Here is a 144,179-nt window from a genome sequence, read left to right on the forward strand (position 1 = left end):
ACGGTCAGGAATTTTCATGACTAACGGAACAAATCGAACAATGGTCCTTACCTGCTACAGTACGATATATACAGGTTTACCCATCTTTATTCCTGTAAAAACTCGTGTGACCAGAGGGTCGGCACCTCTTTAATGCCTTGTCAGGAATGATGCCACTGGGTCTCGATTGACCCGGAAGCCGCAATGGCAGTACGATTTGCAGATAGGTTACGCGAACGGATTCGGGATGGAGACCTCGAGCAGTTGGGAAGGCACACACGCAGAGACTAGGTTACTTAACAATCATTTATTACGGAAGATTATGTAATTATATACATTTTATACATGTTGTCTTTTTAACGAGTTTGAATTAGGAAAGTGTGAAAAAAGCGACTAAATACGCCCGGGGCGAGAGAGAGAGAGAGAGTTTACATAAGCTTCGCGTGGCGATACATACCTTTTGTGAAGGATGGTCTCGGAGGGATGATCTTGACTTACTTGTTAGGGTTTCGTTCTGACTAGCTGGTAACTGTCTCGCTTAGGATCGTCGGTAAAGTTCGAATATGCGATAGTTCGTATTCCACAGATAGGTTACAGGCACAGACGTACGCGAGTAGGTAAGATATCCGGTCGGGAAGAATCAGACACTAACACAATTGAAGGATGGAGAAATTTTTAGGGTGACTTTCCTTCTGGAGGAACGGACGACGACCCTTTTCGGCCGACAACGTTGATATCCGTCTGTTAAGAGGTCAGCAGATCACGGGAATGCGTCGCTATTGTCAACGAGAAAGTGTAAGTGGAGATTTTCTCAGGTAGCTGAGGACAACAATTGTTAAGCATGTATGGCGTCATCATGGATTAAAATTTGGTCTTTAATTTGTTATGGTTCGGATTCTTATACTCGTGCCAGTTTATTCTTGACTTTCGCAAGATTGGAGCGTTCTGTACTGTGAAATATTATCGGAATTTTTAAAATATTGTGAATTGAAAATGTCTGTTAATGAAGAAATCGCGAAAGTATCAAAAGCTGCAGATGAAATCAGTCAAGATTCATTATACAGTGAAATGTCAAAGTTGAGGTTAAAAGATGCGGTCGTTTATTACGAAAGCTTGCTTGCAGAAAGTAATTTGACTACATCGGAATCTTCAACTTCAATTTCTCTTGAAGCAATGTTGATGGATCAAAAAATTTACGAATAAACTATGGACATGCTGGCTGAAGAAATACTTGTGAATGATGAAGAACTTGCTCATGAAAATGAAAACTGTGACTAGGAAACTTTTGAAAAAGTCGAGGACCATCGCTCATCAGATAAATATGAACCAGAAGAGAAAAAAGAGAGGTAGACCATCTTTCTTTGGATTACAAAATTATAATTGTTAATATCGCAAAGGTTCTCGACTCTCTGACAAAATACTTAAATTTCGGTTGTTTTCTCTTTCCAGGATGTCAGTATCAGTTGGTGTACAACAGGACTCTGGATGTAAAAGGAAGCAAAACTATTTTCGTCAAAAGGCACGACATGAATAAAGTGACGCATATTATATACTGCTCAATATGCTCTCACTCTGTCTGAAAAAGTCCCACCTCAAGTATTTGTTTGTTTACAAGAAGCAACCGGTAACTTTGGTCCCCGAGTTCAAAAAGCAGTAAATGAATATGCGCAAAAACGTAAAAATGTCGTAATAACGTCTTCGAAATCTGGGAAGCTAACGACAGGACTGTATATTGACTTTCTCAACCGTATTTTAAAGTCTTATGTGAGAAAAGAACAGTTTCTATTAATTATTGACTCTTGGAGTGGACAAAGAAAGCCTGAATTACATGACGAAATCTTTCAGAATGACAAGAAATCACCGACATGTACAATTAAAGTGATTCCTCCAAAATGTACTCCTCTTGTTCAACCGTGTGACGTCTATTTTTATAGACAGGTAAAAAATCTAATAAAGCGTATACAAAGTTGCGCTGATCTGATTGAAAATAATAGAGAAATAAATTCCCGAGAAGACTGTAATAAAAATACAATCAATAGTGCATCATCAACTGTCATCGCTAATTTTTAATGAAATGATCCGGATTGCCCTGTACGCTGACAGGCTTTCTGATGAAAGAAATTTTTATGAATGTAAACGAAGTATGTTTTCCAATAGATCTTTTAAAAAAAAGGTTGTTCGTGTAAACAATCGTCCTTCATAAATTGTGAAAGAAGTCAAAATACTTTTTGTTTTCGATGATTTTATGATAATTATCATTCTGGTGATTCTTTGTCAATTTTTATTTTACATACAAAGACGATATTGTAAAAATTTTTATATAAATAAAACCCTATCCGAAAAGTTGTTATAGTGGTAATTAAAGGTTTAATATACCTCCGTTAAAAATGTATTTGAAATTATGTAACTTTTTAAAAATAAAATATTATTTTTAATACACGTTTTAGCTGTAACAGTCATTTCATAAATAAAATAGCATTATTTATGATTTAATTAATAATATTTTAGGTCATTAACTTTACTTAAAAGTGGTTATAATTTTTAAAACAATTTAAAAAAAAAGTAGCCGGTAGTAGAATCAAACCCAGCTTACCGCGTGGCAAGAAAGTTCGCTATACACTGAACCACTTCGCTACGTTGCCAAGCTGTAAAATCGATCGGTATATGAGCTGCGCTGAAAACTTTGCCTTTTTTTCGGAATCTTCCGGCTAGTACGCTTTAAAATTTTTCTGGGTGACACCCTTGAAGTATACTACTAACCTGCGAAGTCTCATCCCGAACTGAATTTCCGAGACTGTAAGGTCCCCTCGTTGGTGTGCATTCTCATGGCTTACCCTACTAAAACGCTCCAGCTCCCGTAGCTGCTGTCGACCATGAATTTTGGAATTTGTAAGAAATTTCACTTTTTTGTGGTATTAACCTCTTAACAGTGAAGGACGAGAATAGTCGTCCAAGACGATCGAGTGGCAGTGGTGAAGGACGACTATAGTCGTTAAAAAATTCTTATGAAATACCTGGACCATTTCGTGAAGTCGTAGAATTTTCACGAGTAGTTGGGTTCTCCAACTTTGTTTTGAAATATCCTTTAGTTCTCGAGAAATTACAACAAAAGAGAGAAAATTAAAATAAATATGAAATTTTAGACGGCCATCTATCGACATAAATCGAATTTAAATCTCCCGCCGTCATCTGATTGGTTAAAAAAATTAATATTCCTAATTGGCTCGCGTCAGAAAAAAGTAGGTGTGACTTCTGTAAATGACGCTATCGGGAGTGCACCGATGCAACCGGAAAAAGTAAACAGCCTACGTCATTAGTCTAACGGTCCTTGTCTGACCTACTTTTCGTAGAATCAACATTGGAGTAAGCTGTAGTAAAACGTAGTAGTTTATAGTAAAACGGTCTTCTCTAATATTCATAGTACTTTGTAATGCTCGGATTTCAATTTAATAAGTATTATTTAGTTCAGAAACATTATAAATACATCATTAAGTAGGAGAATAACGAAAAACTTTATTTTTTAGTATAATACAATTTACAAAATCGAAAGTTCGTATATCGTAATATTATAAAAAACTACATCGAAACATACAAAGTCACCTAATTTACTTAAATTCAGTTCATTATACAACTGTAGATACTCTTGCCTTCCTCAGTTTCCTCAAAACAAAATTCGAAAACTTCAATTAATTCTATAAATATTTAAGCGCCATTACTATTCGAATTAACTGTAATTACAAATATAACTGAAAAATATTTTCGACATAAACCCTAGGCAATAATTATCAAAACAAAATTCTTCAAGTATAAATTTTTCTGATCGAGTAATATGTAATAATAGTTTTATCTATTAGTCTTGCCATATTCTACTTTCTATGTTCACATCCATTTAGTTTCATGTAATTACACTTTAAATGTAAAAAAATCTACCAGCAAATAAGTTTTCTAATAAAGATACTACTTGCTAATTAAAGTTTGTATTCTTCTTTGACGTAGTTCTACGTTTTAGCACTAAATTGGTAGACATGTCTAAATAACACGCTTATAAACACTAAATGCCATAAATGTTTCGAAATTAGAACTAGATAATTATATGCACAAATAAATTTACATGCCTTCATTTACATCCAAACAAAGATCAGTTCTCCCAAATTGTCGAAAAATAAATTATTTTCAACTTTTCTTTCTGAATTTAGAAGTAATTCACAGTAAACTTTATGCCTTAACATATCCATTGCAATCAACGCAAAATGTATGAATCCACGTAATAAAAAATTATCGCAGTGAACTTCGAAAAAACGAGAAACACAGAATTATTAAACCGCACTTTACGAAATCTGGCGCGAACTGTCGTATACAATAAACAAAACGAAAATGTTCTTGTCCAATGTCATCAGGTGACAAAAAGTTTCTAAATAAACGCTAAAAGTTTTAAAGAATTCTTTCACAAAAACCGATGAATTTAATTAATACACAATAACTAAATCTGTTTAATAAAGGTTAATAATTTTCCATTATAATTATGCAAATTAGATATAAAAAAGATCATCGCGCAAATTCTCCCGCGAACCATGGATGACTCTTACGTCATCTGGATTGAAGTTTCCTGCAAAATACTGAAAATTTTTATATAATTCTTTTACTAATCCAGTCAAATTTAAATAATATAAAATGTCTAGATCTGTTTAATAAAGATTATCACAAATATTATTACAAATATGCAAATTAGATATGAGATAGATCACTAGGAAATCTCCCGCCAAGATAAAAATAGCTTTCGGTCACGTGTTCACCAAGAAATATGTTTAAAATTTAATTTTTCAGCTTACATAAACCGTACAATAAATGAGTATTTCTTCGAAAGAAGTCGATATACACGAATAAATAATAATTATTTAATAATGCTTTTATCCATTTTAAATTGATATTGTAAAAATTAAGCCATTTAATCTGTGTGGCTTTTATAATTTAGAGTTTCCGAGTATTTTACTGTGAAATTCAATTTAGTAAACAGAAACAAAGTTAGGCTATTAAGTATAAACAGCACAATACAAAATTTATACGTAAGTTGAGTGTAAATACAGAAAAAAATCGAATTATATCAAAGATGGGAGAAACAAGCTTACATCCCCAGAACAGAGCTTATAATTCGTTGTTATTTTCAGCCTGTTTCTACTTCGACTGTTTTTTGTTGGTAAAAAGTTAATGTTTTAAGATGTTCTTAGTGAAGAAACATAAAAGTATCGAAATATAATATTCACACACACAAAAATATTCATGTATGTCGACATTAGAAATTTGAAATCAATTATAGAATGTCCTGGATAGAGATATCGTGTGATTGTCTGTTTCTTCTGTCTTATTTTGTTTTTCTACGTGAAAATAAGATATCTTTTATAACTATTGATAATATAAACATTTTGTTTCTTTATATATTACCTTCAATTACAGCTGCAAACTTTAACACATGGAGCATGTGAGAAAGTATTATTGTATAGATTATTACATTTTTATGAATACACCTGAGACTCGTGACAATATAGGCCTATATTAACCTACTTTAAGTGTCAATATTTTATTTAGAATCATTTTAAACGTTATTATTACATCAAATTATGAAATGGAATGTTCCAAGTATAGGAGTAAGAGGGAGGGGAAAGAAGCCATGCGTGGGGAAAAAATGAGTTTTTATCTAAATTATAATAAAATTTACTTATATTTACGAGAAATATCGATAATTTTCTTCTGGAGAAATGTATCTTGATAAAATTAATTATCTATATGAATGAAACTTTCAATAATACATTAGATACAATGACTGACGTTCCTTTCTTACCCTTTCTGTAGTATGTCTTATTATTAAACATAGTTTCCTAGATTATAGCATAATAATGTGTAAAAAAAAGAAATGGAAAATTCTGTTAATTTGTAAACGCAGATTCTATCACATAACAAGCATACTGTATCCTCTGTATATTTAAAGTCAGTTATTTGCGATTGAATTTTTCTAGATAAGCCTGTTTAATCCGTAATTTATTTGACAGAAAGAAATTGTTTATGGCCGTATTTCATTTATATAATGTTTTTTCTCGTGATATTATTTCTAATATCGGAAAAAAATATACATTTCTAATATGGACATACATCAATATTTTTAATTCTGAATATTATATTTCGATACTTTTATCTTTCTTCACTAACAACAAAGTACTTTTATTTTAAAAAAATAAGTTTTTACCAACAGAAAACAGTCAAAGTAGGAACAGGCTGAAATTGACAACAAATTATAAGCTCTGTTCTAGGGATGTAAGCTTGTTTGTCCCCATCTTTGATATAATTCGTTTTTTTCTTTATTTTCACTCAATTTACGTAAAAATTATTCTATTGTCCTGTTTATAACTAATAGCTTGTCTTTGTTTCTGTTTACTAAATGGAATTTCACAGTAAAATATTCGGAAACTAAATTATAAAAGCCAAACAAATTAAATAGCTTAATTTTTACAATATCCACTTAAAATGGATAAAAGCATTATTGTATATTTATTATTTATTCGTGCATATCGACGTCTTTCGAAGAAATAATCATTTATTGTAGAGTTTTTATAAGCTGAAAATTATTCTGTTGTCTTTGATGAAATTTGTTACAATTTACTAATTTTTACAGAAACATTAAATTTTAAACGATGACATTAGTTAAAATGTATTAATTTGTACACAAACATTAAATTTAAGGCGTATTTCTTGGTGATCACGTGACCGAAAGCTATTTTTATCTTGGCGGGAATTTTCCCACAGTGATCTTTGTCATATCTAATTTGCATATTAATGATAGTACATTACTAATCTTTATTAAACAAATCTAGACATTTTATATTATTTAAATTTGACTGGATTAGTCAAATAATTATATAAAAATTTTCACTATTTTGCAGGAAACTTCAATCCAGATGACGTAAGAGTCATCCATGGTTCGCGGGAGAATTTGCGCGATGATCTTTTTTATATCTAATTTGCATAATTATAATGGAAAATTATTAACCTTTATTAAACAGATTTAGTTATTGTGTATTAATTAAATTCATCGGTTTTTGTGAAAGAATTCTTTAAAACTTTTAGCGTTTATTTAGAAACTTTTTGTCACCTGATGACATTGGACAAGAACATTTTCGTTTTGTTTATTGTATACGACAGTTCGCGCCAGATTTCGTAAAGTGCGGTTTAATAATTCTGTGTTTCTCGTTTTTTCGAAGTTCACTGCGATAATTTTTTATTACGTGGATCCATACATTTTGCGTTGTTTTTAACGGATAAAAGGTGGAAATTTTACGCTGAATATAGAACTTGTTTTTCAGAATATGCTACTTTACAAAAAGAAAAGTTGAAAATAATTTATTTTTCGACAATTTGGGAGAACTGACTTTTGGATATAACATATGGATATAAATGAAAGTATGTATTATTGAGCTACTAATTTATTTGTGTTTATGTGTATTGTTGTACTGCAACTTACTTTGTTTTACTACGTTAGAGAAAGTATGTCACACATTGGATTTCTGACATAAAACTGTCTGCTTTTTCAGAGTGAAGCGGACCTTCTCAGTGAAGTGTATTTTAGGGAAGTTATGCACTTTTTTTCTGATGCATGCCAATTGTGAAAATTGTTTTTAAAATTAAATATCGCTCAATGACGATAACATATGTTCTAAATGTGAAGATGAATATAAAAATATTTCTACATTTTTTTATTGTTTTGTTGTTTCTTAAAGATTAATTTATTTAAATTTATTATATGTCAAGTAAGTTTATTTACAAAATGCTAATATTTTAATTCGCTTTAATATTTCGGTGTAAATTTGAACAAGGAATTTTAAAATTTTAAATAAAGCGATATACTGAAATCTTCTTTTATTTACAATGATTACGTCACTTCTACAGAAAGTAGAACACGAGACGACCTTCACCCACATTTCAGTCGGGGGGGGAAAGGCCGCCAGTTGTAGTCATAACAACCTTTACGTCTTCTATTGTTGTGGATGAAATTCGTTAACTGTCAATTACATTTTCTTGAATTTGATTCGCAGGTTGGAAAAAATCGTCATTACTTAAATGCCTAAAACTTTAAAAAATTATATAAAATTGAAAATAAATTAAAAACTTTTGAAAAAATCGTATCGGATAGAAAATCAAAAAAGAATTTAATATAAATTTGAAAAAAAAATTTTTAGCAAAAAATTACCGCGAAAAAAATTCATATATAAAAAAATTATGTGACAATAAAGAACGATTTTTTCTTTACAAGACGTAACTGTTTAAAAATTTTTTTTCTTAAACGGAAACGAGAAAAACGCGTGGGAAAATTCTTAAAAAAATTTCCACGGTTTATCTCCACAACTAACTGGTAGAGCCGAGTCCGACTGTTCCACTGTTAAGAGGTTAATCTAAGTATAACAATATTGTGCTCTATTCATGAACGTTACGAGAAATGCTTTTGATAAAGGCAACAGCTATTAGATAATTCCGGTACCTTCGATTAAATGCTTTACTTATTATATTACATTTGAAAGTGTTGAAATTTTCGACTAACATAACATATACACATACTAAAGAAGTGTATGTTGGAGCGTGTCCTCGATTACACACGCTAAAACTCAGAAATTCAAAAAGTGAAAATCGCGTAATATATTGTAAAATATGTCAAATCTTCAAGAACTATTCGCATAAATCAATGTTTTGGTGTTTTGTCGCCATTAACTAAGTAATATTGCATGATGCATATAAGTTCGTTCGTGTAAACAATTTTCCTTCATAAATTGTGAAAGAAGTCAAAATGTTTCATGTCTTCTAAAATAATAGTTTGTTAACTCAGTTGAAAGATTCATATCTTTTAAAATAATATTTAGTTAACTCAATTTGTCGGGGGAATGTATTCAGCAGATACATATCATTTTTTAAATAAAATTTTTCAAAATTAAATAAAAGTTGATCTGTGGGCTTTGTATCATTACTCAATTGATATGTTTTAAAGCGATCCCTGAAGGGGTTTTCATGTTTATTACATTTGCAGAGAAATTTTACGAAAAACACTTACTACCACCTGCAGCAAATTCTCTCGACACGTGAGAGCGCTGTACTCTCGCGATTGTTATAAGCAACGATCGCAATTCAATAAAATAACAATGTAGAATATTTAACCTTTGCCACAATGCAACACATTCTATTTTTTTCTCCTGTTTCAATGACTGAACCAATCCTAATTCATTTCAAATAAGTCATTGCAGCTATTCTTGACCACGCGATTTTTTTGGTTTGGTATTATCACCCTGCTTTCTTACGATCAGAACATTATTAGAAATTTAATATTTTCAATCTTAAGTATTGTACTTTGAAAAAGTGCACGAAAATTTCGAAATTTTCTTCCTTTTCTGACTTTTAAGAGGACTAACAAGTAAACAACTGTAAAACATTTGTAAAAATAAAAGAGCATTCTCTAAAAAAGGTAAAAAAAACCAAACAAGTATACAGAGAGAAAAAATACTTTTTTATTGCCTAACGTTTATTCCTAATTGCATTTCGCCGTTTGTTTCGGTCTCTTCAGTAGGATTTTCAGGTACAAATATAACAAATATAAACTCAAAAAATGCACAATCATAAATTTCAATCACCAACTCTTACCGGCTGTATACAGTCTTTATACCTGACAAGGTTTACCCAGCATTCCGCTGGCAACACGCCATTATTCAAATTAACAGTATTATTTTTTATAACGATTGTAAAGTGTTCTTTAAATTTTCTTTTTACACAATTTGTTTCTTTATATACAATTTTAACATTATTAATATCAATATTACAATTATGAGCGTTACAATGCAAGAATACCGGTGAAGTATTAACTTTGAGTCTTATTGCAGCAAGATGTTCGGATAGTCGAACTTTCAACTTTCTTTTTGTTTCTCCCGCGTAGAATGCAGACGTTTTGATGTCAAGATTGGAAGGAGGAACGATCTTACCAGAATATAAATTGATAAGTTTGGACGTACTGTCAATGTACCCCTCCATCAATAAAGAAATGATAGTGCAAAGCTTAACCTCTTAACAGTGAAGGACGGAAATAGCCGTCCAAGGCGATCGAGTGGCAGTGGTGAAGGACGGAAATAGCCGTTCAAAAATTCTTATAAAATACCTGGACCATTTCGTGAAGTCGTAGAATTTTCACGAGTAGTTGGGTTCTCCAACTTTGTTTTGGAATATCCTTTAGTTCTCGAGAATTTACAATAAAAGAAAGAAAATTAAAATAAATATGAAATTTTAGACGGCCATCTATCGACATAAATCGAATTTAAATCTCCCGCCGTCATCTGATTGGTTAAAAAAATTAATATTCCTAATTGGCTCGCGTCAGAAAAAAGTAGGTGTGACTTCTGTAAATGACGCTATCGGGAGTGCACCGATGCGACCGGAAAAAGTAAACAGCCTACGTCATTAGTCTAACGGTCCTTGTCTGACCTACTTTTCGTAGAATCAACATTGGAGTAAGCTGTAGTAAAAGCGTAGTAGTTTATAGTAAAACGGTCTTCTCTAATATTCATAGTACTTTGTAAAGCTCGGATTTCAATTTAATAAGTATTATTTAGTTCAGAAACATTATAAATACATCATTAAGTAGGAGAATAACGAAAAACTTTATTTTTTAGTATAATACAATTTACAAAATCGAAAGTTCGTATATCGTAATATTATAAAAAACTACATCGAAACATACAAAGTCACCTAATTTACTTAAATTCAGTTCATTATACAACTGTAGATACTCTTGCCTTCCTCAGTTTCCTCAAAACAAAACTCGAAAACTTCAATTAATTCTATAAATATTTAAGCGCCATTACTATTCGAATTAACTGTAATTACAAATATAACTGAAAAATATTTTCGACATAAACCCTAGGCAATAATTATCAAAACAAAATTCTTCAAGTATAAATTTTTCTGATCGAGTAATATGTAATAATAGTTTTATCTATTACTCTTGCCATATTCAACTTTCTATGTTCACATCCATTTAGTTTCATCTAATTACACTTTAAATGTAAAAAAATCTACCAACAAATAAGTTTTCTAATAAAGATACTACTTGCTAATTAAAGTTTGTATTCTTCTTTGACGTAGTTCTACGTTTTAGCACTAAATTAGTAGACATGTCTAAATAACACGCTTATAAACACTAAATGCCATAAATGTTTCGAAATTAGAACTAGATAATTATATGCACAAATAAATTTACATGCCTTCATTTACATCCAAACAAAGATCAGTTCTCCCAAATTGTCGAAAAATAAATTATTTTCAACTTTTCTTTCTGAATTTAGAAGTAATTCACAGTAAACTTTATGCCTTAAAATATCCATTGCAATCAACGCAAAATGTATGAATCCACGTAATAAAAAATTATCGCAGTGAACTTCGAATAAACGAGAAACAGAGAATTATCGAACCGCACTTTACGAAATCTGGCGCGAACTGTCGTATACAATAAACAAAACGAAAATGCTCTTGTCCAATGTCATCACGTGACAAAAAGTTTCTAAATAAACGCTAAAAGTTTTAAAGAATTCTTTCACAAAAACCGATGAATTTAATTAATACACAATAACTAAATCTGCTTAATAAAGGTTAATAATTTTCCATTATAATTATGCAAATTAGATATAAAAAAGATCATCGCGCAAATTCTCCCGCGAACCATGGATGACTCTTACGTCATCTGGATTGAAGTTTCCTGCAAAATACTGAAAATTTTTATATAATTATTTTACTAATTCAGCCAAATTTAAATAATATAAAATGTCTAGATCTGTTTAATAAAGATTATCACAAATATTATTACAAATATGCAAATTAGATATGAGATAGATCACTAGGAAATCTCCCGCCAAGATAAAAATAGCTTTCGGTCACGTGTTCACCAAGAAATATGTTTAAAATTTAATTTTTCAGCTTACATAAACCGTACAATAAATGAGTATTTCTTCGAAAGAAGTCGATATGCACGAATAAATAATAATTATTTAATAATGCTTTTATCCATTTTAAATTGATATTGTAAAAATTAAGCCATTTAATCTGTGTGGCTTTTATAATTTAGAGTTTCCGAGTATTTTACTGTGAAATTCAATTTAGTAAACAGAAACAAAGTTAGGTTATTAAGTATAAACAGCACAATACGATAATTTATACGTAAGTTGAGTGTAAATACAGAAAAAAAATCGAATTATATCAAAGATGGCAGAAACAAGCTTACATCCCCAGAACAGAGCTTATAATTCGTTGTTATTTTCAGCCTGTTTCTACTTCGACTGTTTTTTGTTGGTAAAAAGTTAATGTTTTAAGATGTTCTTAGTGAAGAAACATAAAAGTATCGAAATATAATATTCACACACACAAAAATATTCATGTATGTCGACATTAGAAATTTGAAATCAATTATAGAATGTCCTGGATAGAGATATCGTGTGATTGTCTGTTTCTTCTGTCTTATTTTGTTTTTCTACGTGAAAATAAGATATCTTTTATAACTATTGATAATATAAACATTTTGTTTCTTTATATATTACTTCAATTACAGCTGCAAACTTTAACACATGGAGCATGTGAGAAAGTATTATTGTATAGATTATTACATTTTTATGAATACACCTGAGACTCGTGACAATATAGGCCTATATTAACCTACTTTAAGTGTCAATATTTTATTTAGAATCATTTTAAACGTTATTATTACATCAAATTATGAAATGGAATGTTCCAAGTATAGGAGTAAGAGGGAGGGGAAAGAAGCCATGCGTGGGGAAAAAATGAGTTTTTATCTAAATTATAATAAAATTTACTTATATTTACGAGAAATATTGATAATTTTCTTCTGGAGAAATGTATCTTGATAAAATTAATTATCTATATGAATGAAACTTTCAATAATACATTAGATACAATGACTGACGTTCCTTTCTTACCCTTTCTGTAGTATGTCTTATTATTAAACATAGTTTCCTAGATTATAATGTGTAAAAAAAAAAAAATGGAAAATTCTGTTAATTTGTAAACGCAGATACTATCACATAACAAGCATACTGTATCCTCTCTATATTTAAAGTCAGTTATTCGCGTTTGAATTTTTCTAAATAAACCCGTTTAATCCGTAATTTATTTGACAGAAAGAAATTGTTTATGGCCGTATTTCATTTATATAATGTTTTTCTCGTGATATTATTTCTAATATCGGAAAAAAATATACATTTCTAATATGGACATACATCAATATTTTTAATTCTGAATATTATATTTCGATACTTTTATCTTTCTTCACTAACAACAAAGTACTTTTATTTTAAAAAAATAAGTTTTTACCAACAGAAAACAGTCAAAGTAGGAACAGGCTGAAATTGACAACAAATTATAAGCTCTGTTCTAGGGATGTAAGCTTGTTTGTCCCCATCTTTGATATAATTCGTTTTTTTCTTTATTTTCACTCAATTTACGTAAAAATTATTCTATTGTCCTATTTATAACTAATAGCTTGTCTTTGTTTCTGTTTACTAAATGGAATTTCACAGTAAAATATTCGGAAACTAAATTATAAAAGCCAAACAAATTAAATAGCTTAATTTTTACAATATCCACTTAAAATGGATAAAAGCATTATTGCATATTTATTATTTATTCGTGCATATCGACGTCTTTCGAAGAAATAATCATTTATTGTAGAGTTTTTATAAGCTGAAAATTATTCTGTTGTCTTTGATGAAATTTGTTACAATTTACTCATTTTTACAGAAACATTAAATTTTAAACGATGACATTAGTTAAAATGTATTAATTTGTACACAAACATTAAATTTAAGGCGTATTTCTTGGTGATCACGTGACCGAAAGCTATTTTTCTCTTGGCGGGAATTTTCCCACAGTGATCTTTGTCATATCTAATTTGCATATTAATGATAGTACATTACTAATCTTTATTAAACAGATCTAGACATTTTATATTATTTAAATTTGACTGGATTAGTAAAATAATTATATAAAAATTTTCACTATTTTGCAGGAAACTTCAATCCAGATGACGTAAGAGTCATCCATGGTTCGCGGGAGAATTTGCGCGATGATCTTTTTTATATCTTATTTGCATAATTATAATGGAAAATTATTAATCTTTATTAAACAGATCTAGTTATTGTGTATTAATTAAATTCATCGGATTTTATGAAAGAATTTTGAAAAACTTTTAGCTTTTATTCAAAAACTTTTCGTCATGTGATGAAATTATTCACAGGTGCATTAAAATATGAATCAGTTCGTGGGAAAATTTTGTACAGTGCAGTCTGGTGTATCTGTGTTTCTGGTTTTTTCGAAGTTCACTGCGAGAATTTTTTATTACGTGGATTCGTACATTTTGCGTTATTTTTAACGGATAAAAGGTGGAAATTTTACTCTGAATATAGAACTTGTTTTTCAGAATATGCTACTTTACAAAAAGAAAAGTTGAAAATAATTTATTTTTCAACAATTTGGGAAAACTGACTTTTGGATATAACATATGGATTTACATGAAAGTATGTATTATTGGGCTACTAATTTATTTATGTTTATGTGTATTGTTGTACTGTAACTTACTTTGTTTTACTATGTTAGAGAAAGTAGGTCACACGTTGGATTTCTGACATAAAACTGTCGGCTTTTTCAGAGTGAAGCGGACCTTCTCAATGAAGTGTGTTTTAGGGAAGTTGTGCATTTTTTTTTCTGATGCATGCCAATGATGAAAATTGTTTTTAAAATTAAATATCGATCAATGACGATAACATATGTTATAAATGTGAAAATGAATATAAAAATATTTCTACATTTCTTTATTGTTTTGTTGTTTCTTATAGATTAATTCATTTAAATTTATTATATGTGAAGTAAGTTTATTTACAAAATTCTAATATTTTAATCCGCTTTAATATTTCGGTGTAAATTTGAACAACGAATTTTAAAATTTTAAATAAAAGATATACTGAAATTTTCTTTTATTTACAATGATTACGTCACTTCTACAGAAAGTAGAACACGAGACGACCTTCACCCACATTTCAGTCTGGGGGGAAAGGCCGCCAGTTGTAGTCATAACAACCTTTACGTCTTCTATTGTTGTGGATGAAATTCGTTAACTGTCAATTACATTTTCTTGAATTTGATTCGCAGGTTGGAAAAAATCGTCATTACTTAAATGCCTAAAACTTTAAAAAATTTTATAAAATTGAAAATAAATTCAAAAGTTTTGAAAAAATCGTATCGGATGGAAAATCAAAAAAGAATTTAATATAAATTTGAAAAAAAAAATTTTAGCAAAAAATTACCGCGAAAAAAATTCATATATAAAAAAATTATGTGACAATAAAGAACGATTTTTTCTTTACAAGACGTAACTGTTTAAAAATTTTTTTTCCTAAACGGAAACGAGAAAAACGCGTGGGAAAATTCTTAAAAAAACTCCCACGGTTTATCTCCACAACTAACTGGTAGAGCCGAGTACGACTGTTCCACTGTTAAGAGGTTAAGTAAGTATGTTCCGAAGTATTTAATATAACTAATCAGTTTTACTTATTTAATTATTATGCCTTTGTGTCCTTTTTAACTCTATTTAAAATTTATTTTGTGTACTAGTACTTTCTATATATTAACAGGACTTATTATACTGGAAATTATAAATGCAGATATTTAGTCTTACAGATCAAAAATAATGTTTTTATTTAGTTCACCTGAACACATATTTAAAGTGTACGTGTTCAGGTGAACTAAATAAAGACTAAACAAACTGATAGAAAAGGGTGTATATGAAATGAAAGTAATAAAACAATTAGCAGTGTGTTGTCGTTCACAGAGGAGGACCAGCACAGTTAATCACATTCGTGGTAGAAAACAAACAAAGCTTTACCCTAAATTCTACCCTAAAGTTCATTGATAATACAATCCTGTGAAATTTAACAAATCTAATGTTAACAAGTAAAAAAAATAATTTATAGTGAGTTGAAATTGTGAGGACCCGAACGGGGGTCGACTGGGAGGTCCGAATGTGGGATATTAATCGAGAATTTAGAGCTCCTTTTCCTGACGCGAATGGAATCAGATGTCTCGATCGAACAATAGATTTTTTGTGTAAATTATTTTAAACAATGAAAAAGAATAAAGTCGACGAAAACGCGACTAAAGAGGAATCATATTCAGTCACGACGATGACCTCTCTCGAGCCCTCCATATGGTTTCGATTGTCTCCAGGTGACAATGAGAGACCAACGGAGAGGCGACTTTGGGTAAAAACGGTACAAAACCGTTGTTTCAAGGACGTTTTTGGTTCTTGGAGCGTAGTTTTCTTCTCTTGGTCATGTGTGCTCCCGAAATATTTGGGAAAAGAACCTTTCGGACTTTGTGGAAGCATCGTCAACGGCGGTATCTCCTAGCAATCTCCAGATTCGTCGGTTCATCCAGGGAACGCCATCGAGCCGTGTTCTTTTCTCGGGGCCTACGGATTGTTCACCGTTTACACCGAACAGCTAGTGTCGAAGAAACGGAATTCTCGAACCTTATTGAACTTGATTCCCCGCGATTCGGATTGTGAATCTGTTCACACGAGAAAGATTTGTAAGGATCTTGTTTTTATTAAACGGTTTTTAAAATGGTAAACCTGTCTCGGTGAGTCTGACTATGCCCGCCCGACTGTTTTGACCGCTCGACTGTCTTGACAAATTTTCTCACCCAAATCGGCTAACCTCACAAAATTTGGTAAGTTTAGTTTTTTGGATTTACAGAACAAATTACAGAAAATGTAAATAAAAATATCATTTTTTTAAACCCACAAGTATTTATATTGGTAATTAGTAGAGAAAATGTAGAAATCGAGAATATAATCCTAGCCTAACATATATATCAGTAAAAATATACAAATTGCATTAATTTGATTCATGTAACCCGCACGTACAATGCACTTAAAACTCGCCTCACAACTTGATATTTCCCGAAATATTAATAATACTACGTTACATTTATATTTATATATTTTTAAATTTAAAGATGGGGATAGAGGATATGAAGCGTCAAATGGACAGATTGGCAATGGATAGAAATTATTTTAAGTGTTTTTTAAGAGAGCAATATGTGCCAGCAACATTTAGATTGCCAGCATCTATATGTTCCAGTATTCGAATGGGTGATGTAATGAAAATAGAAAAATTAATAATAAGATCAGCAATTAAAAAGAAAGATAAAGAAATTTATAATTTACGTAAGAGATATAAGTACTTAAAAAATATAATAGAGATAATATATACAAAATAACCTCCATGATCAATATATTTTAAATAAACAAGTTAAACTAACCAAAAAATTTGATTATCCTACTGCAGTTGAAAAACAAGAATGGATCAAGAAATCAATAATTAATCTCACAGATGTTGAAATACCAAATGATTATTTAAGAATCCTTTCTTTAGGTATGAGTATGAATCTTCCAATGCAGTCTAAGAATTTGCCAATAATTGCGGAAATAGAACATGCAATAAGGAAACTCCCGGGAAGTAAAGAAGAACAAATAAAATTAAGAACAGCCATAAGTAAGGATTTAAACAAATTTAAAGGTAAAAATAAAAATAATAGTTATATTATAGATAAAAAAGCTGTTAAAATAGCTAAAAAAATGAAAAGATTAATCAAATTTTTTAACAAAAAACATATTTCTTTAGTCATGGCAGATAAATCAAAGCAACTGGTGATTATTAAAAAGGAGGAATTGTTATCCAAAAAATTAGAAATAATTTCATCGGATGACTATGAATTATTACCAAGAAACCCTATTGAGGAAATTAAAAGCAACCTTACTAAATTAATTAAAAAATATAAGAATGAAATTCCAGCTAACCAAGTTAAAAATATTTTGGACTTTAATAATGTAAGAGAACCTAAGTTAAATGTAAGAATCAAAACGCATAAGCCTGGTAATACTTGTAGACCCCTTGTGGATTTTAAAAGAACTGTTTTGTATAACTTAGAAGGTTTTTTAAAAAACTTCTTTCAGAACATGGAAAAATCAACCTATAGTATACAAAGTACAGAAGAATTAATTAACGGATTATTAAAAGGTAACTATAAAAAATCTTTTCGTATTATGAGTTTGGATATAAAGTCTATGTATCCATCTATCACTTTAGAAATGATAATAGAAAGTCTCAAGACATGTAACGTTCCTGAATATATAATAGAGCTTGTTAAATTTGTATTTAATAATAACTACTTTAAAATCTCTACAGAATATTATAGGCAGAAAAAAGGTATTGCCATGGGATCGGTTATAGGACCAAAATTGGCTGATAATTATATGAATAAAATAGATGAAAGAATTTCAAGTCTAACAGGTATTAAATATTATGCACGATATGTAGATGATATAATAATAGTTTATGATTCTCAAATAGTTTCATCCAAACATATTGAGGAATATGCAAATAGATTACATAAAAACTTAAAGTTTACAAGTGAAGATGAACAACAAAATAGAATGAATTTTTTAGATGTCACTATAAAAAGAGAAGAGAGAAGTGTATCATTTAGTAAGTATGAAAAACTATGTAATAATGATAAAACTATTAACTTTAAATCTTACTGTCCTTTAGAAAATAAAAAGAATGTCTTTAATATGGAATTGAGAAAGATACTAAATAGAACAACTCAGCAAGAAAACATAGATATCGAAGTAAAACAATTGTTCAAAAAATTTCAGTTAAATGACTACCCGAAACATATTCTTTGTAAGTGGTACAATTTATATTTAAAACGTAGATTTAATGTTAAAAATAACATAGAAGATATTTCTTATGCAAAGTTTCCTTATGTTGCTAAAGTTTTTGAAAAATATAAACCAATTTTTAAAAGATTTTCTGTATGCATAGTTGCGAACCAAAAGAATAAGATGTCTAACATTATCAGTATAATGAACAGTGAAAATTCGCCCGGAGACCAATTTAAAATCGCCGGCGTCGTATATAGGATGTCATGTACATGTGGAAGCCCAAATTATTACATTGGAGAAACCGGAAGAAGATTGGAGTTGAGAGTAAAGGAACATGAGGCAGCCATTAGACTGAGAAGAACGGAATCAGCATGGTTTTTACATTGCAATAAATTTAATTGTAATATAAATATAAAAAATACTAAAATTTTGTATAGAATAGAAAATAACTTAGAAAGAAAAATTGTAGAACATTTCTGTATCGCCGAACATGTAAATTTACTTAATTTGAATGCTGGAGTGGTTGTTGATGCATGCTGGGAACGGTTGTTGAGTATAAAACGTAATCAACGAATAACATCCTGATGTATCCACTGAGGAGGCCTAGATGGCGAAATGCATATGGATAAATTAATAAAGTAATGATTGTTCCTTGCCACTTGTTTGTCTTGTTTTGGCTCATAGAATCCTCGAAGTCGGAAATGGAAAGAGTATAATTTTTACTTGTTTTTTAACTAAAAATTTTTTATTTTTAGTGTATTAATTATTTTGTTTTTGATAATTTTGAAAAAGATGATTATCAACTTCGTTGCCATCTTGAAAATATTTATTTTTCACCAAAAGAAAATGCAATATAATAAATTACAAACCTGTTTTCAATAGATTTTTAAGTTACATACATCGATTGAATATTAGACACAAAGAATAAAAGTAATCCAGATTCAAAAACATTAAAAATAAAATTAAATTGTTCTGACTTATTACCGTAAAGCAAATTTCTGCCATAATATATATTTACCATAGGAATTATATTCTAGATTAACATTTTCCTGGTGAAATTCATAAACAAAACTTGAATTCAATTATTTCAATAAAAGTTACTTACTGTTTCTTATACTTTAAAATTCAGTTCATTTCGAGAATAAACCATTATAAATATGTTTAAAAATATTATTTCCAAAAACTTTTAATTACGTTTCAGTAATATTTATCATAGATAATTTAACAGATAAACTCGCAAATGTTTCGGTATTACCAATTTTATGTTTTACTTCATGTGCAGAAATACTACTTGACACAGATGTCTTTAAAAACAGGATTAAATAAAAAATCATATTAGATTTAAAAAAGATGGATATACATTGAAGACGATCCACTGTTTTATAGTTTTGTTTGTTTGACCCTATTTTTAGCGTAATATTTCTCTTCGGCAATTTTGTATAATTCGTTCATTGAAGTTACTCCCATCTTCATTACCAAATTATAAAAAGTGCCATTTACGTTCTTCAGTAATGCATACGGCGAGTCAAATTCTCGTAATTTTCCTACATCTAGTACCTAAAAATTTTAAACGTCTAATTAAGAAAGCATTTATTTTTATATCAATAAAAAATTATATTAATAATATCTTACCAGAACTCTATCGGAATCGATAATTGTGTGTAATCTGTGGGCTATTGTCAACACTGTACAAGATTTGAATCTCTCCCGAATTATTTTCTGTAGACAGGAATCGGTCCTTGATATAAAATAAACAAAATATACGTCGTGGTTGAAAATATTAATACCAGTATAAAATACAAAATTCATATAAAAACGGTAAAATTTACTTTAAAATATCACTATTTACAATGTTTCATACAAATTCCGACCAATTATCATATCCGTGATATATACTTGCTATTAGAGATATCTTGGTAAAATATATCCCACGGTCAGATATAGCGGTACGTGTGCACCAAGGTTAACAGGATCATAACACCATCACAAAAGACTAATGGTAAACTTTTCATTTTCTCAAATCCTCTATTGGGTCTATTCCCTTTTTATACAGGATAGTATATAGGTCCTATGTGAATTTTGTACAGAAAGGCTAACAATAACAGAAAGTGCCTGTAATGTAAACGTGTAAACGTGCAAAAAATTGAAAACTATCACCCATCTGGAACAAGTCACAAAAACTACAGAAATATTGTAAAATGTAGACTATAAATGTACTCATACTAATGTCAAATATAAAGAGACAAAACTATAGACTAATGCTAACATCGAGGCATAATTTTCAATATTTGGTATAAAGAACAACACACCCAGTTTCAGTTCATAATATCAGTTTTCATTTAAACGTTTCAAATTTCGTTAGCGGTAATATTTTCCATTCGCCATCCGATAACAGATAGGACACGTCAAAATTCAGATTAGCCGAATCAATTCTCAACAAAAGGAAAAATCAAAGCTTTGCACTCTTAGATGAATTTAGCAGTCACACTTACTGAAAAATAAAGCAATTAGTTAGCAATAAGCTATGTACAGAAAGATTTTCTAAAACCTTCATGACCAGAAAGGCTTCTCAAACAAATTTAAACGTTAGCGATCTCAAAAAATAATTTAGACACGCTAATAAAATTGGCAGACAAGGTAGGCAAAGTAATCACACCAAAGCTATAATAGTTATAACCAATTCAACAGAAGGCACGATGTTACTTATCAACTATAGCCCCAGGTTAAATTGCACCGCAAGCAAGTAAAATGATAATCATGATCTTAAAGAGAACGTGCAAAAGTTTATCCTCGCACCATCACAATTTACCTAGAAACGAAAGGAGAGAAAAACTAAAAGAGCGTGCCAGGATCATAGAAAGTTTCGGAGTAACAAGTTTTGCCATTTACCGCGATCGTTCTGTCAGCTGGAAAGCCATTAAAGGATATCGCAATAATTGGCAAGATTACACTTCAAGCCAGGAAAGAAATCCCACTTCTTTGTTTACAATATTTCGTAAAAAATGAAAATCTAGTCGATAACAGCAGGAATGATTGTGTCCTCCACTGCTCTATGCGTTTTACATCTAAATAATCAGAAGACAAAACTTTATTAATCCAACAGTCACCGAATTGAAGTTTAATTTGGACATATGGACTCAAAAGAACCACCCTGAATCTGAATCTAATACATAGGTATAAATCACGTTTATTGTTGTGAACGTGAGTAAGCCTATTATCAGGGCAGTTTTCTGGACAAAAGAGTAAAACTAAGTTGATTTTGACTTAAAGTTACAAACTAATTGCACTACATTAGCAACTATCTTAAAATAATTACACTTGTAAATGTTGACATTACTGATCAACTGATAATACAGTCATAAATGACACATGTTACTGTATAATCATTGCACACTAAACAAAAGTTTCGAGTTACACTAGCATAATACGAACTAACTGTACTTAGAGCATCTATTGCAGCCAACTTCTGTTTGGGATAGGTTGAGTATTGAGTACCGTATGACAGAGCAAACAATCAATGCTAAGAGGAACACTTCTATTTAAATTGATTTTGAGTAAGATGAAATTGCTGCATTTTTTGAAACATAATTATCTGATACTGAAATTGTTCAAAGTATTTCATGTTCCAAGTCCGCTGTTAATGTTTAATTGGCAAATCCTACAACCTAAGATCAGTCAACACGGACAAAACGAAACGAATCAACATCTCACTGGAAAGATGCATTATTTAGTGACGCCCACACCAAACAACATAAGAAAACTGTATCATGGAAAACTGTCACTGAATACTTTCTGAACGACCAAATTTATTTCCGTAAGACATTTTCCGAATCTCTTTCGGAGACTATTCAGAATGTTCCTGTTAAGAAAACATTCCCGAATGGTCATTCTGAATTGTTTTTCTAACAGGAACTAGAGGCCTGTATAATGCTCTGAGTGGAATATATGGAATTTAGTCATAAATAAAAAATACTTCTATTCTCAGATAAAAAATGTTTAAATATTTATCTCAGTGTGGCCTGATGTAATCCTCCATAAAGCAGAATTTCAAAAATAAAAATATTTAATCAAAGAAGACACAGTCTGTCCAAAATATTTTTGAAACCCGCTTTATTTAATATCAAGTGTTCCAGAACACCCTTTGACGACCAGACCGTTCCTTTGAGGTTACTAGGCCGTCAAGTAAAAATCGTTCCTTTAAAAAAACACATAAAAAACATCCAATTAACATAGTAAAATTAAAAATCGGACTGGCGGGTCTTACATACATCTTCAGGTTCTGTCTCCAGAAGGGGAATTCCACACGTTTATATCCACGTGAGGAGCGCTGTTTAATGTAGATTTCGGCGATAGCCCTCTGGTGAGGAATTAACGTATAATTTTTTTAATTGGTGAGTTTCGATTAAATAAAAATTGCCTAAAGACGAAACTCAACAAATAAAAAATATTCAAAAGTGAGTATAGCAAAGAGTCTGTAATATCTTTTTGAGCATTTGGAACTGATGTAAAAGCATTGCTATCATTTACTGATTTCTGTTCAAACTCGACAGACTATCGATGTCTTTTAGGGGCTGACCATAAATTACGTAAGGGCGATTTCGGTCATTCTAGACCCCCACCTACCCCTGTGTAAGAAACTGTAATATTTTCTTTGATCCCCCTCCCCTTATCTTCCCTATCTTAAGTAATATTTAGGCACAATTTTATAGAAAGATTTTAACAAAAATAAATTTTTTAATAAAACCCTAAAAACCTTAGGTCCAAAATATATAATTATTGATTAGTTAATTAATATGTACTATTATTTATAAAAAACTTTATGTGAACAAATTTAAAAATATAAAAATTTAATGAATTCGAATAAACAATTTATTTTAAGAACTTCATTTTTTAATTATTAACAATCTTTTTATTATTATTATCATTAATCAACATCATAATATTCATTTTTATATTAATTTTAATTATCACAAAAGAACGCAAAATACTTTGACAGATCGACTAGTACGTGTAAACAGAAACGATATACAAAATAAAACAAGAGAGAATAGAAACCACATTCCGTTGCCATATTGGTTACGTCTTGGCTAAGGCCAAGAAAATGAACTACATGCTGCTTAAATGTGCTAGGTGCACCGGGGGACTAAATCATAAAGCTTATAAAATTCTATATTATGGGCAATACAACCAATGCTACTTTACGCTGTTTCTAGCTGGGGTCATGTAACTAGTAAAATTTCAGTAGCAAATAAATTACTCTCTCTTCAAGGACAGTTTGCCATCAGAATTTCAAAGTGCTGCAGAACTGTTTCTACTAATGCCTGTCTGATTCTATCAGAGCTCCTTCCTTTGCCGCTATGTATTGCAGAAAAGGTTCTAAACTACTACATCAGAGCTACAAACATCGAGGCTCAACAACAGTCTCTAGTCCTCTCTACGGCTGTTCAAATGCTACCATATTGCAATTACCCTATCTCTGATTACCCTGTAAACAAGGTTATCCCCAGGGTACATTTGGTGTCATCTGCTTCCTCCATGGATAACCATGCAGACATTAATGGCGGGTCTTACATACATCTTCAGGTTCTGTCTCCAGAAGGGGAATTCCACACGTTTATATCCACGTGAGGAGCGCTGTTTAATGTAGATTTCGGCGATAGCCCTCTGGTGAGGAATTAACGTATAATTTTTTTAATTGGTGAGTTTCGATTAAATAAAAATTGCCTACAGACGAAACTCATGCAAATAAAATATTTGCTACACCGATGGGTCCAAAAGCTCCCTTCATGTCTGCTCAAGTATCTGTATCTTCCTCCAAACTGGCATATTTTGCCCAAAATATGTTAGAAGGTACAGATACCGCCACATATCAAGCTGAAGAAGATGCTGACTACCAAGCTGTTCAGTGGGCCACTTCACCTCCAAACAAAACTCTGTCTATCAACATTTACAGTGATTCTTAGTCTGTCCTAAAAGCTCTATTAAATCCCAATTGCAATAGCAATAAAATTACATATATCCAGCACCATATTAAAAATCTTGTAAATAAGATAACTTTCATGTTTGTTCGTGGCCATACTGGCATACTAGTAAATGAAAAAGCCGACTTTGAGGCTATGTCAGCTGCAAAGGACTACACTCACATCCCTCTCTCACGCACCAACCTTAAAAATTATATTTATTACAACGCTATGCAAAAGTGAAATCAACAATAGTTGAGCAGTAAAACTGGTAGAATAACTTTAGAAGACTTTATTTTCCTAGTGTCGAATGCAGGTTCTCATCACCACTTAGAGATTTAACGTTTGCTACTGCTCAACTACTTACTGAGCATGTATAACCGGGCAGAAACTGCCTCTTGCTTTTGCTCCACGGAAAACCTAGACACCGTCGACCATATGATCTATTATTGTCCAATTTACGATTAAGATAAACTTATTCTGAAATTAGAAATCTTTACGCTTCGTTTCATGTGGCCATATCCATTCGATAAGCTTGTTCAGAAGCCACTGTTTGATGCTTTTTACAATTATGTTCAAAAAATATGGACGATAATACTATTCATAATTTCTAGTTTTACATTTTAGATTTTTCTAAAAACCGAATACTAATTTATGCTTACTTTGTATCATGTATTTTGGTTTATGTATTCTTAGTGTTATACACGCATAGGAGCAATGTACTTATTCAAATAAAAAAATCGAGAGAGAGAACTACACAGCCTTTCTTCCATGATAAAAAATGTGTCTGCTAACGTTATTATTCTATTGTGTCACACTTGATGGCATTAGTACAACAAGCGTTTTTAATAGAAACCGCCAAATTGAAAACTCCACCACTCAACGAGACCAAAAAGTAAAAATAAGAATTCTACGTAAGACGAGATCTATTACCCCCTACTCCTAAATAAGAAATCGTAAGAAATCCTTGATCCCACCCACCCTAAAATATCTTACGTAATTATGGACGGCCCCTTAGGAAGTTAGCTGCTTTTAGATGGTATAATCAATCGTGATGAAAAATAAATATTTCATCAAGAAAAATCTGCTTTTCATTCATTATGGTACCATGATTTATTTAAAGCCAATGGAGTTCTACTTTTTCTTCGGAGAACTATAATATATACGCCCAATTCTGTGGGAAATTATTGGAGATTCCTGCACATACGGCATACAAAGATGGGTAGTATTAAAAACGTAAGTCTGATCTTTAGGTACCAATTCCTTAGGAATGGTAAAATATCACTGCGATAACCGTTACAACATTGATCACATCAACAAAGTAGCAATCTCTTGCCTTTGTAATAAATAACGGCTGCCCTACAAAGTATTACATCCTTTACACCTCATTAGTCTTATGTCTTTATATATATGTAAGTATTTATGTCCATGTAATGTATGTACTTTATACAAACAAGATCTTTACTTCCTGCAATTACTGTCTACAAGCAATACCAGACATATACTACCTAATGCATGTTTTCAAATGATGCTTTATACAAGATCATTCGTATAGTTTTCTTACATACTGGATAATTATATCAGTGTGAATAATTACTGATTTTATCAACGAAATCTGACTTTATTCTTTTCTGTAGCACTGTTAGCCAAGTAATAGACTTCTGGAAGGATTGCCTAACAGACTCATTGACAGAGTTATTGAAGAAGAGACAGATAGCAATCAATTCCGGAACACTGATCACGCTTATTGAGAGCAGCTAAACGTATGATAGTCTTCTCTCCAAATATACTGAGAACATGAACTTGGGAAAGCCACTTATATTTAGTGACTAAAACTAACTAAAAACACATTTATCAACAGGCGATTTGAGTATAGTACCTTAAACCATGTTGCAATATATGATAAGTATCCGCTACTCTTTAGAAGACTTCTCTGACATGCTGCATGCCAAAACCATATATTCGAAGATCGAACTAATTCAAACATATGACCACAAGCCTGTACATCATGAATATATTATAAGACAGCAATTAGCACAACCTTTTCTTTTTTCGATTTTTTGACTATCTAATGCAGTCCTACTTTTACAATCATTCACTAATGAAGTTCTGAAAGATGTACAATTCTCATTTGCATAATATATTGATCGCCAACAAATCTGAAAAGTACTACAGAACACAATAATAAACACTCTTCGAACACTTCACTAAATATGGTATTCTTTGAAAATGTATACTGTAAGCACAATTATTTTTCTGAAGGGATTGGGCTAATAAAAGACGCATATAATGTCATTTTTATTACCACAATTATAACCTTGACCTTGTCAAAAGTGGTTTACTTTGTGCATGTGCTTTAAGAAATAAGATTTTACCCACTACTGTGCTTCTAAAATTTTGACACTTGAAGATATTAGGAATAGGTAAAAGTCTATTTAATCATTCTCAACCACAAACACCTATTTATCATTGTTTCTCACACACAGTGTGTGAGAAACAACAATAGAAACACGACACGGTTTCAAGTTATCAAAACCTATCTATCAGTTTTGCAACTATCTAACGCCTTCATCTACATTAGGATTCCATACTGGCGTTCTCCACGTTAAAGATGTGAAATAATATATTATGACTTGGTTGACAGCAATTTATGCTTAGATTTCACTAGTTATTTATAAATTTATATTTTGGAAAGTATTGTAAGTAAAATACGTATATTTTTAGTTGACAATAATGTACGAAAAGATTACAAACCGAAACACAAAGTGAATAGCACAAATATATAACAGATTGCCAAAACTTATAACCATTGTCCACGCAACACAAATTAAAAACATAAATCATTTATATTTAAAATTAGATAATATTTTCTATTTCACGTGTTCTGACCTTTTATCAATATTGGACGTTGCTTCGTCCATGACAAGAATTTTATTCTGACGAAGAATGGTTCTTGCCAGACAAATTAACTGTCTTTCTCCCACGCTGAAATTTCTCCCTCCTTCCGTTAAATGCGTATTCAATCCTCCAGGTAATTTTCTAATAAGTTCTTTTAACTGTACCTTTAATTGAGATGTTTTTGAAAGTAAATACACGATAATTAAGTTTACTCATTGAAAGAGATAGAAAGAAAATTAAGAAGAAAATTGAAATATTTATTTAATTCTAACCTCTTCTATGACATTCCACAGCGTTTCATCCGAATATTCATTGAAAGGATCGATGTTCCTTCGTAGAGGACCGGTAAACAACATCGGGTCCTAAAACATACGCATATGCTGGATAAGTAGCTTCAATTATACAATTCATTTTTATAGTAAATAACGTGCTTTCTAATTACATAAAAGTAAATATTATAATACGTTATTTGAATAATTATCCTATGATACACACGATGCAAATTTCAGTAACAAATAAACGATATTGTGATTGTCTCTTTTCATTAATTTTATCCAAACACTTAGAGTACGTTTGAACTTCAATTAATTCAGAAAAAAGTTACCACATCTCACTGTTCGTAATCTGTATTGTCTCGGAAATGATAACATTACTCTTGATTCTGTAGTTTGCATAACATTTTCTGCATTTGTTTCTTCTTCGATAATACTCAACACTGCATAATGTGAAATAGACTGCTGTGTTTGCTTGCGACAATGCGTCTTGTTATGCATCGCATTACTGTATGCAATGCAGCGTGATAAAAATTTAAAAATTAATTTAAGCTTCGAGTTTTAATGAAAATTAGCAATATGTGAATGAAAACTTTCTCTTCTATAACACACACTAGACAATAAAGAGAAGGAAAATTTAAAATAGACTTTTGCCCCCAATCCTAACTGAACTTAACAGTAATTTGGTGATTAGTATGGAATAATCCTCCCCACATTTCCAACATACAATATAATTGATTGTTACTCTATACTGACAAATCAAAAGTTCAAAAACTTTCGATATAATCGCATGTTGGCACCCCAAACAATTTAACGTGCCCAAATAAAATTCAAAATCTAAATAGGAAAAAGTGTAGTCTTCCCAACAGAACATCATAATTAATAATGATTAAATTTTTTGATGTAAATGACTTTGATCGTGGACACATTTTTGATAAAAATCAGATAAGTCATTTAATATTTCAAGTGGAAACAACGCTAGGGTTTTCAATGGCAACCGTATGAAGGGTGTACTTTGTGTATACCAAGTATGTCAAACTCATCTAAACAACGGGCCAAGATTCACGCGGGCAACATCACATTTACAAATTTCCTTAAAATTATAATTTGATGTGAGTATGCAGGAACTAGCAGGTAGGCCCAGCGTTGCTCGGGCAAAAGTAACGATAGCGAAGATTAAAATTATTACATTATAGTCACAAAAATAGAGTAATTTCATCAACGAACTAAGTTCGTCTAAAGAAAGGTCGAATTTGAAAATCGAATGTTCTAATATTGTTCGATTTTTACGACGTGTTCTGATTATATCCTTCGATTTTCATCGAATATCATAAAGAAGAAAGGTCAAGAAAAACCGAACTAATCTGTTTAAATTTCAATATCGAATATGTTCCAACATATTACTCTTTTCTTTTTTTTTTTTTTTTTTCAAGCGCCCGTAAATCTTGCACGTCACTTTCTCTCGTTCTCTATTGTTACTTAACACTTTGGTACTTAAATTTGGTACTCTAACTGTGTACCAAATTTCAACTTTCAACTCCTAAACGTTTTAGCGAATATTAAAATTATTACGTTATAGTCAACCTTACCCGTTTTTACAAAATGCAAAAATTGCGTCCTCCCTGTTTCCAGACTAATTACAGAATTTTTGAGACAGGACTAAAAATATGTCCGATTTCCCGCAAAAACAAAAAAAAAAAAAAAACTGCGTCTGTGTCTTGCACGTCGCTTTCTCTTAACACTTCCATTGTTACGTAACACTTCTATCGTTGATGGAAGTGTTAAGACTTAATCCTATCCCTCTTCCCCGTGGGGTGGAATTTCAAAAAATCCCTTCTTAGTGTGCATTCTCGTGACGTACCCTAACTGTGTACCAAATTTCAACTTTCAACTCCTAACCGTTTCTGCTCTTAACATTTCCATTGTTACGTAACACTTCCATTCTTAACGCTTCCATTGTTGACACTTCCATTGTTACTTAACATTTCCATTGTTGATGGAAGTGTTAAGACTTAATCTCGTCCCTCTCCCCCGTGGGGAGGAATTTCGAAAAATCCCTTCTTACTGTGCGTTCTCGTGATGTACCCTAACTGTGTACCAAATTTCAACTTCCAACTCCTAACCGTTTGGGCTCTGCGCTGATTATTATTATTATTATCAACTCGTCTCGATTATATATATGGATAGGATAATTAAAACACGTTATGTAGTTCAGTGAATTCAACTCAACAATATGTAATTCCTATGATATTTCTTTTATTTAAACATTCATTTTATTTAATTAATGTACATATTTATAAAACTAAAATCAATTGTTTTCACCGCAAACTTGCCAGCTCTTTATTATTCCTACTAGTTTTCCAATATCTGATTCCAAGACTGAGAACAATCTTCACTATCGCAGATAGATGTTTATTAGTTAATCTTGATCTGTGAGCCATTTTATTTAATTTTAGAATATTGTGGCCGCGGGCCACGAAAAATCACATCACGGGCCGTCAGTTATACACTCCTGGTTCATTCCATATGCAAAAACATCAGGGCCATGCAAGAAAACGGCGGCTCTCCACGCATCATTCAAATATTTGAGTGACATGGACTACCAAGACTGTTATAGACACACCAAACTGCAGCTTTGATGAAGACTACATCCTAGTATCCAGATCTTCAAGAAATGTATGTGAGCAGACAATTCGGTGCATAGTACATAACCTAAGTTTCTGAAACCAAGTGTGTCACTGCCCTCAGTGCCCAATTGAACACAGTATTTTATTTTTTTTCTAAAAACGTCAAAACTGAATTTTTAGAGGAAAGTGCGAATTATAGAATTAGATTTAACCCAATCTTATTTGCATCGGGCCGACGAAAGAATGCCCTTATAGCATCGATAACACGAAGACTTTATTTATCCTGCCAAATTGTACTTGACAATTTAATGGATACTCTATGATGATGCAGGAAATTGTTTCATATGACCCATTAGCTCGTTCAATTGTATAGAGAAATCCTGAAATTCTGTGAGCTACCAGAATATGAGAAGTGATAACCTAAACCATTCTTTTTTTCATGCATCCTCACGAGAAGCATTCACTTCGGCAGGATAAGATGCAGGCAGCTTCACCAGGCGGCCATCACCCACGCATAGCTCGAAAAACACACGACTTAGTTTCAGATCATCACATGGCCTCCGAGGATCCCATATTTAATTCCAATACACTCTGTCTAAGAGTTTTTTGAATAGAATGCTCAGATTCACGAAGCTAGTACCAATTTCTATGGCAGCCCAACGAAGAATTGCGCAACAGGGTGACTTGTAATACTTGCAGCAATTAGTGTCCCGTGATTAGTCTTTGGAAAAAGAACCACGGTAGTAGTAATAGTTTCAAATGTCTTGATAAATTAGTGTTAATTTTCAACTATGCACAGTTTGATATGTTTTCTGTATAATTATAAATAACAGAATATCACGTAGGCAATGGTTATATTTGTTTCAAGCATGAAACATTATTAGGCAGTAAACTGATTCGAATTTTACAAAAAATTAGTCGTCCTCTCTCTATACTTTCAAAAACGAATTTAATTTAAATACATAAACGAGCAATTATTTATTGTGACAGGAGTGAAAAAATTTCTCATCAGATCAATCCAATGATAGCTCGTTCTTCTACGGAAGCTAGTTCACAAAATGGCAGCCAAAGGATGGAGAAACAGAGGATTCCTATTACTTACAACCCCCTATTGAGATCCTTGTATAATAGAATCGCATGGCAACGGGGTGTCTCCCTTGCATACAGAAAGTGCCCCTTCCTATTTGATATGCTATGCAATGGAAAAGACAGATCTAATATGGAAAGACTTCCCGGTGTACATGCGATTCCGTTTAGGGATAACCGATTTGACAAAGACTTAGTATACATAGGATCGACGAAACGTGCGATTAGGGTCAGGTTAAAGGAGCATATGCACGACATACAACACAATAAATGCTCCACCTCGTTATTAACTTATGCCTCTGATCCGGAGATTATAGCGGACACCTCAAAGGCTAAGTTGATTGTCACCACACCCTGCATGGACCATCTCAAATGGTTGGAGCAGATCGAAATTTGTAAAGCTTACAGTACATCCTCATCCATTAATACTAGGGACGAGACCACTCCTTCCCTGGCCTGGCAGGTCCAATGCATGCAGAGGATCAACAGTATCCAACACCCAAAGGACCGCCCATGAAGGAAGTAGGGAAATGCCTGTGACCTGCTGCTTCCCAAGGCGGCACATGACATTGACAACCGTCTGGAGTGCGAAAAAACCCTTTAAAACAACGCTCGATCCCACATGAAAGAACCCTGACGCTCGATGCCGCTTGTCTCTCTGTCCGGCTCTTTTTTCATCTTCGAAAAATCCCTCCAGCCAGCTCCTCACCCGAAGAAGAACCCAGGCGAGGCCCCGAATGCGTTCGTAGTGCTTGACAAGCCCGCTACGCACAGGCTAAAGGCTCTTGTAAGTAGCATTTTGTATTATACACCGCGGTGTGCGGTTGTTCTTTATAAATAATATGATGTATTTATTAAACTATGCTTTAAACCTATGTCATAAAACTATATCCTTTATTTATTTTAAGAAACTAATAAGCATAATGGTGAAGACATCAAATAAACAATAGAATCATAAATTATTCACAAAGACTTTGCAGAGACTTTTCCTATGTTGGTTAATTAACTTATGTATAATCTCTTTTTAATGCACTTCCAATATGAGTGTGTATGAATTATCTATGAATAAGGAAAGACAAACTATTTGTATGAGGGAAGTGAATAGTATAATAAACTAACAAGACTATGCAAATTAGTATTCATGCACGAATAAAAAGTTAAAAAGTTAGTGATGAATATAAAAGAATTAATTATTGATGAAATAAAAAGAAAACAGTTAATATGGTATGGGTTATTTGAGGATACAAACTGCCAAGGATTGCCATGGAACAAAAATCATAAAAAATGAGAGGAAAACAACTGAGGAAAGACCTAGAAGGTATATTAAAAATAGTAGAGGAGTTATTAAGTAAGAACTATGTATGAATAGAACAGGATAGAAAAACTGTCTGCAGATCAGAAGACAGCATATTCTAAAAATTTATTTTATGACTGCATATGTATTTACAGCAAGTCCTCACTAAGATCATTTCATTATAATGTCATTTAAAAAAGAAAAGTACAAGTGCATTTATAATCATGTACAATTATCATTGTTAAATTTTCTTTATAAACAACAAAACTCCTTCTACAAGGTAAAAAATAAATGCCAGAGGTTGTAAACAAAATCCAATAATAATAATATTAACCAATTTAAATGTTACTTATATTATTTAGCCTATGATAAAATTGGTTTTGTAAAATGTCGTTTTTGTTAACATTGCAGTCTCCAAGAAATTATCATTGACATTGTGAGGACTTGATGTGTATGCTTGCATACATGTGTGTACATGCATATTTGATTGTTTTAGAGAAAGATGGATTTTATTTACAAATTATAGAAAATTTTATATTACTGTTAACTGTTTAATAAATTAAATTTATAAAAAACAATTATATTTATTCATTTTTTAATGTTTAAAATTTGCAATAATAAGTAATATTTAATGTTGAAGTGGATATTTGCAAAATAAATATTTTAACTTTACTTAAACCAAACAACCAGAGCAAAAACATTCCACTATTGCAAACGCCCTTGACACCCCTTTCGGGCTCTCCCCAGGCCCCCACACAAATCCGCTGCAAGCTGCTCATTCAAGTTTCGAACTTCAATCTACAAGGCATTCGATTTCTGATTCAAAACACACACGTATTTTAAGATATTCAAATATTGGATATTAGTATGATATTCAAAATGCGCACTAGACCTAACCCAAACCATTATAAACCAAATACAAAATCAAATGTTATCATTTATCAGGACCCGCCATGCCATGGAAAATGACATCTCTTCCCTGAAACCAATGCCTGTGTGGATCCACAACCCACCTCAAACATTTTCACCGCCCCCAACACCCCAAGGCAACCACGACGCAGAGTGACAAAGACGACACGTGCCTCCCAAAGTCAGCCGCGATGTCCAAGTCTGTCGCACAAGCTAAAAGGGCCGCCGTGCACCCACTGTGCAGCATGTCCGACCCATGCACCCCCCAATCCCACCGCAAATGAACGTCTGGCAGAGCCAACATACACAACCTGTCCATCGCACCTGCATCTCCCACCGGAACTCTGCAGATCCCTGGCAATCTGTCCAGACTAGGATGACCTCTTCCACTCCCCACTATGCCGCAAATGGACGGACATCTCCTGCACGCCACACCGATCCCATGCCCATTGGCAACTGCACCACATATTGTTTCCAAATGCGGGCCACAAGTGAGGGGGATCATCTTCCCATCATTCTCCTCTTCACTGCTCAGCACCCCCATCTTAATAGACGCCATCCCCCGCGTATGCTTGTAGCCCCCACACAACCCATGCATAAGACTACCGCATTCATGCTGAATGGCCATCCCTTCCACATTTTCCATTTCCCGTGCCAACGTCTGCGCAGTGGAAAAGTGTGTGAACACTCCCCCGATCAACGCTCTGAAGACCACCACTCTATAACAAAAGGGATTACAGGATCCCACCGAAATACAAGATGGGACAGCATTTGGCCCCCAATACACAGCAGTGTGCACGCCTGATCCCTCAACCACGACGTCCACATCCAAGAAGTGGACCCTGTCTGGGCTGTGCTGCCCCACATCAACAAACAGTCCATAGGGACTGTTGCTCATCTATAAAGATACATTCCAGGATTAAACGTTTTTGCCAATACAAAGCTCGCCAACAGGCGAGCTTTGTATTGACATGAAGGATATAATCATGGAGGCTCCTGACATCCCTAAACTATTCCCATTTGCCAAGACACATAAGCAAGGGCGACAACTGCATCCTGTAGTGGACAGGGCTAGAGCACTCACTCATAAATTAGAGAGCTGCATACACAACATGCTTGCCACACACCTGGAAGGTTACCAATTCACAGTATCCAGCCCAGTAGAGATTTTGGAACAACTTAAGGAGATCGCCTTTCCCATGTACGCTACAGTGTTATATCCATCAATAGAGCTTCCACCATGTTTTTGTTTGATAAGGGACTTATTGTTTACAAAAATAGATGATAGATCAATGTACCAAAATATATTAGAATTGGCGCAGATGGCATGTTATAGTTCAGCATCCCAATTTAAAGGGATTGTGTATGCACATAGTAGGGGTGTCCCTATGGGCAGTCCGTTATCTGGACACATATGCAAAATGGTGGTCAGAAGGTTAAAAAGTAGAACTGTATCTAACTTCCTCCCCAATATTCTCCCATATAAGAGCTACATAGATGATAACATCATCTTTTGGAGTACGAAACCGAATCTTAAACGCTTCATAGACGCAATGAACGACAATCCCCATAGACTACCTGTTTAGACCAAACAACATAGCTCAGACAGAGCCCACCTCCTGGATGCGGACATCACAATTGAAGGATCAAACGCACACACCGCTGTGCATCAAAAACCAAACGCTGTATCAACACACATTCTAACAAGATCCTGCAATCCCTTCCCCACCAAACAGCAGCCCTCAGAGCACCAGTCAGGAAAGCACTCACACACCTCTCCACCACGCAGGTGCCAATGCAAGAAGATGCACTGTTTCTTATTGGCACCACGCAGATGCCAATAAAAAACACAAAAGGGACAGCCATTGAGCATGGACACGACACAACAATCTCATACGCAGGTCACGCGAAAGCTACAAACACACGCAAGAAGCAGCATCCATCAGGATGGAAACACTGAACAATGAAAAAGAAAATGATAGGAAGAAAATCCCCCACCCACAACCCACATTCAAAATGAATACACAATGCAACCGCTAACAAGTGCGAGATCAACACAGCGTACAGGAGACGTCTGTCCATCCACAACACACCAAGGAACAGAAAAGACCATCCCAATCCAGACAGACCACCGGGGATCCACAGAGCTCTGGCAAGAGACACAGATGCGATAGAGATACGGTACATGCCGGCTCCACCAGACGCTCGTCACCGACAAGACTAAAGTAGCACAAGTCAGACACACCACATAACAAATGCACAACAGCCCCCAACCCACGTGACAGACCCCTGACATCACAGCTGACTCCAAGAAGCACGCATCATCCCCACCACTTTGCATCACGACCACCCCAAAGTGCTGGAGGAAATGGAAATATTCAAGGTGTGCCACAAGTCCACACATGAATCAACTTCAATGAAAAAATGCCATCCCCCACGGCATGGCAAGTCCCAATTGACGACAGCACTCGATTCCACATTGGTTTTATATTGGTTCAAACTGAATCCAGTGCGCATTTCAAGGGCAGGTTTTGAATCAGAAATCGAAAGCCTTCCAAATTGAAGCTCGAAAACTGAATGGACAGCCCGCAACGGATCCACACAAAACCCCGAAGAAGAGCCCAGAAGGGGCGCCGAAAACATTCGCAATACCAAAACACTCCCACTTTGGCCATTTGGTTTAAGTAAAGTTGATTTTATATTTATCCCGGTGTGTTAAGAAGTTAAAAAAATAAATATTTCTTAATGAGAAATGACAGAGATTACAAACTTTGTAGGTATAAGGTGTTTTATAAGTTTTTGATTTTTATTCTGATTACCGTTCTGATTTCCACAAATCATTCCTTGAGTACACTAGGAATTGGTTTTTATGTCATAAACTAATCAATGGTTAAATTGTATTGATATTTGAACTTTGAAATGCACCTAAACAAAATAACAATAAGTAAAATATTATCATCAAAAGATTTCTGACAAAATAACTAAACAACTGACTCAAATAAATTTACTATTTCTTTTAAACATGAAAAAGAGTAATAAAAAATTCCAGAAAGAAGTATAAACCTGTGAATAAATAGAGTACTCATAGAGTGATCTTTAAGAATATCTTAAAATTAATAAACTATAAACTTAAATATACATTGTGATCAATAAATTTTATAGTACTCTTGATTGTATAAAAGTGCTGCTACGCCTTAGTGGGAAAATGCTGGGAGATTATTAATTTCTCCTTTAAAACTAAGCATAAAATTGTTCCACAGTAAAATTGTATACTTCAGCTAATCTCCATTCTAAAGATGTGAATTCTGTACTGATTTTACTGTACCAATAATAATTCTTTTCATTGATATGATGAATGTCTACTTGCTGAGATAAACAGCAGAAGTACAGCCTTCACAAACTTGAAACAGTAATCAGCTCTTGGAATTGATGACATCCCAATAAAGTTCCATAAAAATAATCCAGGTTTGTTGATCTTTTCCAACAAACTATACAGTTCAAGCGAGATTCCATCAACATGAAGAGTCACCAAAACAGTACCCACTACAAGAAGGATACTCATGACTCTCCCAAGACCCACCACCAACATCATCCAAGATTTCTGGTAAAATTTTGTGCAAATTGCCTAGATGCACATAGTTTTTTTAAATTATCAAATAGATTTTAACAAAATTTTTCTACAATAGATAATATTTTTGTATTACATACATTTATTCATAAATCTTTCAAAAAACATAGTAAATGTTATATCTTTTTCATCAGTTTTCATGTTTCTTTTGATTCACTGAACAGACACATTAATATACATAATAAAAAAGTCAGTATGTGCTTTAATAGTCAGAATTACTCCTGTGCATCCAAGTATTAACCCAACTATTTGTGAAAAAAAATCCACATAACACAATCTCACACAAAACATGATCCTACCACATTTTAATTCGTAAGTATATATTTTCCGACCAACACTTATTATCTTACAAAAATTTCGGCATTAAAACTACTGCTTCTACTTTGTCAATTGCTCTTTAAAAAAGTGAATATAATTACTTAACTACTTATTTTGCTTTTATTATCCGAATGTAATACTTTATAAAAGGAAAGCAAATCTTCCTCTGTGAGTAAATAATTTCCTAATAAAGCTGCAAGTATACAAAATCAATTTGAATGCAAATTGTGACATCGTCACAACGACGCACTGCAATTTTTATCATATTTTTAATTTATTTAATTAAAAATGGACGAACTCCACATCAAATTTGTAGTGGCTTGTCCCCGTAAATCATGCCTTCCCTTTAACAATAGAGTCATGCCGGTCATCTAACATTTCTCATGGTAAATGTTTTGAATATAAATAACGTGACTTCTGGTTTGAACCGGAAGTTTATATGTAATTATATATTTATAGTTAATCCGGTTCCCCTAATCCTAAGGTTTTCACATCTTGTCTCGAATTTCATCTATTTTATGCCGTTCTCGAGATTATTAAAAGAGAGCGAACGACAGTGGAAATTTATACGTCCACAATTTTTTTCAAATTGTAGCCCAATAATTAATTTTTTTTCTTTTTCTGAGAACCTGCACTAACCAGAAAAAAATTATTCGAAAAAGAACGTATAGATTTAAAAGAAAATTCGTACGTGTTAAATTATTTTTCACTCTCAACAAAGACAGTGGAAAATGATTGTATTTTGCACGGATTTGTTTCCTTTACAAAAAGTGACCCATTTTTGAAATGAGTTTAACGGGAACCTAACACTGAAAACTACCAAAAATAAGAATAAGAATTAAGGGAGAAAACCCCGAATAAAAAAAATAAAATCAAATGCCGGCAGAGAGAGTTCATCAATCGCACGTTGGTGTAAGAAAGTTCCGCCGCTGTTCCCGTTCTTCGCCGCCGATCGCCGTCAGAGCCCATCTACCTTTTTCAACGGAACAAGTCCCCGCCTACGTTGCCCAGTCTATCAAGTACTAGTCAGCCTCTCATCCAGCCGTACAAGTATCAGACCATCCGCAGCAATACTAGAAATTTATTAGCTTTCGTCCGATTTGTAAACTCTTATTCTCGGTCAAGAAGACTCTTCTATAATAATTCGCTACCACAGCCAAAGCTGTAAAGTCATTTGTATAAATAAACGGAAATTTATTTTGTTAAATGTGTAGTAGAGTGCATGACTTTCGTTTCGCTCTCTCGACTTCATTCGTCCCGAATCTGACCGCTTACTACGCGAACGATTGCGAGAAGAAAAAAACCAGTCATAACGGCGATAACGGTGTCAGTCTTGATGAAGGCGGTGACGAACCTAAGATCACATTTATATATATTAATAAATACTTGATCTCTACAGTATTAAATATTTTTACTCTTTTTTCTTGTTAAAAAACAAAGTCTTTATATGAATTCTAAAATGACTTCTGTTATGCCCACAACAGAGAAGTTCACAAAGAGATTTCCGCCGGACTCGCCGTATCAGAGACAGACTACTCCTAAAGTATTCTTATGTTTCTAGTTTCGTTTTTATCCGATCTCTGGTCACTAGTACGGTACGCTGACAACTATACAGTTTGACCATCCAGCAATAAGTATACCAATGAACGATATCTTTCATCATATTTTAAAAATTAAACTTTTAGGAATGAAAGAGAGGAAAAAATATTTTCATAGTAAATAAATACGAAAATAATTAACAAAAAATTACTTTGACTAAATTAGTTATTACTTACTTGAGGGATGGTGGATATTTTACTACGTAGATCCCGAAGACCGATATCCTTAGTGTCGATTCCATCGATGGTGATTGTTCCCGTTGGCTCCGTCATGCGAAATAACGAAGCAATTATTGAACTTTTTCCTGCTCCTGTTCTACCAACAATTCCTATCTGCAATTAGTAAATAATAGAAACCACTTTACACAATAATTACTAACAAACTCTTCTGATTTGCACATATTTTACCTTTTCTTCAGAGTGAATTCGAAAAGTCAAATTCTTTAAAACGATATTTTTATCCTGGGAGTATTGCAAAGAAACATTATCAAAATGAATTTCTCCTCTTTGTGGCCAATTCGAGGGTGGTCGTTTTTCGGGCGAACTGTCGTACGAAGCTTCCGATTTCAATTTGCTGTATTTCAGAATGCGTTTTACCGAATTCATCTGAAAAATTTACTTTTTATGAAGTAACACAAAGTTTGAAACTTGTTGACGTAACAAGATAAATTATCCGAGATCGTATTACGTGTAGAACTTCATTGAAGCTAATGATTGGAACATTTTTATATAAAGAGGTATGGTAAACATCGTTAACATTTAGTTCTTTCTTCATTCTAAATTAATTTTTATTTTTATTAAACCGTTATAATTTTCATGTACTGATATACACTTAAATTTTTTTTCGTGTCTTCAAATTTGTATAAATTAAATTAAAATTTTATAAATTTTGAAAGGTGGAAAATCTTCTGTTATTTGTTACTTTTCTTAAAATGTAAACGTTTCTTTATGATTTTAATATATATATATATAAATTAAATTGAGAACTGCCATACACGATTGAACTTGCTTTGCCGCATTTCATAAGTTTCCTATTCCCAATATAATTATTTTTAAAATTAATTATAAAATAATTGCATAGACAAGATTACATATTGCTAATATCTAATAATTTCAGTTTAATATCTGAAAAATTTATTTTTACGCTCATCTTTTTTTGGATTTATTAAGTATAAAACCCAAAGGGACACACATGTAAATGGATTTATTATCACAACAATGTCGGAGCAAATCGCATTTTGATAATTCGTCGCATTGTGTAATATGGTGTTTTGAGTATGTGTTAAAAAGATGTAACGTGTAATTTGTAAAGCTGTCGATAGTTAATATCAAGATTTAGTATTGTTTTGAGTGTTGATGATTTTGTTATTTTATTATTGTAATTTTGGTGATATTGTTTGGTTTATAGACGTTTGTACGAGTCTCCTAACGTGATTAATGTATGATATGTGTGACATACGATATATACTGATAAGAGCTATTTAACTCCAAAGATCGAAATGCAGTTTATGTTTTAAATAAAGCAACAATGGTTTCAATTGTCTTATAAACCTTCGATAGAATTATACACTATGTATTTGTAGAACGTGTATTAAATTAATTTGTTTTGGATTACAAATGTCGAATATCCGAAGTGATAAAAACAAAAACTACAAAAAGGTATTTGTAGTTAGTTAAGTACATTTTGAATATAATCGTCTTCAAGATTTCCTTTTAGATAGATTAAAAAGATCATAACAAAAAGATTGAAATGACATGAGCGATGTCATTTTTCTATATAAAGAAATCAAAAATGAGAAAAAAAAACTAAACAGGTATCGAGGAATTTGCTGATTACATTGATTTCCTTTACTTATTTATGGTCCAATTTCGAGTTAATTTTGTTGGGTGTTTTCAACGCGGAAATAAATGTAACAATTTATATGAAAAGTTAATGAAATTTCAACGTAAAGAAAGAGAAAATACTGTTATCTTTGTTTAGAAAATAACAATGAAACGAATGATTGTATATTTAATAAAATTGAAGACATATTTGCTAATAATAAAACTATAATTTGCTTGTCTACTTCTTAATTGTTTTAGTTTCAATTTTGTCTCATTTTGATGAATTTCGAAAAGTAATTTTTGTCAAAATATCGGTTGTTTCGAAAAAATGTTGAAATACTGCCACGTCACAATTGTTTTCATAAATATTTTGACCAATTTATACGATAATTGAGTTTTTTTAAAAAATATTTGCTGTTTATTTCTGTTCGAAAGTAACTATAAATGAGCAAGAATTAAGGTGGTTTTCTTGAGTTTGAGAAAAGTAGACTTTTTTTAGTAATATACATGGGCTAGTGTTAAACAACAATTAATTAATAAGTAAATAATTACTAATCTTTTTAAACAAATAATACTAAGATTATCAAACAAACACCCGGATTCCTTTACTGGACGTTATTTTCTTAATATATATTCGACAGATTAGTAGAAAAACGTGTGGTGTATTCTTCAAATAGTTCAAAAACGTGTGGTGAAGAATATTCTTTCTTCCAAGAAGTGTGTCTTGTTTGAAAAGTTGCACATGGTCCGATAAAGCAATTGGCTGTTCGTTTGATATTTGGATTAATTATCGGGTTAATTAGATATATAATACCTGAAATTCCAATTCAGATGTAAACGCAATAAGGTTTTGTAAATTCAAAATTATTACTATTCCGTAATTTAATACAAGGCCAAGTTTGCTTCCTGCGTCATCTAAAACCGCAAATATAAATTCAAAAAGACTTATATTATATACTGTAGAAATTTAAATATAGTCACTCACCTGTATTGTTTGAAACACCGAAAATAATAACAGTAATAATTAGATTTATGAAACAAATTATATGACCGTATACGGAAATCCATCGAATTAAACACACGTAAATAAACAACGTTGAAGTGTGTTTATCCTGATATTTATTAAACATGCATTTAAATTTGCTTTCAGCGTTAAATGCTCTAATTGTCGTCAGTCCGTAAAGAGATACACTCAGATGTGAAAATACTGGACTTCTCACTGTCAAAATAAAATTTTTTATTATAATTCAAGTATTTTACGAAGTTTCTTTCACATGATTAAATTATTTTACTTTTCAAATATAATAATTACTAACTTATTACCTTTAAGAAAGCACCAGATAATTTCTATCTGACCTAAGGCTAGGCCTAATGTTAAAGTGGAAAGGACGAATTTATTCTTTATAAAAATAAAGCATAAACTAGACTCATCCACTTCTGCATTTTTTCGAATTACAGATAATTTAAATATTTTCAACCTCCAATAATATTCATAATAATTTCATTAACTTTGAATTTAATATTAACAAACTACTTAAATTAATTAATTTAATTTATATGAATTATTATTTCAATTTAAATTATTAAATTATAATCATTTCATAATTTAATATTAACTTTTTATTTTTTAGGATTTGTCATGGCATCTAATACTAAAAATGAAAAATAACAGAAGAAAAGAAAAAATTCAGTATCTTTTGGCCAGAAACATATTTTGTAATTAAAACGTGTTATCTGTCTTATTTGTCATGATAAAATTGCCTGTTTATTAAAAAGAAAACAAGACTTTCATGTGAACTTTGAAAAATATAATAAATTATGTGAAGTTTTGTTAAAAGATTTAACAATCAGATTTTCTGACATTAGAAATATGAAAACTGAATTAAAATTGTTTAGTAATCCATTTTTATTTAATTATTTGAAAATGCCTGCCGAATACCAGCTAGAACTCATTGAACTTTAAAGCAGGGAATCTTTGAAAACTTATTGTAGACGACATTCCCTTCTTAAATTTTTTAAACAAGTTTATTCTTTCAACGAATTTGATGGAATTGTCAATTTATCTAGAAAACTATTGTGTACAATTCTTTCCGTGCAGAAAAACATCAAACTGTTGAAAGAAATATTTTAAGTGATTCCCATTAAACTAACATTCTTAGAATTAAGACTAGTACCATAAAAGCAGATATTGACAATATTATAAAAGAAAGGCAATGACAAAAATCGCATTGAATTTATTTTTATTTTGTGTGAGAATAATTTCTTTTTTAATGTCAATAACAGAGGGGGGTGCACGTGATGTCACATGACTCCGCTCACATATACAGGTGCCATATTTGTTGCTGATTTCACGTTACCCTGCTTGATCACTTTATTACGTCAACGTGGAAAAAAGGAATTTTACTCGCTTTGCAGCCGATTTAAAAAGTAATGATTTGATAAAATATAAAGAGAAAACTTCTTTTATTGAATCAGATCTATAAGAAATGAAACAAACGGATTTTTCTTCCAACGATTTAATCACGTGGTCAACTATAGAACATAGAGGCAGTAAATTATTTGGTTTAACAACTAACGCTGTCACACTGGATCAGATGAAGGCATACAAATCACTCGATGCTCATAATTATTTGACAAGCGGACTTATTCATCGTGATATTTTATTCGTAATGATTTAATTTTGCCTGCCATCTTCATGTGAGACTTTCCATTACTCATAACATAACTGCGTTAATATAAAGATGAATGTAATTTTATATTTAATCACATTTTATGTTAAGTTGTATTTATAATTACCATTAAATTTTTTCTTTTCTCACTATGGTTTTGTGTTGCGCAAGTCTCTAACAACCTATTATTAAGATTAAATTAATTAGCCAAATAAATATGGCTATAATAAATTAGAGGGCTTATCACATCAGAGACTGACTACAGCAAAATAGACTAATTGTTTACAAAAATTAGCCTTTAATTAACCACAATCAAATTTTTAGTACAATGCATTTCGGGCACAAAAATCACTAGCTTACATACTCCCCTACAGTATAAACAGAAATATCTATCAAGACCATCATAATATAAATAGAAATTCCAGACTAATACATTCTGGAATTGGCTGATCGGGAGTTTTTGTGTAAAGAAGTTTCCAAATAATTTACTGTGTCTTCATGTTCTGTAGTTGGCCACATAGTTAAATCATTGAATGAAAAATCCGTTTGTTTCATTTCTTATAGATCAGATTCAATAAAAGAAGTTTTCTCTTTATATTTTATCAAATCATTACCTTTTAAATCGGTTGCAAAGCCAGTAAAATTCCTTTCTTCCACTTTGACGTAATAAAGTGATCAAGCAGGGTAACATGAAATCAGCAACAAATATGGCGATGATTGTTTTGTTGGGCGGAGCGATGACGTTATATCACGTGATTGCACTCTCTATACAGCGTTTTTGTAATTATACATATTTGTTATTAAAATTCGATATTCACATTTTAAACTTTTTAAAGCATATATTTATATAAATTTTCTTTGTGACCCACTGAATATACCTAAGTTTGTAATTTGGCTCATTAAAAAGAAAGGTTGGACAACCCTGCACTAAATGCTATAGTTTGCTTCAGGTCGCTATTTCAAACCAAAGCAACAAAAGAAAGTAGTGAATATTGTCTTAAATCTTTCTTGCAGAAAAAAATGACCAATATGTCACGTTGTTGACTTCTACGTTTCAACTATTCACATCAAAAGTATATTGAAGCCGTTGAAAAGTTATTGGTGGAGACCAACTAGATGTACCTTATCAAACGCAGCATTTCATTATACTATGAATTTCGATTCGTAGATCAGTCTACGTGAGGAATATGTTCACTGCCAAAAATACAGTCAGTCAGTCAAATAATCTTTATTCTCTGGCACCGCTGAGCACAGCCAGGCAGAAATACAAAAAGTACATAGTAGATACATGCCGTTAGTCATACAAGGGATACAATAAAATGGCAGAGAAAAGGGAAATAAAATAAAATAAAATAAATAACATAAATGAATTAAAATAAAAAAGAATAAAAATTAAATAAATGATTAAAAAAAAATAAAAGTGCACTATAACTAAAATAAAATTACTGTACATCAAAGTCTAAATGCTGTAATAGCAGAGCAAGGCATGTAAAAACATTGGCATCAAGGCTAGAGTGAATCGGATCACAAGAGAGCAGGTCAACGGATCCCACATCTAATGGAGTAGAGTGCAACAAATTTCTTTAACAAGTTAAAGTTGCTGTTGTTTTGTAGAAAAAAATCAGGCTTTACTGGCCAGTCTAGATTGCTTATATTGGCATGCTGCATGCACTGATGCCTAATGTCATCCAGCATAGGACAGTTGTATAAATAGTGCATGACACCGTCCCGCACCCCACAGAGCTGACAGCAGTCAGAATTAGAATGGTGAAACCTTTTCAGGTAAGCACGAAAGCGCCCGTGTTCAGTCAAAAATTGGACTAAATCATGTGTGGGTTGAATCCATTTGCTTTGAATACGTTCCTTGACCTTTGGGATAAAACGTCTTGTTATGTGTTGTTCTGGGATCTTGTCCCAATCCAGTTGCCAGGTCTCCAAGGCATTGTCCCAGATAAGGTATTTAAGTCTTGACTTAGGAATGAGATTGTAGGCAGGAGGGGTATCAGGATTAGGCGTTACGTTTCGTGCCAGAAAGTCAGCCCGTTCATTACCCGGAATGCCGCTGTGTCCTTTGATCCAATTGATGGCATATTTGTTAAAAGACGTAGAAGCTGCAGCGAAGATGTCGTTCGCATGCCAAAAATACAGGAACCAGTAGCATGATTTCCTGTTGAAAAATCTTTATTTTTATGGAACGCAAAGACGGTTTGCCACAAAGTTACAATTGTTCTGGCACCATGTTTTATGAGTTTTTATTTAAAAATTTTCATATTATTAATTTTTATAAAACGGCAAAATTTTTAGTTTTCAAATCAGAAGTAAGGTTTATAAAAAATTCTAAATGCTAATAATGATCAAAATTTTCATTATGACTCTCCCCACTCGAGATATGATATAGGACCCAATTATCATCCAACCCCTCGACCTTTAACCACCAAAATATAATAGCATCAATACCTCCTGTGTACAAATTACCAAACCAAATTTTGTTTTTAAAACTGTACCTCATTCTGAGAAGTTACACGACCGTTCAAATTTTGCAAAGTACTTCATGGACTGTCTTAATCATTTTTGATCAAAAAATAGTGTAGAGTGCAGTAATTCCCGACGACTTGCTGTAGTGCATTACAATTGGAAATGCCATCTGAAATAACTTTCCTTCTGTTTATAGAGATGAAGAAATTTATAAATGCAACAATAAATAGCCCATTCTCGTTTATTCATAAAAGCACGCATTACATGAAGAAGACAGACTTCTAAGTATTATCCTATCGCGTTTATTAGGAGACATCTTGTTTACTTCCCACTTTTGACAATTTATTCTTTCCCCGTAATATTTTGAAATTTTCACTTATAACGGCAAATTCGCATTTCCGTATAACTTCAGTTTTCAAAGAAATTTCTCGCTGCAATGCTGTGATGTGCTGCTTTTACGTTTTATTTTCTTTGTTAAAATCAAAAGATTTGAGAAACTGTAAAGTGAATTTGTGTTCGAAGTTCAATTTTAACGTTTTAAACAATGTTTTAAGCATTACAATAAATTTAGTGTATGCCTAATTGGTTAAACCGTCGTACTTTAATTTCGATCTCTCTTGAAACGAAATATTTGTAATATACAAGAAAATTGTTTATCTTTTGGAAAATTAGTTTTTGTACAGATTTTTTTCTTAGAAATCATTACAACTGAATTTACAGAAATACCTGTAACTTGTTATAACTTTTTCCGTAAATATGTTTATTTAAATCAAAAATAATGCACTGTTTCATGCGTATTCGTTCATAATTCGGAAAATTACCTCAAAATTTATAATTATATACAGTATTTACATTAAGGTATTGTTTTAAATTGACTTCAAGTAAGTACACAGATTATGAATTACACATTTTTCAATTATTCTGTAAAATTTTTTATAAATATTTTAAAACTGTAATTGTAATCTAACTTGCCTTCTTTTTAAAACTTTTTCCTCATATAAAAAATTAATATATCTTTTGTCACATGATTTTAAAAAATTGTTTAGCTTATGGAATAAAATAAATGCTTTCATTATATTGCATTGTAACTCGGTATCTTAAAATAGAGTGTTCACCGAGTCTTAAAGTCTGTTCACAAACTCCATCGTCAATATTCTCCACTTGATTAAGTTAAAAAAATAAACTATGTGCGAATTACTTACAGTTTCCTTCCAAATGTTTTACACTTTTCAACACTGGGCTAAACACCGTCCACAAAGCATAGAATACTACTAAAAGAACAGCAATCAATATAAGTAAATAAGGACAGAGGATTGCTTGAAGAACACATATGCCGACAAAAATAGATCCTCCCTAAAATTAAAGAAAATAAATTGCTAATAAATAGTTCGAAATGTTAAAATTTAGATTTTATAATTAAACTAATTTTACCACTGCATTTAAAAGTGTCAATTCTTTGTCAAGTAATACATACAGGGGTCTCATAAGTCTAGAACCATAGTTGTTATGTACAGTACATGTCTGTTTTTTAGCAGTGGCATGAAGATTAATTAATTTAAATCATTGTTATGGTAGACTCGTTATCAGAAATAAGTTGAAAAACTTTTTTGCTTTTTTATATTTTTGATGTGTGTATATCAATATTAATTCCAGCTTTTCCTGTATTTTGTAATAATGGATAAAGAAATGAAGAGTGAAACTAGTTGCATCCAGATCATTGTGAGTCTTTATTTGAGAGACATAGATGCAATGCGCTAAATCTTCAACGACTTTTCATTCATTGCGAGTTGTGGGGATGGAAATTATTATAAAATCTAAATAATAATTATTTCTATTATCTCTATGCCTTTCTGAAGGAATAGAAATTGATCAACGCAATTCCCAAATATATGAGTCGATCTGTTATAAAAGTGTTCTGACGTGAGTAAAAATATGAAAATAACTAAATAATTTCTCAACATATTTTTTAAGTTATATAATTCTGTTAAGAAAACTCTTTTGCAAGAGTGTATATATAATAAATCCTTGCTAACTACTAATAGGATGAAGAATTTTTCTGTTTACGAAAGTCCGAGTTTGCGTGATGATCGGAAAATGCGAAAATCAAAAGATTTAATATAGAACGAAGTTATTTTTATAATCAGCTGTACACAGTAATTTTACTGAGCTGAGATCCCACTGTTGAATTTATTATAATAGGAAATGAGCTCAAAAGGTATTACGACAGTAGAATGTACAGAAATGTATTGTAACATAATGCACGTTATCACAAAAGAAAACACTCGATAAATATAATTTTTTTTATTTTGAAGAAATTGAAAATTACTTTGAAAATGTATTCAGATTTTCATTTTATGTTCGTAATAAATGTTTTAGTTTTTAAAATTCCGAAACTCTATTTATTTTTTGCTATTCTTTTATTGCCGCCTAATAGAAACTAGGGGGCCGTTTAATTAAGTCCATTTTAAAAAAGTTTCTGGGATTCGCTACCGAGTGCCCAGATATCGGTTGACACATTAATCGATCTGCCACCTAACCGTTAGTCAAACGTACAAACGAAAAATATTCGACTTTAACTATTTTTTATAATTACTCACTTATATAAGGGAATGTGCGGTTACTGCTATACGTTTTTTTCAGCACATAGTGTATGTAGTGCAGATCAGATTGACACCCGCATGCTCTGTAGACGTACTATCGTAGTACGTAAGTGAACTGCCACTCTCTTGGGTTTAGTTGTGTTATGAGTGATAGTCGCAACATTTCTTTCCAGTAAAATATAGGCCAAGTTAAAGAGCGAAGTATCATTCGCGTAAGGCATGCAAATAAGAAACACTTCTCTGAAATTTGTCGAAAATAAACGAACAAGTAAGTTAACAATAACATGTTGCACGACAATGGAAGCTTAAACATTTCAAAACAGGTGATAGCCCACCTTCAGAAACGCTAATGAGACATTTCTGTCCATCTACCACAAAGTCTAGTCTTGTTCTTACTGATTTGCATTTATTTGAGCTATTGCAATGTCGCTTGATGGATGAAAGATTTGATAACAATGACGAAGTTCAAAAAAAATATAAGGCAAAACTTTAGACAAATGGCGCACTGTTTATTTAAGAATACACACGAAAACATGTTTATTGAAGCTGCAAATTAAAGGAAAGTTACACAAAAACGAAGTAAGTGCTGCAATGACGTACTGTTCCGAGATGTTGGCCGGAACAGCACGTCATTGCCCGGTAACAAGAGCCCGGTTAATGATGGAGACAGCGGAAATGACAATGTTGAGATGGATGTGTGGTGTAACGAAGGGTAGAATTAGAAATGATTACATCAGAGGAACAGTCAAATTGGGTAATATAAATAAGATGATGCAGGAAAGAAAAAAAGGCACAAAAGCTTGGATATGACTAATATAAGTACCTTAACACTGTCGGTATTTATGTTAAAAATTATATGACAGGGCTTCTTGTATGTTACAATTGTATAAACAAAACAGCGTGTCTGATTCAAAGAGATGTCTTTGTAACGGGCCATTACGTTTAAATCATTATTACTTTTCATAATATATTTTACATTAATCTATAAATTCAAAATTAACTTACTCTTATCAGAAAGTAAGTATAGAAAGGTAACAATTCATCCATGGATCTAACATCTTTGGAAAACCGAATTAAAATTTTTCCTGGAAAATGTACAAACAAAATATATTAATTAAATTAAATATTTAATTAAAACATGTTTATTTCAACATTATTATTATTATTATTAATAGGAATACCAAACAGTGTGGCTCTACGGATAACGTTTTCTGAAATTATAACATCTAAAATATTTCACACGGTACATTTTATCGAAATATGATTTTTCAGCATTGAGATAGTGAGTTTTCTAAATTTTTTACCAGAATTACTTTTATTTATTGGCATGCTGTGGTTTTAGAAATCGATTTTGTTTCGAAAGGAAGAAACATTATTAAATCTTCGGCAGTATGTATACATTAACTCGTACGTGTAAAAACAAATTATGTATTAATAATTTATATTGATAATACAGAAACATATTGCCTTCATTGTGTGATATGTTGATGAAGAATGATAAATTCTGAGGTTTACAACTATGATATAATATAATAGTTGTTTACTGTAACTAAATAAACCAGCAAAGGTTTGCTCAACTTTCAGGCAACATTTGAAATCTTGATGATGCCATCTGTTATCATATTTTATTAAAAAGTTTTTATATAATTAACTATTATAAAATGGCCAGAAGCTTAATTTGGAAGGTAAGAATGAGTTTTATAAGAAATTGTAAACACTAATAACGAGAAAAATCGTTAGTATGTTCGACCTTACTGGAGATACACACGACCCCCATTATTTCTCACCCCGTGAACCTTTAACCACCAAAATGCATCGATTCCCCTAATAGACAAACTTCCCTGCAAAACTTCACAGAATATCGACGAAAAGAATCAAAGTTTTTAAGCATTAAATAGGGTGAACAAAATCGTTTTTCTCCCATATGCACACACACACGGTAACATTCCTACATACAGCAGTGGCGTGCCGTGACATTTGATGATAGGGAAGCTGTGTTTCTGTAAGAAGCTGACTTTCAGGGCCAATCAGTTAATTGCGCGTCAGTAATAGTCTAGGGTCCACTCGTACATGGGTGGTGGCTGTAGAGACGAAGACGGCAAGTAACTGACAAAAACCGTTTATTTTAACATAAAATAAACATACACTATGTACAAAATAGTTTGCTTTAGGACAATCAGCCGTTCGGACGTCATGAGCGTCGATGTGGTTCTTCGATGGTCGATCGAAGGTGGCCCGGGGACAGTGGCGTTGACGAGTCTGTAAGGCACGGGGAGACTTCGTCCATTGGCGTCGGGGACACGGTCTAAGTCCGAAGTGGCACGGGTTACAGGTTGGCACAATAGACGAGAAATTGTTTTTTTTTTTTTTTCTTTGCGCGTTGACACACGGCGTTTCGGTTATTCGGAACGTTAACCGATTGCCAGGTGTCCTCGATTGTCGGAAATTATATCAATCTCCGTTCTTTCTTTCGTCCATTTTGATTGGTTGTTCTCCCTCAATCACGCTTCCCGAGTGGTTGGTCCCTCGTTACTAAACGTAACGAGACTCTTACCCGAAGAGTGAGAAAAGTCAAAATCAAAGATGAATTTGATCTTCCACCGATCGTAGGACGACTTCCTTCCGCGATTTATGGTTTCTGCCTGGCAGTTTGACATAAACAATGGGTGTCCGACTACAAACGATTTTTACCTATGTTTTTTTAAACTAATAAATTTTTCTCTAAATTAACCGTTTTTTCGCGTCTTTCGTGACGGGTCAGACCTGTCCGGTACATGACATTTCTATAAAAGTTTTAAACAAATAGTGGAAATGACAAAAACAAACAATTTATGTATTTTAGTTCTAAAATACAAAGAATACATACATAATACAAATTGATATGATACAAACAATGATAGAACAACTTGTTTTTTGAATTTTTTATGAACGAACTCTATTCGGCGATTTTTTCGCAAAGTCGTTAATTATTTTATCATAAAAGTCGCCGGTCGTCGACTCCATCAACGTATTTAAAAGCACTTTTTCTATCGAAAGCAACACTAGCGACAATTTTTCCTCCGACCGAGTGTTCCTGGCCAATGTATGAATTTGCTTCGTGGTCGAAAAATCGCGCTCGACAGACGCACCGGTAGATGGTACGGTAAAAATGAATGATATTAATCATATAATTCTTTTAGTACGTCTTTGTTCGGATCGACATTAATTATAATATGTTTTATGTCTGAGAGTTAGTTGTCAATATAGTCCGGACACGAATATGAATATTGCGATTCACTACGTAATTTAGATAAATCAAAAAATTTCCCATAAAATTTATTTAATTTAAAGTTTTAAAATACGCTTGGAAAAATTGTTAATAATTTTAATATTATAAAAAACATCTAAAAGTGATAAAAATTCTAAAGATTTTGTCTGAAAATCTGTCAATATAATTATAATTTTCTTTTAATTATACTGTAATTAAATATAACTTTGCAAAAAAAGTGCATAAAAATAACATTGAATACTCTTTACTTTTTAAATCTTAAACAATTCACTCAGTCAGAGAGCTCCCTACCCAGTGGCTAAGGGATAGAATCGTTGGAAGCGTTACACGTGTGTAGTTTCCACCAGCTAAACCAGCTGAGGTTGGTGCTCTGTAAAGCGCATGCGCCAATGCCCTCTGGCTGCTTTACACCATTCAGTTATTCACGCCGTGAAAGCTGTCTCGGAAGCGCTTCCATTCCGCCACGGACATTCGAATATACAATAGCAATCTTATCGTTTTTTTCACATAGAGTATAGAATTTTTTAATAAGATACATAATGCAGTTATAATAAAATATTAATTTTAATTAATTCAAAGTACGATAAAATATGAAAATTTATATTTTAGAAAATAAAATTAAGGTTATTGGAAGGTGGATGCGGCGCTTCCACCGCTTCCAATGACGGCACGCCACTGGTCATACAGAAATTACCCCCGAGAGTTTTTGCATTTCTTGATGTTTCGAGGTGTTCTATGACTAAAAAGTAGAAATCTTCGAAGGTAATCTTTTGATCGATCGCCATATTTTCTCTCTGTAATATATAACAGCCGGGAAAGTGATAATTCAAAAAACTTATTATTTTCTTGAAAAGTTAAAGCAAACGAAAATCAGAAATCGTATCTTTTTATAATCCAACAAAAGAATATTGATATCGATCAATATTTCAAACATTCATCTTGAAGGAGAATTCGACAATAGCCTTTGGTGGTATTTTTTCCTCTTGAACCTCGCTGTAATCAATACACTTTTATTATAAGGACAAAAAACATTTATTTGCATCTTGCCTGTTTAGTTGTTACTTTTATAGTGAAGAACTACGAATTGTCGAAAAATAAAAATGGTTAAGAATCAGACGTAACATTTTATTTCCTACTTTAGTAATATCATCGAATTTCTGGTTGCAATGCTAAGGAAGTTATTGAAAAATTAACGTGTTCTGTCGTATGACGAAGTTCAATCATAGATCAATTAGCTATCACGTGACATGACGATTTGCCAGTAGTGTTAAGTAATCTCTTAACTGACACAAACGTAATAATTTAAAAATAAAATATTTATTAAATAAAGTTTCCTTTTTTCTTTTCTGGTTGTTATGTATATGCTTAATTAACAAGGAAAAGTATTGGAATCGTGTGAAATTTGACTCAGCGCACTTTGAGAGCTTTTGTCTATTACTCTATATAGATACAAATGTTGTTATCTTCCTTTTTTCTTCGCCCATAATCCAGTGATGCTAGATCTTCAGCTATTTTGTCTATCCACACCTTTCTGAGTCCTTTTTAGGTCTTCTATCCTCATTGTTTTTCAATACTTACTTTGGTTTTCTATTTTCCTTCCTTTTTCTTATTATGTGTAAACCACCTGAATCTAATTTATTTTCTCCACCAAATTTTCCATTCCTATACTTTCCCTTATTTCTTCATTCCTTATTCTCTCTCTGCTGATCTTACTTAGCACAAAAAGTATAATTGACGAGAGATCTTCTTACATTTGAGTGTCACATCATTTTCCAGATCAAATTTTTGATAAAAGCCATCAGTTCGCTGTATTATTCTACTTAATTCTCCACTAATCTTTCTGTCCTTGATATTTCTGTTCACGGGTATCTAATTCTGTAAGCATCCGCTAATAATTTTTCATTCAGTTTAATTTTCCCTTTTCCCTTCTAAGTTCTCTTTTTCTTGAGATTTTGCCTGTATAAGATGCTAAACTGATTTTTTTTATCTTTTTGTCCGTAGCTTCTTATCGATCTGCACCAAAGCTTTTATACTTATTCTCTTAGATCTTTATGAAAATCTTCAGGCTATCCTGTGATTGCCACACAAATATAGAATTATCATAAAATGTATTCTATTAAAATGTATTCTGTTATGAAGATATCAATGACAGAAAAATACTTGAAATCCAATTAAAGTACTGTTGATATTAGGTTAAAAAAAGAAAGCTTAGCAAAAATATCTGAATAAAGTATTTTCGAAAGTTGTGCTATAAGCAGGGCTTTGGAGTCGTGTGCAAATCTACCGACTCCGACTTGGCCTTACCATGCGATTCCGACTCCGACCAGAGACGGATTTGTTACCGAAATAAGCTCGGAATTCTGATGTCATCACGTGACCTCAGAATAATAGATTCAATAATTAGATTTCTAATAAAAATAGAACGTTAAAACATTTTTATTTCAAAGTTAAAACACTCCTCTAAGCAATGACACAGTCAATATATAAATATGTATTAGATAATTTTTTCTTTCCCGGCTGTTATATAAAACAGAGGAAAAGTGTAGCGATCGGTCACAAAATGACTCCTTCCAAATTTTTATATTTTTGGACTTTTGCATATCTCGAAAATTCAAAGTGTCTACCTTGAAATGTCGAGATATGCAAAAGTTTCGGTATTTTCCTGTATGTATGGATGTTAAACTCTGTGTTTGGGGCACGATTTTGTTCACCCTGATTGAAGCCTAATAACTTCTGTGGTTTTTAAGTAGGAGTCGGATGATTTAACACAGAAATTAAGCATCAAAGTGGTTAAAGTACATCCTGCCCCCATATATATTATAACATCTCAGGCAAGTACAGTACATCTCAAGGGGTATTACAGTACTATTATAAAATGAACAGAAGCTAAATTTTAAGGGTAAATACGAATTTTATAAAAAGAAACAAAAATGTGAACGCTAATGACGTGTAAAATATTCATTAAATCCGACCACTGGAGATATGACACACGTCTCTTTCTATGACTCCATCCTGTATATTTTTAATTATGAATCAAAATTTAATAGCATTAATGCCCTTTTATACACAAACTAATGTGCCAGATTTCGTTTCTTAAACTTTACCTATTCTGAGATTTTGTTTAATATCTGAGAACAGAAGATAAAGAAATGAAACACATTAGACACCATCACACACACACACGAATTTTCTCCATTATTTGACATTATTTTGGATTTAGGAGGTCTCCAACTGTATCGATTTGCAAAAAGCACGAAGGGTCAAATTTAATATGATTCCAATCCTTTTCCATTTTTACTTTCCAACTTTTTATGTGTATGACACGTTGAGAAGTAAAAAGGAGTTGAAGTCGGTGGATTTTTTGTGACTCCGACGCAGACTTAGATTCTGACTAAAACACCAAAACTACACGACTCCGACTATGACTTCACAGCTTTGGCCATAAGAAAACTTAAAGAAGATTTAACAATACGACTCAACATGTCAAAAAAGTGTACATTACACAGATTACAACGACAAAATTTTTGAAAGAAGCAATGTCACCAGCATAATAAAAAATAAGCATTGTCACAAAAAAAGACTTGAGCTTTACTTTCTTTTTTATAGTTGTTGCACCCACAATAATTTGGCTGAATATTACATTACCTTTGAGCAGTAACAATGGAAAATGTTCGAAGCACAAAGCAAAGCTCGAAGTTTTTTCTGCGACAAAGCTTATTTTTTCGTTTCATGATCATGGTGACAATGATTCATCCGAAACTCCTGTTGCTGTAGTCCGTTTATAGTGCATTTTAATGATATATTGAGTGTTACTGTCAAATCTGGTTCCACAATTCTTGTGCCACAACTTTCAAATATTTCGTTTATTTAGTTGAGCTTTATTTTTTCAACTTAGTTTCACCAGGTATTTTTATGGAATACAATATGTATTAAGCTATAAATTGTCATATTTAATGCTATAATGTAAACCAATAATGAATATTTGTGATACTATAAATTAAAGTATCAACATCATGTGTAATTACGTAAGTTACACGTTATCGAAAAACTTCTTTCCGAATTTCATTAAAAACTCTTTAACTAACCAATAAAGTAAATAAATACATTTTACATACCAACGGGATTGTTATTCAAAAATGATATCGGAGTTCGAATGATACAACGAAACATATTGTTGTGCAGCTTGCAAGAAGCAATTGTAAAGAATCTGTATATCAATAATCCAGAAGGTAACGTCGTTAGAAATACAGCACATATCAATCCAATGTAAACATACACGTTGAAATCTTCACTATGATATAAATTTTTGTCTCCAATGTTGTAAAAAATACTTGTGTTAGATGTAATATTGTCGAGATTCTCTATACTTTGACTATAGATTTTAATATCTTGCAACCTGAAAATTAAACATCAAATAACAATCACATGTTGTGATTTTTCTATTTCTTTAACAGAATAAAATATATTTAAAATACTTAAGTGCATTAAATAAAAATAATACATATAAACGATGTTGACATCTACCGAATGAAGATGAGGTAATATTTTTGCATAAATACATGAAATGATTTCAGTAAAAATTTATGCGAACTCCTACTATTTATCGTGAGAGATATAACTATAGATGACATCACATCCTCTTACCTTCGCGACAATTGCAGATTAATTTTGCCTGCCTGGAATTACTAAGCAATATTACTCACATATTGATGTTTCTTCTAGGTGCTAAAAATCTGCTAAGGAAACACTATTCTAGTTGAAATCTATTGCTACAGTGCACTAAAAAAAGATATCATCTGTATGAGATCTTGCTCTAGTTCTTACAAACCTCTTCATTAATGAAGCAGTGTAGACAAGATGAAATTATGATCGATGATTTGTGGAAAAAATGTTTCAAACATTTTCACGATTAGAAAGGAAAAACGCCTTCTTCACAAAAGTGTTAACTAAATATTCTTAATACTGACTTTAACGATTAAATTTACAATCCAATAAGAAATATAAATACACTTGAATTGTTTAATTTCGTCGGATGGTAATTTTTTGTAAATCAATTGAAGACACAGTCTGTCCAAAAAAATCTTTGGTAACCACCATTTATTAACTTCGCGTGTTCCAGAATTGATTACAAAAAATTACAAACCGACGAAATTATACAATTAAAAATTTTTTGCAAAGATTCGTCGCCAGGGGAGGCTACGAAAATCTACATTTACCAGAGCACTTTTCAGTAGATAAGAAGGGCCGAAAATCCCCGAATGGAAAGGGTGAAAGAACATGAAGATGTCTGTAAGATCTGCCAGTTCCAATTTTAACTTTATAATTTTAATTGGATATTTTCTGTGTTTTTTAAAGGAATGATTTTAAACTTAACAGCCAAGTACCCTAAAAAAAAGGTCCGGTCGTCCAAGGTTTATATTCTGGAACACGTGAAATTAATAAATGATGGTTACTAAAGATTTTTTGGATAGACTGTGTCTGCAATTTATTTACAAAAAATATACACTTGAAATCAATATCCATGAGTTATTTCAAAAGTATTTATATTATATACACATATATATAAATTTAAAATTTTATAATTAAAAATTTTGAAGGTTAAATTATAAGATGTGTAGACAATATTTAGAGATACAAAAAATATATACACAAACTTTCTTCATTCATTATACTTGAAACTTGTTAGCATACTGAATTGAGTGTGGCATAATGTAAAGATGTTGTCTTTAAATATTTTAAGAGAAAACACAGTTCACTTGTTAAAGTATACATTAATTATAATAATATCATACCATTTAATTAGCCAATAGTCGCTGGCACTTGTAAGGGTCTGTGCTGTAATTAGCATGGATAAGATAACAATTTTGAAGAAAAGTCCCGCTCCGGCGTTGACGTATGATTTATAAACTGAAATTTCTAATTTCTTACACTCTTCATTGTCGTGTGATGTTTGTTTATTTTCGACTTCCTACAAAAAATAACGTTTTAAAACGTATATAAATTATTCGTTAAATTTTTCTTAAATTTGGAATAAATATTTTAATACGTCATTTCGAACTATAATAACCTAAGAGATGATTTCTTCATATAAATGTAAACTGGATGTGTTATTTTAATTTCATATACACTAACGAAAAAAGCTATGAACTTTTTGGAGTACTAGCTCCTTTTATAGTAAAAAATGAACATTTGTAAAACAGGACAAGAAATATATCTGAATAAAACATTATCATTGACAATTAAAGAATAAAAAACACTGTAAATATATTTTTCGTATAAGTTTCATAAAACTCCTGACTTCGAACATTCTTAAATTCCTTCCTCACTTTGTGGAACTCTGTGAAACAAATTTGTGAAACCTGGTAAACACTGGATATAATAATACAAGTTAATACTTGTTTGTTATGTGGCATAAAATCTGTTATATCTCAATGTTTTCGCTTAGAAACGAAGTTAAATTGTTTCATTTTAAATATTTATCTTCTTAATTTAAAAATAAAATTCATTGTATGCTAAACATTTATAAAGTATTGTCTTCATCTTCGTTGTCGCTTTGTCTTCGTTGAATAAATATTAGAACTAATCGAACATTTTAAATTTTATATAATTAATATAAAATTTAAAATGTTCGATTAGTTCTAATATTTATTCAACGAAGACAAAGCGTAAGCAGAAATTCTTCTAAATGTAAAGTGTTTTCTAAGTTCAAAGCAACTACGCATCCATTAAAGGTGATTTTTTGCAAGTAATTTTTTGAAATCAACAGTATACAGTTATCTAATTATATACACAATAAGAATATGAAACAAATTCGGTTTCTAAATAAGAGCTACAAAGACAAGCCTTTAGCAAGTGCTAAAATGGTAATGTGCACCACTTTTTGGAAAATTTCGGAATCCCTGCTATAGCATACATACAAGTGCTAGATATGAGATATGCACTAATGCCATTTGCATAAAAATTGGAGAGTAGTTTTCTAATTTCGACGGGATAAAACAACCAACTCAATTCGAAATTAACTCGGGACTGGTTTTTAGCAAATGGTGTGTACTTTATTCACTGGCTACATGTTCATCTGATATTACTCTTATCGAAGACATGCTGGTATCTTATCAAGGCAAGTATTTAAAAATTTAATAGTAACATACATCAGTAGAATCATTTTTAAAAAAGACAATAACTGATGCTTGGCGCGAGATCACAGATGATAAGAGGAATAATGCCAGATAGAGATCCCGAATAACTAATAAATAAGGTGAACGTACTGCTTATTAATGGTAAATAAAATTCTTATTTGTATGTTGAAGCAGTTGTATTATTTTGAGTTAATTATATCCTACAAAACGTTGTTAAAATTCATATATGTTTTTGTTTTATTACTATTTTTGATAAGATTATTATTATTAAACGATGTGATAATAACCCAATAGTGAAATTACCTTCTATTGTTCTGTAATATGCTTGTTAATTCTTTATTAATTCGACAAGACCGATGTCGTGAGGAAACGAATTTTAAAATTTCATGTATAGAATGAGATACGTGTAGCACGCGTGCAAGCTGGTCGCGCGCTAATCGTCAATCTAGTTTGATTGCAGTCAAATTACAACAACTTTTTATTTTGTTCTCAACGACGGGACCAGGGCCGGATTTAACAATCAGAAGCCCATGGGCACAAATAAGGTGCCCATGACCCCCTTTAACAGTAGGCAAATTTGATGATTTAGAAAATTTATAAACTGGCATGAACGTGTATACATAATCGCGCGATATTTCTTTAAAAATTTCAACTGTAGAAAGTTGTAAATTTCATTTTAAAATACGGTTATTGTAAACATACATATTCTACTATTGTGTAAAATTAATTATTTTAATTTAATTGAAAATGTTTATGTAAAACTTTTATTCTGCCAGTTAACTTTACATCAGTGAAATTTATATATATGCAATAGTTAAGTATATAGTAAAAAAAATATATGTTTAAGCACAGTTTTGTGGGGCCCCTATTTTATGGGGGCCTTGCACATTGAGTGTTTTGAAAGTTTCTTGAAGTTTCTGTCGGTTATGTTGTTGGACATTCACATTCTCTTTCGAACTTGCGAGCTTTCAACTGCTTTAGACAAAACGTCACCAGAGGTGTGTATTTGTGTTGGGCCGAAATAATAAAACCTACACCGCAGAGCTCAGTTTAATTTTCCCAGAAAATATAAAGTTTTTAAAATCTTCTGTAAAAGATTTACGAACAACAATACGTGCTTCGTAACGATTTCGTATTAAATATTCGTTACTTCTAATGTTTCCTTTTGCGGGAAACATCAGATTATAGGGTTAAAGTACTTATATATCCAATATTATTTTTCTATATAAAATGGCAAATATACTGTAGTTTGAAATCGACAAATATATATTCTGTAGTGAGAATATTATAGAATTGTGCTTAATTAATTACAAAAATTAGAATTATTCTTAATTATTATACAATTATTATAATAATATTAGTAAAAATACGTAGAAAGACTAAAATGTCATCACTCTCGCCATGTCCAATAGTGAAGACACTAGTTTTTCTACGTATTTTTTCTTATGTGCAAATTCGTCAGCGAATTTTTTAAATAAAATTGTTATAAAATAATATTCTATAACGATCATCACAAGAAAACTGTTTTTAATTTAAATCTTAGATATAAAATAGCTCTTAAAGAGTAAAGTCTTTAAGAATATTTTTAATTAAGTAAAAGAAAATATAACAAAATCATTTTAAAGTCTTGAAGTATTTAAGTTTGCGTATTGTTTTACACGCACAAAAAGTGTTTTGTTTTTTCTGTGTAATACTGATGTAAAGTAGCCCCTTCTTAAAATTAGTATTGTATTGATTTGCATTCAAAATGATGGCTCTGCCATTTAAGGTGTGATGTTAATATAAATACGTCTATTGATGTTAGTATTACTCAATCAAAAAGTTTATATTGACAAATTTTAGAAATAGATTGATAATAGTACTTTATTCCAAAAATCGAATTATTATTTGTTATAATTATAAATTCATTATGTATAAAACTTGGAGAAATCAATCCGAGAATTGTAAACTGCTGAACATCACTTATTTCATTCTGAAATTTTTCGCTCAGATAATTATTTAATAAATAACTCTTACCTCATTACTCTTGTTTCTGTCTTCTATGTCATCATTCATATCACATTGAAAACTTCCAATTATATCATCATCATTAAAAACCGCAGTCTCTAAATCAATGCCACTTTCAGAGACTTCTTTCTTTGATAATATGGTAGGCATTTCTAAATTTTCCAATTCATTGAAATTTCCAAAGAATTCACATTTTCCCTAAAGTATATTAATGGTGTATATAAATACAATTAATTCTATGCTTTTATATATAAAAAATATTGTATACCTGAAAATATACACAAATTCAAATTCGAAAAGTTATTACTTGCTTTACCGTTTTGAAGTTTTACCGAATTTATCGGTAACAATTAGCGAGGTTTCGGCCAAAGTCTTCATCTCTGAAACGTGAACGTCGAACGTCGAGGGATGAAAACTTCGACCACAACCTTGCTATAATCTTATTACTGGTATGTTCACAATGGGTTTGTGAACTAGTAATGCAATCTCTATTCTGTATTTACTTCCGTACACAGGAAGAAAGACAATGTAGCTGTTTTTAAACTCACTGCTGTACAGTGGATATAAATCACTAAACACTAATCCTTTATCACAGATTTTTGCTTCTCCCAAAGATGCCTGTGCAGTTTCACAAATTTTGAATACGTATCTACAGTGAAATAACTGTCATTCTCCTGAAAACATCCTTCCCGAATATTTTTTCGCTGCATAGCCGATATATTGTCCATATACAGTATATTATTATGAAATTATTATATATTATTTTTTGTAGGGTTTATTTAATTAGTTCAATGAACTTCGGAAGATTTTGAGTTGAATTATTCTGAACTTTCGTGTTAAAATTTATGCGTTGTTAAAATAGATTAAGAATGTCGTTGTTGCCGTAAGAAGTAATTTACAAAACAAAACTAATAAACAATTAACGTATTCACCTTCTTTAAAGCTAAAATTTTACATGCAGAGTTTAAAAATTGTATTTGATGCGTAACGAGAATGCAAATCTTGTCTTTCAAATATTCCATTATACACCTGAAATAAATAAAAAGTTAAAATGTATTGAAATGTTCAAAAAGTATTATTTAAATAATTACTTTTCGAAAATATGTTTTGCCACTGGAACATCAACAGCACTCAGTGGATCATCCAGGAGGAAAATATCGGCATCCAGATATAGCGCTCTGGAAAATATAAAAATGTATCACCATTAATAAATAAATAAACTTATTTTTTGATAAAATCAAATTTTTTATCATACAAATAATTTTAGGTCAGTTTAAAATCCTCTTTTAACATTTTAGCTACAGACAGATAGTTAATTAGTTTAAAACCGACGACATGATATTAAAAAATGCATACAATATACAATTGACTCCGACCTTTCCTGAGAGGATCCGACGTCAACGACACAGCATTAGAAATTCTCCACAATATAACACAGGTACAAATCAGTTGTATTTATACACAACTGTCCTCCAAGAAAAAGTCGCGTCAATTGTACATTGTATGTATTTTTTAATATCACGTCGTCGGTTTTAAAGTTATTAACCATCTGTCTCTAGCTGGAATAATAAAAAAGGATTTTAAACTGACCTAAAATTATCTGTATGATCAAAATTTGATTTAATCAAAAAAATTAACCTTGGAACTTTGTTGTTCATACAAAACCATTCTTGTTTAATCGTTTAATAGTATGTTTCGTATTTTATTATACAAAGTAAAAGAGAGGGCGTCAGATAAAGTATATAAGACCAGTACACCATTATCAGGTGATAAAAATCAGTCTAAAGTGGATTTATCTGATAACAGAAAAATAGATTATTTGTTTTTCTTTGAACAAAAATATATTTTTTAAATTTTTCATTATTTTCAATTTTCTCTCTTGTACCGATTACAAAAATACATCACGAGGAATTAAGAAAACATCACTGAGAAGTGAAACGATATAGGTTTTGGTAACACATTTTATCAGGATGTAATGACTAAAACCAATATACATATAAGCAATATTTGAATTTCATTAAAATGTATTTGTTAATGCGGTATAATTGTCTTATTCCTATTAAAATTGTACTTATATATTTGCACACCTAAAAATATTATTTTAGGTAAGACCTGTCTTACCTTGCTAAATTAATTCTTGCCTTCTGCCCACCGCTCATTGTCACTCCTCTTTCTCCTACAATAGTCAGATCTCCTTTAGGAAATAAGCTAATATCCTAAAAATACAAAATAATTATGTTCTACGTAATGTGCATTGACAACTTTAATAAAACCTAACATAACTATTGATTTCTAAAAGTACTTGACTTATAGACAGTTTTTTCAAAGAAAACTTTGTGTCTTTTGTATTAAAAATCATTATTTGGGCTAACAACATTTAACTTTCTGTCATGCCTCCTATAACCGTTTTTTACCAAAGACTAAGAGTACAACACAAATTTTTTAACTTAACTTTCTTTTAAAATTGATTTTGTAGTTTTGATCAAATCACCTTTCGTCTAGAAACGAAGTAAGAAAATCAGAGTAGAATACATCTTACCTTTTCCAGAGCCGTTATATGCAAAACTTTTCTATATTTTTCTTGTTGATATTCTTCTCCGAACAAAATATTTTCTCTGATAGTTGCGTTGAACACCCAAGCTTCTTGAGAAGCGTAAGCGATCCTTCCATTTACAGACACTTTACCGGAAGTAATTGGAATCTCTCTCAACATCGACATTAATAAAGATGTCTACCGAAATTAATGTCCTTTCATTATTGGATAGAAAATATTTTTCGTAAATAATATAAGTACATAAACATTTTAAAACTATGTGCGTATTTGTATAAGAATATTTTCTCAATTATTAATTGATTTCTTTTAAATTGCATGTAGTATGAAGGGATGATAAAAGATACTCTATCAATCGGTAACAAAAACTGCCACATCACATTCATTAATATTTAAGATTTTGTCTATAAACAATCTTTCGTATGATTCATCAATTAAATCATAATGGAAGTTAAATTATGCGTGCAAAATATTTTTGTGACAACGTTAAACGTGCTTGTGAATACATTTTTGATCTAGGCCAAAAAATAATCTGTCGTAAATATAATCAAATTAAAAATAATGATATCAATAGAATCAGGCACTCAACAATTAAACATATCAGTACAGTAGACCCCCCTATAACACGGTATATGCGTTCCGTGTTATATGAATCCGTGTTGTACGAGTCACTTGTATTACATGAGCCAATCACAGCTGGGCACGTGTGCAGTTTAGGGGCTACGGCTGTTTGAAAGGTTTTCTTCCATAAAATTAATCGATTCTAGACTAATATGACTCAACATTTTCAAATCACGTATAATTTTTTGGAAATAATCCATATAAACTATGCTATAAATAAAAATTGTAGGATTACTTACCGAGTATGCGCCGCTTCACCACGCCATTGCTTAAGCTTGTTTTCGTCGCGAAGCGGCTCATCGAACGGCGGTCGCGTGTTTCCTGATCAGCGAATTTTTCACAGAAAAATAACTTAACTTTGGAGACATCATTAATGAAAATATAATTTTTATAGCCGTTGAATAAGAAATGTTTTCTAGTAGGTCCAGTGCTCATATAAACTCAACAGTTTGTACAATATCTGCTATTGGTCCGGATTTGACCAATCCTGTCGTGACACGAGCCGACGATGACGTTTTACCGTGTTATACGAGACTTTTTTAGCGTGTTATACGAATACGATCGCAATTTTTTTGCTGTGTTATACGAATCCGTGTTATATGAACCCGTGTTATAGGGGGTCTACTGTAGACACAATCTAATCTTCTTTTAAGTTGAGTTTGCTGAAATTTCAAATTAAAGATCAAATATGATTCTACAGTTCTCTTTTTAAAAACTTATTTGCGTTAAATTAATAACAACTTCTAGGCTTAATAAAAAAACAGATTATAACAATTTATTTTATAGAAATGTCTGCAATGTTACACAGTTGGAAATTAAGCAATAAGATATCTCGTGTTATAAATAATTTTAGGTAATTTTCCAAGACGAAAGTGAAGTAATAAAAATTTCAGAGTTGATAAGATTAGATAAATATTCATGAGTAAATTGAGTATGTTAGATGAAGAAAGACTTTAACACGTAATGATTCACTCCTACTTTCAGTTTTTCTATCATATTTTCACTTGTTATCAGTCAGTTCATTTTATGCAAACAATAAACGTAACAGAACATTGTATAAGGGATTAAACATACAAGTTATATAATACAAATTTTTGTCCAACAATTTATCTTTCATCGTACAGTACATGACATAAACAACATCCACCGTTTTATCTGATAAGTACACAGAATGTTGTTCACTCAAACCTGTTTTTGTGCGGTCTTTTTTTGTGCGATTTGTTTTGTGCGATTTTTTTGTGCGGTATATGAATTTAAATCAAATTGGTAAATCGCACAAAAAATTGCACAAAACAAATCACACAAATAAAAAATTGCACAAAAACAGGTTTAAGTGTACACCGTATATCTTGGCAGATAAGACGACCTTCAGATAAGACGAAGTATAAATTTTCGTCGAAGTTTTATAGTTTTAGCTTATATCTGTCCTATAAGACGACCCCAAACTATCAACGGTTTATGAATTTAGTTTAGATCAGCAATCATCATCTGAATAATAATACTGTATAGCGTATACGGAATTATGTCCTATTTGTAACTTTTCGAATGATCAAATTTTATTTTCTTGCATCTGGCAGCACTGTTTGCGATTGTTGCAGACATTCACACTGATTCCGCATTCGGGTGACTATTCACAAAAACGTCGTATGGGCTATTATATTTTGTGCACATACCCTACTCTCTACTAGTAAATAATTACGGTTTGTAAATAATAACGGTTTTAATCTATATAAATTTCCATCTAATTTTTTTTGTATCTGTCTTATAAGAAGACCATGGATTTTGGGGGCGTTTTTTTATGATTCAACTATCGTCTTATCTGCCAAGATATACGATATTTTCATTTCAAGAATTAAAATCAAATCAAAATATAATCAAAACCAGATAAAATTATTTAAACGAGACGTAAAAGTATAAAAATTTGAAAATTTATTTGGTTATAAATAAGAAAATGTAACCATTTATTTGATTCATGTTATTCATTTTTTAATCAATCTATAAATCATAAAGCATATAATTTTAATTTATAATATAAAACAATATTTACCTTCCCTGATCCAACAGGACCTATAACAATTAATAATTCTCTAGGCTGCATGTTTAGTGATATCCCATTTAATGTTGGTTCGAATCCCTTTTTTTAAACAAAAAAAAAATACTAAAATATCCATAGCTAATCGTAAAAGTTATAAATGAAAAATAATAATAATAAACTATAAATTAATTTATGATAATGTCAGTTTCATATAATTTAAAATAGATGTTGATAATATAATATTGCAGATTTTAAAATTAATTAGTGTTTATTGTCTTTAAAATGAATTGTATGTAAGCTACACATTTTTTTGTGGATTCAATGTTTAGTAAGATTTTTATAATCTTTCACCTTCTGAAATGTAGTCGACAAACCAAAATTTTTCCGGTAATATAGTGTTTTATTTTGTGATATTTAAGCTGCAGCTGGAACAATATAACTCTGTTCTGGTACCATGAAAAAAATCACATTCTTGGTACCATTGAATCAGTTTGACCCCAAACGAAAAACATGTTATATGACCTGAAAAACAACATTATTACAATATTTTTTCGATACAATAATATGGTATGATAGTGTATTATAAAATGCAAATAATATTGCACAAGGCTTCATTTGCTGTAGGCAAAATACTACTGTTGGCATTGGTTGCACAATTGTTCGGTATGCGCTTCGCACACAAACTTATTGCACTCATGAAAATATGAAATATTATCATGGATCCATTGAAAATAAATCAAATGCTTTCAACGGAGTGTCTGCTTGACATCCATTCCCTTTCGGCCCTAGTTTCTGTCTGAAAATATTTTGCAATCGAGGGTTCTTCTGACAGTTTATGGATTCTGTGACCACACATACCCGTCTTATCTACCATCTTCTGTCTGTGATTTATTTGCACTTATTTAACTGTTGACATCTGACTCTTCATTATTGGATTCGTGGTCACTTTAATCCTAGCTCAAATCATCTTTAACCACTCTGCAGTGACCGACAGATATATCCATTAGGGTAATCGTGTGGTAGTGGTGAGGGACGGATATATCCGTTAAAATTTTTGGGGGTATCGCCAAAAACTAGCCAAAAACTACCGCGAAAAAATTACATAAAAAATGAATTATGTAACAGTAAGAAAAGATTTTTCATTACTAGAGATAACTGTTTACAAAATCTTTTTCCGAAATGGTAATGAGAAAAACACGTGAAAAAATACTCTAAAAATTTTCCACGTTTATTCTCCACTACTTTGGAATAGCACCATACCTGACAATCCCACTGTTTAAAGGTTAATGTTGTCCTCATTTTTACTGTCGAGTCACTTAGCTCACCTAAACACTGCAGAACATTTTTGTGGGAAAGTTCCTGACATGTCACCATATTATTATGCCACGCATGTCAAACAATCATGATATATGGAAAAAATACTCTTAAAAAATTAATATTCCTAATTGACTCGAGTCAGAAAAAAGTAGGTGTGACTTCTGTAAATCACGTTATTGCGAGAGCTCAGGTGCAACATGGAAAAGCGACAGTCTACTTCATCAGTCTAACGGTCCTTGTATGACCAGCTTTTTGTGAAATCAACATTAGAGTAAAACGGAGTACGACGTAGTAATTTATAGTAAAACGGTAATCTCTATTATTCGTAATAGTTTGTAAAGCTTGAATTTCAATTAATTATTATTTAGTTCGGAAAAATTAAAATTACATCATTAAGTAGGAGAATAACATAAAACATTATTTTTTAGTATAATACAATTTACAAGATCAAAAGTTCGTATATCGTAATATTACGAAAAAACTAGATCGAAACATACAAAGTCAACTAATTTACTTAAATTCAGTTCATTATACAATTGTTGATATACGCTATATTAGTCTTGCCATATTCATTTTAAGTGTAATTAGATGAAACTAAGTGGATATATTCACATTCACTTAGTTTCATCTAATTACACTTAAAATGTAAAAAAATTACCAACAAATTAATTTGCAAATAACAATTATTGCTACTTATTACATCCCTTTAACAGGTATAAATTTTAAAAAAGAACCAGTGACTACCACAACATTCTACGTGAAAATCCTTCTAATTGATATTACGTTTGTATTCACTTTGCAGATTTTTGTGTACTTAAGACTTGTTATACTGAGGGAGTACTAATTCACAAGAATTTCCAAAGTGGACGTAAGCATAATATAACTAATTAATGACAAGAAGCACTTATTAACTTTCTAATCGATCACTATTTACGTTAATTGGTGGACTTTAAAGTATCGAGTATACAAATCATAAGAATTATTATTTTTATTGCAGAACTTATATTAAATTTGAAGCCATGTCTTACTTTTTTCCAAGTAGCTGTGACACTGTCCATCGTTATTTTACATTCGGTTAAATTTTTTCTTTTTCCTACAGTTTTGACTGCATTGTCCTGTCTTTCTTGAAGGAAGAGGAAATCCTAAATTAAAATTTCAAAAATGTTAGTGTTTTGAATGAAAGTTTGTACACAAGCTCAAAATGAACTAGGCTATTAAGTAGGTTTTTGAATCCTCCAAAATCGACTACGGGCGATTGAAAAACTAGAAATTTATTAGTAATTTATTAAACAGCCGATTTATCGATAAACACCTAATATATTGATTAAGGTTGACATTAAGTTTTCAACATGATTTCCAATTGTTTTCAAGATAGAATCTTAAGATAGAATCTTTTGCCTTAGGTTATTAAAACTTGTGCTGAATACTTGTATAGTACGAGTTTTCGGAAAATAGTCAAATGAGTCATTAGGACAGCGAACAAGCCAGTACAAGAACCAAAAGCACTAATTTTTCAGTCTTGGAACTGCTGAAGAGTAGTGAAAATGCCAGCTTCTCATTCTGGGGAATCTGAGATTGATCTCAGGAAAGACAGTCTCTGATAATTCTTTCATGAGGTAGTCTATTGATAATAATCCATTATATATATCCTTCACCACCCGGTCGCTATAGGCTCGGCCAAACTCGTATGGGCATACGGGAAACAGAGTGAAAGAAAAAAAAAAAAACGAAAACGCAAAATAGTGATTCTGTCTCTATTTGAAAAATTCTTATCGCTTTACAGTGATAGTGATAAACGTATTCTGATCGTATTTATTGAAATAATTTTATTCAACTTTATTCAACTATTGAAATTTTCCTCAACATTCGATTACTGGGTGCTATTCAGTTAAGAACTTCTGATTACAAAACAAGTTGACATCATATGCTCATTATATTCAACGAATTTTATTTGTTGTTTATTTACAAGAATTCTGTTCTATGAAACTTAGTCGTATCTTGAAAATTCTCGATTGTCAAAAATATTCAATTATATTCATTGGTATTTGCTGATACTAAATTTATCAAACAATAATATTAAAAGAAATTCGTCTTATGTCCATCGTCACGAGACATTTGTTAATCTTATACTCGTTTACAGAATACAGACTTTTATGATACTTAGGAATGTTGGTATGTGGTAAAAGAAATTTCATATACAAGTGGAATCCTGTTTCAAGCTCCATTCAGACATTGTACAGTACATACTAATTTTTCTAGGTTTTCATTCTAAATATTTTGGGTTTGTTGTAAAATTTAACACACAATATTGTCTATTCAGTAACTTTTCTTGTCTAGGCAAGTTTTCAATTTATTCAGATTTCGTCATGGATATGTTTTAATACAGGGCGTCCAACTCATGGCCCGAGGGCCGCATGCGGCCCAAGACAAGGTTCAATGCGGCCCAAAAGACGTGTAAACAAATTCGACAATTTTATTTATTTCAACGGCATAAAGTCAAAAAAGTTTCACAAAGCTGTAAACCTTTACACATGTTTTATTTTTGATTGAAAAGGAAATATTTTCAAATACTTGGAAATGTGTGAATGAGTAAGAAATACTAAATAAAGCTGGAGTTGTGACTCAAAGGATTATAGACCAAAATTCGGAAAAAAGAGAAAGACCAAAAGTAATGAGAAAGGTTAAATAGACCTTCTGTTATACAAATATTGATCTTTGATTTTCCAAAACTTCCTCACTTCTTTATCTTTTCTCTTTTTTTTTCCTTTCCCCCACATTTGAGTCTATAATCCTTTGAGTCCCAACTCCAGTTTTATTTAGTATTTCTTTCAGCACTGCAAGATTTGGTTACTAGGCGCCAAATTTGGCTGCCCGTTTTTTAGTTTGGCGTAAAAAAATATTATTTGGCGCATTGGCTACTTTTTGAGCTACATATTATTTATAAGTATATTTTTTTTTTTTTTTTTTTTTAACTCTTTCCGCCCTGTGGGCACTAAGAGGGCCTCTTTTAGTAGGCCCATTATGGGTTCGGCCAGGCCCACAATGGGGCGACCGGGTGGTGAGGGACGGGGCCCGACATATCCGAACGGACCACCCCCGAAAAATTCCTGGGGTTTATTCGACCCGTTCGGATTCGATCCCGGGTCCCCCAGAGCGGTAGGCTGCCACCTTTACCGCTCGGCCATCCGGCCGTCTTATAAGTATATTAGTTAAATATGCACTTTAAAAGGTTATTTCGTCGTTTGTTATTAATTAGAGACCCAAGAAAACAAATATTTCTGTTTTTCAAATAAATTTTTGTTTTTCTCCTTTATAATAAATGACTTTGTCTAAGTAAAAAGTGAAAGTGCCTGTAGAGGTAATTTTTTAAATATTCTTTTTTGTGATAAAGTTTTAATACTTATTACTATAATCTAGACACGTTAATCTTTAAATATACATGTATATTTAAAGATTGGGCCACAAGTATATTTTATATGTTTGTGGCCCAAAACTCCATGACTTCTTCCAACATGGCCCAGAGAAACAGAAATGTTGGACACCTTGTTTTAATATTTGATACCTTTATCCACTATATTAATAATTATATATTGATATCTTCAAATGATTTCTGAATTAGTATTTCAGTAATAAAATATGAAAAGAATAATTCTAAAATTGTTCATTACCTGTATTCTCTTTAACGAAACCAAAATTTCTGCAACGAAACCCACTGCTTGAGAAAAGAGAGTAACAATGTTGCTGTAGATATACATTGAAAAAGTCATTGTGACGAATATAATTTCGGCATTTAATTGTCCTCCATTTAAAAAGAATGCGAGATACGTGAGGAGAATGAATAATTTCGATATAGGATACGCCAATATGTACGATATTCCGCTTGCATATAAAAACATTCGAATTTTTTTAATTTCTTTCCTGCAAATAAAAACAATTAAATAATAATAATTGTGGAATCCAGAAAATAATTATTTAAAACATATTAGCATATCGAAATTACAATAAAACCAGTGTAAACAGGAATCTCATAGTGTCAAATATTTTCTAAAGTTTGTGATATTTATGCTCTGAGCAGGGTTTATTTTTTTAAAACAGAAACACGCTTCCAGATAATTTTTTTTTGTTTGTTTCGGCAGATATTCCTATTATTTTTGTTCCGTTTTAGACAGGTTTTACTGTATTTTGTTGCACTTACATTCTGATTTTTTCTATTAATGCGGCATATGGCAATTCCCAGGTGTACATTTTAATTAATCTCATATCAGCAATCATTTCGTTCAACAGATTCAATCTTTCGTCTCCCAATACAGCAGCTTGTAATCTATTATGCAATTATACTTAAATATACATAAATATATACTGTTATGAATTTATATAAAATTAAATTCGGGACATGTTTTACATCTAAACACAATAGTACATTAAAAGGAAGATCTTCATTTATCTAGTACTGAATATTACAAAAGTTTTGTTTAATCTATTTCGATAACTTTTTATACTAAACTCCCCTGTAAAAACAAGTACTGTACAATATGCAAGTTCTCAGATAAAGAGAGAATGTGGAGTTTTATCGAATGGAATTAATGTATACTCTGAGTGCGATGTGCAAATATGGACAAATCAGTACAGTACACATTGATTCTGTTAGAAATATACAAATCAAATTATACGTAGAAACAGATGTTTAATACTGTGCTTTGATAATTCAATTACAAACATGACAGTAAAATTCCAAAATAGCCAGTTTGTCTGCTATGTCCCAAAGACATCATTTCGATGATGGTCAAAGTTGGCGGCTGGAGAAGGTTAGAATCCGGTGATCACGTTTCTAACTGTGATTTCCTTAAATAGATGTATCGATGTGGAGAAGGTTAGAATCCGTGGGAAGGTTAAAATCCGGTGAAGCTATTGAAAAAGTTGCTGAATTATTCAGAGTCCGCCATTCTGTAATTTCACCCGTAGACTCAATTCTAAATTACCAGAACAGTAAGCAGAAGGTCGGCTCGAGCCGCTTTGAGAGCTAGTATATCTTTGATGACTGCTACAGGTACTTAGTATTATTGGTCAGTTGCAATGGGGAGGCAACACACCCGCATTACATGCAAGCCTGGTAGCATCTACAAAGAGACCTAAAACTGTGACTACTGTAAAAAGAGATTGCATGCACATGATTTTTATGCGCGAAGACCAAATATTTCTCTTTCATTGTTTTACAGGGAAAGGAGCCGTTTACAATGGCTTCAGGAACACGTCACTTCGAATATACACGATTAGAGCGTTCTGTTCAACAATCAGTCATCATTTGCTTTATATTCAGAAGATGAACTAACTTTTGTGTAGAAACTGACTAATACACGGAATCAATCGATGAACATTGTTCAGTGTCATTGTTTTTCTGGCGGTGGTGTCCATATGTGGACTGTGATTTCCTTAAATAGATGTATTGATCTCTATATTTCCCGCTGTGTCACTGCGATTGGTCAAAGTTATCGGAATAAAATCTTTAATCCATTTCTTCGAAATCATGTGGATGCAATTGGTTCTAAATTCTTTCTTATGGACAACAACGTTTGCCCATATAGAACTTGTAGAGTAACTTACGCGATCACTCAACAACAGAGAATTTGCCAATGCAGTGGCGAGCATATTCACCAGTTTTGTATCTTTCATAGCATGTATAAGATGGTCTCAAGAGAGCAGTGGCTTTCTGCCAAACGTTTTCAAACGGTCTGATGAGCTCCAACGTGCTCTCATACAACAGTGAAAATTTTTGCCTTCTGCCTTCGTTGATCACCTGACAACTGACATAAATCATTGATGTGCAGTCTGAATTAAAGAGGTGGTCATATTTCTTATTAACAAACTTCCTCGTTTACAAGTGTAACTTGTCATTTTGACCATTTTTTAAATATTTTGGGATGTCATAACATACATTCGTTACTTTTTTGTGTTCTAATAATAGGCAGAATCTGCGTACTGTACGTCTATACATTGGGACACATGGAGCACAAGTCTCCATTTTCGTTTGAGTTCGCCTTTTCCTAATCCCAGAGAGAGCCTCAAATTTCATTATCAACAAATAAAAGATATTCATCATTTCTAGCAATATTAAAAATAAAAAAGAAACTAATAACGCTATTTTCCACTGTTCCATGCAACTTCTTCATATGTTGTTCAAAACTACATTCCAAGGCCATGTTAGCCCCTAGAGCAACCAGCAACATCTTGGGAGATCGCTGATCAGACATTGAATCTTAGATTTTGTAGCTCCTTGCTTAATGAACGATGCCCTATTTTATAGCTTGTGTCCACAGTTTATAGTGTTCGAGAGCCATTGGCAGAGTCATATTCTGTGTTACTGAAAAATTTAAAATAAATTGCTGCATTAGTTTCTGATTTGTGTCCAATTTTCAATTTCGTGCTTATGTTTTGGAAGAGAATATATTTTACATATGATAGATTATTTCACGTATTTTAATTTCATGCAGGTTAAAGCAATATTTTGTAAACGTTTTCATTATTTTTAAGAATTTATTTACTTCATGCTGAAAGTAAAACTTTTTCAACAGATTAAGAAAATATGTCATCAATATAATATACTATTGATCCTGGACCAGTAAAATAGAGTAAAAGAAGTATTTTACAAACTGAAACCATTAACAACACAAAAAGATAAAATTAATAATATATGAAAAAAGTGTTATATACAGATTTAATTGTGAATGTGTAGAGCCACACACTTACATCGGAGAAACAGGAAGGAAGTTACGTGAAAGAATCAAGGATCGTGTTAAATCAATAAAACATAATTACAAGAATTCGAATGTAGCTAAACATCGTGTTATTAACGAATGTCAGATTAATCTTAATACATTCAACATAGTTCAAGTAGAAGTTAGTACGACGAACAGAAATTTATACGAACACTTAGACACAGTTAAAAATAAAAAAAATTATTATTAATGAACGAGAGTGACAGAGTAAATGTACGTGAGTCGTAGAATAAATCTTTGGCTGTTAGAGTTCAGAAGTTCTTTTTGCTGTAGGAGTGTTGGTGAATGATGTGAAAAGAAAACGAATGAAAACAATAACGTCAAGGGGTACGTATAATTAATTAAGATTTGTTAAAGAAAAGAACAAGGTATTACAATAATTACAGATATAATAGATTAATTTTTTAAATAATATTATTAATATTATTTTATATCAATATTATTTAAATAACATATATATATGATATATAATAATATTAAAATAATATATTAATATTATTTTAAATTATAAATTAATTTTTTAAATAATATATATATATTATATATATTATTTAAAAAATTAATCTATTATATCTGTAATTATTCTATATATCTGTAAATATATATATATATATATATATATATATATATATATATATGTTACCCGCCAAACCCGATTTCAGCCACTAGTTTCCTAGCGTGTCAGGCCAAACTAGTTTGTCCTAGGCCGAACTGATTTATATATTATAAATAGGTGCCAGTGTAAAAAAAAAAAAAAATGATTTTGTGTAATTCGAAATGCCACCACAGTACACCCTGTAAAAATAAATAAAAGATAAAATATTTTATATGTTACGCTAAGAAGCACAAATAAGTTCATTTTTAATTTTAGCTTGACTCTAAAAGTTATTTTTATTATTTCGTTTGAATTTTTGAAAATGTTTTCGAAAGTTAATTACCTTTAAGTGTATAGCTTAATAAAAAAAAAAAAAATACAAACTGATAAGAACTGATTAGCTTATTTTTATTTTATAGTTTTGTACAAGTGTTGTGTCACTTTTAATCAATACCGTTCTCGGTTAATGTTACCCTAGGTATCGAAGATGGCGGCTCGTCTCCGATTCCAGCAATCAGAAGACAGGGAACAGTGGGGACGTACGTTCTAACCTAACCTAACCTAACCTATTCTAATAATTATGGTCATTTATTAGAATAGGTAAGATTAGGTTAGAACGTCCGTCCCCACTGTTCCGTTTTCTGATTGCTGGAATCGCAGACGAGCCGCCAACTTCGATAGCTAGGGTAACATTAGTCAATTTTGAGTATGTATTTTGAGTATGTAGTAACCCCGTTTTTTATAATTAAGTATACTATGTTAGAATAAATATTGTTCATCTAATTGATTGCCTTTTAATTTTATTTTAACCATTAATATACTTGAATAATAATTCTAAATCAGTTGGGCCTAGGACAAACTAGTTTGGTGTGACACGCGTAGGACAAACTAGTTTGGCCTAAAGTCGGGTTTGACCGGTAACATATATATATGTTATTTTAAATAAAAAAGGATTTTAATATGAAAATAGTCAAAACGGTTGCAATATTGAAAAGCTTGGAGGTAAATATTTTGTTTTTTAGTAGAAGTATTATTGCAAATTGTAAATTCAATGTAAAACCCATACTACTTATGTTCCATCGAGGCATGAATCCAGCGAAAAGAAATTTGGAAGATTAAAACATTGATAATGAAATCTGCAATCAAAGAAAAAATAAAATAATGTTTCTAAAGAAATTCAAATTAAAAATAAATTAATAAATAATAAATATAACGAGTGACTTATTGTTACATATTCGCAATGCCAGGCTGCAATTTTTAATCATAATTTTTATTTTTTAAATTTAAAATATATGCCCTACACCTAACATTAGTAGTGGCTTGCCCCTGTACATCATAGATTTTTTTAAACGATTTGATCAATTGCATTAATATGTATTTATAGATTCATTTTCATTCAGTATGAGAGTAGTCTATGAAAGTCTTCTGGAATGGTTATATTAGTTTATGTTGACTATTAAGTTCTTCATCCATTCTTATTTTTTTTCCTCTTGATAACAGATAATGAAAAGAACTGTCAATTTTGAGTATGTAGTTTCTTTGTATTTTCGGTTATTGGGCTGCAATTTGAAAAAAAATTGTAGACTATTAATTCTCAATGTCATCCATTTCCTTAATCTCGAGAACAGAGTTAGATAGATGAAAGACGGAGGCAGTTATGAAAAGCTAAGAGGCGGGTGCCCCCAACTAACTGTATATGAACTTTTAGTACAAACCGGATGTCACATTATTTCATTAAATTTATCCCCCGAAGGTATTAGATAGATATTCGGAAAGACACTGTTGTTAAAATAGAAAACACAATAGCACAGACTAATGTTACACAAGAAGAAAAAACAAGAAATCAAGTCACGTTTGAGTAAAGACCTGAAGTAATATACAAGTAAATTTAAACGTGAGAATATAATTATTCATTATAAACGTAGTAAATTTTTTAAAAAATACACGAGATTATTATAATACTTTAATCAATTTCTCTTCAGTACAAAAATACAGATCAATTAATAAACAAACTAATAAAAGGAAAAATCAACATGTATATTAATGAGCCTAGATGTAAAATTTAAGTATCTGTCCGTAAAACTGAAAATTGTCCTAGATAGCATTAAGTAATACACCAAATCTAAATTAAGTAAAATATTATTGAGAAGACTTTTCAATGCAGTCAAGTTTCGCATAACTACTATGTGGAGAACTACTGATTCGTGTGGAGTCAAACTTGGATGTCTATGTCTACTCCTCTCTATAAAGCTCTACTGGAGTACCTCACTCTATGGGATCCGGTGAGAACTCCTCGATCTCAGGAAATGGTTTTCTATATTAAAACACTCCTAACCAATTATAACACAGAATTCTCCCTGCGTCAACAGGATGTTCGTGGAATATGTAACGAGTGCAGAGCAGATAAACTGACATATGTAGACCTAGCTTTGGAGATAAGGGTGTGGGAAAGGAAGTTGATTTCCCTTTTTCTCACCAAAACCATAGGATATTATATCCCTTCGTATAAAATCATTTTTTAAAAAATAAAATATTTTACTTATAAAATTCTAAATTAATTATTCTATTAAATCACGAATCTCACAATGGTATTAATTGTAGGACAAAAGATAGCATAAATTGGTATGTCAAGTATAGAGAAAGAAATAGCAAACTTAAAATGTGTAATATTTTATGCCAGGATGTTGTTGATATTTTTAAAAATTTCAATGGCACGATTACAGTAAAAACAACAGAATAATTCACCAACCGGATCAATCAAAATATACAGTTTACAAGTGAAGAAGAAAACATAAAAAATTAATTATTTAATCGTTGCAATTAAGAGAACAGAAAAATGAATTCAATTTAATAAGTAGGAAAGGATTTGTAATGTAAATAGAACAACTATAATTATAAATCTTACTGAGCTATAGACATCAAAAGAAATACGCTCATAATGGAAATAAAACACTTAAAGGAGATGTAGAAAGTGAGGCTACGTAAAAAATATCTACCAAATAGATAACCTAAAAGAATTTTAAAAGATCTCATAGTTATTATCTAACTACTAGATATAATGTTTAAATCGAAAATTTAACTAAAAGGTATGTTCTTTTTTGCATATATAAAGAATATATAAAAATATTTTAATAAGTTGTCCTTCTTAATTAATCACACCAACTCAAAGAAATAGGCTATTAACATTATTGTTCCTAAATTACAACAAAAAGAAAGAAGACAAACATAAAACTTCGGAAGTATTATACAAAAGAAATCCAGTGGAGTTATGTCGGGTGATTGCAGAGTCCAAGATATAGGTTTTCCACGACCAATCAATCCATCTATCTCAGGAAATTGATACCAGAAAAAACTCTTAGATGTCTTTATTCTTTTGCAACAAACTGAATTTCATTTCACCTGTTAGTATTATTATTATTAATGATTAGAATGATAAAGATCTTTCTCGGACACCCTGTATAATTGTAAAATTGATAAAAACAATATAAAAATTCACTTAAAACTAATTTATTTAATGGGAGAATTAAAGAACATTGTAGCATAAAATATGTATATAATATTAATCTGATGAAAGCCATAACGCTAGACGCATGCTAGGATAAGATAGCACAATAAAGAGGTGTTTGATGTAAATCCACTGATGAGGCCTAGACGAAAAGCGAAATGCATTTGAGGAATGTTTTAAGAAAAACGTTATTTAACATATTATTGCATCAAATGAAAATCCGCCATGATTCATGTGCGTATAATATTTATTTTACAAACATACTTTATGTACAATTTCACACAAATTACACACCTCCAAAATGAAAAGCATGTATCTAAATATATTTATTCGCTTATATAAACAACTGTTTCGATTAATGTTTGAATTTTTTATCCTCTAGTTAATGTGAGGAGCTTTTTAATCATAATATAATCACAATGGCTTTGGTCAGGTCTATAAGGGCATATCTACATATGTTGGCCCTCATCTAGAATTTGTGTATCATACATTTTAAAAATTTCTTGGGTTGCTCGATGGATTCAAGCCGTCGCATTCCAGATCATTATGCTAACACATTGGCCATTTTATCATTTATAATATCAGCTAATGTAGCATAGATTTCGATTAAGTACATCAAATTTTATGTATGTTAAATAGATCAATTCTATCTTCATTAATGATTATTAAATAATGAATAATTTTTTTATTTTATTTACAGATAATTTACAATTATATAATTTAAAATAATAATTACCTCAATTTTGAATATAGTTTACTCAAAGCAATTTGTATAGGAAAATAGAGAAATATGACTAAGAATCCAATTAGAATTGTCCATCCATAATATTTCCACAACATGGCTATCGAAGTAATAATGAAAAAAGGCGATGTAAATAAAACTGGAAGGCAGATAACTTTCTGCAATAAATGAAAGTGTAATATATATATATGTAATATATATACTGATAAATAACTATGAACTCAATTAAAATGAATATAAATTTCAGAATAATTATTTTGGACATCATAAAGTATTGTATGTCATTAACATATCAAGGATACACGAGCTACTTTTGTTTTTACATTAGATTATTATTCTGACAGCTATAGTATCAGTGTCGCAGATTATTTAACATAGAGTTGTTTTTGTTGTTTTTTTTCTATTGTCGAAAAATTCAAAAAGTTATTTTTGTTATCAATATGGCAGGTATTTCTGTTCATTTTGTATATGCGCAATTTGCTGCATTTTTAGTCTTTTATCTCTACTGTTTTATCAATGTGAAAATTACAGACTTCATATAGTTTTAAAGCCTAACTGAAAACCTTGTAAAACGTAAAGGAATATGTTATTGCATACAATCGATATTCCACGAGCATATGACATTTCTTTTCCACGCATACGGTACATACTACACTGTCCCACACTTTTTATTATACTCGGTAAGAGTTATTCTTTTATAAATGTAAACAATATCAAAAATGATGTTAGAGCAAAAAATCCCCGCGTTACAAAGACAATGTGTCTAGACAAATTTTCACAAGACTTTTTAAGCTCTGTGATAATGAAGGAAAAAATGTGTTGGATTGGAATTCGTACTCAGGAACTTAGCAATATTAGCTGGCTTAATCAGTTATTTATATAACCACCTAAAAGGGGAGTTTTGGACTATTAAACAAATCGTTATGTCTTTCTGAACCGACTGTTTATTGGAGTTTAAGAATTACTCAGTAGCGATTTTAATTTCTAGATGTTTTATTACAAATTAGTCAAAAAGTTTATTTTCAGATAGGCACACGTAATACTTTTTTATTTTTGACCCTAAGGCCTAAATTCTGTTAGGTTCGCTCGTTTTATCAGAGAGCATAGACATTGTTCCCATAATACCTTTGTATATCGAAAACGAAGTCATAGACTCTCTTTCTTTACTTTTCTGTCGGATATAGATAACAGAGAGAAAGAATGGAAATCAGTCAAAGATAACATCCAGATATTTAAGGTTTTGGACTTAGTGAATCGTGAAACGTCTAAAAACGCAAAAATATTCATAGGTTTTTTCTACATGTATGGATGTTAATGGGTATGTGTATTTGTGCATGGTACTAATGTTTCCTTGTTTGAAGCTTAATAACTCGTGCTTTCGAAAATTAAAATTTTGCAGAATGGTTTCTGTATTAGGAAGACTAATGCTAATAAATTTTAGGATTTTAAGATCGACGGTGTGAAGAGATGAACGTTAGTCGTGTGTGATATCTCGAATAGGGTAAGAAAAAATCTCGCGATTCGTGCGATATGTCTTTTTTACCCGCTCTCGAAAAACAACCTTATATCTCGAAAACGAATTCATGCACTCTTGGATTCCGCATCGTAATTAATGGAAAATGGCAAAGTTTAATCAACATTGATCGAACGAATTTTCTGCACAAGCACAATTCGGTTAGCCTCATAGAAAGTTTCTAAAGATGGTATATCTTTAGAAACTTACATCTACAAAAACAGCATAACTTTTTTACATGATAGAAGCTGTAGCCATTTTTAAATAACAGTAGTCACGTGTGATCTATTTACGCAGACAAAAGCAAAAACCTCTTCTCACAGAAACACAAGTAAACGATTGATTGAAGTGGGGCAGAGAGCATAAATGCCGGACACAAACCATACATATAGAGAAGAAAGACATCGGCCGTACACGAAGTGTTTAGCCAGCAGAAAAGAGGTTATAGGAAAGGGGAGGGGAAGGAAGAAGAGGAGATAGACAGTACAGAAAGTACAGGTAGTACAAAACAGTGAAAGTAGATCGTTTATAGTGATGAGACAAAGTTTGAAGTCTGCATTGGAAGCAATAAGAAAAATTCATCAGAAAATGAGAAGACGTATTTCATCATGACTGTGTTTTGTGCAGTATAAATGTCGCAGTAAGCAGTATATTGTGGGGTAGCATGTCAGTCAAGGGGTGAAAATTTTTATTTTAACAAACGATCAGTAAATACAGTAAAACACTAATAAATTCTTGACAAAAACCTGCTATCATAATTAGAAAATTACAATATCACGGACATAGTATTTTCCAGTAGAGTACTGCAAGTTGCCACACTTCTAAAACCATCGACACTTGGCTGGCCGAACATAATATTAAAACATTAAAATGGCCGAGTAGCAGTCCAAACTTTTGCCCTGTAAAAAGCATGTGGTGTAGAATGTATTAAGAAAAAGTCTTCAAAAATGTGTGGATGGTTTAAGCAAAAAAATGAAGCAAATTTAGAGTGAAATCAGTAGGTTCTTGTTGACACAATGAACGATCGTATAAAGGCTGATGTATAAATCAATTCTAAAAATCTTCAGTTATAATAAACGTTTAGTAATATGAAATATTTATCTGTTTCATATTACCGAAAATATATTAAAATAACTTTCTGTCCGAGGTGTTTATTTTTCAGGATTGTTTAATACACAGGCGAGATATAGGTTTACATTAATTAAACAAATTATTTAAAAAATTATTTTTAACTTACATTTTGAAATTTGCCGACGTCGTTTGCTAGAAGATTTACCATTTGTCCCACATTCGATCTTTCCAGAGAGGAGGGACTTAATCTAATTGCCTGAAAATGAAAATTTTACATAGAATGAATATTGTCGGAAAATTATATCATCATTTAATGAAAAAATGCGAGTATAATATTTAGTAAAGTTTGCAAACAAACTAATCGATTAAATTTTCTAACAATATAAACTTTTTAAAAATGTATATCATCATCAACTTCCTTTGGTAATTTGCAATTAAAATTTTCTAAGTTTATTTTATAATTCTAATAGTAACACTTAGCATTTGAGAATCCATAATACTCTTTCAATAATTATTAAATAAAACTTTTAACTTTACTAAGTGCCATTGCTTTAAAACAGTTTCCAGATGCTGAAGAGGTGGACTAGATCGAAACTGCATCCAACAGTATGACACTTTCAGATTTATGATTAATTTCGTAATACATTTCAATTATTTCCCTGTGTGAGAAATATTAATTTCATCAAATTGTGCAATTAAGAAATTAAACAATTGATTCGACTTTGAGCACCTGCATTTTCTAACATTTTATAAGGCATAGTTATTTATTTCAATAAATAAAGAATGGAGGATAAAATATTAATTCTTTGTCATCAGGTGAGTAATATTTTTGAAAGCACGCATTCGACAGAGTGTTTGTTCATTGATGCGGCTTAAAGAAGTGTCATACTACAAGTGTTCACTTACGTAAGAGTGATTCATTTGAAAGAATTTCAAATTCGAACAGAAGTCAGATAAAATGCTTTACATATTACTAAGATAAACTTGACAAAACTGTATATATAAGTTTAATGAAGAATTTCCAAAACGTATATACAGATATACAAAAACAGAATATATTGACATTTATACAGATTGTAAAACTATGAATCAATGATATATGAAAATAATAACAATTTCTCGAAATGATGTATTTAAAAACATTTCGAAAAACATTTAATTTTGTATTTAATTTATTTTACTTTTTAAAACCAAATCTATCTTAACGTTTGAGATGTAATTAAATACTAATTTCAATTCAACACAGTGGCGTAGCGTGGGTGTCAGCCGCCCGGGGCAGAGGAAAATTTCGCCAACCCCTTATTTAGGTATAAGTAATGAAAATTCCGTGCTCATTTCAATCGGTCCGAATCGTAGATGCGACAAAAATATGAAATGAAACGGTTCAAATTTTTACAAGATATTATTATTTATTGTGAAATTTTGCGGCCCCCTAAAAGTGCCGCCCGGGGCGGGCCGCCCCCGCCGCTCCCACTACGCTATGCCACTGATTCAACAATCTCATAAATATTCGATAAGCATAAGATCGTTTTATTACAGGTTTTTGCATAAAAGACAGAGTTCGGTTGAAATAAATTGTAATATTTTTAATACTTTTACTTATGTTAGAAGTCGTGCTTAGTTTTACTAAAGAAATTATTTTTATTACTACTACAACTTCTCTGTATGCGTCGAATAAGTTTTCCATACAGCCAAAACTTAACGCTCACATACAAGTATACAAATATATAAGTATATGTATAGGCCTATATACTTATATATTTATATATAAGAATATACACTAGACTCTAGTATATAAGTATATGTATATATATACTTGTATATATACTTATAGTAATATATGAACAAAAAGTAATTCGCTAATACAGAGTCAATGTTGCCACACAAAGTCAGTGCGTCTGGCCAAATCTAATAAAAAAAAAAAAAATCACACAAATAATAACTTGCATATTAACGCCAGTAACTAAAGCAATTTTTCAGCTGTAAAACAACAATCTCATTACCATCCCGCTGCAGATTCTTTGACAGTACATTAATAGAGCATATTAAAACAACAAATATAGAAAGTGTAACTCTGTGGACTCGATTAACCATATTGAATGAAAATAAAATTTACGAGTTTCTTGCATTTTGCAGTTTGTTATATAAATGTCTACTAGGACAAATCTTATTCATAGGATTTATAGTACTGGTATTCGGTTTATGCAATTGAAGAAAACTTACTCATAAAACAAACGATCTTTATTGTTCACCTGGTATTTCGCCTGTACACGCTTTAATTGGGTCTCGAACTAAACGAGACGAACGGACCGACAAAGATAAATGAGAAAGACCCCAAGTTTTTTATTTTATTTTATATTTCTTTATTTTATTTATTTATTATTTATTTGTTTAAACATAATCTTACTCACTAACTAAAGTAACCTACCATAACCTAGGACGAACGTAATTAGACGACTAAAGCTAACAAACCCTAATCTAATTTAACCAAACCTATCATCTCCTGACCGGAAACCAAGCTGACTCTTTAATCTAATTTACAACTAGGACTAATCGAATTTATACTGAAAAACAAGGCAAAAAATAAAAATCAAAATACAAAGTTGAAAGGCAGCTATATGCCGACGGTTGAAAGAAAGCAAGGGAAACATAATTCCCTAGTTTTGTTTGAAAGAGGTGCCGCTTCAGGATGACACCACTTGTGTCCCATTCGACACAAAAGCCATGACAGCAAGGTTGTTGTTGTTGAAAAGTCACGCAAGCGGCCGTGTCTCTAAGCGGTCAGATTTAGGATGGTGGGATGGAGGAGCGTGAGACAGAGAGTAGGAAGTGACTCATTCGAATTCCAGTTAAACAAACAAATAACCATTTCTTTGTAAAGAGAGAAAAAAGGATTCATGATACACATCATACTACGTGGAAAAAAAAAGATATTCCATAGCTGATCGCGCGAGAAAGAGAGTTTACATTGAACGTGCGAAGATAAATACCTTGGAGATCCGGTGGTTGCTGGTTGACAAAGGTCTGAAATTAGTTCTTGAGCAGTAGATCTTGCGAAAAACTTCTGGTAGAAATAGTTCGTAACTTGTAGGTATAGTCACCGACAGGAGGAGAAGCATCAGTGGCTTAGATATACGGCGATATAATATCGAAAAGGGTTTCGACAGGACAACAAACACGAGTAATCCTATCGAGGACTAGAAGACGACTGACTCCACTGGTAGTTAGTTGTCATATTAAAATGATGAAATCAGGACAGCTGGTCAGAAGGTCCCGAGAAAGAGTCTTTATCAACAATGAGAACTTAAAGGAAAATATACAGTCAGGTGTGAAAGTTGACAGATATTTGACAAAGTTGTTATTATGATGATAATTTGTTTGCTTTGAAGTCTGGATTCTCACAGTAGTATTTTAAATAAACAATAAATAATACTTTTCGTAGAAAATTTTTGCAGAAAACAAAGTTTAATTCAAAATCCTCGAATATATAAACAGATTTCTTAACCACTTACCTACCCTCAGCAGTAACGTAAACCAAATACAACCACTTATTTTGCCAAGGATAACTTTTAGTAATCACTAAAATTTTCGACTTGTTCTACAAACCATTCTCAAGAATTATATTACATTCTATCGTTAGAATATAACATTTTAACGTAATTTCGAATATAATAAATTTAACTATAAATAAAGGTGCACCAAACAATTTTTCCAAAAACGAACGTTACACAAAATCAAATCACATGAATAATCAAATTTGAAACATAAAATATAATTACAAGTAATGTGTTAATAAATAAAGTGAAGCCAAAAATAAAAATGAAAATATTATGAAGTCTATCATTCCCAAAAAATTTTTTGTTATTATTGTATCTATCTATCTATATATTATAAATTTGTACATTGTCATTTATACCACATTATCTGCATAATTTTAGTTTTAATTACTTTATTTTAATCCTTTTACTAATAATGTATTTAATTTAATTAATCAGTTAGAAATTGTTTTTTTTTTTGTATTCTAAACTCTGTTTATTTTATACCCCGTTTTTTGCTCTGTCTGGTTGTATAAGAAAAGAACTGTTAGCTAGCTATATACAAGACGCCCTTTAGACCCGCATCTAGAAGATGCGGGTCTAAAGGGCGTCTTAAAGATGCGTATGTAAACGTGACATCGAAATTGTTTATATATCAATTGTTTATCTATCAAGTAAAGGTGTAAAGGAATTTCGTCTATTTTTCCAATTTTAGGGATCCCCTTTTTCAAATTTTTTGTAATATCGACTTAAAATAATTTAGAGAAACAAATTAGAATAAAAAATTTATCAATTAAATGATATAAATCTCATAACACGCGAAGGGAAAGATGAGGGGGATGCCTGTCGTTTCCCGCTTTTTCGACGGTCTTATATGACGGATGGTATGCTACCCATGTCACATGGACAAACATCATTCTTTATTGACGAGAGAGGAAGAAAACCACTAGATGACCAACCATGCATTTTACAAATTACCTCACCTTCCTCCGGAACTAATGCATGATTGGTCAAAAACAAATAAAAAATAGAAAGAGGTGGTTAAATTAACGCAGAGTAAGATAGAATTGGGAGATTGAAAAAGAATTAAAAGAGTGCGAGAGGATTGAAACTGACTGTACTGGCTGGACAGGAGATTGACCAGAAAATAGACAACCCGACCTACTGAAGGACCTAGTGAAAGACCAAGTAAAAGAACAAGAAGACGAAAAAAAGAGGAGAAGACAACTCTTTTCCTGGTATGTTGTGAGTCGCGCAGTTCGGATATCCCCCGTTAAGTTCCCCCGTTTTATAGATAGGAATAGTCTAATTTCCTAAATCAGATTCTATAACGTTGTTCAGTACGTTGTTTTTTCATAATAAACTTCTTTTCCATTTGTATTTAACTTTGCATTCATCCATTTGAGGCTCATTCTGGACTTCGGAGTGACTCTTACCCTCGCGCCTTAACTATTTGTTTTTGACTAAATCGCAGGTGTGTCCGAGAAAACACACCTGGTGGCAGGACCCTGTCCTGAACTTGCGTAATCAAATTTTTGACGGCCCGACCCACATAATATTTCTTCGTTTGACCGAAGGACAATCTATAAATTGGTCTGCTTTAGTTTTTTCTCCACTAAGTATTTCTGTGCTATTGGTAATTCTTCAGCTTTAGATACCCATCCATTATCGTGCTTTTGTATTTTCTAACGTTTCTGTACTCATCCCCTACGATAGTGAATTCACCGGTTTTATGATAATGGCTTTTTTCCGTTTTGCAATTGAGCGTTCTACTTGCGCCATGGTGGACAGCAACATGCAACACTGTCTGTTTTAATTTAAGTTTATTTTGTATACTAGTACATTTTATATATTAGCAGGACTTATACTTGAAAATATGGATGCAAATATTTAATCTTACAGATAAAAAATAATGTTTTTTATTTAGTTCACCTGAACACATACACTTTAAACTTGTGTTTCGGACTTGTTCGTCCCTCCTCAGCAGGCCTTTAAACGATACTTTCTGCCATTAACAATAAAAACATTTGTTGGTACAATTATAACTAAAATTAATTAAAACACAATCATTTCCCGACAATAAATTAAAAATTCTTACAAATTCTGTATTTCCGAACTTCTTAATAAATACGGTAAAAATCAGAAAAAAGGGGAAAAAAAACAATTATAAAAGAACTGTATGAGCATTTAAATATAATTAGGCAAAATAATAAAATGAATAACAACAACGGTGGAAAGATCCACCAATCATGGATAAGCATTATAAAAGGGGGGAAGAGGTATAAAAGAAGAGATAGGAAAGAATTAGAATAAAAATTAAGTAGAAAAGAATAAACAAAAAGAAGTAAGTTAATTGAAGTAATAATATTTTAGATAAAAATTAAATTTATAGTTTTAAAATGATTTTAATGTATAAAAATTAGGAATGCGTCGAATTGTATGGTTGCTGTGGACCATAGGTTTAACTGGAAATGTAAAGAATTTCAGAAATACAGAATTTGTAAGAATTTTTAATTTATTGTCGGGAAATGATTGTGTTTTAATTAATTTTAGTTATAATTGTACCAACAAATGTTTTTATTGTTAATTGTAGAAAGTGTCGTTTAAAAGCCTGCTGAGGAGGGACGAACAAGTCCGAAACACAAGTTTAAAGTGTATGTTTTCAGGTGAACTAAATAAAAAACATTATTTTTGATCTGTAAGACTGAATATCTGCATCTATATTTTCCAGTATAATAAGTCCTGTTAACATATAAAAAGTACTAGTATACAAAATAAACTTAAATTAAGATAGAAAGGACACAAAGGCATAATAATTAAATCAACACTGTCTGTCTTTGATGTCCTTTTGATACCTGGATTTTCGAGAAAAACGCAAAACACGACAAGCCCTGAGGCTCGGATTTTTTGTAAAATAGTTTAAAATTGCCATATTTTTCTCGAATTTTGCGCTAGAGACGCGCTGTCTTTTTATTTTGTCTATAAATACTTCTGTCTCTCTGATTGTCGTATTTGATTTTATAATTGACAAGAAAAAATTTTTACAGAGACAAAAGTTCGACGTATTTTCATTAAAAAAAATTATTAAAATTAATGAATAATTGCAACATTGATAAATCCAATATACAGATCCTACACAAAAAAGAGAAAGTATATCATAGGAAATTTAAAGAGAGCGTCGAGATAATTAAGAAGAAATATAGTAATTGTATAAACAAAAATCTAAGTGTTAAAATTTCAGAAAACTGGATAAAAATACTATAATAGTGCTACAGCTTATTGGACATTATTGTGACGTTAATTACCGGTGATTAGAACTTTATATATTAATATGTTAATTGTAAAAATCCAGAACTGTCATGACTGATGATTATTAATATTTTAAGTCAGTAGTCAAAAGTTTTTTATTTTGACTGTTATTGGCTCGATTTGTACGCAGTTACATATGCAAATTAGTAAACTGGATTGTGTCGTTGGAATAGACGTGCGCCGGATCTATCTGAACAGACTACGATGTTTAAAAGAAAGTCACTTTATTGTGTCAACATAAAGCAAAGTGAAAGAAATCAATTTAAAAAATTGTATTGTTTGACACACTGGTTACAAAGTTGAAGTGTTTCTGTGTCTAAGGGTGCGACTATGCAGACGCGAGCGAGCGAGAATATGTGGCGAGAAGAGGCGAGAGGCGATAAATATCAAAACGTCAGATATGTGCGAGAACCAGAAATTCGCTCTGTCCAGCGTTATTTCTCGCTTCTCGCTTGTGCACGGTTTTCCTTTGCAAAAACTAAATCGCCTCTCGCTCGCTCTAAATTCGCGTCTGCATAGTTGCACCCTAACAGAACAAACATAAATGTTCTGGGAAACTCCACCTTCCTATAGTAAGTCTATGGGAGATCTTCTTGCCGTTAATTGGCTTTAAATTTCTTGTTTATATGCCTTTTATTCTCTAATTTGTCGTGTTAGAATTAATAATAGCTCTGTAAACAGTGGGGACCGATTTAGCGAAATCAGTGTAATAAATGAACCGTAATTGCAGTTTACGTTTCACAACGCGATGAGAGACCATAAAATCGGTAAGTAAGTGAAATAAAGCAAAAAACATCATTCAAAAACAGAGCTTTATTTTGAATCCAACGTGCGAAGACCGAATAAATCGTTAAATACGTGGTATCCTATGAATGGTTTCTCGCAAACGCAATACGTTTTATGACACAAGCTGTCAATCTTGAGGGCACTAAACGCAGGCTGCACGAGCCGCAACTCGTCAACGGGTTTTAATTAATTAAGGCGTACTTCAACATTTTTGTGTGACATTGTTGACTCTCAACTGTTCGTTTTCGTACGAAATTCTATAGACCCATGTTTGGGTTTGTTTATTTGTTTTTTCTTTGTCATTTCTAAGAAATCTGTAAATGGTGGATACTGGGAGAAAAGACTAAAGCATACCAATTTACAGATTGCCCTTCAGTCAAATGAAGCAATATTACATTTTTATTTTTGGCTTCACTTTAAATATTAACACATTACTTGTAATTACATTTTATGTTTCAACTTTCATTATTAATGCGATTTGATTTTGTGTAGCGTTTGTTTTTTGAAAAATTGTTTGGTGCACCTTTATTTATAGTTAAATTTATTATATTCCAAATTACGTTAGAATCTTATATTCTAACGATAGAATGTAATATAATGCTTGAGGATGGTTTGTACAACAAGTCGAAAATGTTCATAATTATTAAACATTTTCCTTGGCAACGAAAGGGGTTGTATGTTGTTTATAAAAACTGAGATTTTATTTCTTCACAATTTATTTGAAATTACTTTTAAAAATAAAAGTATGGAACAATCGATTGCAGGGAGAATTTTTGTTTACAAATAAGGTAGTTTGCATTTGTTTTTAATTTCTTCGATCCATTTAATCAAACTATACTATTGTATGAAGAATATAAATGTAATACTTTACTTATATTATTTTTGCTACTCACCTTTCTATATATAAGAGTGCAGAAAGCTATCCTTAACTTCATTGCATATAATTCAGTTATAAACACACTAATATTATATGTAGAGAAATAAATCGCAAGTAGGACAAAAAATCCTGCAAGTGTAAAATAAACATTGTATTGATTCCATTCCTGTCTGTTTTCAAAATAATTTATTATTAATCCTACGAAGTATGCTTGGCCTGCAACTAACGCTGTCATCTGCAGATGAACATAAATATCAATTATTTTAATTGTTTTAGTATGATACATTCTTTATGTCTTTCAAATCAGTTGTCATAATACCTGAATGAGTACAAGTAGAATAATTATTAAGTATTTCCAACCAACAAAACGTAACGATGCTTTCAGTATGCTCGAATTCTCCTTTTGCAATTCCCTCTTCCATTCCCTGAAAAGAAATTGCAGTTAAGCCTAAAAATTGAAAACAATATTTCAACCATCAGGCTATTCTAGAATTTCTGTAAAGTTATAAATCAATATAATGTTATCAAAACTATCATTTTATTATGAAAATACAGCAAAAAGTTATTAATCCAGCACATGAGTATCTGGAATGTCTATTAATTACTGTGTATGCTAATATTCTGCTAGTCCCTATTTGGCATCATGGTACACTAAAGATCTGAAGCTGAATTCAAAACATGAAAGGGAGTGTTTATATATACGTTACAACATGACAGATGAAGGATGTAATGTTAACAGTGGCGTGCCGTGACATTTGATGATAGGGAAGCTGTGTTTCTGTAAGAAGCCGACTTTCAGGGGCAATCAATTAATTGCGCGTTAGGGCCCGTTCGTATTCGTTTGTTCGATAAGCCAGTAAAAACCGTATACTTCTTTAAATGTATTTTTAATAGATTATCCGACGTACTTAATAAATAAAAAAGTTCAATATAATTACCTCCGTTATTAGACTCAATAAATTCCCTACGCCCTCTAAATGCCAATTCTCGCTTTGAGAAAAAACATATAACATCTATTAATTTAGATATATCTATTAATCGTAATTATCTCGTTATAATTTTCAATATTTATTTTATATTGTCTACCAATGTTAAATTCTATTCCTCTTTGATTTCCAAATTGCTTCAATTTTACGAAAGAATCGTCATTCGTCATAAATTTTATCGTCAAAATGTCGAAATTTTTTTGTTGACGTATTTATATTTAATTTAGGCATTGGTCTTTCTCTTTTAATAATGTTTTCTTTTTCATTATATGGTCTCGAGCCAAAACTTTTTTAAAATAAATTTTTGAATCACTAGCCACGATATAAGGGCTAAAATTAAAATTATCAGAAAAACTTACTTGGTAAAACAAAATGTGTGACGAATATACATACCTAGTACAAAAAATTCTTCAATTGTATGAATATACTTTTAATGAAACTTATAATTAAATATAACTTTGGGAAGAAACGTACATAAAAATAACAAAATATTCTTTACTTTTTAAATCTTAAAACAATCCACTTAGTGAAATACTGTAGCTCCCTACGAGTGGCTAATGAATGGAATCAGAGACGGTCCAGGTAGGTGTGTCCGTGCCAAATCCCGAGGGTGCCGATACCGGTCAATGTCAAATGCCTCTTTTGTCGCGTCGCTAGTATATATCAAAGGACGCGACGGGGTTGTTGTGGATATTAAACGTTTCTCACCATAGCTGTAAAAATCTAAATATGTTAAACTTAACAGGTTGTCTGTCGTTCGTTTTCTAACTAATTCGTTTTAGGATCGAGTGTTCACGGAAATTTCCAAAATTTACAACTTTTCGGTCACTCTCATTGAACTGGAGAAATTTCTGTCTTTATTACATCTAATATTACGAAAAGATCAGACCCCACTGTACTCGGCAAGAGATTGGTTCGGTTAAGCTTCTGTTTAAGTAAAATTTCGGTTCTTTCATCGAGATTTTATTTATGTTTCTAATTCCCTAATCGCTTAATTATTTAACTACTTCTTAAATAGAAATAAGTCGAATCCGGTTACTTTGTACTCGAATATCTGTAGTCTTGGGGAAGAAGTGGAAAGAAATTTTTATGACAACAGATACATAAATCGTAAATTTAAGGAAAATAAATTCTAGAGCTTTTTTTGTACCATTGTACGTCTCATTCATTAAATTTGGTTGTAAATGATGATGCCAAAGTAACAGTTAATTTTTTAACATTATACAAGAATTGTACACGTTTTTTCTGCATCCCCTTACAGATGGGACATACTATAATCGTAATATCACCGGTTTAACATTGAAACCCGTAAGTAATATAAGATGGGAGAGCAGACTAAATACAGAATAAATATACCAAATATTTTAATGGATTTTTTTTAACTTCTGTCAACTATACAGAACTATCATAAAAACATGCCTGTAAACTCCTATCGGTTGGGTTAAGTTATAAATCTAGTCTAGGTGGGCAACCTTTTTTATAACACGGGCCAGAATAAATTTTACGTTTTTCCGCGGGCTGTAGTAGTTAATTGACAACTTTTTGTGACTCGTAATTTTTTTAGTTTGCAAATAAATAAAAATAAATAAATAAAAAATTTATACTACATTTATTTCTCTTATCGTTTTCGAAAATTACAAAGAATTGGAAAATTAACTATTAATTAGTTATTTTTCCAATTTAATAATCTATTAAAGATCTCGCGGGCCGGATAGAAACTTTTCGCCAGCCGTAGCTGGCCCGCGGGCCGGGGGTTGTCCGCTGTTGATCTAGTCTGCTCGTGATTCACATAATCGGGCGAGGGTGGCCGAATATCTAGCAGGCGGCTAACAGCCCACAACCGCTCCGGGATATAAAGAAGGACTCTTTATGCGTGTGTTGCTTCTACCAGCTAAACCGGGTGAGGTTGGTGCTCTGTAAACCGCATGTGACAATGCCTATATAATCTGGCTGATTGGAAACTGACCCGGTTTCGACACTCCTTCCGCTACCGAATTAATCGAATATACAATAGCAATCTTATCGTTTTTTTCACATGTAGTATAGAAATTTGTAAAAGATGCATAATGCAGTTATAATAAAATATTAATTTTAATTAATGCAAAGTACGTTAAAATATGAAAATTTATATTTTATAAATACAAGGGAAGGTCATTGGAAGGTGGAATCGGCGCTTCCATCGCTTCCAATGACGGCACGCCACTGAATGTTAACACAGTATAAGCATGTAATGTTTCATTTTAGAGTGACATGAGTAAATAGCATGCATGAACATGTCACTTGCAGCAGCATGTGTTGTTACAGAATGTACAGTAATGTCTGCAGTGAACAGATGGCATTTAACTGATTGAATTATGTATACTGAAGTTTACAATATTTCTGCGTTTTCAACACTCAGACTTCACCCTAAGTAAGTACGCTACAGATTAACAAACATATACCAGGTTTTAAAACTTTTAAAATTATAATTAACATTTTTTGATGTATAATTTCTCAGTATGTAAAGTAAGTATAAATTTCATAGCATTTTAATTGGTATAAGTAAAAAATCGGTTTAAATACTTTCTATTCAATTTGATTATTGATTTTTTGATTACTTTACTAATATTCAAGTTGGATTAATACGAATTTTTCGGAAAATTTGTTATATTGTTTGTTGCATAAGCAGTTCAGTAAGCAAAACATCTCTTTTAATATATGTATGTACACATGTATCAACTTACTAGCAGATAAGATAGTGTTGCCATGGCAAAAAATAAAAAAAACAAAGATTAAAACGAAAACCATATAAGTGTGTAGTTATTTTAGCCTACCACTGCATGTTTACGATACTTGACCAATGAATTTGTGCCATTTTGTATCGATGGTACTGTACAATATGGCAAAATAGCATTGGTCAAGTAAAAAGGAATTGTAAATATGATATATTAATTTTTTTTTCTAATGTAAACTTCAGTGTACTATATCATTAACAGCCAAATAGCAAATGGTAATCTGCCAACCAACCTTTCTACCCATAACCCAAGATAACTCGGTCCTGGGCTTTAATGTTCGCAAAATAATGACCAAATATTTAAAAATGGAAACCTCAAAAACCTTCTAAAATATATTTCATGCTTTGTCATTAACTTTTTCTTATGTAATTTTGCTATTCGTATACCACCATATTGCTGGTGCAGAGACAGAATTGGCTGCTGCAGAAGGGGATTAAATTTAATTCGACCAAAAGTAGTGGTTGACCTCTTCCCGGGAGAGAGAATGGTCAACGACTACTAGTTAATTTTGTTTTACTGTTATTATTTGAAAAGTGATTCATGTTAGATCAGTTGGGATGATCCCCTCTTTATTTGAAAGTTGCTTACTCTAATGCCCAAAAGACTTCACCTAAGACTTGTTTAAATTGCTCTTAAGAGATGAAAAAGTGTTAAAGTTAGTATTAACTGAATGAATTTAAAAAGTACCAGTCACAGTCATTGATACACTTGGCATTATGAATCGTAACTTAAAAAAAAAAAAAAATTGTAGGAACGAGTTGCTTAACTTTCCCGGAAACATTTGGTGGTGCCATCCGTTATTAAACTTTATTTTTAAAACTTTTTATTTTTTTTTAATTATTATAAAAAAGGCAAAGAGCTTAATTTGGAAGGTAGAAACAGGTTTTATAAATAATTAAATGTTAATAACGAGTAAAATCGTTAAGTCTGACTCTACTGGTCATATAACACTGTTTCCTTTATCTTCCACTCTTTTTACTTTTAAATATAAAAATTTTAATTCATCAATCTTCTTAATAAACAAACCTCTCTGCAAAATTTCAGAAATTTTCAACAGAAAGCACAGGAGTTATTAAGCTTCAAAACAGCATAAACAAATCGTGCCACACACACACACTAACATCCATCATAAATCCATGCAGAAATGAGTTTCATGCTGGGAACAAAAGCCAAGTATGTTCCACATTTCGAACAATTGTTACGTCTAGGCGATGTTCTTTTCAGTTTAGTTAGGAGTTTAGCCATGTGGCACCTGTGAAACATCAGCATTTTTTCATTCAGAAACTTTGCATGTCGTGTTCAACTGAAAAATTTACAGAGCATGTTCTTCAGATTAAAAAGTTAGGAAATTAAGGATATTTTATATTGTTTTGGAAATTTTAATCTACTTGTTATTAAAATTGTGACTAAATTGAATATTTTTCAATTATTATAATTAAATTATTATATTGTTCAGTAGAAAAATAATAACTGGAAATATTATTCTGTATAGACAAAAGTACTTTTGACATAAATAAATAAATTGTGAGTACTGATATTATGGTTTTCAGTACTGGAGTGGCAAAACCAATTGTTTATAATAGCTAGGTTGAAATATTAAACAATGCGAATTGTCAGTTAAGACAACATTCTTATATCAAAATTTACATAAAAAATGCTAAAAAACTGTACTTATATAAATCATACAACTGTTAAGTTTTAAATTGTGTTTATTAAAAACCTTCTTACATGATTAACATTGTAGCAGCGTTATATACTGTATGGTAAATGTACGAAACCTCAACTAATTCTCCAAGTTTATGTTTTTCAGAGCACTAAATACAATGAATTTAATTAATGATTCACTTAATTATAGGAACAGAAGACGTGATGTAGAAAGTTTTGAATATTATTTTGACTGTAAAAGAATTTAAGTAATAAAATTTAAACAAAATCTAGGAAAAGAAAATAGTATTGTAATATTCCATTAAAATATTTACTGTAAATGAAAAAAATATAAATTTTGCTATAAATTTTTATATTGTTAAGTACTGAGCTAAGTATTTTAGTACAAAGTAGTAAAGACTAAGATAAATATTGCTTATTTTTCTATTTAGTTTCATTACGCCTGACAAAATCACAAATAAAGCTGAAAAGAATCAAATAGAAGTAACTGAAATATCGATGTCCACAACTAAATACTAATTAACATACTTTTGAAGCAAATCGCCAAGATACTCCGAAGTATGATGTTTTGAACTTTTGTATAAATCTTCTTCCTTTAAAACTCGCTTTCTTCCCTTGTTTATTATTGGGAAAATCCAACTGAAAAAGTAATAATTTAATTATTATTCCCGTTTACTGTAATTTTCTTATACTGATAATTGTGAAATTACTATGGTGATACTCAACTTACCGTACAACACAATGAACAATGTTTATCAACATAAATGATTCATCGTAATTCATTACAATGATTACGATTAAAGTGCTTAATTTGCGAAAAATATTTTTCCGAAACTATGCACGTTTCGAATTTTGCTATTTATTATGTTTTCAAGTACTAAATTAGTATAATTGTTCAACGATATTTTCTCAATATTTCTGAAGAAAACAAATGAATAAACGTTTAACAATAAACATTGTAAAAAATTCAGTAAAAAGTTTCTTAACTTTTCTGGCAATATTTGGTGACATCATCTGTTACGATATTTTATTTAAAAGCTTTTTATATTTTTAAATTATTGTCAAATGGCAAAAAGCTTAATTTGGAGAGTAGGGACAGGTTTTATAAAAGAAATTGTAAATGCTAATAACGAGTAAAATCGTCATTAAGTCCGATTCTATTCGAGATATGACACGACCCCTTTCTCTCTTCACCTGTTCGAGCTTTATCTATTAAAATTTAATATCATCAATTCCCTTATACACCAACCATCCTATAAAAGACACGGCCGTTATAACGATATAAAAAGGCTAGAAATAATCGTGCCTCCCACAAGAACACGTGTACACATGTACACACACAAACACGTATTATCATATATACAGAAAAAAAGTCTGAAGTTTTTGCATTTCTGATTGTTTCAAGATCCTCTGAGTGAACCATTTTTACGTGGAAGGGGTAAACTTTCTATGGCAGATTTAGGATGATGTTCTTTATGCTTAGAAAGTGTTGTTCTTGTTTTCCTTTGGAGTTGCTCAAAGTCTGTGTGAGTCCAATGTATAACTCTAAAAGAATATGCGAGATTTTGAAAAAAATAATGGTGGCTATTGCATCGTTCGCAATTATTTTTTTTTTACTTTGCACAAACAAAACGTATATATATATATTAATAAATGTAAAAGAAAAAATAATTCTATTTCGGAAGTTACTTTTAATATATTATAACACGCGCATCTAGTTTCAAAAAGTTCCGATGATGAAACGAGATATCTCCGGTCAATCGGTCAAGGTTTGCATGTGGCGACCAGAAATATGTGGGGAATTAACACGGGACAGGTCAACGGTTTTTTCAAAGATTCGTTTGTCAAAATTCGATTTAGCAACATTCGCTTTTCGAACTTCCCAACGCACGTGTTTTGTCAAAATTCGATTTCACAATATTCGTATTTCCAACTTATGAACGAATAACGCATGCGCAAATCTCGCACTACTGTCTGTTTGTAGAAAGTGTCGCCATTTTGTATTTTATTGTGTTTTGGTTCTCAGTGCCCTGACTACCTACTAGTTTGTATTTTTTTATGCGCGCATGATTTGGGCACCTAATACTCTGTGCCAAATTTCAACTCCTGACATGTACTCCTTCATACCACTAAGCTGATAAGACAGCAAGACGTACGATTTTATAAACAAGACATAGTCTTGTCAAAAATGTGTATAATCAGAGTTTCATTTTATAAATTTAATATCTTTAATTAAAGTTTATCAGTTAAATAAATATTATTTGAATGAAATTATGGTTTAGTTTAAACCATAGTATTTCAAAGTTTAACGAGTTGGTTCGATCACACAGGATAAATTTGATTTGAAAAAAGACCATTTTTTAATATCTTTATTATTATTGCTACTGTACAATTTGAGTTAAATTCTTATAATATATATTTTACTTTCACTTCATTTTAGTAACTAAATTTTTTTCATTTTAAAAACATAAGTTTCATTTCAATTCAATTACAATTTTAAATAATTTTTAAAATAAGAGTAAATTAAATTAAGATTAGAAATAAAAATTTGTCGTGTTTATAATAATTTTTTAAAACACGAATTTTGTGACCACAAATAATACTTACCTTTCACAATTAATTATATAAGAAATGTGATATGCTGGTTTTTGATGTAAATTAAATTTTAGAATATGTTAGAATTTATTTTATTGCCATCTGTAATCATGGAAGTATACGGTTTTATTATTAATTATGACCTCGACAAAAATTATTCTGTTTTTCCTCGTTTGTACAAGTCTCTGGATAGCTATATTACTGCACTAAATAATTTTTCTTTCGATATTCCCGATAATTTTCCTATTGTTTTGCGTTATTTTAAAGTCAACAGAGAAATATAGAAATAAGATGGAACATTCGGTTTTGTAATTGTGCACAAGGACAGAAGAATTAACAAAGTTATTAATAACTGATTAATTCCAATATTGATAATAAAACTTTATCAACCACTCGCTTCGAGAAAATTATTTTAAACATAAATCCAATTTTGATAATAAAACTTTAACTCCTACTGTCGAAAAACTTTTATTATTTGTGAGTTGAAAATAATTCCATTCGTGTTATAAACATTACAAATTTTTATTTGTAATCTTAATTTAATTTACTTATATTTTTAAAATTATTTGTAATTTTAGTTATTATTTAAAAATTAATTTTGTGATCAAAGCTTCCCAAACCACTACTACTTATATATACAAGGTTTTGCTAATATATATAGGTTTTAAGCGTATACCGGTTTATATAGGTTTGAATTGTATATTGATTTATACAGGTTTTATTGTAGGATTTTATGGTGTTCCTTCATGCTCGAGAAAGACACTTGGTTCTGCAGCAAGGGTGTGCATAAACGTTCTGCAAGAGTTCTAATTTATTATATGGAGTACATAGCACCTCGGTACTGGGGCAGTACACAAGATCATCACCTTACAGGCTTTATGTGCATGGCACTATAAACTACTGGCGTGACCTTTGTGGGTATGGTGCATAAGTTCTTATAGGGGGTGGTGTTACACTGAAGTTGATGAAATTGCTAGTACGCTTACGCAGGTACAGCAAGGGGTGGTCGTGTGTTCACCTGCAACATTTATACCCTTGATTACCTTTCTTAAACACAATGCTTAAGTTTACAAAGTAGATCTGCACAGAATAACTTTCTTCTACTTTAAGGATCAATTTATTCTTGATGCTGTTGTTAACCATATTGATAATGTTCCTTCAAACTATTAATGAATGATGAAAACATTGAAATAAGCAAGATAACAGACGGTTTTAATCATGTAAGAAAAGAAAAAGGGCATAATTGTGCATATTAATATATGGGATTTGACATAGAGAGAGAGAGAGAGAAATAGAGAAAAAAAAATAACAATTTACATATAAAACTATTAGAATAATTATGTGAACAATGAAAATAAATAAACTACCGATTAAATGAATTTAATCCGCTGCATTAAATATAATGTGATAATTTGACTTTTACCAAACTTCGATTGTCAATGTTGTCATACTTGCTCAGTGATTGTTATCATCTACTACCTGAGAGAATCTCTTCTTACACTTTCTCGACGGCAAAAACGATGCATTCCCGTGATCTGCTGACCTCTTGGCCGGACGATATCGTACTAATATCAAAATTGGCCGCCGAAGAGTTAGTTGTCGCCAGTCCCTCGATAGTGAAAAATCGTTGCGAGATCTCTGTCCCAAGCTCTGCAAGTCACAACCCTTTTCGGATACGTCTGCCCATGAACATCTACTGGATACCTGTCTACTAGACACCCGAACTATTTCCCGATCCTAACCTTTCTTTCGTTTAACCAGAGCACCCCAGACCAAGACCCTTTACAAGATCCTCTATAAGGTATTTATTGCGATGCGAGTCTTATGTAAACTCTCTCTCTCTCGAGAACCGCGAAGTTAGGCCTATCTAACTCTATTTTTGCTATTACACTCAATATCGAGAATTTATGTATTGCAGTGAGTTTTTTCGTCCTTTACAAATAAACCTTGTTTCGTTAACGTAGTCAATGCATGAGTCACTTCCAGTGCGCTGTCTCTCACTCCATCCCGAATCTGATCACCCGCGCACGCGCCACTCGCGTGACCGAATCTACACACTGTCTCGGCTTCCTTGTCAATCGAGACACGGTGGTGTCTATCGTGACGAAGCACTAAAGAGGTGCCGACCCTCCACTCACAATAACGTTAAATTATTTTTAGTCAAAAATAACTCAGTGGATATTCTAGATGTATAACCGAAGATTTGTGAGGTGTAAATATATTCTCACAACAAATTATCTCTCCTACTAATTGCCACGTATTATTAACGATATTTAAAATGCAATGTGCACTTTCAACAAATGAATACTTATTAAAAAAAATTAAATACGTATACTACAGAAAGAAGTCTAGCGTTAAATATAATGACTACTTTATTTCCTTTATCTGTTAAGTAATTCTTCGTATATTTAATAATACAAGTGTGTAAATATCTATTCTCCAAGTATAATGCTGTGTAATTCTATGTTTATGCAACAACTTTACCTCATGGGCTACATAAAACGTTTCTAAATTGTTTGAATGGCAACAATATAAACGATAATATTTTTTACTACTTACTTGAAATAATGACTTTAAGTAATTAACGAAATTAACTTTTTAATTATACTTTGCAAAATATGTTAGATTAAACGATAAATTAAACACACATCGAATACAGATTACATCGCGAGTCTGATAAACAAAATATATTTAATTAAATCTTTTTAGTTTATCTCAAGAATCTATTACCGTATATCTCGGAAGATAAGACGATAGTTGAATCATAAAAAAAGCCCCCAAAATCCGGGGTCTTTTTATAAGGCAGATACAAAAAAAATTAGATTGTAATTTATATAAATTAAAACCATTATAAAAAAAACGGACAAACCGTAATTATTTACTAGTAGAGAATAGGGTATCTCCACAAAATAGAATAGCCCATGCGATGTTTTTGTGAATAGTCACCCGAATGCGGAATCAGTGTGAATGTTTGCAACAATCGCAAGGCAGTACTGCCAGATGCAAGAAAATAAAATTTGTTCATTTGAAAAATTACAAATAGGACATAATTCCGTATACGCTATACAGTATTATTATTCAGATGATGATCGCTTATCTAAAGTAAATTTATAGGCCATTGATGGTTTGGGGTCGTCTTATAGGACAAATATAAGATAAAACTATAAGACTTCGACGAAAATTTATACCTCGTCTTATCTGCTGAGATATACGGTAATTAATTTCTATCAATGTAAACTGTATGTTTCACAATCTCGTGCACAGAGAAAGAATTGCGGTTTCATCTTCTAAACTCGAAAAATTAAATACAAAAACAATAATATAAAATTTGTGTATACACCTGTATTAGAACATGAAATGACGGTATATAAAGTTAAGGGTTTACTTTTAAAAGACTACCCCTGAGCAAACATTTTATATTACAAAATTTCAAATATTAATCAAAGAAAATATTACATAGCAGAAAAATATACGAGAAAAAACACCAACTGAGTCGAATGGGTTACTTTTCTCTTTCCTCTCCATTTTCTACGTCTACACTTTTCTATATACTACATATGTACTATTATTCATCAAATCTACACATCAATCAAATAACGTAATATTTATTTTAAAATGTAAAGGTTTAGCAAGTCATTTTTGTTCAGAAAACCTTGAAGTTTCGTCAAGATGTCTTACGCAGTTAATTCGTTTTCAAGTAAGATATAAATTGATCACTGATATAATTTACACTCGAAATTCTTTTATATATACTTAAAACACTACAAACATATGTATAAAAAGAAGTATCTGAAGATTCATAAATATATAAAAATTAATTATTTTTTATTGTAAAAATTCTAGCAACGAATTCTGTAACATTTCTGGCATAAAGAACAAAGATATATTTTAACGTATAAAGTTTAAATTTTGTGCATCACGATCTGATTTGTGCAAAATTATAATTTTATATATTTTACGTTAACAGTTTGATAAAACGGATAAAATAATTGAATATAATTGTGATATAATATCAAAAATAGCATAAAAAAAACATTTGGTATATCAATAAACATTCTATATGACCAGTAAAAATATTTATGTTTGAAACCTTTTTTGTCATTTTCTCTTTAAATATTTTTACTAAGTATAAAATAATACTAATCCTAATTTTTATTTATATAAAATTACAGAATGCGATGCTAATAGATTTTGAAAACATTTCAAGTTAAAAATCGTAAAATTATTTATCGTCAGTTGGCGATAAAAACATTACACAGTTCTGTAGAAGCTGTAATAGACATTTATATATATTCTGTTAAAAAGTATCAATTATCAACGACAAATAAATACCATGTTAATTTTAATACCAAAAAAATTAATGGATTAAATTTTATAGACCAAAACCACCGGATATAACTGTCTGGATTAAACATAGTAATTTACAAAACTTACTACATTGTTTCACAACGTATAACAAATTATTTTTATTTAAAAGTGGACAGATAGAAAAAACTCTTTTTTAAAAAAAAGAAACTACAATTATTTAAACATCTTATATTTTGGGTATCAAGAATCAGATAATATTTTTTAAAACTTGTTATTACCACAAGTATTTTCAAAAGCATTGTTCTCTTTGCGATATTCTATCTTACCAACAATTCTGAATTAAACAAAAAATAGATATTTTCATAACCAATACATTGTATAGGTATTTAATAAATAAAAAACAAATATCAATCAAATAATTATTATATTGAACTATTTCGTAACAAAATGACGGTAGCAGATAAGGATCAGTCTGATCATTTTCCAATTCAATTAACTATAACAGGATATAGGATAAACATAAATGCTTTACGTTCTGGTTCACAGAAACAGTTAAGATCTGGTACAAGAAGAAGCATAAGATTTAACACAAAGAGTTTAGTAGAAGAAGTTCCAAAAGGGTTAAATGAAATATTGCGTCATGAAGAAGAGTTGGGTCCGATAGACAATTATGAAAATCTTATGAGGCTTTTAGAAACTTGTCGATTTAGTTTCTGGTCGGGAAATTCTCCACGGAGATATAAACAATGCTGGTTTGACAACAAATGTTATTATTACAAGAAAAAGAAACAAAAAAGTTTGGCTCACTTCAGGAATACTAATCAAGAAATAGACTGGAAAAAAATATGTTGAAAATAAAAGAATTTACAATAATTTGATTAAAGATAAAAAGAGAAGATATTTTTCTAATTTAAACAATAGTTTGATTGAAACTAAAGAAGTCAAAAAATTCTGGGAAGTAATTAATAAATTCTGTCGACCGATAGATTAGACAAGGAGGTCTGTTATAATACCATTTGCTAAATGGCATAGTTACTTTGAAAATTTTTCAGCTAAATACAGGGAAAGGATAGAGATCACTATGAAAGAAAAATTAAAAGAGGAGGTATTACCCAAGGAAGATATCTTTAGTGTCCAAGAGCTACAGTTCTGTATTAGCAAGCTTAAAATTAAATCTGCTCCAGGAAGTGACAGATTCCCTAATAAAGTGATAAACACCTTAACAATACCAATTCTAAAATATATTGTTAGATTATACAATAGATTGTATATTAAGAGTGTAATTCCTAATAAGTGGAACCAGGTAATATTTAAAATGATATACAAAAAAGGAGAGAGATCTAACCCATGCAACTATCGGCCGATTGCGCTACTCTCGTCGTTTCGTAAGCTTTTTACTTTGTTGCTGGTTATAAGATTTAATGAATGGATAGACCACGAGAATCTGAAGAATCCTACGCAATTTTCTTTTATTAAAAAAGGAGGTACCCAATTGGCACTATTTGTATTGTTGGCGATAATCCAAATTCAACTTCACAGAAAACGACAAAAAGTATATGCACTATTCTTGGATCTAGAGAAGGCTTACGATTCAGTTAATATAAGAGCTTTACAAAACAAAATGTCTCAATTTCGAGCGGATAATTCTATGATTAACTTAATTGGTCTACTATTCGGCCATTATGACACAATTATTAGGCACGAAGGCGAACAGGGTAGTCCCTATGTGATAGACCGAGGATTGTTGCAGGGAGACCCGTGGTCTCAGCATTTGTTTAACTTTTTTACCTTTGACATTAATAATAATTTTGACAAAGATGAAGACGGATTTTTGATAGGTGATACTGTTACTCATTCTGTTTCCTATGCTGACGACATAGTAATTATTGCACCCACAGCTGTTGCTCTCAGAAGGAAAATCCAAGCAATAACCGCATATTTCAACCAGCTAAAATTAAACATTAATTTAAATAAATCACAAATAATGATATTCAGAAATGGGAGTAGACTCCCCAGAAAAAGTATGACTTTTTACATTAATAACATAGAATTAAAAGTAGTTAATGAAATTAAATTTTTGGGAATAATTTTAACACCTTTATTATCCTTTGATAGACAAATTAAGGCTATGATGGAAAAAGCTAATAGAGTAATTAATGGTGCAATGAAATTATTTGCCAAGACTCACTTAAGAAATATCCAAACACAGTTTAAATTGTTTAATTCAATAGTTTACAACTCAGTGAGTTATGCATTACCTTTATGGTGTATCTCTAATCACCATAAACTGGAAATTATTCAGAACTAATTTATACGTAGACTATTTTGTTTAGAGTATAAAATTCCTGGGAGTGCGTTAAGGCTGGAGATAAGCAGATATAGCACTACAGCATTATTTATTAAGAGAAGTATGAAACTGTTAATGAAGTTAATGGAGAGTAGTAATATTACATTTAACCTCTTAAAACAGATATATAAAAAATCAATACCAAAACATTCCAAAAGGAATTGGGTAGCTCAACTTTCTAAAGTGATCAACAGTTTTGGTTTTTCCATTGATCCGCTTATTAACTCGCCAAATTTAAGTGAAGATTGGTGTAACCAAATAACCCGAAATATATTTGAAATATTGTTAACACGTGATGTGGAAGATATCCGTTCACGTTTAATACCAAATTGGTATAGTTCGTTACTAGATTACCCAAATATTAATAGTTATATACTATCGAATCTACCGTTCGGAGTGAAGCGATTTTTTTTTATCCGACGATCTTCGTCTTAACACAGAAATATTATTGATAAATAACAAGTTGTATGTATTTGCTGATAACTTATGTCCAAAATGTAAAAAAAACATTTTCTAAATTTCATATGATTTGTGAATGTGAAAAGAGTTATGATTTAAGGAAAACATTTGATCTGATAAGTTTTAATACTTGTGATTCGGAGATCGCGATGTACAATTTGTTTGATAAGGCATCAACTCGATGCATAATTAATTTATTTAATTATGTTATAAACTTTGTTAAACTTGATGAATAATTATTGTTATGTGGTGATATATAGTACAAGGAAAAGTAACTCCCTTTGTAACAGGCTACTGCCTTAGACCAATAAAGAGTAATTGAAATGACTATACAATTGATTATAACAATGAACAATAAAAAAGTATTATATTACTCTATAAAAATAAATTTATAAAAATTTACAGAAATAATTGGAGAGAAATGGCAAAATTTAACGAATATCCATCCAAATTTATATATTAAAACGTTGAAATAATAGATAATTTAATGGATAAAGCAAATTATATAAAATTCTTCCAGTTCCTTAAACTTTTTATGATGTTATTTCACAATTAAATTTTAAAAATTTATAAAAAAATCTTAAAATTATTTGATCTGCTCTTGAATATTTATGCAATGTAATTTCACAAATATTTATTATAGAAGTTACAATATTGAACTATTTCCTTATTTTACTTTGCCTTATTTTATTGTTATAAATTAATTTAATTAAGATTTGTGATCAGTATGGCCCAAACCACTACTACTACTAATATTCTCATAACAATACATTTCTCTTACTGATTGCCACGTGTCATTAACAATGTTTAAATTACGCAACGTATAAATCAGAAAATATCAAATACGTACATTACACAAAGAAGTCTAGCGTTAAATTTAATGATTACATATTTCCTTCATCTTTTAAGTGATTTTTCATATATTTAATAATACAAGTATATAAATAGTTTTTAAACCAACTATAATGCTGTGTAATTCTATATTTATGCGACACCTTTATTTTATTAGCCACAAAAAACGTTTGTAAATTGTTTGAGTGGTAATAATATAAACGACAATATTTTTTACTACTTACTTGAAATAATGACTTTAAGTAACTAATGAAATTAACTTTATAATTATACTTTGTAAAATATGTTGGATTAAACGATAAATTGAACAACATTGAATACAGATTACAACGCGTGTTTAATAAACAAAATAATTTTAATTAAATCTTTTTGATTTATCTCAAGAATCTATTAATTAATACTATCAATATATACTTTATGAATCACAATCTCGTGCACAGAGGAAGAATTGCGGTTTCATCTTCTAAAATCGAAAAATTAAATACAACAATAATATAAAATTTGTGTATACACCTGTATTATAACAGGAAATGACGGTATAAAAAGTTAGGGGTTTTCTTTTAAAAGACTACCCCTGAGCAACGATTTATATTACAAAATTTTAATTATAAATGAAAAAAATATTACATACCAGAAAAATATACGAGAAAAAACACTAACAGAGTCGAATGGGTTACTTTTCTCTTTCCTGTCCATTTTCTTTCAATTTGTCCCGTCTACACTTTTCTATACACTGCGTATGTACTAATAGTATTACTCATCAAATTTACATGTTAGATTTACATCAGATAATATTTGTTATAATATTTATTTTAAAGTGTAAAGGTTTAGCTTGTATTGGTTTTCAGAAAACATTGAAGTTTCGTCTAGATATAATATGAATACAGCGTGGAAATGTTTTACAATTCTATCAAATATGATATTTCGTTTAGTGAAATAACTGTTATATTGTTATCATAAACTGGCAAAAATGCTGAATTTTGAGGATTGAAATAGCTTTTTATAAAAAGTTTGTAAATGCTAATGTGAGAAGCTGATATTAAGTTAATTAAATAATTGAATTACTTAAAGTAATATTCCAATTTAATACCCCCCAGGAAAAAAGGGCAAACGAAAGGTCACCGAGAAAGAGAAGACCAACCCAGACAAAACCCATACACATCCTATTTCCTGTGATTTCTCGATAGATAAAACAATTTAAATACCAGCAAGTATTATTAAGGTGCACTACATACCCTGACCTTAGTCACCTTTTCCGGCCATTTGTTCCATGTGTTTGACAGCTGTTATCAATTTTATGAGGTAGAATGAGTAAACAATATCAGATAGACAAAAGTAGTAAATTTGACAAAATGTTCGATTTCTGACAACTAGCATAAACAAACTCCAGACACAGATCAAACCTAGAACAAGGTTACATCATCCAATATTTGTGGTAGATAGCAGGTCATTACTCTTACAGAAAAATTCGAAAAATATTTTATAAAATAGAAATAACTTTTCAAACGAAAGATGGTGCTGCGTATTTTGAACTAGAACAGCGATTCTCAACCTTCTTAGCTCCGTGATCCCCCAAATAGTAAATATAAGTAAATATAAATACAATTAATATTTCGCGACCCCCACCCGAAGGAATATTAACAGTAAGCCTTACTATTACTAATTGAATTTTGACTGTAATTATAAATGTAATTTTTTTAAAATATTATATAATCACATTGCACTAATTTTATACATTAAGAAAATACTGACAGTATAAAAAATGGGTTAAAGTTTACCTAGGGAACCCCAATGGCCGCGCTTCCGGTAATCTCGACGGCAGGTGATGTTAGAAATTCGGTGTAGGTGGCGCAATTTTTAAATAACGCTATCGTATGCAAATTTTTTGTTTTTCGTGACGGCTCGACTGCTGCGAGTGGTTTTTTTCCCACCAGTTAAACATTTTTGAAGAAAAAATGCTACTTTCTGCTATTTTTAATAGTAAATAAGTAAGTTTCTATTCCGTCTACTTTTCGTGATGCAACGTGCAGCAAATTTAATAATTCTATCGTATTCGTAATTGTTGTAAGAAGTTTTTTTCTTTATTTTTTGGCGACAAAATGGAAACTGCATACATTAATTCTGAAAATTTTTGGATTAATTGTACCTCCGGTCGTTTCTTTAGATTAATGTACTATGGTTTCGATGATTTGGCAATAGATAAGAAAATACCTAGTGATGTGAAATTTGCAATATTCTCGAATTTGCAACATGTAGAAGAGGTATGCGACAAATGTGGGAAACGTCGTAAATTAATGTATAGAGCAGATAAAAACTCTGTATCGATGCGATGTAATGTTTGCAAGACGAATTATTCAGCTTTCCAAGGAACCTTTAAAGGGAAATGTGGTCGTTTGTCGTGGGAGAGTATTTTTTGTCACTTATCTGGCACCTACTGTGTTTAGAGTGTTCGCTAACTGTTACTGCTGGAGCTTCGGGAATCTCCAAAAAAAAAAACAGCAGTCGACTGGGCAAACTTTTTACGTTTTGTTATGATGGTTTCCATTAATAACCTATGTACTTTTAAGATTGGCGGGATAAAAAAAAAGTTGTGGAAATAGATGAAACAGCAATTGCAAAGAGAAAATACGAGAAAGGTAGAAAATTGAAGGGGACGAGGTGGGTTGTAGGAGGTGTGTGCAGAGAAGGGTCCGGAATCGAGCCGAAATGGAAAGAACCGGAGTCCGTTCCAGCTGCTCCACAAAGCGACGAGTGTAAGAAGGGGGAAAAAAAGTAAGGCACATTCGTGTGGCGAAACTAAAAAACGTGTAAAAATATTAAGTAAAAAGAGAAACATCAGCGATAGGGATCGCAAATCAAGGAATAGCGAGAAGAAATGGAAAGGAAATGTATGACGTCAAACACGTGAGTAACAGTTTGTTTTATATTTCATAGCTAGCTGAACTTGCAAAATAATTTTATAACATTTATTTTTTACTAATGTAATTATTATTTTTTCAAAAAATTATACATACTAACTAATTTGCATAATTTTTTGAACATAGTACGCGTGCTTAGTACAGCAAACAAAATGGCTACCGGAAGCGCGGCCATTGGGGTTCCCTAGGTAAACTTTAACGAAAAAATGTAATACAACTGTTCCTATTATTTTATGTCGTTGCGTTTATAGCAACGGGTATGAACATGTATGTATGATGCATACATACATGAGCAATTTACAAGTTCCAACTTGATGTGAACGTGCTCTTTGTAATCTGATTTTCCTCTATACTACTTGCTGTGAGAGCATGTGTGAACATGCATATGGATGCGTTTCAACCAGTCCTGCTGTCACTATTATAAAAGAAGTGCTGGCGATTGCACCACTTCAGTTAAGTTTCGAATGCAAAGCATGAATTTGGTGCTTTTATTTTAGTGTGCAGTCAACTGTGAAACTGTATTGTTTTTTTTAAATTTCTATTGTGAAATGGATAAATTTGTAAAAAAAACGAAGTCAGCCATCTACATCCAGTGAATCCGTTGGTAAAAAACAAGGTTGTACAATGACAGTTATTTAAAGTTTGCAGCTGTAATTGAAGATATACATAAAGAAACAAAATGTTTATATTATTAAACCGGACACATTGTAAATCTATCATAGAATAAGTAATTAGTTATTGATACTTCCATGAAAACTAATTATCCTGCACAACTGGGTAAGTATTCTACATATGGTAGAGTGACGTCATTACTATAACTAAAAAGATTTTACAAAACACTAAAATACAGATATAAAAATTACTTTATTTGTAAAGAAAATCAAAATTTATATTTAAAAAAAAGTACAATCTTCATCCTGACAATGAAAAAAACCACGAAACCCACAAATCTTGAATCTAAAATATTACAATATATACATGGACAAAAGTTATGACGTAATCCTAAAAAACAATATTCTTCATAAAAAAATTAGATAATTGTTAGGAATAAAAGCTGTGAAACTCTTTTATGACATTTGTTAAAATTTATTAATTTGTACACAAACATTAACTTTTAAACATATTTCTTCATATTTCTTGGTTTTAGCTTTTGGTCACGTGATTGTTCTATATTTATCACCTTGGAGGTAGATTTCCCAAAGTGATCTCTAATTTGCATATTTGTGATAGTACATTACTAATCTTTATTAAACAGATCTAGACATTTTATATTATTTAAATTTGACTGGATTAATAAAATAATTATATAAAATTTTTAGTGTTTAGCAGCAAAGTTTCAATGGCAGGTGAAATTGTAAGTCCTCTCATGACGTATAGTTGGGAGATTTTGCGCAGAGATTTTTTTTATATCTAATTTGCAAAATTATAATGGTAAATCATTAATCTTTATTAAACAGATTTAGTTATTGTGTATTAATTAAATTCATCGGGTTTCATGGAGGAACTTTTTAAAACTTTTTTTGGTTATCCTGGAATAATCTAACTTTTGGTCATGTGACATTGGACAGGACCTTTTGCAGATTATCCCATATGCATCAATTTGCACCTGATTTCATACAGTGCGGTTTGTTGTTTGTATCTTCTCGTTATCTTTGGAAGTTCACTGTGATAAATTTTTATTACGTGGATGGATACATTTTGTGTTGTTTTTAATGGATACAAGGTGGAAAGTTTACTGTAAATTTAAAACTTGTTTCAGAATATGCTACTTTAAAGAAAGAAAAGTTGAAATGATTTATTTTCCACAATTAGCCAGAACTGATCTTTGGATATCATACTTGGATATGAGTGAAAGTATCTATTATTGGACTACTAATGTATTTGTGCATATAATTATGTAGTTCTAATTTTGAAACATTTATGTGTTTTAGTGTCTATAAGCCTGTTAATTAGCATCTCTGTTGATTTAGTGCTATTACATAAAACAACGTCAAAGAAATATACAAAATTCAATTAGCAAGTAGTCCCTTTATTAGCAAATCAATTTGTTGGTAGATTTTCAATGTTTTTCAATGATGAATTGTGTTTATCCAGAACTGGTAAATTTCACTTTTTCCTCTTTCCAAATTCGGAGAGAGAGCTCCATTTATTACAAATTAATCTTCCTTTAAATGTCACTATTTAGAAAAGGTATCAATCAATTTATATCACAAAAACAATATAAATCTAGAAAACACCTAACAGCGTTCTTTATTTTTCTTTTCACTCACAGTAACATGTCATTTCTTCAAACATCCAACTTATTTTTTGTAAAAATGTAGTCTACTCTGCTCCAGTCAGTCCCTGATGTGATAAACCTTTCCCTTTATTATATCCGTATTTACTAGGCTAATTAAATCAATTTGAATTATTTAAATTAAATAAAATTGTCAAAGTAATCGTTAAAAAGAACGAGTATTTATTTATTGTGAAATGGTCACAATGCCAGACTGAAAGTTTTAATCATATTTTTAATTAATTTAATTTAAAATATACGCTCTCTATTTCAAATAAGTAGTGGCTTGCTTCATTCATCATACTCATCCTTTAAACAATAGAGTCGCGTCGGTCATCTATCTAACATCTTTGGAGGAAATATTTTTGAATTGAAATAGTTACTTCCGGTTTACATCGCAAGTTCTTATATAGTTAACCATAGATAACTAATCATTCGTCTACGCGATGACGCACCTTTGCTCGAAAATGAAGTTCACAAACTTTCCTGTGCCCTTTGCCGGTCATTCTTTTTCTACCTTAATAATTTGAATAAACAGTGCAGTGTGTGATGCAATTGTGTTCACGCGTCAATTAGAAATTCACTTACGGCCATCCCTGTCATCGCTCGATGAAAGTTTAATTACTACGTAACTTTGTTGCAAAGGTATGTACTGTACAGTACATTTCATTTCTTTTTATTTTTATTGTTTTATAGGTTGATACAGAATGCTTTTATTATATTCAGAATAAATTATATCTATTTGAATATACGTCTAATGAAATAATTGAAGACTGGAGATATAATGTGTACATTTGATACAATGATCGTCTTTTCTTCGTTTTTGTTATATATATTTTTATTATTTTCATACCCTTTATTTTTTATTTTTAGATGAATTTGAGGAGACAGGAGGATTAATTCAAAAACGGAAGACAAGTATGAAGAGGAATCTGACAAAACATTTTCGAAAGTTGAGGATAATTTAAAGTAGGAAATACACTGGCACACTAGCAGCGAATCTGATTCTCTGAGTAGCTCCTCGGAGTCTGACGATGATCGCTTACGACCTAGTAAGAGGCAAAGAACTCAAATAATAAAATCAGATGACTCTCAAGGTGAGGATATTAGCGTAAATAAAATTCAAAACTTAAATACTCGTAATAGCAATCCACGTGTTCTCCAGCCAACTATCCGATTTCTGTATGGAAAAAATAAACATAAGTGGTTGTCTACACCTAGGTCCCCAATAATGTTAGAAACAAAAATATCCGATGTCTCGGCAAGATTTCTGTATGAAGATGGGAGACCAACTCATGGAGCCCTGGATACGACAGCAGATACAGACAATGAATTTGAGACATGATATCAGAACCATGATACAAAATATTCTAGGTGATGTGCCCAGTGTAGAAGCTCCTACTCATTCTGCATTGAACCTGCGTAAAATATGCTATTTATGTCCATCGAAAGCTCGACAAATGACAAAACACCGTTGCATGAAATGCAAGAATGCAATTTGTGGCCCCCATAATGTGGAGATACGTAGCAACTGTGTGTAATTTTATTTCCTAAATATTTTGTTTTTATTTAGTTCGTACTTATTCATACCATTGTGCCATTTAACAAGTTCCTATTTTTATTAAACAATTTTTTCGATATTAACGTTTTTTAATGTGTAGTCCGCTCGACGAATGTGTAGTTATAATGTAACTGAGAATTAAGTATAGTTATCCAGGGTTAATTCATTTCAAAAATTTCTCTGAAAAGCATTAGACAGATGACCGACACGACTCTATTGTTAAAGGAAAAGTATGATGTACAGGGGCAAGTCACTACTAATTTGAAATATCTTTTAAATTAAATGAATTAAAAATACGATTAATTATTCCAGCCAATTGGCGAATGATTGCTCATTTTTTAAATGAACAATTCTAAACAACACGTTTCATTACAATGTTTAAACAGTATTTCATAGGTCCTGTCATGTCAAAATTTTTGTTTTAATCTATGAAGAAAAGATCGAAGTGAAAAAAGTCACCCCATAAAATTCCCCAAATTTTCTCTCGATCGATAAAAAACCCTTAACGTGGAACCATCAGGATTATTGGGCGTGTATTGAAAATCTCTGCTTGCAGCTAGCACCTGTCAGCATGTGTGTTCAAAATCTCAGACATCCTGGCTGGTTTCTGCCATCTTGCTTACAGCAAACTGCAAGCGTGTATTTCAATGCTCGATATTCAGCAAACAAGATGGCAGCCACCTGAGACTTGTAAGAACTCTATTTTCTGTCAACAACTTTTAATTTAACCTCTTAACAGTAGAACAGTCAGACATGGCGCTACCACTTAGTTGTGGAGAAGAAGTGTGGGAATTTTTTAAAAAATTTTCCAACACGTTTTTCTCCTTTCCGTTTAGGAAAACAAAAATTTCAACAGTTACGTCCAGTAAAGAAAAAATCTTTATTGTGTAAAGTCGCCGACTGGTGGGGATAAGTTAATCCCGTGTCAGGATGAGTCTAAGGAACGTTGGCATGTGGGTGTGGAGGAGGAGGCAAATGATGATAAGTGTTTTACATAAGAAAACCCGTTTATTGGATCTGGCAAATTGGCTCATAGTTAGTCGTCTTAAGACATTAAGAGATTAATGACAAACATCTGAATTTTCAGTAGTTAACCCTTTCCCGGCCAGGGTACCGATCTATCGTTACCCTAACTGTTTCGCAAAACGGCCAGGGTACCGATTCATCGTTACCCTGTTAAAAATCGATTTTTATAAAATTTATCGACAACAGATGTCAGTACTTGACGGTATCGTCTTGTTTATCGTCTGTTTCACATATTTTTGTCCAGGTGGTGTTTTGTCGATGTAAAAAATTTTAATTATCGATGTTTTTTCCTTAATTTTTCATTTTCTGATAATTTTTTATTTTATTTTTAGCATATTCATACAATAATATTACTATAATAAGTTCATTAATGCTATAATAAGTTTATTCGGCTATAATATGTTAATGCATCATAAATATTCAAGTTATGACCTTCAGTTCCGATATTTTATATATTTTTTTAATTTTTAATTATTTTTTAAATCTAAAATATCAGCAAATGTTACATCTATTGCTACTGGTAATCATATGTTTATTACGAAAATAAATAATCTTGTTTGATATAAAATGAATAAAGTATATTAGTTCATTATATTAGTTGAAAGCAGAATAAAGTTCAGATTTCAAACAAATGTTTGATATAATGTGCGATTATTTCACAATGAATAAACGTACATGCATAAATGTTATATCAAATTGTACAGAACAATATTGTACATCAATACGATGTACAATATTGGCTTAGTGACAATAAGAATGAAGTAACCAGACAATGTTAATTTTGACAAATAGTAACAAATTTTCAAGTCTGAATGTCAGTTATCATATATATATATTTTTTTTCTCATAAATTTTTCAAACAAACATTATCGAAATGTGTCGTATTTAAAACTAACTATATTGATAAATATATGTGATTTTTTTCATATGAATAAAATAATAATTTAATTTTTAGTGAATTTTTAAAAATATTGCCTGATTCACCTATTTTGACCTTGGCCGTTTTACAAAATAAGGGGGCGTGGCAAACGGCAGGCTAAGGGTTAAGCTGCTGCTGTTCTTACTTAGGCTAAAATGAATTTTGTGTGTGAAAATATTTGCTTACGTAAGTTGAACCAAATGCAGACAAAATGGCAAAGCCAATTTTTTTCAGAGATGAAAACTTCATCGGAAGTGATGCCCAACATGTTGATATCATGAAAAGAATCATAATCTTCTGATTTTTGCAAATATTTATGCAATATCTTGAATTTATCCGTTCATAACGCTGAACTTTTAAAATCGAACATTTCTAAACTGAAATTGTCAACTTTAAGATATTGAAAATACTGCAAATCTAAAACAATTTTAATCATTATTTATTTAATGCTTTGAAATTTATTGAAGTTATATGATATCCAAAAGTCAGAAGTGAAAGAAAAATAAATTTTTTTGTATAATTTACATTTATGTAAGAAGAATAAGGAAGAAATTCTGACTTCATCGTTTTTATAATTATTTTGGAATATATTTAATTTTTTAAGAAGGATGGATCTGGATGAAAGGTTGGAGAGATTATATGAGTATGAGGGTTAGGAAATCTGAAACATTTTCTTCTACGTCGTAAGGCTTTATTATAAATGAAAACATTTTTCGGTGCCTCTTAAAAATTTAAAATTGACTTCCAAATTCTCTTTTAATGCACAAAATCCAACTTTCGAACGTATTAACATTGCTCTCATCAATATTTTCTTTTTCATGTTGCTCTTTTAACAAGGGAAAAAATCAAATTTTTACTTTTTATGTCTGTTTTAAATAATATTAACTTCGAAGAAAAACTTTTCCATTACTCGTACATTTTTAAAATTGTGTGGTTATTTCCCTGGAGTCGTAGGTTAAAATCATTATAATGGCTCATTATGTCTGTTAAGAAAAAAGTCTTAAAAACTATTCTTTATCATTGAGTCCGAGATCATCTTCACTGATTTCGTAAAGAAATATTTGTATCTTATCAAAACACACTACAAATCTATTAAATAGAATTTCTTCCTTGTCTTTCTCTATAAGTTGCTTTATTTTTTCCCTAATGTTAGGATGTTGTTATTGCTTTTTTTCTCCACATTTTCTTGAACTGTATTTATATTCTGTATAATTTTCTGTTGGTTTTGAAGTGATGTATTTGCAAAGTAAGCGAAGCAACTATAGAACAATTAATGGCGAAATCTCGAGCAATAGTTAGAAGTATAAATAATTCTACCGATTCGAAGCAGGATCATAATATTACAACTCCTAAGCCATTAGAGGAAACGTTAACGGAGATACAGAAGCAATTACAACGATTAGGAACTGAAGAAAGGAGTCAGGGAGACCCGCAACGCCAAAACCCCAGATTCTGGCGCCCTAGAGCATATGGCGAGTCCCGATCCCAATACCCAGTTCGAGGGCGACTAGATGACGACTCCCAGGGGTCCCGATATCCTCCTTTAGATCGAAGTAGAACCGAGAACCGAGATGCTACATATGCTCCCCGATATGGGACTAGAAATATACAAAGGGGTCGCAAACCGAAAGAAGGAGAGCCAACTCTCGACCACCCAGGAAGCTGACATATGGGCGAATTAGTAAGGTAAATTGGCGGAAACGCAAGAGGGATACTTACCGAAAATTTCCTGAAAGGGAAGGATACCGAAACGTGCGAGGGCCGACCGCAGGAGACCCATACCTCTCCCAAAAGGGAAGGTCTTCACGGTTCAGAAGTAGGGGAGGAATCCGGGCATTCAACCGACATTCCGAGCCCAATCTCTCGTGCAACATAAACGGATATACGGCTCGTCTAGCCATAGATACCGGGTCCAAAGTCACCCTCTTATCCCGATCGTTAGCACACAGAGTGACCCCGGTAAAATGGAACTGGAGTAGGGGAGAGACTCTGTTTCAAAGTGTTACGGGCCATGGCATAGTCACCTATAGAGCCATAAAGGTTCAATTCGACATAGGCCCTTTGTAATTTTCTCACTCGTGTTATGTGGTGGATGATCAGATTACACACCCGTGTGATGGACTTTTAGGAAGAGATATTATTACAACCAAACGGTTGTCGATTTGTCTGGCAAGAGAAACAGTCATCCTCCTAGGAGAGGAGGAAGTCCCATTTCGGATAGCCTCCAATTCAAACAACTCAAATAACGTAGCGCCAGGAGCGAGAAGACGACCTCGTAGAGTCGCACAGGTCCCATCCAAAGGTTACTCGATTCGTAATCGACCAATACCCTGGGTTATCAATGATCAGAAAAAACCCTTTGATTCCGAACAACCTCAAGAGGTATGTCTAGTGGCAGATTGTAACCTTCCCCCGAGATCCGAAATAATTACGATGTCCAATGTCTCAGGAATAAGCAAAAAGAGCCAAATTGGGGTTATAGAGTCCTCCACTGGTAGTCAAGAAGGGGTTATAGGGACCGATATCCTGGCAAAAACTATGAAAGGCGGACAAGTACCGGTGCGCGTAATCAACTTCTCCACTCAACCAAGAAAACTAGCGAAAGTCGAAAGGGTAGGAATCTTCTTGAGGGCAGTAGAAGACAAACTTCCTGTAACGCCCAGTCCTCTCAACAAATCTAGTACTTCCAATCTTACCAAGGAAGAGTTCAGTCAATTATTCGACCGGTCCCACATTGGGAAAAACCAGAAACAGCCTTTATTAGACCTTTTATACAAATATCAACAAGTCTTTGCCATTCACAATTATGATTTGGGATATTGCCAAGTAGTGGAGCACGAAATTAATACTGGAGAGGCTTCTCCCATATATCAACCTCCCTATCGAATACCATACACTCAAAGAGAGAAAATGAACGAAATCATTGACGAATTACTAGATCATGGAATAATATCACACTCGAAATCCCCCTGGTCAGCTCTAGCGTTATTGGTCAAAAAGAAAGAGCCAGGGCTATGGCGCCTGGTAATAGACTATCGTAAACTCAATAAAGTTACCAAGACAGACCCATATCCCTTGCCCTTGGTCCAGGAAGCCCTCAGTTTGATGGGACAGGTGAAATATTTCTCAACGATGAACACCCTTTCGGGGTTCTGGCAATTGGCCCTGAGAGACAAAGAAAAGTCTGCTTTTTCTAGTCCTGACGGTCATTATCATTGGAATCGGATGCCTATGGGTCTTTGCGGAGCCTTGCATCCTGGCAACTGGCTGCAGACTTCATTATTCATGGATTAAAGGGAAAAACTTGCCTCGTCTATATGGACGACATCTTGACTTTTAGTTCGGACATCCAAACTCATCTCCACCGACTAGAGCAAATCTTTCAGCGCCTTGCTGCTGCGGGCTTAAAATTAAAACCAAAGAAATGCCATTTCTTGCAGCGACGAATTAAATTCTTGGGCCACGACGTTTCCGACGAAGGGATAAGACCAGATCCCGACAAAATCCAGTGCGTATTGACTTTCCCTAGACCTGCCAACAAACATGATATTAAGTCATTTTTAGAGTTAACGGGATATTATCGGCATCACATAAAATCATATGTAGATATCGCAAAGCCCCTGACAGATTTATTAAAAAATGACAGTCCGTTTCAATGGGGAGAAGAGCAAGACCGGAGTTTCGAAAGACTGAAGGAAATCATTACCTCGGCCCCACTTTTAAAATTCCCCAATTTTACCAAACCTTTCTTGTTAGCCACAGATGCTTCTAATGAGGCCATAGGGGCAGTATTATCACAAGAGGATGAAAGAGGAGAAATGCCGATTGCTTACGCCAGTCGGATATTGCGGAAAGCCAAGAAAAATTATAGTACTACCGAGAAAGAATGCCTTGTGGTTGTCTGGGCTACCAAACATTTCAAGCCCTATTTATACGGAAGAAAGTTCGTTATTCTTACAGATCACCGCCCATTAAGATTGCTCATGAGTAATAAAGACTCTAGTACGAACTCTCGAATAGCCCGCTGGATTATATTCTTGCAGGAATTTGATTTCGAAGTAAAACATAAAGCTGGCGATTGCCATAAAAATACCGATGCGTTAAGCCGAATTCCTATCAGGCAAATTCTAGAGACTGAAGAACTTGACCCTATCTATTCGAAGGCCCAGATCCGAAATTTACAAAGACGCGACAAAAAATGGGGTCTTATAATTCAACAACTTGAAGACGAACCCACTCCAGATCCACATCTTACGGAACAATTTTTCTTAGATGAGGAAGGAGCACTTTATCATTTACAACCTATCAATCGAGAAGACTTTTTTGAACAATTAGTTATTCCATCCGTCCTAATTCCATATATTTTACATACTTATCAAGATACTTCTGTCGGAGGGCATTTGAGAGCACAAAGAATGCAACAAAAACTCTGAACCTTATTTTATTGGCCAACCATGAACAAAGATATTATGACACATGGCCAAGAATGTCAACGCTGCGCTATACACAAAAGAAAGGACAAACGAGCGGAAGCGGAATTACAGCTGTTTGCTCCCTTAACTCGCCTATTTGAATGGACGGCCATGGACATTATAGGCCCATTGCCTATTACAACTAACGGAAATAAATATATCTTGGTCTTTGTCAACCATTTTAGCCGATATGCAGAGGCGATACTTTTACCCGATATTCATAGCGAAACTATGGCCAAAGCCTTCGTTACCAACATCGTTTTACGTCATTTAACACCCGACCAGCTTCTTACAGATCGAGCTCCCAATTTAATTTCCAAGATGTTTAAGGAAGTATGCGAAATGCTTCATATCAAAAGACTTCTAACCACAGCTTATCACCCTGTCTGTAATGGAATAGTCGAAAGATTTAATAAAACACTTGTGGACATTATTTCCCACTACGTAGCCAAGGACCAACGAGATTGGGATGAATGGATTCCCTACGCCTTATTTCCATATAACACTACCGTCCACGCCTCTACAAACGATAATCCATTTTTCCTGCTGTACGGACGAGACCCACTATACCCCTTTGACCTTGTCACTTGTCCGACTCGGACTAAATACTATGTCGAAGATAACTTCGCATTCGAGCTCCATCTTCGAATGGCTAACGCACATCAATTAGCACAAGAACATGCCAAAGCCGCAGCCAGAGAACGTCAAAAGATACATCGCCGGACCCATAAAATCCCGACCTATCAGCTAGGTGACCGAGTCTTCCTCAACAAAGTAATCTTCGCTCAAGGATTAAAAAGAAAGTTAGCACCAAGATGGTCAGGCCCATTTCGCATCATATCCAAATTAAGTCCTGTCACCTTTCTCATTGAAAACATACAAACGAAAAAACAAATCAAAGTACATGCCAATCGACTAAAACACTGCACAGCTAGGCAAGAGTTCGAAAGATCCCAGGATTTAACCCAGTCTCCTAGCCCAACGGTAACACAACCTACAAGCATACAAACTTTCACGACCAGTGTAGATCCTTGGGTCGAGTTCATCCTCGCCGAAATCCTACCGCAATCCTGAACAAGGGAACAAGAACAGAATTAGAGGACGAATCCGAAAGTGAAGAGAGAATTATAGAACCTACCGCCAGGGAAGAGCCAGGAGAAACAACTCCAGCCCATTCCTATGCATTATGCAGTCAAGGACTGGTGGAAGACCGTCCCTGGGTCCCTCCAACTCCTAGAAGAAGTCGAATCCCCAAGCGAAAGGCTAGCCCGCCAAAGGGAGGAAATAACACTCAACCCAAGGTAACAAAACGGGAGAACTAAGAGAAAAATGTGTGGGTTTCCACACACACCCATCCTTAAATTATAACTAATAACTAATTTTAAGATTACATCTGGATAATCGTAATATGTGCCATCACTAATTTTCCCTCCTTCTTTTGTCCAGAAGGTTGCCAACGACCAGGATAACCCAACCATGCCCGTCCTTCCTCCTGGATTCCTCCTCCCGGTCTTCCTTATTACCTCTGTAATCTGCCTCCTTGCCCTAGAACCGAAGGAAGACGCATATAACCTACATAAAGGCGTTATTTTTGTACACAAAGAAAATTTCTTCATGACGACAAACTATTGGGTTCGCGTCACAGATATATCTTTCGAACCATATGAGGAACAACTACATCTTTTAAAACGACACGTCCAACTTCTAATTACTCTGATACAACGACAAGTGCAAGATCCAGATCAAGAAAATCTTACCGCGCCGCGATGGACATTATCAGCCAATGAACTCACCTTTTTAAAAACCACCTTAATTGAATATGAAGCAGAATATCTTGAACTAAAAACCTTAGTCACCCTCGACAATCATTCCACACGAAGAAAACGAGGTTTAATCAATGCAGGAAACAACCTTTTAAAATATTTATTCAGCACAGCCACCTCAGAAGACATTGAAACTCTCAATAAATAGATATCCCAGCTAACCGGAACAACCGAAGAGTTCATTCACCTTCTCCAATTACAAGCTACCATACTCAATGATACCCTCCGCATTACAAAAACCAATCGACGGCAAATCTATTTTTTAATGAAAAAACAAGCTCTTATAGAGAAAGCACTCATACGACAGCAACATTATCTTACCTTTGAAGCAGCCGTACGCTCCACCGAATTCTCTGTCAGGGAATTCCGAACCCTATTGATCGAAATACGAAATGTCATCGAGACATTAGAACAAGGTTGACTTAGCATCTATTTCTTGCCCAAAGATACGTTACTCAATACCCTCAGAGAAATCCAGCTTCATTTACCTGAGAGATATTTCTTTTTGGAGACGCCACGACGAGACTCCCTCTTTAAATATTATCAATGGACATCCATAACGGCCATAGCGCTACCCAAGGTGCTTCGAATCTTTGCTAAAATACCGCTCATCACTCCTGCTGAATATTTTGATGTATATGAAATTATCCGACTTTCCGTCTATTATCCAAACATCAACGCCTTCGTTTATTATAACAATTCCTATCCCATCATTGCTTTATCCCGAGATCGACAATCATATATGCTATTATCATATTTCGATTTAACCCAGTGCCAAACAACTCCTATCGCCATTTGTTCACCAACCGTGCCGATCTGGCAATCAGTTCGACAGAGTTGTGAATATTCCTTATACCTGGGAAATGACAAATCTATTAATTCCTTGTGTCCTCGACGTCTAGCAAGATCTTACTCACCCCTTTTCAGTCGAATTGACGATCAAGGAACCTGGGCCTATTCTACATCCACTCCAATGAACCTCACTATTAGATATCCTTCCAACCACCGAGAGGAGACGGCAGTTAGCATCACCAAAATAAACAACACCGGCCTTATAAGACTTCCGGAGACGTGCGTAGGATACCTTCCAGGAATTATTTTAACATCACATTTCTAAAGAAAAACCGTCCTTAAAGTCAAGAGTCTACAACATTTTGTGATTCCACCCATCAATAACATCCTCAATCAAACTGAACTGAACCTAATTCAAACCCGCCTAACCCAGAAAAATGCACCTCCAATATGCACACAGATATAGATATCATGCAAGCCGATCAATCGTTACACAAAATGGAGATAGACTTAGAGCAACTTCTTGCCACACAACATACTCCTACTCATCTTCCTAACAACCTGACATCATCTCCACTTTTCATCTGGTCATCCGTTATCACCATTCTAGGAATAGGAAACCTTATTCTGACTCTCTATTTGTACTATCAAAATAGTCGACCAAAGCCACCTCTTCCTTCGGACGAAGCCGAGCGTAACCATGAGCCTAATGCGCACCATCCCCCGACACCCATTCTTATGTGATCCTAATTAAAAAAAAACACGGGGCGTTCTAGACCCTTCTAAATCCCACGTAGGTTTAAGTCTTTATAAGCACATAACTCCTTAGTTCAAGCAGGCAGAGTACCTATTATTTTCTTCTTCTTTACAGACCTACCGCATGGATCCAGAATTTAGCACTCTTTTCAACTGTCCCATCTGTTTTACACCCGTGACACCACCAGTATACCAATGTACAAATGGTCACATGGTTTGCTCGGAGTGCCGACCTCGAATTACTCATTGCCATAGATGCAGAGAAGCTTTAGGATACATCCGCAATTTAATGGTCGAACAAATTCTCCAAACTCTTCCATTACCATGTACATTCCAAACTTTTGGATGTCCGGTACGGTTACAAGACGATAAGCGACTACCACACGAAAAAAATTGTCCCTTTAAACCCATCCCCTGCCCGTTTCGAGAAGCCACCTGTCATTGGGAAAGACCACGACCCCAGGTCTATGCACACATACTTACCAGCCACCCACAAGTTATTACAATAAAGAGAAACAGCATCTTTTTTGGAGGGGTCGATAACCATATAGAAGAGGGTATCTGGGCTGCCATCCTAGAATGCCAGTCCAACAAATTCCTTATTATCGTTAACAGACGACCGTCCACTCACCCTTTCTTTACCATAGGGGTAGTTGTCCTCAAAAAACCCCTTAATAATACTCCTTTCCTCTTTAATATTAATTTTTAAAGGGGGAACCACACCCTTCGGTGGACTTCGACCGTTCAACCGACGTACCACGAAATTCCCATGAACACTCAACCTACTTTCGAACTATCTCAACGGCTTATTCAATCTTTCGGTCATCACCTCAACTTTAAATTTATTCTTCACATTTTCCCCTTTTCAGATGACCGACAATAGAGAATGGCAGGAAAGGGAATGGTGGGGTGCCACCTTACCCATACCCGACGCTACCCCTCCATCCACACAACCCGCTCCTAAAGAAGTGGATACAGAAGCTTTGAATGCTCTCATCCAGTTTGCAAGAGGACAACCAACCCACCCGCAAACTCCAACAACACTGATATTACCCATTAACTACCGTTGCCCCCCTCAACTTGAACAGTCCTTCCAGGAAGTAAATTGTACTTCAATCACCCATGAACCCGCAGAAATACATCCTCATGCCTCCCGAACTCCCTTATTCACCATCTCACCTCCCTCCCAACCGACCCAGCAGCGCAACTATACTCCCTGATCGTAACCCATTTAATTAACGCTATATCTCTTATGCTATATACTCATTATATGTATAACTAATATAAATCATATTTGATATATTACAATCTTGTGTACCTCCATTATATTGTACTTCTTGTTCATATATCCGTTTATCCAATTTTAAGATTTCCATTTAATAAATAATCTTATATATGCCGAACAATTGCGTCATTGTGCTTTATTTCTATGAGAGAGAGAGTACACTACTCTTGTTCAAACCCTCACTGCAGAGGAATTTTAACATACCGCGTGTAACAGGATATTGTCGGAACTAATTAATTGTAATGATAACTGTAGTAATGACGGAAATAATTCATATTACCCTCGAGAGTGAAAGAAAAAAATTCTTAACCGCTACGATTCCTGTACTCATTAAAATCGATCTTGCTCACTCAGAACAAGCACGATTTTGGAAAGGCCGGGGTGATGTGACGGACGAAGGGACGAAGGTGTTCAATCAAAAGTTTTTCGATTGTTTTCCCTCCACCATTTTATCAAACGATCTGTTGAAAACCATAAAAATTATTTCCCACGAACTTACTTCCTCGTTGAGGATGATCCATCTAGTTAGGCGTATGTCACCCGGAACTTTCAGAAGCAATTCACGTATTGGACACCCGACCCTTAACAACGAGATTCTGACCTCATGGAAAAAACTCAAGTGGAAGAATAATACGAAGAAACGATGACAAATCCAGCAGTCGTTTGGTTAGCCACCGCGGATCCCTCAACCTTCCGATCTACGTCCAAGCGTTACCCCACCTAGAAGACCGGGAATTAATACCGTGGAAATAGTACCGTGTAGATTCTTTTATACTGTGGACTGTTTTATTCTGTGGATTGTGAACCTCCGTGGAAGATACTGTCTAGGATCGTGGATACCCGGCGACTCAAGGAACTCTTACATCTCCTTAACCAAGGTATTTATCAACTCGCGAAACATTTGTAAACTCTGGCTCTCTGTGTATCTCGGAATACGTCTTTGTTAGCTATGCGTCATGCTGTAATTTTTATACATTTTTATTAAGTTTATTCTTGTTACTTGGCCAGTGTCCCGAGTGACACACTTCCTCGGTTCTCCTACCTCCACCTCCAAAGCGAACATACCAGCAAAAATCTACAAAGACATGATGTTGAAAAAATAAACAAACTAATAAATTCGAATATAAATTTTAAAAGTACAAACTAAAGAATTTACAACGAAGAAAGAAAAAAGAAACAGGAAGAGAAAATTCGGATAACAGAACAGAAAAACAAGAACAAAAGGACAATTCTGGTAAGTTTTTCTTAAATAAATATAATAAATTAGTTAAAAATTAGGATACCCGACTTTAAAAGAAAAAGAAGATTACGAAAGAAAACTAATATTAAACATGACAGAGGTTGAAATACCAGAATTAATAAGAAGAACACTAAAACAATGATTAGACTATAATGGACCAGAAATACTGAAAACTGAAGATGTCGCAGTTTTTACAGAGCACTTATTATGGAAGTTTCTAGAAGAAGAGAGAGAGCAAATAAGAACAGGTATGCAAAACATAATTAAAAATAAAAAATTAAATAAAAAAACACAAAATAAAATAAAAAACTATAAACGAAATCTAAACAATGTTAAAGAATTTTTAATAAATAATAATTTGGAAATACTTCAAGGAGATAAAATCAAACAACTAATAATAATGGAAAAAGACAAGAAAATCGAAGTCATCAAAGAATTAATCAAGAAGGAAGTTATGAACAACTCAACAAAGATCCAGTGAATGGTCTAATAAAAGCATTAGACAAGGAACTAAAGAATTTAAAAATACAACAACATATAACAGAAGAAGACATCAAATACATAAAAAGAGAAGACGACAGAACACCGAAATTTAACATACGGGTAAAGACACACAAAAATCCTATTAAATATAGACCTTTAATAGATGTAAAAAACTACTTATATTATAATTTAGAAAAATATTTAAAAGATAAGTTAAATTTATTAGAAGCATCTAAGTATAGTATAAAAAATGTGGATGAATTATTAAGTAAATTAAAAAATATAACTATAAATGAAAATTTGAAGTTAATGTCACTAGACGTAGTCAATATGTATCCTAGCATTACAATAGAAGATATAGAAAATTCGTTAAGAAACATACAAACACCAAATTGGATAATTAAATTATGTTTAATAGTAATTAAAAATAACTATTTTCAGTTTGATAAGAAATTCTACACACAAACAGAAGGAATACCTATGGGCACATGTATAGGTCCAAAATTGGCCGAAATATCAATGATACAAATAGATGAAATGATCAAAAATATAGAAGGTATTGAATTTTATAGCAGGTATGTGGATGATTGTATAATAATCTTTGATAAAACGAAAACAAATGAGAATATAATCGTAAATATGGCCAATGAGATCAAAGAAAATATTAAATTTGAATTAGAGAAAGAAAAACAGAATAGTTTAAATTACTTAGATGTAACTATAGAAAGAAAAAATGATAGATTAGTTTATAAGAAATACATTAAACATATACAAATACCCAAAATAATTAATTATAAATCTGTTATACCAGTTAGTATGAAATATAATATATTTAAAACGTATATGAATAAAATAAGACAAAGAACAAGTGAAATAGAAACGCAAAAACAAGAGGAGGAAGAAATAATTAAAATGTTTATTTTAAATGACTACCCAAAATGTTTACTAAATAAATGGAAAGAAAGATTACGTCATGACAACCAATCAAAACCAATAGATAAAGAGAAAAAATTTGTTAAATTACGGTATGTACCAAAATTATTTGAAGGAATTAAGAAAGTTGTAAAAAGTAGAATTAATTTAATACCTGAAAAAATAAACTCAACTAAAAAATATTTGTGTTATAGAAAAGAAGAAAATTATGATATAACAGAGGAAAAAGGTGTAGTATATTCATTTAATTGCAATTGTAACCCAAAGAAAACATACATTGGAGAAACAAAAAGACAATTAAAAATAAGATTAAGTGAGCATGTGAGAGCAATAAAAGGAAATTATGCAAATTCAGCAGTGGCTGAACATTGCAATAATGAAGGTTGTGAAATAGATTTAAACACTTAAAATAAGAAAGAAAGAAGAAAATAATTTTAAACGTCAATTGTATGAACATATGAATATAATAAGACAAACAGAAAGAATAAACAACAACACCGGAAGGGAAATCCACCAATCATGGAGAAGCATTATAGAAGGGGGAGGGAAGTAAAGGCATAAAAGGAGAGTTTGGAAAATGAATTGTAAATATAGTTTAAAGTAGAAAAGAATATTCCGGAATGTAAGTAGTTAATGTAAAAGTTATTGGATGTTATTTTGATTGTGATTAATAGTAATGTTTAAAAAAATAGGTATAGGTTTCGATTTAATTGGATGTGGATTAAAGGAATATTTATATCGTTAAAGAAGTTTGGAAATACAGAAACTGTAAGAATTTTATTATTTTATTGTCGGGAAAATAATGTGTGTACTTTTAATTTTTATTCATAATTGTAACAAAAAACCTTTTAATTGTTGATTTTGTAGAAAGCGCTATTTAGATGCCAGCTGAGGAGAGACAAACGGGTCCGAAACACAAGCTTAAAGTGTATGTGTACAGGTTAACTAAATAAAAAATATTATTTCTGTTCAGTATGACTATGTATCTGCATCTATAATATTCCAGTATAATAAGTCCTGTTAATTGATAAATGTACTAGTATACAAAGATAAATTTCAGCTATTATAAAGGACACAAAGGCATAATAATTGGATCTGAAAACTGTTTTTTAGCTATCAGTTCGGCCTAATTTTTGGCCACTTATTAGGTACATAATTTTGTGCTTCGCGGGCCGCTTGCGGGCTTCCTGCTTGTTTGATCGGGCCATACGTTGGGTATGCTTTTTTTGTAGTAATTGCTATAATGAGTGTAAGTTTCACGCTCCTAGCTAAATTAGCTTAGGAGTTACTAAGTTTTTCGTCAGGAGTAGTAGTCGTGGTCAATGACCTACTCCGAGAGAACCTAATACGGCAGCGATCAGGACGCTCTCCGAGCAGAAGTCGTAAAACGAGGTTTTCGGCTTGTGTTTTCATCGATTTTAGGACTTTTATCAACTGCTTTGTTTTGATTTATATGCATCATTCTTATCTTACTTCCTTTAAGGTCATTTAATTTAAATCATTCAAAAAGCTAATTAGCATCTACTTTTCTATCTCTAAATAGCATTGTTATTTTGGAGGGAATTGTTTAGGGGTTCTGCTATTGCCTTCATTATGGCCAATGCTTCCTTATGTTCCACTGCTGTCCTTCGTCAGGTTGCTTCTGTTGTTCTGGATGAGCTGAAGCCGTTATCTGGATGCCTCACAAATAATGAAGGTGCCAAGCTGGGCTTGAGAAAGCGCACAAAATTTATAATTAAAAGTGCTGAACGGATCATCGATATTTACGACAAACATGATAATCAACAAACCATCAAACTGCTAGAGAGCATTAATAACAAACTCGATGATTGGAAGAGTGATACTAAATCAAATACATTACTTAAAAACCAACAGAAAATTATACAGAATATAAATACAGTTCAAGAAAATGTGGGAAAAGAAAGCAATAACAACATTTTAACATTAGGGAAAAAATAGATCAACTTATAGAGAAAGACAGGGAACAAATTATACTTAATAGACAAACTGAAATCTTACACAAAGTTACTTCTCTAGAGAAAAAAGAGTTGTATATCACTCCATCATACAGCAATGTAGTTCAAACTAACATACCAACTATTAAACAAGGAAAGTCAAAAATACAGAATACAAATTCACATGTGCTGCTAATCTACAATAAAGACAATACAATTGGAAGCGAGCAAAACATAAAAATATTACAGCAAGAAATAAATTCATTAAAACTGAAAATTGGTGTAAACAAAATACGGAAAATAAGAAATGGAGGTATTTCATTGGAACTGGAAAAACAACCAAATATTGACACCCTCTGCCAGGCCATGGAGAAGTCAGCCACAAACCTTATTGCCAAGTTACCAACTGAAAAACTCCTGAAAATGATAATTAACTCAATACCCACAGACATGATCAAGAATGATATAATAAGCTGCATATATGAACAAAACCAACAAATTAATGTAATGATGAAAAAAAGAAGAAATCACTAGTTATTGATTCACGGTAGTTGTTGAACAAAAATAAAAAAAAAAGGAAACGTATACTCAAGGTCTGTATAAGAAGGTCAAGACACGCTCCTGTGATTCTATGCTGCAGCGGCCATGTTGGGACATATCGATAGAGATCACCATACACGGTCCCTGCGTGAGTCGACTATTATTACGTATATACGTACTCAGAACGTTAAACAATGGGTTATTCTGTGGCACCTAATTGTAAAAGTAAGTCTACCGACCTTCGATTGTTTAGATTTCCTGCAGATAAGCAGAGGAAAGCGAAATGGGTGCAGAACTGCTGACGGGATAAGTGGCAGCCAACTGAACATTCTAAACTATGTGAGAGTAGTGTATATTATGTATTTTTTCTATAGGTACTGTCTTCGAGATGTACACTCAAACCTGTTTTTGTGCGGTGGATAGGGACCGCATAAAAAAAGTCTCACGTAGAAAATAACTCAAAACCGTACGAAATAACTAGGAGTTGCTTTTTTAACTCCTTGGGCCTTTTTCTGCAATCCCTAATGGGGAAAAAATCATCCAAGAATTTTATTTTTTACATTAATTCATACATTATTCACTTAAATACCAATCTAACATTAAAAAGTTAAAAATAATCGTTAAAAAATGATTTTATTTGATAAATATAGTTGCAGAAAGTGTTATTTTATTTAACAAGGCGTGAAATTTCACACCCGCAATCTAAAGCTGGAGGGGAACTAACTCACCGCATCTGTTCAAATAGCATAAAAATCATAAATATTATGTTGTATTAAAATGAGAGGGGACCGAAAAAGACGTATGAGAAAAAAATTTTACTGAATAACAAATGAAAAAACCTGCTGATGTCATAGAAAACAACCAATAGAGTTTTAAAAAATTTTACAGAAGTCAATTATGTTCCAATTTGATTGAAATTTTCATATACCGCACAAAACAAATCGCACAAAAACAGGTTTGAGTGTATACGTGAGCTCACATTAAATTTGTTGTTGTTCAGCTTCATTTCGAAGAATCTCAGGACGTATATTCCGAATTGGACGTATTCTAAAGCAGACGTATACCGAGGTTCCACTGCATCTACGATACCCTACTTTTGAACCGGAGATGTAAAATAAGAAAGTTATCATACTTATTTAACAGTGGCGTGCCGTGACATTTGATGACAGGGAAGCTGTGTTTCTGTAAGAAGCCGACTTCCAGGGGCAATCAGTTAATTGCGCGTCAGTGATGGTCTAGGGCAGTGGTTCTTAACCTTTTTATACTCGCGGCCCACTAAATATTTCATAATTTTTTTGTGACCCCCATTTTTTAATAATAATTTATATTTGATAATTTGATAAATTATCTATAATAAATTGATTTTTTTATTATTGCTTTATTTTTTATATAATAAATGTAAATCATAACTTTATTATTTCATTATCTATTTAAATAACATTCAAACTTCACAATTAAACATGAAAACTCATTAATTTTTAACAGAAAATAAAATAAGAAACATGTCGATAAATCGATCCAATGTCGATGCTAAAACTAAACTAAAACTAAAACGCCCACTTGTGGTAAGGATTTTGCATAACTTTTGCAAAAATATTTAAATTTTCAAAGCCTACTATTTTTCCTAATTATTTTTAAAATTCCAAGCATTAATAGTTTCTTAGAATTGCTTTGGAATAAAAGAAGTAAATACTACGGTGTAAGTAGCATATTTGCATTTATTTCTTCTGTACTAACAAAGTTGTATGTAAGAAGAAATACAAAATAAATAAATAAAAACTAAATAGGAAAACTTTATCTTTCTTATTTCACTTTTCAATACGATATTCGGATTATACATCAATTTTCTTTTTATTATATTCTGAAGGAAATTTTGCATAATTTGGCGGCCCCCGGCAAACTTCTTATGGACCCCCAGGGGCCGCGGCCCCCCTGTTAAGAATTACTGGTCTAGGGTCCATTCGTATTCATTTGTTCGATAAGCCAGTAAAAACTGTAGACTTCTCTAAATGTATTTTTAATATCACAATTACATTCTGAATCGCTAGCCACGATATAAGGGCTAAAATTAAAAATAAATTATAAAAACTTACTTGGTGAAATAAAATGTGCGATGGATATACATACCTGGTACAATGTATTGTTCGATTGTATTAATATACTTTTAAAGAAAATTATAATTAAAATATAGCTTTGTAAAGAAACGTACATAAAAATAACATAAATATTCTTTACTTTTTAAATCTTAAAACAATCCACTTAGTCAAATATCTTGATACGAGTAGCTAATGGATGGAACTAGTGACGGTCCAGGTAGGTGTGTAGTGAGTGTGTGCGTGCCAAATCCCGTGGGTGCCGATACCGGTCAATGTCAAATGCCTCTTTTGTCGCATCACTAGTATATCTCAAAGGACGCCACAGGGCTGTTGTAAATTTTAAACGTTTCTCACCGTAGCTGTAAAAATCTAACTATGTTAAACTTAATAGTCATTCGTTTTCTAACTAATTCGTTTTAATACCAGGTGTACACGGAAATCAGTTTCCCACTATACTGAGCGAGTGATTGGTTCTGTTAAGCTTTTGTTGAAGTAAAATTCTGGCTCTTTCAACAGGATTTTATTTATGTCCCCATTCCCTAATCTCTTAATTATTTAGTCACTTCTTAAGTAGAAATAAGTCGAAACCAGTTACTTTGTACCTAATATCTGTAGTCTTGGGAAAACAGTGGAAAGACAAATTTTTATGACAACGGATATATAAATCGTAAATTTAAGGAAAATAAATTCTAGAGTTTTTTTTGTACCATTGTATGTACTGTACGTCTCATTCATTAAATTTGGTTGTAAATGATGCTGCCAAAGTAACAGTTAATTTTTAACACTGTACTAGAATTGTACACGTTTTTTCTGCATCCCCTTACAGATGGGACATACTAAATCGTAATATCACCGGTTTAACATCGAAATCCGTAAGTAATATAAGATGGGAGAGCGGAATAAACGCAGAATAAATATATCAAATATTTTAATGGAGTTTTTTTTAAACTCCTGTCAACTATACAGAACTATCATAAAAACGTGCCAGTAAACTCTTATCGGTTGGGTTGTTATAAATCTAGTCTAGGGTGGGCAACCCATTTTATAACACGGGCCAGAATAAATTTTACGTTTTTTTCCGTGCCGTAGTAGTTAATTGACGCCTTTTTGTGACTCGTAATTTTTTTAGTCTGCAAATATGAAATAAATAAATAAAAAGTTAATTACTACATTTATTTCTCTTATCGTTTTCGAAAATTACAAAGAATTGGAAAAATAACTATTAATTAGTTATTTTTCCAATTTAATAATCTATTAAAGATCTCGCGGGCCGGATAGAAACTTTTCGCCAGCCGTAGCTGGCCCGCGGGTTAGCCCGCCGTTGATCTAGTCTGCTCGTGATTCACATAATCGGGCGAGGGTGGCCGAATATCTATCAGGCGGCTAACAGCCCACAACCGCTCCGGGATATAAAGTCGCGTACTCTTTACGCGTGTGTCGCTTCTACCAGCTAAACCGTGACATTTGTGCTATGTAAAGCGCATGCGCCAATGCCTATAATCTGGCTGCTTGAAGTTGACAGGCAGGCGGATAACAGCCCACAACCCCTCCGGGATATAAAGCTGTACGCTTTACGAGTGTGTCGCTTCTACCAGCTAAACCGGGTGAGGTTGGTACACTGTAAACCGCATGTGCTAATGCCTATATAATCTGGCTGATTGGAGACTGACCCGGTTTCGACATTCCTTCCGCCACCGAATTATTCGAATATACAATAGCAATCTTATCGTTTTTTTCACATGTAGTATAGAAATTTGTAAAAGATACATAATGCAGTTATAATAAAATATTAATTTTAATTAATTCAAAGTACGTTAAAATATGAAAATTTATATTTTATAAAATTCAAGGGAAGGTCATTGAAAGGTGGAATCGGCGCTTCCATCGCTTCCAATGACCGCATGCCACTGTAAATTTTATTATACTCTTTCATTCAAGGTCAATCTTAAATGTAAAGTATAGACAATTTTAATGCTATAATATAATGTACGATATAAGTGGTTTCAGTTACTTACTAAAGTGCATATCAATAAATGCAATGAACAAACAGGACTAGTAAATTGATTATAGAAAATCGATTACGTCTAATCATTTATAAATTAAATTTTATTATGCATTCATTTATTGAAGATAGAAAGATCTTTGCTATAATCATTCACTAAGGAGAAACTTCAGTATGGAAAATATGCATGATGATAATATCAATACATTTGAAAATTTCATTTGATTAACGAAGCTTTTATATTTTATCTGAAATAATCTAAGTAATTTAATGAAAAACGATTTTTTTTTGCAGGGATGCTTTTATGTAATTTTCCAATAATAAATTTCATATCACATGTTCGAATGAAGAACAGCTTAAATACAAACAGTTATGTAAACATCTGTCTGAAGAAGCTCATGAAAATAACATGTATAATTTATGTTCTCATCGCATAAAATCACTCACGTGAATCAAATCTCAATATTTCTGTTTCTTGAATTATACCATTGACATTTTTAAAATTGTTCCAACGTATATAATGGGAAACTCCGTTTCAAAGTTTACCAACGATATTCAAATACTACAAATTTTCAGCAAAGAAAACAATAGAAATTGCATTTGGACAAGATCGGATCGTTGTTTTTCTTACAATAGCCAAGCTCTGCTTTCAGCTTTTAAAGTTTTTGGCATTGAACCCTTCGAAAAATGTAGATGTTTCGAAGAAGAAAATCACACAAGGCAACATAATAAAAAAAGCGCATTTTATGAGTTTTACGTAAAAATGATTGAATGGTTCTTATGGTTTTCATCGTTTTTTCGATTTTTGTTAACATTCAACGAAAGTTCATTCTGTCACAGTTCTACATGCATATTCGGAAAATATGCCAGAGAAATGAACGTAGTGATTCTATTTCTGAATATTTACGTCGCTGTTCAATTTTCAATATTGAAGAGAAACAAAGTTTTAGGTCACTTCATGAAAAGCACATACAAAGATGAAAAATATTTGCCTCTGCAAATGGAATTGCCTGTGTTAGGACTATTCGTAAGCATATTCTTCGTGGTTTTGATTGTTTCGAATGCAGTTACGATGAGCGTGTTTTCAACAATTAAAAAATACGACGGAAGTGATTTTGAAGCAACGTTCTGCTCCATTTACTTATCGCTTCTGTATCTGCAATTCATAGGACAGATATTTTCAGTTCTTCTTATATTCATAGTGTCTTTAATATTCATAGGAAAAAGGCTTCTAAAATTATCTGAAGAATTGCAACAAACAAACACAACTTCTTTATCACTAAAAAACGAATTACAAAAAATCTGCGAAAAGCACACAGAAATTTGGGAGATTTTTGATATAATCAACAAGAAATGGGAAAATCTCTTTGCTTTGATCTATGCTCACTATGCGTACGAGACATGCTTTCTGTGTTTTGCCACAATATTCTTTGACATCGATGTTATCATTCGAGTACTTTTTGGCGGCATTTCGATGATGTTTTTTACAGGATGTGTTTTTGTATCCTGGGCCCTTTCTAGTGTGACATCTCTGGTAATTATCATTTTTTATTTTTATAATTGTACTAATATACATAATTTATACTAATCATACTGATTAACAATGTAGGAAATATGGAATTTTTGTGTATGTCCAGAATTTATAATGCGATGTCCGTTTGCAGATCGTTTTTTTTTATTATTGCGATCTGCCAATGCCTTATTCCAGCGTTGCTTTTTTTACATTAAAGATATGAAGGTGCACGTTTGTTGTATGTGGCAACGCCACATACAACAAATCACAGGTATGCGGTTTGTCAATGGGGTTGCTTCTCTGAAAGTCTTTCTATGGAAAACTGATTTGTATTTAGATGTTATATATCCGGAAAATTCCGAGTAGTCTACTTTCTGAATAACAGGGGGTTATCGGTTATATTCAATCGACTTCTAATGGGATCTGACGATATAAAGAAAAAGTTTTAACTAGAAATTGTAATAAATTACATCATAAAACTATTTCTTATCTTTAATACATTGAAGATATATTACTTACAAATTAACTTAAGACTAGTACTTTCTGACATGGCCTGAAGTTGGCTGATATCACAGAGTTACCTCAAGTTGTGATAAGTCAGCCAACTGTGGGATAAATCAGGAAACATCAGCCGAAAGAAAGAACAATAATATTTATTAAAAACAGTATTTTGCAAATATGATACTGTCAATAAACTCACAACTAAATGTTCAGTAAAAATTGTATTCTTTTTAAAATACTATGATCACTATAGTGAAACAAATCAATCCCTGTAATTGGTTCACTTTTCACAGACAAGTTTTTTTATAAAATACTAATTTTAACATAAAAGTGTCTAGTTTTTCGTCATTCGATAATAAAGAATGCAAATTCACATTACTTATTATTGGTGATATTTTCTAATATCAATCCACAATACATTTCTTTACTCTATTTCTTAGTAGGTTCATTATGTGTTCTGCCAGGTCTAGAATGGGGGCAACAGGGTAATGAGGGACGTGGCCCGACGCAACCAAACGAACAACCCAAAAAATTCCTTGAAATCTCTTCACCTCGTCCAAATAGGATTTCCAGAGTGATAGGCCATTCGGCCATTGATCTACATTTCCTTGTTTGATTGTCCTATTTTTTCTCACATGTGTAAAACAAGTCGAGACCATTTTCACACAGAACTGTTTTGTTCTTTGTAGACCGCCTTTGTGTTTCAATTGCCTTATCATTAGTGATGTAACGAATAGTATATTCGGCTCAGGCCGAATACCGAATATTCGGCCAAACTATTCGGCTTGATCAACGCACGTACGAAAATTGGCGCGCAAACCGTATTATGGCAAGGATCGCGCACCCTGCTCTCTATTGGCCCGCTGTCACTACGATATTTTCTTCCAGTAGGTCTAAATTATTTAAATTAATTAATTAAATTATAATTATTAAAGTTAATATGAGATGGAGCCTAACGTCTACTTCTAGTGCCAAATTGGTTTATAATTTATGTAATAGCCGTAAATAGCCTGCTATGATTCGGCAGTTGTTGGTATTTAAATGTAAGTTATAACTTATAAGTTATTTTATTTGCAAGCGATCTTTTTAACTCTTTAATTAAGCACTAAAATTTTGTTTTTACTACGTATTTGTAGACTGAATAGTACCCTAAGGATATACTTTAGTGGGGACATTTATGATCTAGTTTCTCCCCAGTTGTGGAACAGTTTATATATATTATTGGGGTGTTTCTATTTGTGAAGTTTTATGATATTTTGTTGCTATTGTTTTTGTCAATATTTTTAAAATTAACATGATTTCAAATGTTATCTTTGTTTATAATGAGAAATGCTCTATATATAAAATAAATTATATATTAGTTTCTCATCTTCTAGAAATAGATAAATAATTCTTTCATTAAATACGATAAGTTTTAATAAAACTTTTCGTAAATCATTTTAAAATATCGTAAAAAATATTAAAATATACGCGAATACAAATATAACATAATTAACTAAACAATAACATTAATGCCCGATACATTCTAACCTACACGCCATCAATGCCATAAGATATCGGGCTAGATATAGGCTATATTATTATTTAATTACGAAATAATTTAATACTAGAGTTATATGCTATTTCTTACTAACCTTAATAATGATAATTTAATGTTCAGCAGTTACCAAAATGATTAATTTACTGTGTTTTTGTTATTTCTTACTCCTGTTTTTAGGTATTCGGTATTCGGCCGAATATTTAATCACTATTCGGCGGAATAGCGAATAATAGGCCGAGTAGGCCGAATACCGGGTAGTAACCGAATATTCGTTACATCACTATTTATCATATCATTGTTCTTTTCAAAAAAAAAAAAAAAAAAAAAAAAAAAAAAGAGAGAGAGAGAAGAAAATGCAATTATACCAGTAAACGTATTATACCTGCTGCACGAGATGATGCAAATAACGATTTTAAAGTTGTTTTAGATTATAAATTTCTTTGTGTAGTAAATTTTAGAGCAAGGAATCATTTTTCTTTTCTACTTGGCTGATTGTATCAATCGATTTTTACATTTAGTCTCATAATATGTACAGGTGACATTAATAAACATTTCGACAAATACTTTAAGAGCACATTTAAAAACTCGAAAATAACACTTTACTGTTACTATGTTTAAGCTGAAATTTAGAAAAAACTGTATGCATAAAAATACTCAATGTCAGCTGTCTGTTTGTCACACGGTCCTTACTGAATCTCGAGAACAATGGTAGATAGATAAAAGACGAAATGAAATAATACAGAAAGCGTAGGAGCAGGAGGCTCCCATTTACGATATACGACCATCCGGTATAAACCGACATTACGTAATTTCAATTTAATATATTGTCCCATACTGGTGTTAGATACATGACTGGCATGACTCTCTTCTTATAATAAAAAGTATGGTTTACAGAGGCAAATCGCTTTCAATTAGAAATCCAAAGCTTATGTCAGATATTTTATATGGAATAAATTGAAGATGTGATTAAAAATTGCAGCCTAGAATTGTGCCGATGTCACAATACTTTTTGATCGTAATTACCGAACATATTTCAGAATACAACAATATTTCTTACACTTCTACATTTGAGAGCTATTATAAACAGCAGACAGGTTATATCTAAATCTTCCAAAATTGAAGTTATTTATTTATGCAGAAAACGTAGAAAAACGGTAAATAATCAACATACACAATAAAGCTTCTATCATTAAATAATTATTTTATATTTTAGATCTACGACAACTTCGTTTCTATACAAAGGTTTTCTTCAAACAACTTGTCTGTGGAATTCAAGTTTAAGGTGAGGTATAAATGAAATATACTTATTTAATTATTACCATAACTCAATAATTAAATTTTTATATTTTAAGATTACTTGTTTCATGAAAAGATTCGGCCAAACTAAAATGGGAATTTCTGTTGGCGACTTCTTTTACGTTCGAAAAGATTTTCTGATTCGGGTAAGTCTGTGTATTAATACTTATCCATTATGCAATAAACAATTGCCTTTGTTTACAGATGGCGAGTGCTTTATACTCAATTTTCTCTTCTGTGGTGCAAGTAACTGGAGTGATGAACAAACACAAATCGTGTAATTTAACTTATATGCCGAATAATTCAATATCCAATAATAGTAAGTCTGTATTTTAATAGTTTTTATTTTTACATTTCTGTCAGAATATCTGGAAAGAGTAAACATATTAAAAATGAATTATATAATGTAATAAATGTTTTTGAAAAATTGTAAATATACAGAGAATTCTATGAAAGTATTTATTAATAAGAATTAAAATTTGAAATTTACTCTCAGTAAAAAATTAGCTAATTTACAAAAAATTTTCTGTATTCACTGTTATTATCTATTAACGTTAATAACATGTTCAAAGTTATTATTTCAAATAGTGTAAAAATATTTCGTAATATATTAGTAGCTAATTTCTGTTTATAATATTCCTGTATACGCGTAGCGCTAAATTGTTTAAATCGTTTTATTATTATCATTATTATTAGAAAACTCAAATTATTAATTGTGTTCAAACATAAAAACATGATGAATTTTTGCTTTGTCGTGTATTAAATGTCACTTTAATAATTTACTTGTTATTTGAAAACTACACAAGTTCTACTTATTTGTTATTAAAGTGAAGTTGTTAGGAGAACATTAAAGTAAACAATCAAAAATATAGCTGAACATCAAAAATTTATTTTACTACTGTCAGTTTTATGCTTCTATCAATAAAATATGTTTTCAGCTTTATTATATGAATTAACACTTTATTACACTTCTGGTTAGGGGTTTCTATAAATTACGTAAGGGTGATTTCGGTCATTCTAGACCCCCATCCACCCCTGTGTAAGAAACCGTAATATTTTCTTTGATCCCCCTCCCCTTCCCTATCTTACGTAATATTTAAGCATAATTTTATAGAAAGATTTTAACAAAAATAATTTTTTTAATGAAACCTTAAAAACCTTAGGTCCAAAATATATAATTATTAATTAGTTAATTAATATGTACTATTATTTATAAAAGACTTTATGTGAACAAATTTAAAAATATGAAAATTTAATGAATTCGAATGAACAATTTATTTTAAGAACTTTATTTTTTAATTATTAACAATCTTTTTATTATTATAATCATTAATCAACATCATAATATTCATTTTTATATTAATTTTAATTATCACAAAAGGACGCAAAATACTTTGACAGATCGACTAGTACGTGTAAACAGAAACGATATACAAAATAAAACAAGAGAGAATAGAAACCACATTCCGTTGCCATATTGGTTACGTCTTGGCTAAGGCCAAGAAAATAAACTACATGCTGCTTAAATGTGCTAGGTGCACCGGGGGACTAAATCATAAAGCTTATAAAACTCTATATAATGGGGCAATACAACCAATGCTACTTTACGCTGGTCTCTAGCTGGGGTCATGTAACTAGTAAAAATTCAGTAGCAAGTAAATTACTCTCTCTTCAAGGACAGTTTGCCATCAGAATTTCAAAGTGCTGCAGAACTGTTTCTACTAATGCCTGTCTGATTCTAGCAGAGCTCCTTCCTTTGCCGCTATGTATTGCAAAAAAGGTTCTAAACTACTACATCAGAGCTACAAACATCAAGGCTCAACAACAGTCTCTAGTCCTATCTACGGCTGTTCAAATGCTACCATATTGCAATTACCCTATCTCTGATTCCCCTGTAAACAAGGTTATCCCCAGGGTACATTTGGTGTCATCTGCTTCCTCCATGGATAACCATGCAGACATTAATATCTACACAGATGGGTCCAAAAGCCTCTTTCATGTCTGCTCAAGTATCTGTATCTTCCTCCAAACTGGCATATTTTGCCCAAAATATGTTAGAAGGTACAGATACCCCCACATATCAAGCTGAAGAAGATGCTGACTACCAAGCTGTTCAGTGGGCCACTTCACCTCCAAACAAAACTCTGTCTATCAACATTTACAGTGATTCTTAGTCTGTCCTAAAAGCTCTATTAAATCTCAATTGCAATAGCAATAAAATCACGTATATCCAGCACTATATTAAAAATATTGTAAATAAGATAACTTTTATGTTTGTTCGTGGCCATACTGGCATACTAGGAAATAAAAAAGCCGACTTTGAGGCTAAATCAGATGCAAAGAACTACGCTCTCATTCCTCTCTCACGCACCAACCTTAAAAATTATATTTATTACAACGCTATGCAAAAGTGGAATCAACAATAGTTGAGCAGTAAAACTGGTAGAATAACTTTAGAAGACTTTATTTTCCTAGTGTCGAATGCAGGTTCTCATCACCACTTAGAGATTTAACGTTTGCTACTGCTCAACTACTTACTGAGCATGTATAACCGGGCAGAAACTGCCTCTTGCTTTTGCTCCACGGAAAACCTAGACACCGTCGACCATATGATCTATTATTGTTTAATTTACGATTAAGATAAACTTATTCTGAAATTAGAAATCTTTACGCTTCGTTTCATGTGGCCATATCCATTTGATAAGCTTTTTCAGAAGCCACTGTTTGATGCTTTTTACAATTATGTTCAAAAAATATGGAAGATAAGACTATTCATAATTTCTAGTTTTACATTTTAGTTTTTACTAAAAACCGAATATTAATTTATATTTACTTTGTATCATGTATTTTGGTTTATGTATTCTTAGTGTTATACACCCATAGGAGTAATGTACTTATTCAAATAAAAAAAAAGAGAGGGAGAGAGAGACAACTACACAGCCTTTCTTCCATGATAAAAAATGTGTCTGCTAACGTTATTATTCTATTGTGTCACACTTGATGGCATTAGTACAACAAGCGTTTTTAATAGAAACCGCCAAATTGTAAACTCCACCACTCAACGAGATCAGAAAGTAAAAATAAGAATATTACGTAAGACGAGATCTATTATCCCTACCCCTAAGTAAGAAATCGTAAGAAATCCTTGACCCTCACCCACCCCAAAATACCTTACGTAATTTATGGACGGCCCCTTATGAGATGTTATGCAGATACAATACTCGAACTATTCTAAAGCATTTATTAATATTAAACTTGAAAAGTATTTTCTTTAATTTTTCATGTTGTCTGAACTTCATAATTATTCACTATCAGAAGTATAATTAATGTCATACACAGTGTATATTTAATTAAATGTAGTTTATTTATGTAGCTGATATTCATGAATGTAGATACAATACTATCTTTATTCAATATCTAATTTGTGTTTTTTCATACATAAAAATTTTTCCGAGGAAACTACCAATTCGTTTACAGATTTTGATAGATAAAAAATGTGATAATACTAAACACTTTAATAATGTGAGTTTTGTGAATTTTGTTATTTGTCATTTGAACCAGCACCTATTGAATGTTTTAAGCTATCTTCTGACATTGTAAACTTGTTAAAAATCAAAATTAATTACTTATCAGTACTTCGCTAAGATTTTTGACAAATTTCATATTCTTTTTATGTGGTTATAACTAATTCAGTTTCACCTGAAAATGGTCTATTGTATTAGGATAAAAACGTTGTGTTCTGTTAAATAAACATTTCTCAGCAACAGAGTATTTATACTTTTTTATGAAATAATTAAATCAAAACTCCCGAGCCTTTACTACTATATACAGTCAAACCTGTTTTTATGCGGTCTTTTTTTGGGCGACTTTTTATTTGTGCGATTTTTTATGCTATTTTTTTTGTGCGGTATAGTTGGCGACTAGTCTCGTGCGATTTGTAATGTTTCACGTTGACTTATTATAGCTAAATAAACTTATTATAGCATAAATAACTTATTATAGTAATATTATTGCATGAATATGCGAAAAATGAAATAATTTATTTTTTAAGTCAACAAAACACCACCTGGGCAAAAATATGTAAAACAGACGATAGACAAGACGATGCAGTCAAGTGCTGACATCTGTTGTCAATAAATTCTATTTCGTACGGTTTTGAGTTATTTTCTGTGAGACTTTTTTATGCGGCCCTATTGACCACATAAAAAAATATTTTTTTAATTGTGTTGCGAAAACTATTTTTTATACCACTCGTGAAGTTTCGTGCGATTTTTTTTATGCGTTTTTTTTATGCGGTCCCTATCCACCGCCTAAAAACAGGTTTCACTGTATTTTTAGCAATTGCACTGCATGTTGCCAAGAATTGTCTGTATCATTTGTCGATAAACTCTGATCATTTATATTGAAACTACAGTGGATTCATAATTAAAACTCAACAGCGATATACAACTGATGTTAAGAATAGTTTATTGAAAGTAAACATAGGTTGACGTAAAAAATGTTCTTACTAAAAATAAAGTTGATGTAAAATAAATAACTTAATGAATCTTCGTTTCAAACAACAATTACTTGTTACACCTATATGTTATATTAATCGTGAGTCACACAAACGCCAATTGTCGTTATGATAGACTTTAATAGCATTGCAGTGACATGTTTTTCTTTTTATTTTTTGATTCCACAATAGAATTTGTATTCACTTTTAACAAGTTTGACATAATTGTTCGAAACTATCCATTAAATAAAATAATCCAGCAGCAAGTCGCTTAATTTTCCCAGATATTTTTACAACTTTGTATATGGTGTCACATGTTATGATATTTTATTAGAAACTTTTTATATTTTCAATTATTATAAAATGGAAAAACGCTTAATTTTAAAGGTAGTAATGGGTTGTATCAGTGGCGTAGCATAGTGGGGGCGGCAGGGGCGGCCCGCCCCGGGCGGCACTTTTAGGAAGCGGCAAAATTTCACAATAAATAATAATATCATGCAAAAATAACTAAATAAGGGGGCGGCGAAATTTTCCTCCGCCCCGGGCGGCTGACACCCACGCTACGCCACTGGGTTGTATACGAAAATTTCTAAATAATAATAAAGAGTGAAATCGTTATTAAATAAGACGGTAATGTAGATACGACCCTACAGGGCATATTACAGCTTTACACAGAACATTACAATAAGCTACCCATAAACAAGTTATCCCCTAATGAAAACAATACATGCTTAATTTAAAACATGATGGCGACCATTGTCGGTTACCATCTGAAATCGTAAAACAGTATGTAAAACGTTGCATGCAGTTTGTGCACTCGAATGTTATGTACAGTACATAGCACGTGAGATTCCGAAGTTAATTAAAATTAATTCGTGATTAATGGTGTAAGTGGAAAAACCCCACCACTTCTTATTTCTGTCACACGCGAAACAGAGGGATAAACAGAGGATCGAATATCAGCAAGAATCAACGATCTTTACGATGTTTTGAATAAGTTCTTGGAATAAATCTAAACATATGGTTATTAATGGGAAAAAACGTCAAAATCGTTTAAATTATGAGGTATGTAGAGTCACAACACTTTGTTGGTGACGTCTAAGAACTTTGAACTTCGAAAATGTCGCTTTATATGGTAAAAAGAGTTAGAACACCGGCCAGGAAGTATCGATAATTCGGCAAAAG

The 144,179-nt window shown here is 31.9% G+C and overlaps 2 protein-coding genes and 1 long non-coding RNA gene across 4 annotated transcripts in view; 1 reads left to right on the forward strand and 2 right to left on the reverse strand.

Annotated features, from left to right (window-relative positions):
* Positions 1-20,138: 20,138 nt before the first annotated feature.
* LOC136982305 (ATP-binding cassette sub-family C member 4-like) lies at positions 20,139-107,294 on the reverse strand. 2 transcript variants are annotated; one of them, XM_067278781.1, is made up of 27 exons: positions 107,205-107,294; positions 96,541-96,651; positions 90,907-91,012; positions 90,604-90,822; positions 82,246-82,335; positions 79,490-79,653; positions 72,076-72,201; positions 71,549-71,798; positions 68,909-69,022; positions 66,576-66,662; positions 63,896-64,087; positions 63,478-63,572; positions 62,448-62,534; positions 62,289-62,385; positions 61,366-61,554; positions 58,006-58,181; positions 56,329-56,609; positions 49,951-50,030; positions 47,548-47,698; positions 42,187-42,420; positions 42,016-42,116; positions 39,786-39,983; positions 39,555-39,710; positions 27,918-28,007; positions 27,637-27,809; positions 20,420-20,525; positions 20,139-20,344 (listed from the first exon to the last, which is right to left on the reverse strand). In XM_067278781.1, the coding sequence occupies exons 1-27, from the start codon at positions 107,267-107,269 to the stop codon at positions 20,168-20,170; spliced, it is 3,915 nt and encodes a 1,304-aa protein (XP_067134882.1). In that variant the 5' UTR covers positions 107,270-107,294; the 3' UTR covers positions 20,139-20,167. The 2 variants fall into 2 exon arrangements, with proteins under 2 accessions (XP_067134882.1, XP_067134883.1); XM_067278782.1 differs by lacking the exons at positions 47,548-47,698; positions 49,951-50,030.
* Positions 88,039-88,317, forward strand: LOC136982316 (uncharacterized). The gene is made up of 2 exons (XR_010881878.1): positions 88,039-88,115; positions 88,209-88,317. It is a non-coding gene; the product is annotated as an uncharacterized lncRNA (long non-coding RNA).
* A 31,553-nt stretch (positions 107,295-138,847) lies between the features above and the next one.
* LOC136982323 (uncharacterized) overlaps positions 138,848-144,179 on the reverse strand; it is a 13,186-nt gene continuing 7,854 nt past the window's right edge. The window contains exon 2 of the mRNA XM_067278799.1: positions 138,848-138,867. Within this exon, the coding sequence (XP_067134900.1) occupies positions 138,848-138,867 (20 nt within the window). The remainder of the gene's footprint in view (positions 138,868-144,179) is intronic.

This window comes from Centruroides vittatus, unplaced genomic scaffold (assembly GCF_030686945.1).
Source record: "Centruroides vittatus isolate TY-2023 unplaced genomic scaffold, ASM3068694v2 contig_82, whole genome shotgun sequence".
In the NCBI taxonomy this organism is placed as follows: Eukaryota; Metazoa; Arthropoda; class Arachnida; order Scorpiones; family Buthidae; genus Centruroides; species Centruroides vittatus.

Excerpts from the sequence above, each read along its gene's own strand:
- LOC136982305 (XM_067278781.1), bottom strand. The coding sequence starts at position 107,269 with ATGGACAGGAAAGAGAAAAGTAACCCATTCGACTCTGTTAGTGTTTTT. Across the intron at positions 71,799-72,075 it reads TTAATAGAAAAAATCAGAAT|GAAAGAAATTAAAAAAATTC; the intron begins GTAAGTGCAACA and ends TTTTATTTGCAG. Across the intron at positions 61,555-62,288 it reads AAATTTTAGCTTTAAAGAAG|GGAAAATGTGAATTCTTTGG; the intron begins GTGAATACGTTA and ends AATATACTTTAG.